The sequence below is a fragment of the Brugia malayi genome (assembly GCF_000002995.4).
Source record: "Brugia malayi strain FR3 genome assembly, contig: Bm_v4_Chr1_scaffold_001, whole genome shotgun sequence".
Lineage (NCBI taxonomy): Eukaryota > Metazoa > Nematoda > Chromadorea > Rhabditida > Onchocercidae > Brugia > Brugia malayi.
In genome coordinates this window covers 5711807-5855985 of record NW_025062475.1, presented here as the reverse complement: position 1 = coordinate 5855985, position 144179 = coordinate 5711807, and the positions used below count along the sequence as shown (strand labels likewise).

Genomic DNA, 144179 nt, shown 5'->3' with positions numbered 1-144179 from the left:
AGATGACTCTACCTGTGAGACAAATACGTTGCCAGCAAGTGACGGACTATGAAAATTTTCTAATCATTATGCACATCGTACTGATGACGGCATTCGCTATTACATACTGAACTTTGTTATGGTTGAATCTTTAACGAAGCTTACAATTTCAGTTTAAAATTTAATAAGTTTGTTAAAATACTGACTATTCGTATTATATGCCTTTAGAGATGCTGCCTATACAATACCTACTCTTTATTTTCGCCATAGATAATCAAATCATCAAATTAATATTTACTCACTCATTGTTAAATTTTGCCATAAGATTTATTCATCAGTTAATTCTCTTTCAAAACTGATTCTTCAAAAATAAAAAGATTGTTCAAGTACGCTTTTAAATTACTATTTCAATTACGGAGGGTTATTCAAATGATTTGAATTGAATAACTTTCCTTTTTTCCCCCACTATTTACTTCCATCCCCGTACAAAAGTGTCTTCAAACTGGTATTCTGAAACTTGCTTTTTTGTGATCCATATATATAAATGAATGTTAAGACATAGACATAATTTTACTTGCTATCACTATTTGTGAATTTTTGATGATTTTGGAAATAAGTTTTTTTTTTTCCTTTTCAATTCAGTATAAATAAAAATGTTTGTATTAGTTAATATCAAGAAAACTATTATTGTTATTGGATAAGCAAGCCATATGAGTAATTTCATAAAAAGTGAATCAAAACACAGTCATTAAAATAAACCAGACAGAAAATAAAAACTGGAAATAAAAAAAAAAACGAGTTTTGATAAGTCAGACATAAATTGTTACCTCGGCACATTCGCTCCCTATGATGATATCCTGATATCCTCCATTTCTTCCAATATATTCTGTGAAACAACTATCACCTCGTTCAAGTACATATCTATAAACTACTCTTAAAAAAAAAAAAAAAAAAAAAAAAAAAAACCATTTCACTTATTTTGAATAAACTAAATTGAGATCAAAAAAATTTTACCATTTTAAATAAGCATCAGAGTAAACATGAAAAACTGTTTTCACTGCAAAAGCGGAAAAAAATATACCTGATTGCATCTCTTGCTTGCAAATTTTCTTGAAACCTTAAACATGTAGCTTCTTCCCACATACGTATTCCACGTCGGATAAGATTTCGAAAAGCATCTGAAATAAATTTCCCTTTCAGTTCGTTATTATTTGTTCTCGCTAATTTTCAGCTGATGTCATGGGAAATTTTTCTCATCAAATGTGTGTCATACGAAAGTAGTAAAAATTTGACAGTATGATTAATTACATCAAAAAAATTTCATTAAACATGGTTTATATACAGAATTAACACGACCATTTAAACTTTCAGTTCGTTGAGGTTAATTTCATAAATTAACCAAACATGAAAATTTATTATTAGTTATTATTATTGTCATTACTCATATATTTATTGTTTTATCTTTAACTCCTGACATTTTGACTTCTTGCTTCAGAAAAAAGGAGTAGCATTTCGCATTTACTGTGGTTTCATATTTCTTTGAATTATTATTTTACATTAAATTATCGATTGAATACTCGATGAATACACAAATGGACGGACATCGAGAATATTAAAAGTATCCCTAAAGTTGTCGAATATTCAGTAGTATTCAAGTAGTATAAATGAAATAAAGAATTGTGGTTCAATAAGGACATGGAAAAGTTGCTTCATCGTTATTAACTACTACTGATACTCTTAACATATTACTAATACAGATATCAACCAAAGATGAAACTCGTACTATTATATTATGTGATACCCTTACAAAATGTCATATTAAAAACGCTCAATAAATTAGAAAATTAAAGTATCTAAGATTCGAGTGACGTCAATTGCATGAGAACATAACAAATACGCACACATTTTACAAGAAAATAATGACGTGTAGTTCAGATCAGATCAAATATTGGAAAGATAATGGCTAGAGATGTATATGTGCGAAACTTAACGAACAATTGTCGCGAAAAATGTCATCATCAGAAGCTGAATTGTTTCAAATTGAATTATTCGATTTTATTTTACTTAAATATTTTCAGATGGAATACTTGACTCTAAAGAATCATAAAATAAGAACAACTTGAATTCCCAAACTTTTTCGAATTTTTGTTATTTTCAGCTATTTATGATCAAATCGATCTGTTTCTAAAATAATTGCAAATACGAACAATTCAACATTGATATATGCGCCAGACTTTAACGAATGACCAAATTTGTTGTTGAATTATTGATTAGTTGTTGTAAATTAATAAAAATTTTGTAAGAGTATGTTTAGCAAATGTTCCCAATAAATTTTATGCATAAATTGTTTTTTAAATTATAACATTAATCCTAAAAGGTTCTAATGTAATATAAATTAATGCTATATTCTAATGTAATACACTAATGAAATAATATTTTAATATAAATTCTGATGTAATATAAATTCACACTAGTTTTACTCTCATCGATTTTATCTATTTTAATGATGTTTCCTTTACTATGTTTTCAGGATAAAAAATTTCTCCATTAATGGTCTCAAACTTTCGAATAAAATCTACATTATGCTTAACGAAAAGTGAAATGAGCTTAAATCTTTTCAGTTGATTGATTGATAATGATGGTGATAATGATTATAATTTATGATGATGATGGTAGTGATGACAATGATTATGATTTGTGAAGATGATAATGATGATAGTAATGTAGATAATGACTGCTTATCATCTGTTTTAATTAAAATCACCAATTCAAGCTGGTTACAGAAATGCAACGTAAAAACAAGTAGTGGTAGTAGTGAGGAAAATGTAAACAAATATTTTCCTTGTACTGCTCTTCTCTTTCTCATTCTTTTCCTCTTTCCCTCTCTCCCTCATTTCATGATTTATTTAATTCCTTGCAATAGTATTGTTTCATTATCTCTATCAATTAATTAAATTCAAGGAAGGAAACGAGATTTTTTTATCCGGATGAATCTGCTAAATTGTAAACTAATTTAAAATTGCATAAAATTAGTGAAATAAGAATTGAAAAGTCAAGAAGAATTACTTACAATTAATTTGAAATATGCCTTCTCTTGGGGAAGTAACAAATATTACAGTATGTGTAACCATCTGGAACATTTCATTCCTTCTTTTGTTAAACCAATGAATGACCTTTATTCCTCTTTGATATATAAAAGAAATTATCTTTTTGTTAAAATTTTTACTTTTTATTAGTAAAATGCTATCATTTATCATTTTTTCCACCAAATTGCTAAATGCTAAATTAAACTGCATTCAACAGCCAAATTAAAATTTCAAAATTTTCAATAAAAATTTTTTGTTGGAAACTTTTGACAAGAGGTGATCAAGCAAAAATTTGCAACGTAAACTATGATCAATCCTATAAATATATTAATTAATAATTATTATCGCTACAATATTTATCCTTGTCAGATTGTAAAAAAGAAATAGATTATTTTGATGAGGAAATCAGCTTTTTGTCACCAAAGTTTTGCTTCATTTACGACAAGCTTAATGCCTATTCAAATCGACAAAATTACATTAGTTTGAAATCTCATTCATATCTCAATAATTACGCTTAATCCTTTAAATAAATAATTGATTTTTGTAGTTGCCTTCATTTGTCTTAAATCACTCAAATAAAATTAAAAAAAAAAAAAAAATGTTCCATCCGGTTCTATCAAAAATGCAATAATTAGTCTCATCAGATGTCATATTGCATAGTTTTCCTCAATATAAATTAACAATTCTTTCTTTTTTACGCTGCCATTTATTTTAATGATATCAGTGTTGATATCATTGAAATGTTTCTTGTTGGCAATCAAATCAAACATTGTTATTAGCATGCGTTTGTTATATTATGACATTGAAAGAGTTGTAAATTGAATTTAGAATAAAAATGTCAAACAGCCTGCAGAAATACCAGAATTTCTCTCATTCTACCAATTGCACACTTATCGTCATTACACACAAATTGCATTCAAACAATTGAATGAAAAGAAGCATTTTAATAGCGGAATAGGAACAATTAGGAGATTTTTTAATTCAGTGAAAATTCTGGTTTATGTAAATAACTTAATTTTAAGGATTATTCAAGTTTATCAAAATAATACTGTTGCAAAACATTATTTCGTTGTAAATCAGGAAAACTAGCTTTACTGAAACTTTTATCAGATGTAAAACTTTTTTCATACTTTTTTATCCTATGAACCGAACACTTTTCCATTTTATCATATTTGGGTTTTTATGAATGTAAATAAGGAAAATATTAGAGTCATGGAACGTAAGTTGAGAAGAAAATGGCGAGAGGTTTAGTTATACAATTTAATTAAAAAATTATACAATTTATTAGTGTACAAAAGCCTAACTGCAGACTATGAATCGAAAAGGAATTAGTAAAATGTGTATGCATTTAAACAATCAATTAAATCCTGTAAAAGTATTATTTTTAAAGAACTTATAGACATAAGTGATAAAACAAACTCTTCAGAGATACATATTATAGCTTTCTAAGGCAGTCAAGAGGGGTCAAACTAACATATCAGATTGCTAATATAGGTTGAGCTAACGCATCAGGTTTCTAAGATAGGTCGAAATAATGCATAAAGTTTTTAAAGTAGATTCAGCTAACATATCAGATTACTAAGATAGGTCTTATCTCTTTGCATACTGAAGTGTTTCATTTCACAAATAGAGACAACTATTTGTAACAAAACTTCGAAATACTTGTGGTAAGGTTGATATCACGTCAAATCAAATAATCTAGATAGGAGCAGATAATAAAACTTTTTTTTGATGTATCTTTTAATATTACTTTTTCTTCCTTTTTTTTAATGATTATTTAATGTGAATGAAATATTTCATTAGAAGTCACAAAAAACAATCATTTAAGAAAGGTCGCATTAACCATTATATTTCAAAGAAATTCATAAATTCGTTTCATTATCTATTTGCTAATGAATTTAATATTAGCTATTATATTTCTATAGCAAAGATGAGGAAAATCAAGTAATTAATATTGAATATAAATTAATACTATAGTGTTGTTGTTGTTGTTATTGTTACACACTTAAACGAAGAGACTTAAAAGGGCAAAAAACTTGAAATAACGAAAGACTTGTTTTGCAATTCCTCCTCCTCTTCCTTCCGCTCTTTTCCATCCTTCTCCTTGAAATTTGAAATCTTTTCCTTCTGTTGTTTTCCTCCTCCTTGTTTCATATGCATCAAATACCATCATAATATAATAAAGTTCAAATTTAAAATTATTGGAGAATAAAATAAAATAAGCACATCAATTTATATTTAAGTATTTGCTATACACAAGCAATTATGTTTCATTGAATGCATTTCAAACTTTTTTAATTATTAATTCATAAATATTTCAGAAGATAACCATTTTAACAAACAACAGTAATAACAACGACAGCAGCAACAATAACTAATGTTAATTTGTTTGTAAAACAAATACGTTAGCATTTCTTTTAACTTATCAAGCAAATATATAAATTATTGTTTCGAATTTGAGGGGCATTCAGTGAAAGTGAAAAGTAATTAATTGTTTCAGAAGGAATGAAGATGCCTACAGAATAATATTATGCTAAAATGATAGAAAAACCCTTAAAATTTTGATAGAAAGATACTTAAAAATTAAAATTTTGTTTTGCGAATTAAGAAAAGTTTTAGGAATTAAAAAGAGAAAGCTAAAAAAAACTCACAATCTCCACCCCATATAATATAGGGGATTGTTATGGATGGCCATTCATATAATGGTCCAGCAATAATTTGACGTCGACGCCTGAGCCAACTGAATTCACTTTTGGATACTCGTTCGATGATACCAATGTGTAATTCCTTATTTGAACTCATCACATCCATACCGGGTAGCATTGGTAATGTTGTGTTTATTAACAATATTGCTTCACATATTTCAATAGGTAGTAATAAAATAATAAGGTGTGATAATTGGGCCACAATAGTCATCATCAAATAAGTATAAAAACAGTTAATAATTCTTGGATATAATTATTGTTTTAGACGTACGATTACGTCTAAGAACAAATATTAGGCTAATTAGCGACGTTTTTTCGTTTTTTTTTTTTTTTCGTTGTTTATTATTTCACTTTTTTTTCGGAGTAAATAAAACGCAATAGAGATAGGTGGAAAAGAGAGCGCAAATAGCAGTTATCGTTGTTAGCAACAAGCAATAACGGTGGAAGTCGAAAAGAAATAACGAAAATAAGGAGCTTCTTGCGGGAAACCGGAATAGGTCTATCGTATCACTCTGCTTGCAGATGTGATGATGATGGTGGTGATTGCTTTGCCTTGTCTTGTCTTGCTTTGCCTTCACGGGATATTACCATCAGTATCGCATCTAACTGCTAAAAATGGCATCTCGTAACCTTAATGATGCTAAACTAAAGCTAACAGCAAGTAACAACCATACATTAAAAAGGAAGGGAAAATCTGTTGCTTGTTTGATTATTCCGCCTATCTGGTTATTCTATTAGAAATGCGTCATCGACGCTACTTTTGCGCTGCTGCGCACAAATTTAAATGTCCTTGTATCTTGGATGATCAAAAAAGAGAAAAAAAATATATTACCAAAATTCTGCTCTCAGTAGCAAAACTAATTTTTTACAATACCTGTAAATACCGGTTACAGATTAGTGTGCGTCAATTATAAATGAAACCAATGATAATATTGATCAGTTCTTTTCTTTTAAATCTTTCCCAGATATCAAATACACAGTTTAGAAGAAGCTAAACAGAACAATGTAATACCAAACAATATCTGTTTTTGCTTTATCGTCGTTGCTATTATTTTACTAGTGCGAAATATCAAAAGATTACAATCATTGCTAGCATTTCTGTAAATTCAATTTTTGAAACAAATTAATTTTGATTCTCAATTACTTCTTGATCGTAAAGAATGAAATATTTCAAAAAATCATTTTTCTTTTAAACATTAGAAGTTTAAACTGATATGATTAATTTGAAACAAGTAGCAATGAGCAGTATTTCAGAAAAAGAACCACTACACATACTGTTGCATTAAAAGAGTGACCATTCCAACGACAACGGTGATGACGACTATAACGACAGCGAAATGACAACGACAACAACGACACTTTTAAGGATACCTCAACTGAACTCAGTTGCAACCAGCAATATTCACAACAGATATATGTCATACCCTACCTATGGTAGATAAATTTTGTAAACTTTTTCATATAGCGTGCATCATGTCAACTTGTTTATTTATGTCTGCCTTTATACAAGTGAACAGAATCATGTAAATATTGTTCTGTTCTGCCCGCTCCACCCACTTTCCGGTAATAGCACATCTTTAATAAATCTTTCCCTGACATAATTATTATCCAGGCTCACTTTTGTATTAGTAAAAATCTGTTTGTGCCTTGTATGTGCACATATGACCGTGTTTGTCTATTCCAGTATCACAGTAAAGCTTATCTTTTGTTCAATCTAATTTACATTAGTTTATTATTTTAACCTATATTATATTAATCTAATTTAACTTGTGAACATAAAGCACTTTGCTGTAAAGCACTTATACCTGTGTGCACGTGTGTATCCGTGTATGTTTATGGTAATTAACACAATTCAATTTCATGCAAATATTTCATTGTTACCAGCCTTTAACCTTCATTACATAAACGATAGTATCAAAATAGAATGTTCAGTCATCAACTTAACAGTTTTTTTTTTTCTGATTTGTAAATTAAGCTTCAGTAATTGTTGATCAACTTCTTGGCTAATTATCATTTTTATTTTTAGTAAGGAGATAGTATGCGTATAGATTATTTCCGAGACTTATCATCTCGTTTTTTTTAAAAAGCTTAATTACTTTTTTTTAACTTACTAAATCCAGTAGTCCAATTATGATACATCGATGAGTACAAATTGCTCATCGTATCTCGCTTTTTTCAAATTAGTGAACCTTTCTCAATCAAACAAAATCAAACCCATTAAGATCTACTAATTTCATTGTGGCGGTCTTTTCTTTTCAACCTCTCAATCACTAATTTGCATTTAATGTATTACTCAAAACTATTTTCTACAACTTGGATAATGAAAAGAAAAAAAAGGAAAAAGTGACAAGATATTTCAGTATACCGGAAAGCTATACCCAAAATTAAGGCAAGATTTTTGCTAATTTCAAACCTGGTAACCATCACTTTCACTCATCAATGACCTTCAAAATGGAATATATTTCAAACAGCAGTGTCCTCTTTTTGTTACATTAGAACACAAATTATTTCTTCATTTAACCTTCGACATTCGTCGATACATTTTTTTCTTTCTGAGGGTTCTTTTTTTATTGTTTTAAAGGGACGAAAATCACCACAACTCAACTAATACATGTGCACACATACACATACAGGCAGACAAACACACACACACACACACATACATACATACGCATACATTGAAATGGAATGGATTCATGGGAAAAAACACGTTACAAACGAATATAGTAAATTAATTAAGAAAAATGAGGTGATGAATTGCAATTATTTTCAATTCTGAAGTTATGCATGGAAGGTGCGACACGTCACTATGAAAGATAAACTATTAGATTAGAAGGGTAAACTGTTCAAGTAGGAATCAATGCTGCAATAATCTTTTAATATTTTTCTTACAAAAATAAAGAAATTTTATTGGCAAATGCCTATTTTCACCATTTTGAAATGTTTCAATACTTCCTATAAGTATCACTATTTTATGATAGGTGGAAAATAAAAGTAGTATTTCAAAATCATTGCAAAAATGTCGTCCTAACATTTTTTTTTCAGAACTTCTGAATTATCATGCTTTTATTCTTTCTCCGATATTTCTATTCGAGGCCAAATATATTTTCGCTTTTGTTACATTTGTCATCGAATACAACAATACGTTACAGATGACTATCAACGTTGGATGAGTGACCGATGCATTTAATTTCGCGCGATTATATCCAACCAATGTGATCATATCCGAGGTAAAGACGAAGCTGACATTTGGACAAATGCTTGAAGAGATATGCTTTAAGATTGTAGTTTCAAATTTCATCTTCGATTATTCCTATACAAATATTTCACTCTACTTTTATAATACATTCAAAAGATCACTTGAGCCTAAATTTTTTCCCTACAAATGAAAGGAAAAATACTGATCGAAATGGATTAATGAATGTTTAAGAAAACGAAGTTGTATGAGGAAACATTGCGTCACGTATTTATCATCCGAATTGGAAGGAAAACTCTAGAGTTGTAAGTTTAAAAATGAACAGGTTTGACGACAAATTAATAATGCATTTTTTCTGCAAATTGCTTTCTAAAAGGATGACATGATTACAATGACAGTAACAGCTATGTATTAGTGCTATTTGAAGATTTTTGATTAGAGTATTTTTAATTTCTAATTTCACATCTATTTGTTAATTGACTCCTTTTAAATTGACAAATCTATTAATAAAATTTTTGGAGAAAGAAATAAACTGAAAAATTATTTCAAACAGGTTTGTTTTAGAAAAGGATGAACTGGGAGTAATAATAGACTTTAGAATTCGATGTCAAAAGAGGAAATGAGACAGCAAAAGAAAAACACGTTTTCTATGTGAAAGCATTTGAATGCAATCCAGAAGAAGCGTTATGATAAAAGAACGTTACAGTTGACAAGATATGTGACACAAATTGAGAAAATGAGTTGAAGATAAAAACAACATTATGATACTATTGCATTACGATAAAATAGCAATCATAATTTGCTGCATGAAAGTTTGAATCAAATTTAATGCTAAAAGAATTTTATGTTAAGGAAGATAATACACTGAGCAGAAATTGTACAGAAGAAAAAAAAAAAATGAAATTAAGAGGAAAGATAGTAGAGGAGAAAATAATTTATTTCAATGATCATTCGGTTGAAATTTTATTACTGCTATGAGATGTAAGGTAACAACAATAGTTGTGAAGGAAAGATTCTGAAGTAAGCAAAAGTAAAGGAACATTCCAATTAATAAAAGCTTAGAAAAAATCTCAGATATTTTAGCCGTAATTATCACATCATCAGAGATCTACTCCATGTTGTCTTCGCATATTTTCAAATTTAGCATTGTAAGCTATCATCTAAGCATGATAGAAGCAATGCAATAAAGCCGCAAGAAGAAGTCATGTACAAGATTACCTGATCATTACAATCATGATTATTGGAGAGAAAATATAGAATGTGAAACGAATGGAGAAGATATAGTGATAAGAAAGAAGACTGATAACAAAAGCATATCATTTGTGAAAATCTTTGAAGTATTGATAAAATGTACGTACCGCTATATTTATTGCTTTTCAAAGAGATCGATGAAGTTACAGTCGTGCTGAATTCCTTCATTTCTTCAAATAATGCATATGTGGAAGTAAAATGGGTAGAAGCGAGCATTTTGTTGACAAGCTAAAATTGACAATAAGTTCAAGATAACATTGACGAGCTTAAGGTGACAATGACAACCTCAAGATGACATTAACAAGCCCAGGGTGACATTGACTAGCTCGATGTACCAATTCCTATTTCTTTCACTCATAAATGACTGCACACTTGTAGGTTCCATCCTTTGACCAACTTCAAAACAAACAGAAATGAAGCTGCTACTGTCACAAGTAGTTATGGAATCCTTTTCTGCCATCAATAGCAAACGTTTCGATGGTTAATCCGTCCTTCTGTTTTCCGATTTTTCTGTTGTGTGGCATTGCCAGAGATGATGAGTTTGCTGTGTTGATGAGGTGTTCTGGGATATCCTGGTGCTTATGCGACATATCAAAACTTCGATTCTTTATTGTAGAATGGTATAAAATTCTCTTTTGTGTAACAGCGCAAAAAATTCGTTTATAATATGTCCTTCGTTTTATAATACTTTTATATATTAACAACTTATTTTTCACAGGCGTGTCTATTGTTACAATGGGCGAATTGGACTCACAACAGAATATGAAACGTGGGGATCATGGGGGATGGAGGATATGTACTGATTGTTAGCTTGTTTGCTAAGAGGTAAACTGTCGAAGAATATTTATACTTATATTCATGTTTAATGTTTGTGAATCTTCCTTTAATCTTTTTTTAGGTAAGTCTAGAAATTCCGTAAGAAACAAATAATATGAATCAAGCAATAAATATGATGCTTACCGTGGCAATAATGGTAATAAGTTGAGATTTACTTCTTGTTTATATATGACTGTTTGTTATATACTTCCATCGAAAAGTGGTCATCTTTGTCTTATCCTATAGGCATGAAATCTTGGTGGTAGTCATTTCTTCTTTTACCCTTGCTATTTCTTTTGTTAGTTTGTAGTCTATCCACACACACAATTGAGGAGCATGAATACTTTGTTGTCAATGTAACAGAATAACTTTAAAATATTTATAACTTTGATATTTTTTAAACTTTAAAAACAGTGTTGAGACAGATGATTTAGTTATATTGAACTCAATATCCTGTCTGAAATAGTCTTTGTAGTGTTTTTAAGTATCGTAAGTGTGAAGTTTTTGTTTTTGTTCCAGTGTTTGCGAGTGTAACTGATATTGGGAAAGACTATGTCGTTACGAAAGATATGCAAAAGTGTGTCACAGGCATTGCCTGCAACAGTAGCTTGGTCGTTAATAATCGTTTGCACAGGATGTTTTTTCTATCTGCTCGCACCGGCAATAGTTTTACAATTCTCGGCTTGGGGCTATGTTATGTGTGCTGTCGATGCTATTCTGTTTCTTTTTGTAATGTCCAATTTGTTTATGGCAACCACTATGGATCCTGGCGTTCATCCTCTTGGTTGGTTCACTTCGTTAACGTTAACAATGAATTTAGTATAAAGACATAAGAAATAGAAATATTGCAACAGTCACTACTAAGTAAAATCATAAAACTTCACCGATTCATTTTACTGAATCATTTTATTTAGTAGTGTTCTAAGTCGTTCAGGAATTGTTTTTTTTTTTTTCTGGATAATAGTCGAATAGTATAAGCATAAAGGCTTAGTAGAGTAGTTTGACAGTAGTCTGTTTCAGGAAAACCAGACATAACACATACAGTTGTACTGGTCTTAGACATCTGCATTTAATGACCATAAGAGTTTTGATGTTATATTGTTCAGAATAGTTTCAATATTTTCGTTCAAGTATCTCTAGTTGGGTTGCTCGTGAGATGTCAATAGTTTCTTATTCAAAAATGATCCATCGCTATAGCAAGTGCTGCGGAAGAAACGCAGTTGGACGACTTTCGTTCACCGCTTTATAAAAACGTGGAGATCAATGGTATCACGGTTCGTATGAAATGGTGTGTTACATGTAAATTCTATCGGCCACCGAGAGCGTCACATTGCTCGGTTTGTAATCGGCAAGTTGGCTTATGTTTTGCTTATTTTTTTTCTTTCTTTTTTCTTGTAAAGCTCTAAGGTCATTTCATTACAGTAATGCTAAATAATGCTATGCTAAATTCGCTTTCTTTTTTCATATTTTTTTCCAAGGTGAAAATTAATTGGTTTGCAAAAATTTCCTCTAGTTACATTCTTACTTCAAAATTCACAGTGTTTTTGAGGACCCAACATTTTTACTACCGGGAAACTGTATACTTTACTAGATAGAATCTTGTTGTACTCGATATTAAACCTAGTTCCTTTAATTTTGCTTATTAATGGTCTTTATCAATAAGAAGCAGAAGCAAGTGACACATAAGAAATAAAGAATTTTTTAAAAATGTAGCATTGTTCTTGCTACAACTATTTTCAGATGCATAGATGCTTTTGATCATCATTGTCCATGGGTACACAATTGCGTTGGTCGACGCAACTATCGTTATTTCTTCTTATTTTTGTTTTTTCTTAGTCTGCATATGATTTGTGTTTTCTCGTTGGCGCTGAGTTACACAGTTTTGAACAGGTTTGTTCTATAGTTGTTTCAAAAAGCACTAACTTACAATATTTCCTTTATTTTTTTTTAAAGTTATGGACTAATCCATTCTTTTGAGTGGATTTTGGAACATGCTCCTTGGATAATACTATAGCTTTGTACTTTCTAAGTGTTTGTTCCAGGGCGGATTTGCTAACAAGGCCAAATATGTGTTCAATTGTTTTAATGGCACTTTGTGTGTTGCTGGCGGTACCTGTTGTTGGCTTGACCGGTTTCCATGTTGTTTTAGTTGTTCGTGGCCGCACAACCAATGAACAGGTTTCAGCTCTTATTACTTTGTTCCACATTTTCCACAAATTTTCATACTTATTTTCTTTAACATAGAATATTTTTAGGTAACGGGGAAATTTCGATCGGGGTACAATCCATTTACAGTTGGTTGCTGGGGCAATGTTCGCCGTACTTTATGTGCAAGTCAATATCCTTCGTATGTGCTTTTTTTTTTCACCACTAGAACAAAGATAAAATATCTGAGAATAACTCATTTATTTAAGCTGAATGTTTGCACATATATGTGCACTCGTATATTTCTACCGTCTTCAGTTAATGAGGTTGGGTTGTAAGTACAATTTTAACAGAAAATCTTATTTATTATGGTGTTTTCACTTTTTGATGAAGTTATTTTCCATGAGGAACTCGTCAGACTACTGACTGCAAAATTTCAGCTTCGAGACAATATCAGCAAAGGAAAGTCGAAAAGGTAAAAAAGGTTTTCTAGATGGTATGCCGTCTGTGGTATATGTTCCTGACAAAAATTCTTTCTCTAGAGGAGGTGGACTTATTAGGGTATGTTTTTCTTATTCATTATTTATAAACATGATTGAACATTTATGAATGTTAAATGCGTTTGATATATACATCGTCATTTATGTTGCTTATAATTGGAAACTTTAGATGCGGCAAGTTCCAGAAGATGATCAGTCTGTTGGCACTGCAATTTCGGTAGGCCATTCATTTCGCAAGGACATTCCAGAAAAGGGATCTAAATGTAATTTATTCGACGAGCAGGATAATAAAAGTTTCCGCCGTCAAAGTGCTATATATCATGTAAGTATAATAACTTCATAGTTCCATCCGCCCCCGAGAGGATCTGAGCAGAAGATTTTCTGCTCAAAATTTTCTTATAACATTTTGTTTGAGCATACATTTTGCTTTAAATCTTTACCAGTTTCTCTTGTAGACATTATCTAATTACTGCAAGATTCTTGATAGTATTTCGATGGTCAGCTATTGTTTAATAGGCAGTTACGTTTTGAAATATTAACTGTGTTATTTTTCTATGCAAAAGTTTATAGCGTTGCACTTTTGATTAAATCGCTAAATAATTTCAGGCAGCTGTGGAAGAATCAATGCGTTCAGCACACAATAGGATTGCTATTCAATGCAGCACAAATGATACTAAGATGACTGCAGTAACCACTAATGACAAGAAATCAGTTACATCACCGGCTACCCTAAGTGATTTCGAAATAATTCGTTCGGAAAGTGTATTTGCTAATGTTAATTCAGATCCTGCTACTGGTTTTCGGTTTGTCGAGAATGGTGGGCAACTGATCGATAATTCGAGACCTCTGAAGTTCACTGATGCAGTACGTATTCATGAAAGTCTCAGTGCCCACAATGTAAATTCATAATGTTGGTGTATCCTTGTTCTCTCATTATTGTCAGAAGTTGTACATTTTGGGTAACTGTGAGACATTTCAGGTTCTCCTTTAATAGATAATTATACTTCCTCTTACATATAACAATTTGTATTTATTAAGGCATTACGAAAGAGAATAGTGACTAATCTTTATAACATTTTTTTCATCTCCGTAATAAAAAAATTTATGTTTTCATAATTTTTTAATTGCTTAGCTAGTGATTGTGAAGTTATTTACTTTTCCAATTGTTATTTTATTATTCATTTATTATTGCGTTCTTTTCATTTTAAAAATCGGTCCCGAGGTTTTTACTACTATTTTCTCTGGATAACTTCATTGTGGTTCCCTTTCTTCACTACAATGTCTGGTTAGTTCATATAACATGTTATTTTTAATTCTGTTTTAGTATCTTTCTCACTAGGTATTTATCTTTATTTTTTTTTATCAGATGCCTATGGTGCGTATCTCTGCAAATACTATTTTTTGAAATGTTTAGATGGGAAAGGACTGAGAACAAGGAACACAGCACTGCATATATGTTAGGTTATACAATTATTTCAAGCATTTTCTGTATTTGATTTTTTTGTCTTGAACATGCCAGTCACCGATAAGTTTCGCGAACAATTGTGTGCTACATACTTTGATTATATTGTACACTTTTATCATTACGTAGTTTCAAAATTCCGTTTTCGGGGGGAGAGGGGGTGATATCTATTCTTTTTCCGCTTCTAACATGCATCGATTGACTTTTTGCATTGATTTTCTATGAAGACCGATCCGTTTTTTTTGGATTCTCATTGTGCTGCAATGCATGTGATCTATATCTTATATTGAAATATGAAATTTAGTAATTTTCTTTTCTAGCAGAGCTGTGAATAAAAAGTTCTCTAAGCAGAGTTTTTATCACATTAGTCGTCTTCGCATAGTTTCTAAAATTAGATATGTTATGTAGATAAAACTACTTAATTCTATTAAGTTTTTCAGTAAATAGAAATTTGTGAGTGAATATGGAGTTGCTCTGTGTAGCGTTTTCATTCCATATAATAGAAATAGAGGTGTTTTAGCTCTGCAGCTCATACCACAACTTCGTATGTCATGCATTTGTCAGTGTTTTTTCATTTTGTCAGCTTAGCTTTTTGTGTATAATTAGCATCAGTTTGGTTTTGTGATTTTGAAATCAATTGTTTTATTATTGAATTTTGATATTTGCTGAATCCAATTAATTATTTCACAAGCTTTATTATCCAAGCAAAAATAAGATTAAGTTCACTGAAAAATTCTTGAAATTTTTAGTCCTTTATCATTCACCGTATTGTGTATACAGAGATGTCATCAGATATGAGTATTCCAAAATCGGATGTGTTTTAAGTGTAGATGGGTGATTTTTCTGATTTACGGTATTTTATGAGTAGTGTTTTAAAGCCTTCCTTCTTCTGAGATTTTTTTCAATTCTATTTACAGTTCTACTGTAACTTCAAGTTTGCAGAAATTTAATGTGGTAACTGAATAATTTGCAGTTTCTTTTTTTTTTTTTTTGTTGTAGTTAATCGAGTGATGTTTGTGAAATGTACAAAAAATATTTGGCATCGTTGAATATCAACGGGTGGAATATTAACGTGATTTTTTGTTTATCGCTTTGTTGCATGCGTGGTAGGTGTTGCTAAATATGAATACAATATTCATGAGTGTTATTTACTTTCTGAATGTTCTTTAATCTTTTGGATATCTTGCTGCTGTTGCGTTATTATACATATATGCTTTCAATGAAGAGTATTAATACATCCTATTGGCTTTTACCAATATTCCAATGCTCTATTCCATTAGATGTCACATAACTGATTAAACTGCTTTAGAAGGATAAAAGTCGATAGATGCGGTTGTATCCATAATTACCACGAGTTACACATCGGTGGCTATCTTATTAGCTGAAGGTCGTACAAACTTTATTGAGTTAATAGGTGTATTCTAATTGCATTAACTACAGTGATGTTTGCCTTATTTTCTAGTGACGTAAAATGAAAACTTTATATTGCAGGAAGTTGTTAGCATTTTAAAACTAGTAAGATTTCATTATTACCCAAAAATCATGATCAAAACGTTTATCATTTCTTTGTAAAAGTCTCTGCAGAAATTACATTTTTTCCTCATATCACTGACATGCGGAAACGACCATAGAAATGTCATAAACTTTTCACACTTTGGGTTCTCGTATTGACATTGTAATGTTGTTATAGTTGTAAAAATCACTAAATCAAGATTTTGCACTTTTTAGCTGCTATTGAAAAACATAACTGAAGTAAATCCAATGCAAATTACAAGTGAATAAATTATACATTCAGATATTAACACAAATTAAGTGATATTAATGAGCAACTTTCTTATAGGCATTTTTGCTATCATTCATGATTATTTATATTCTTTGAAATAATTGTTATCACAGATTATTAAAACAACAAGAACTGAATTATTTTACTTCCAGATTAGAACAATAAAAATTGATTTTCTTTCTTCCAGGTAACAGACCCATTCTTAGTAATAGTAATGTTATCCCCTTCGTTTCATCAAACCTTTAGAATTGAATTATTTTTTAAGTTATTTAATGCTAATATATATATTGTATATCATACATCAAATATTTCTACTGCCGTACCATAATGTACACTTCTATTCATTTGTGTATTTCTATTATATGCTGCTAATTATCTCTTAATTGACCTAGAAACTAAAGAAGCCTTGTAAAGGATGGATTAGTGCTATTGTAGAGAAAATGCTTGCAATTTCATAAAGAATTTTTCATTTCATAAGAATTAAGCACTGAAGTCCTTCCTTTTGTTTATTCACCGTTCTTCTGTGATGTCTTTTCCTCCCACAATTTAGCAAACAAAACCATTAATACCTTTCTCCAAGGTAATTTGATTGATGTAAATGCTTGAAGTTAATGATAACTACATTTTATCTACCACTTATAATTTGTTGCTTGAAACAGTTCTGCTGAAGTGATCTATTATCTCCCCGATGCAAATGATGGGTTGCCAAAGTAAGTAAATGATTCTTACGAAAATTGTTGTGATGATTCTTACGAGAATCTTACAGTGATCATTTTATGCCATTTCAAACATTCACTAAATTACTTCCTAAGCCATATCAATTTTATATAAATGTCAAAAACAAAGAAATTTATGAAAGTAGAAATACGACAAACTATGTAAAGGATCAGCGTTTCTGGTTGAAGTTCAACCATTAATTTTTAACTCCAAGTTACTGGCCAATAATTTTCTGATAATAATAATAATAAATAATGGTAAAAATAAATTACCGTTTTTTTAATTCCACATTTCATTTATTAAATATATCATTCAATATTCTTATCATGTTTTTAGGTGGAAAAATTTTGCACTGTCTTTGTTTGATTCATCAAACATTTTTTGTCATAATGTTTAATCAGCATTTAGAAAGGTACGGTTTATGCATCGACGTGCAAAGGATGAGACGTAAGATAATATTTGTTTATTTAATTTATTCCTTGGCTGAGCTGTCGTAGAATTTGCATATTGATAATAATCTTATGGACTTTCAGTTTGAATTACTACCAATACCTAAAAGGTTATTTCCATCAGATCAAATTTATGCAAATATAAACGCAAATAACATTTGTTTGGCCTAATATAATTGCAAAGTAATTTTCAGATTGAATATATCTTTCCTAGCAGATTTTTCTCAACCAAACGGAAAATTATAATTGATACGAATAATTGCACTACCATCAAATTATTGCAATTACTAATCAAAGGATTCACTCTATTTTTAATTAATTAAACCTTATTAATATTCTAACAACTCATATATTATAAATATTATGATGAGCTTATAAATATATGACGAGTTCTCAGTTATATATGCCCATCATGAACTTTAAAAAGTGATCCTGTCATACATAGAAAAGTTTTCTAGGGATAAACGACATTTGAAACGACATGCAAAGATAAGTCAGTAACAAGAAAAAATTTCAAGAATTGAAACTGTCTCAGCATCTATATTTTTCCAAACCAATATATATTTATTATCCATATTTTCTCTCAAGAATTTAAGAATCAATTGTTTACCCTAAACGGTACGGTTATGATTAAAATGTAATTATGCAATTAAAAAAGTGTTCTATCAAATATTATGGAATATTAATACCAAAACAAAGTTTCGTTGATTATATTTATCGCAGTATAAATTTTGGAATAGAATTTATGCTTAATATTGGAGAGTATAATGTTAACTTTTAGTGAAAACATGCAGCGAATATTGATAAAGCAGAAGAAAAAGAAAGCGAGTATGCAAATCAAGTACAGTTTAAATAATTAATCTCAATTTTTTTCACAAATGGCAAACATGGCTTTATTCGAAAAAGTTAGCATTCTCATGTTGGTGATAATAGATTAAATGATATAAGTTCAATACAGTGATAATTCAATGGTAGGTTGCAAACAAAACATGCGAGTGATTTTGCATATATATTATACAACAATTAAAACATAGCCATTTTTAATTTTATTAATGAAATTTTGTGTAATTTACTACGCATTTGTTGTATTAATTTAATAAATAAAAAATGGTAACTACTAGAAATGTTTGAAATTATAATAAAATAACAGATATGATTAATTCATTTATCACTTGTAAACTCAAGTGATAAATAAAAGTAATATGATAAATGAAATTGGGTAAGGACAAAAATTAGGAACAAATTTATCATTCTGTATTATCTAGGCATAATAAAAAGCAAGTAATGGAAGACGAAAAGGTTGAAGATTAGATGTAATTTCTCAAAATTGCATCGCTTTGCGCATTTGGTTTAATATTTTTTGTTTGCTAATGAAAAACGAAGTCTTATGATATTTTCACCTTATCACATTGTTGCAATGTGTAAAAATTTATCTTTCATTACACAATAATTACTGTAACACCCGGATGTCATCAATTTGACAAAAAAAAAAATGATGTAAGATTAAATTTTTCATTTCACTAGCGCAACCTGATTATTTTATATTACCATGATTGTATCAGGACTACCTCTTTACAGCAATTTTAAGGAAGGCAGTACTATAAAGGCTTCAATAATTGTTGCAGAAGTTATTAGTGATTGTATGCCATTTCTTCACTGCTATTTTGTAATTCAGTTTGCAATAATAAGTACAAAGAATATTTAGATGGTTATCATTTTATTGATAGGCTGTAGAAAAAAAGATTAATCTTATCAAAAAAGATCGAAATAACTTTATCGAGAGAAGGCCTCACTGTTAACAATCTATTTATATCACTGATAATTTTTATCTTCAAAATTCTTTAGAGCTCATTAATCAGTTCATCAATGATTTTACATTTTATTCCTTCTTTATTTTATACAACCATATAATCATTAAATATCATAATTGATCATTTTTTAATATTTTGCTACGATTCTTAAATTGAAGAGCATATAACTGGTCGTCTGCCTTTGTGTATTCTATTTTATAATGGTTATTTCCAATGATAAGTGCAATGATTAGGCAAAGGGTTATCACATTAATAAATTGTAAAAAATAAATTTTATCAGCATCAATCAAAATAATTTTATCAAAGAGTAAGCATCAGTGCTTCCCAATAATCTATTTATATCATTGCTGTTTACCATTTTTTGGAGTCCATCACCGATAATTATACTTTACTTTGCCTTCATTTCTTCTTCCATCTAATCAGTAAATAGATTAGTGCCATTTTGTAGTATATTATAAGACTTCTGACTCTTCCGTACAGATATAATATGAAGTAATCAATGTTATGTAGAACCAAGAAAGGTAAGGCATTAGCGGATTCTGAAGACTTCCTCCTTTTTTAAAGGACGACGATATGAAAGAGCGAGAAAGGTAAGCTATTAAAGGTAAGTTCTTCTTTCTTGCAAAGTTTAAAGAAGGCGATATCATGGGAAACCAAAGAGGCTTCAAGATCTATAAATACTGTATGCGCTCATAATACTTTTTTACAACATCTATTTGCAATGGTAAGTGCAAAGGTCATGTAGATGATTAGCGTATTGATGGATATTGTCAAATAAATTTTATCGAAATAACTTCGTCGAAAAAGGTTAATAGCTGAATTATTTCAACAATCTCATCTCTCAACAATTTAACAAAAAAAAAAGGAAAGGAAAAAAATTCCACAGTTCATTAAAACACTGTCGCTTCAGGGCTGTGAAAAAAATTTCGTTTTTACAGAAACTTGAAAAAAAAACCGAGTATAATTTTCAATACTAATATCACGTTGCGCATAAATTAACATCCCTTTTGTTAATAAGAACTTTTTTATTTTATGATATTGTTGCAATGCGTCAAAATTTATCTTTTAGTATACAAAATAATTACTGTAATACTTTGATGTTATCAGTTTGATAAGAAAAGAAAAAGAGAAAAAGAAAGTCATTTCATGTATACTTCGCAAAGATATTTTATTAACAGAATTTTAACAATGTCTTACTTTCATAGCAATTGCACAAAATTAGAAACTAATATGAAGTTTGATGAAACTTTTGGAATAAATCATATATATTTGTGTACATTATTTATTTTTTTGCAAATAATAAGCGCAAAAATCACACAAATGATATTATCGCGTGACTGATTCTGAGAAGTGTATCTTATCAAAAAAAAAAAAAAAAATGCCAAAATAATTTTACCATAAAACAATTCCCTCTTCTTACTTCTTTCATTTTTCCATTAAAACATAATGTTTTCAGTAATTTATTAATGATTTGTGCATTGAGTTGAAAAAGAAATGCACATTTTTCTATTGAAGACAGGTCTATCTCATCGTTAAATATTACCACCATTCATATTCATTCGTCTACATTCCATTTACCTGTCCAATGATATTGTTTATTTACTTTCATTTCATTTTCTCTTCTTTCTTCCTTCCTTACTTATTTACTTCTTTTCCTCTTTCTTCCACTTATAATTTACATTAATTAATAAACATGTTGATTTGTTTAGTTTAAAAACTACCACAGAACTATTTTATTATAGTATAGTTTAAATCGAAAACTACTACAGAACTAATTATAAGTGTAATTTATGTCTTCAATTATTTGGCATCTTCTTTTCCATTACACTTTAATCTAAATCTAAACCAGTGCTACATAATGCGAATAAAAAAAGAAATTGAAAAGAAGACAAACTTAGTTGGAAGAAATAAAACTTAAAATAAGGAATGATTTTTCGTTCTTCTGGTAAGAGCATTATACTTGCCTGTCATGTCACATTGTCACTTCTTAGCTACTCGCACGTAGCATTCGGAGTGATGGCATCAGTACTATTTCATTAGACCTTTGACTATATTTTCAGTTTCTTCATTGAAATTTAAAGAGGACATTGATATTTGTCATGATAGATGCTTATGCTGAAAGTGATTTCAATTTTTCGTTTTTTTTTTTCTTTTTTTTTTCTATTTTTTTCTAACAAAACTATTTTTCTTCTATTTTTAAAAACTTACTTTTGTGAAATTTGACCGAAATTTAAGGAAATGACATTTCTTATTCGAATCTAAGTTTCGCTTAGATAGAAATTAATAGCGAATGTCAAATACAGAATTGTTTGAAATAACCAATGTAAATCATAAATCATTTTACTTGTTTAAAATAAGGAGAAGCTAAAATGAATTTAATGTCATCGCTACTTAATGATGGTATCGTTTTTGGGCTGTCTTTTTTTTAAAAAATTTCAACTACCTGCTAGTTTTTTCCGAATTATGCAGCAAGTTGAAAATGTCAACATTGGTAGAATTATTTCGTAAAGCAGCAAATCAAGCGGAACTCAAATCAAAAATTGTTGTTTGTGATGGAGATACCAAGTGGACGTTAGCTGAATTGGATACTATGTCGGAAAAGTTGGCAAAACATTTTGTGGAAAAATACGGTGCTAAAAGAGGAGACTGTATTGGCATCTATATGAACAAATGCGCATTCTATGCATTAGCCTATACGGCTGCCCTAAAAGCTGGTCAATTCTTGTGCTTATCAAAATATATTTCTTGAAAGTTGGAAATCAGATTTTTTTTTCTAACCATCTGATGAAGTTAAACGTCATAATATAGCATTGACAAATAGCAGTAATTAGATTTATACATACATATAAATGATAATAAATGAGATGATACATCACAAATGACAATAACTGAGATTAGATAACACAAATGACAATAAATGAGGTTACATTGTAAATAATAATGACTGAATGGTATATCATAAATAATAGTATCTAAAATCGTGCATCTGTAATTTGAAGAAATCGAAATTAATAAGAGTTCTGTCAAAAATATACCAATAATAACACCAAAAAAGTTAATATAGTTAAACTTTGTTTCCTCCTTTCATAATGTCAGTCATATCGATAAGGAAAAAAGATTGCAAGTCAGAAACAAATTGAAAAAATATTGAAAATTTTTACATATCTCAATTATTATTAATGTCATGCAAAGAAAATTTCTTTTAAGCAATGGCTTTAAAAATATTTTTTATAGGCTGTGCTTATCTTCCTTTGGACGTCTTCTATCCACAACCATTGTTAATTGATATTATCACGGAAATTAAACCAGTAGTCATTTGCTCAACACCAGACATTGCTAATTCTATTTCAGGTGGAACAGATATTTGCAACTTTTTTTTTTTTACTAAAAATTTTACTTAAATTTATTATAATTTTTACTACATATATTTTTCTTACTAATACTTTTTTATGTTGGTTTCAATTTCAATTTTAGATTTGGCACCGATGTATGTATTTGGTTCTTCCCTTCCCAATCCATCACAGTCCATTAAATTACCTGAAATCGGCCCTGATGATCGTGCATATATCGTTTATAGCTCTGGCACAACCGGAAAACCAAAAGGTGCTCCTTCATTTCTTTCTTTGAGGAGGTTTTTTTTTTTTAAACAATAACATAATATATATCATAGTGAAATAAGACTTAGTTTCAAATAATTAATAATGAAATTGTTTAATTGAATGTTTATTTAAATAATAAATTCACAATTTCTGATATTGAAACTGCATGCATTTTGAAACTTTTGAATAGCTCAACAAATAAGAGTATGAAACATTGTAATAAAACTTTCGAATCATTTTAAGGTATCGAATGTCCACATCGTGGTGCTGCATTTTCATATGAATATCGATTTGTGAAATATCCATATGTGGAAAATGAACGAGAGGCTTGTAATGTATTTTTTGTTTGGGAATTATTCAGACCGATTCTTCAAGGTTTATTTCATTTCAAATTTACCATTTTTCACAAAATTTAACATTTATTAAAGCATTAAAGTAAATCAAGACAAAATAATTAATAATGCAGCATAATTGTAAAACCATCATTAAATAATTATCAATTGAATTAAGAATTTTTTAATATCTGGCTAAAATTCACATAATTCAGAACAATAAAGTAAGCCAAAAATATAAAAAATAGTAGAAGAGATTATTGTAAGATTGATAAATGATAAACTAAATAAATAAATGGTCACTAAAGAATTATTATTTCATTATCTCAAAGATCTCCAATGTTGCAAATGAAAAAAGTGCAGTAAAATAAGAAATTCAGGAGTTGAAATGTATGTGATACCAGATAATGTCATCTATGATTTACCTGAATTATGCCGTTTCTTGAGTACTCATAAAATTACACGAATGATGTTTACTCCATCATTGCTAGAAGCTGTCCTCGATACCCATTCTGATGAAACAATTCGATCCACATTTCGTACTTTCCGGTATCATTTCAAAACACTTTAAGATCTCTAACGCATATGTAACGATGGTACAAACGTACTAGTTAATCATAACAATATCCCATAAGTTAGCTAATTTAGTTAATCTTAAAATCGTTATTCACGCAATAGTACTTTATGTGATATTCCTAATAATCAATTAGCCTGCAAAATTCCTGTTTTCTAGGACGATACTTTTGTGCGGTGAAGTAGTAACATATCTCTTACTGAAACGAATCCTCGATATCTTACCTAAAATGGAAGCAAGTTTTCTTTCTGTATTTCTTTTCGAAGTAATTTTTTTTTAGACAAACACATTCTTTTGATGCAAAATTGTGATCTTTCTCGATTGAAAAATATTTGATAATGTGATATTTTCATCAATTTTGTTTAATTAACTAATTAAACATGTTTAGATCTTGAATTTGTATAGCATTTCTGAATGTCACGATGTGTCTTACTCGAACCTCACAGAGGTCTTCTACACCCAACCATCAAGAAAATATGCACCAGTTGGAAAAGTGATTCCTGGAGTAAAGGTTCATGTCATTGATGTTTCGGAAGGATTGAAAGAAGTACCAATGGGAGTTCCTGGAGAGGTAGATAATATTCTTTCTTTTGTTAAAATATATAAATCATTACTAGAACTGTTTTCTAAAAGTAAATTTCAAAAATATTATCAAATCATTGAATCAAAAATTGTTTGTTTCTCTTCTACTCAAAATGACGAACGAAAAAAAAAAAAAAAATGATTTGTTTTCATTTTCTGAGTTCCTATAAAATAAAACGTTTATGAAATAAGATACATTTGGATCATATTTAATAATTTTTAATACAACAATTCATATGTTATAGATTTTTGTGGGTGGACCAGCACTTGCAATTGGGTATATTAATCGACCAGAGTTAAACCAACATCGCTTTATAACTGTACCAGATGAATTACGAGATCAGTTAGGTGATCGTTTGTATAGAACAGGCGATTGGGGATATTTACTACCTAATTCAGTTTTGGAAATTTGTGGACGATGTGATACGATGGTGAAAATCCGTGGCTACAGCATCGAAATTTTGGTTCGTTTTATACCTTCACTTATATCAATCATTATTATTAATTTAGAATAACATTTCGCAAATTGCAAATTTTATTGTTTAGCACTTAAATAGTTCAATTTCATTATATATATAAATAATTCATAGGCTGTGGAATCAGTAATTTTGGAATTACCGTACGTGAAATCATGCGTGGTGATAAGCGTTGGTGCAGAAGGAGATGACAAGCAGCTTGCAGCATATGTTGTATTGAAGGAGAATGTTACTAGGAAACAAATGAGAGCTGATTTAAAAAAGCAATTACCATTTTATATGGTACCGACTTATTTCGTCTATCTAGCCAGGTATATTCGAATTTATTAAAATTTAGCTTAATTACTAAGACATAAAATAAATATTAGAAGCATAAAAAAAAAAAAAAATAAAAAAATATAGCATTAAACATTGTTTGAAAGAAAAAAATAATAAAAAGCAAAAACGAATAGAAATGTATAGATTGTTACAATGTGTTGAAAGTAGGGAATGAAAAGTTATGTTTATACTTGTAATTTATAGGTGATATAACCTCTTTAAATACGGAACCAATTTTGCAGCTTGCCAGTAGTACCAGCATCATCAAAAGTTGACAAAAAAGCATTGCCACCTGTTGATCAGCAAAAAGATGCGGTAGAAGCAAGTGCACTTCCAAAAACTGCAACAGAAGAACGATTAGCAAAAATATGGGCCGAAGTGTTATCACGGACTGCCGTCGATATTCAAGAAAGCTTTTTTGATCTTGGAGGGTAAATTTTAAAATATAAAATCAAAACTAGTTCCTTTCATCAAATTATGCTAAACTATTCGTTGCTTATCTTTTTCTTGGGATCAGAAATGAGATTAATTAGCAATTGAAATATTCCGGAAAAAGAACTTCCACATGATTGGTGCAAAAATACAAAAAATGTAATTTATATTCATACTTTATTTATAATTGCTTTAGAATATAAGATAAGAAATGTTCCACTATTTACCAGTAGCGCCAGCATTTTTTAAAATTTGATAAAAAGGTGCAATAACTTTTCCCACACATTTGATATAGAGTATAGATGCTATAAAGTCTTTTTCTTTTCCTTGCTGTTTGATTTTTTACGACCTCAAATTTTGGACTTTTTTTTGGTGTGCAAATACAACTGTATTGTATTATTAGAAAGATTAGAAAGAGTAACTACTGTATATTGTAGACATTCATTGATGGCAGCTCGTTTGTTGCATAAAATTGAGGAAGAATTTGGCATACAGTTGAATATGCGGGAATTATTCGCTACACCAACCGTATCATCACTAGCTCGACGTATCGATCATAAGGATGACAGTGATAATTTGGAGCATGTTGATTTAGCACATCAAGTTAACATTCATGATTTCAAGGATAACGTGTATGTTTAAATTTTATCAATTTTAGATTGATAATAAAGAAGTGAAAAAGTAATAGCGTAAGTGATAAGCATACTTAACATTCTTTGACACCGAGAAATATAAACAAAGAATGATGAAAATGAAGGGGAAATAAAGATGAAATTAAAAATAAACATAAGTAAGAAAATCAATAATTGCCTTATTTAGTAAAAGTTAAAAACGAATGCTTAAAACAATCTTACGAGTAAATTGTTTGTCTAATGCAATATTTTTTTAAATTATTTTAAAAAAATGAAAAATTGATTAAAATTAGAAAAAGAGCTGAATTTAAATCAATACGAAGATGAATAAAAAATATTTTATTGTGAAAAAATTTAAACCTTTATATATTTGAATTATTACAGGATGGACTTACACTTACGCGCTTTTTGGCGCTCTACCGATATGGATTATAGCTTTTCACGTGACATTGTATTGCTAACTGGTGTTACTGGTTTTATTGGTTCTCATATACTTGTCAAACTTCTACTTACAACTGAGGTTATCGATTGTTCTTTGTAATACTTTGACTTTCTGCAATGTTTCTTGAACAGATTTTTATAAATCAGTGATGATGTCCTTTATTTTTTTCTTTTTTTATCTGAACATTAGGTATTAAATGCTGGCGATACATAAATGAATGGACAGCTAATTTAATTCTATTGCTAAAGAAGGTATTGCTTCATAAAAAAGGTTGAAGTTTAAGAATTCATTAATGAGAATTTCAGATGCGAGTTATTTGTTTGATTCGAGAAAGCGCAGGTGTTACCACACAGTCTAGACTCATCGACAGTATCGAGAAGATGGGTGAGAATTTCTAAAATTTATTTTCGAGTTTTCGTCCATATGATTGTGATCATTTTCAAAAATTAGATCAAAAATAATTTACTTGGTTTAAATAAAATTAGATAGTGAATAATTAACAAGAAAAAAAAAATTAAAGAGTGTTACGTTTTATATATAATATTCAAATAATTCTAATATTTGTTTGCAATTCTTTGAGGTATGATGACAAACACATTGAATGACTTAATCAGAAGTCGAGTTAAAATAATTTCTGGTGATGTGGCACTAATACGACTAGGTCTTAGCGAAGAGGAATATTTATTCCTAACATATGAGGTGGACATAGTAATTCATGCTGCTGCTTATGTTAATTTGATCTTCCCATATCAGGTAAACTGATATAATATTTCAGCATTAATTAAATAATCAACTCAGTCGATACTTGAAGGAATTAAGCTTATGTATTATATTTGTTATATAAGGAAATATGATAGAGCAATGCTATGGAATATTATACAACAAGATATTACCGAAATTCTATTAACGTAAAAAGTAATAGTTAATCTTTAAAAGTAAAATATGTTTATTATAGGCTCTACATGGCATTAATGTGTTGGGTACACGAAATATTTTAGATTTCTGCCATCAGAATAAAGTAAAACCACTCTATTATCTGAGGTAAATTTAATTGCTATGGATTAATTCCTTCTATTTGTGTTGATACCTAGAAAATTATAACAGTTTAGGATAGAATAATTATACTATTTAGAAAGAGTTATTTTTATAATTGGAATAATTTTAGAGGGACTGAGTTAATGTTGTGAAGCGATTATTATAATATTTTTGACATTTGCTTGTAATTTTGCTCGATATTGCATGAATTACCGAAATCTAATTTTGTTGAATGAATAATTTAAACTTAATTTTGTTGGATGAATTTTGAAAACTTTGTTTTTTTTAATGGTTGAAATAAACAAAAAAATTGCAATTGTCTGCTGTTAATATATCAAGGAAGATTTGGCTGAATATGTAAATTTGATGTTTTAATTGAAAATTTGATGTTTTAATTGTTTTATCTATTTTTCATTATTCATAAAATGTACTACAAATGATATCAGTTGGCAGTTCACAGTTTGCATTTTGCAGCACAGATGCAGTAATACCATCGAATTTAAAGGATGTTGATGAGGATATCACTAATGATGATGTGCAAGGAAAATTAATGAATGGTTATGCTCAAACTAAATGGGTAGCTGAGAGACTGGTAATTAATTCACAGGTACGAGGACTTCCGACAGTAATCTTTCGACTTGGTATGTTGTTGTGAATTATTTATTACTTATTCCAAATAATTTATTTACCTATGCTAAGTGCTTTGCTAACATAAATACTATGAATAAAAATTTCTTCTAATTTGTTATCGTGGTTATAATCAAAAAAAAAAAAAAAAAAAGAAAAGAAAAGAAAAAGAAGTGATATGAGAGAAACGAGATAAACGATAGAATTGAACTAATTTCTAAAAGATGAGACTAGCAGTGATAATTAGACCCACGGTTATAGGAAATCAAGCAGCCTCAATGAGCACTGGTAGATGGAATAATCAAGACTTCATTTATTTATTAATTTTTTGCTCGATTCAATCCAAAATGGCTCCAGATTTAGATTGGGTGGTATGCTTTTTAATTATTTTTTTCATTTCATTTTTAATTTTTTTTTTTTAAATTCTGATGCTAAAACTAATAATCTGGTTCAAAAAGTCATGCTTAATTATGCTTGGGATAAATAACTGCCCAAGTCATCTTCAAAATAAATAAGACGTACGAAATCACTGACGAAAAAACAGCCTGCAACGAAAAAATTGATTATGACGTTAATGACATTTAGCTCTCTTCCATTACAGGTAGAATTTACACCTGTCGACTTTACTTCATCATTTATAACACAAATTCTAACGAAAAGTTTTCGTGCTAGCATGGGAAAAATATTTCATTTAACGAACAGTAATGGGCCAACTTGGCGACAAATTGTCAATTGGATAAATGATTTTGGCATTCCAATGCGACTGATACCTTTGCAGCAATGGGTACAACTGTAAGTTGAAATGGCAAAAAAATTTGGTTGTAACATTGATTACGTCTAATTCTCTTCCATTACTGTTGAATTTATACTGCCCATTTCACTTCGACCCCGAACCCTGAAGATATTATCAGTAAAGCAGTGTATATTCATCAGTTATAACTAATAAACGTTTGGTCTATATTAAGGGAAAAAGTCTTGAAATAATCAATCTAGGCAGGAAGGAATCTAAAAAATGAAGATTTTAGGATTAGTACGAATGAAGGGGCAGAATACCAACAGCTGCATAAATTACTTCAAGTGATGGTCAAGTAAGAGCTTATTTGAAAAAATATTACTGATGGTCAAGTAAGAACTTATTTGAAAAAATATTACTGATGGTCAAGTAAGAACTTATTTGAAAAAATATTACTGATGGTCAAGTAAGAACTTATTTGAAAAAATATTACTAATGGTCAAGTAAGAACTTATTTGAAAAAATATTACTGATGGTCAAGTAAGAACTTATTTGAAAAAATATTACATCTACTTTTAGCATCAATTAATTACCTTAGGAATTTCTCAAATGTTATTTTTGTGAAGTTATGCCATCTTTCTGAAAAGTTGGCCAGATGAGTAAAAGAGTCAAGATGACAAATAATTTATTAAAATCCCCACGCATCTCCCACTTATCATATTAATTATTTGAAATTGAAGGAATCATTTCTCCGAATGACCATTATTGCTAATATAATTTCGAAACAATAAATACAAATGTCACAACAAAATTTTGTTGGAAAATTTTTATCGAAATTAAGAGTTATCGTATTACAGAGATGATACATTTTTCGGAGCACAATCAATGTATAAACGAACAAATACAGAAAAAGTACTGAAAGATATGGGTGGCACATATCCTGTAGTGACGAAAAGTTTATTCACCCACTGGCTTAGACTTATGGCTCAAAATAATTTCACAGGAATACCAACATCCACTCCTTTTGATAAGTTTTTTTTTTTTTGAATTATGATTCATTAAGAAAGGAGGGATCAGTTGCTTAATTAAATTTGGATTCAGGATTTTTTCTTTACTTTTTGAAGCTTTCTTATTGACATATTAAGTAGTAACAGTTTTTATAATTCACTCTAAAGTTTTGGTTTTACTGATTGCATGAGAGTTTTCTGTTTCGCCTCAGACTCTTCATATATTTGTTAAATTGGTTTCAGGAAAAGCAACAGTTGGAAAAGTCTGTATTGTAACGGGTGCAAGCACAGGTATTGGTGAAGCAATTGTTCGGGAACTTGCCTTAATTGGATATATGAAAGTGGTATTTTGTGCAAGGAGGCGAACAAAACTGATGGAACTAGTTAGCAAGTATGTTCTTATCTTCATAAGCATTTATAAGTTACCTAAAACTATACTCAATCATATCGACTGAATAAACATTGTTATGAAATGATTAACAATTTTTGGTAAAATTAGACTGGAAGCTGAGGGTTGTATGTCGAGTAATTTATTACCTGTGGCATGTGATATCACGCAAATGAGTGATATACAATTTGTGGTAAGTCGAGCTGTGGAAACCTATGGAACTATAGATGTACTAGTGAACAATGCTGGATGCATGTATTATGAAATGATGAAGAATGGGCCAACAAAAGTAAGTTAAATCAATCATTAATTCATTCCTCAAGCATTAAAGAAAGTAACTGTATTTATACCAAATGGTACTTTTTTGAGAAGGAATAATGAAAATGTAATTTAGGAATGGAATCTTCAAATAGATGTGAACTGTCGCGGTACAATGAATTGTATAGGAGCGGTGCTTCCGCATATGATCAAAGCTGGATCAGGACATATTGTAAATATAACATCTGATGCTGGAAAACGTGTAAGTTATGGTAGAAATTAAGGTTTTGTTTTGGAATGATAGTGTATGGTAATGAAAGACATAAAATATTCTTTTGATTATATGACTTTTTTTACATCGAGAAGATTAGAGAGTTTCAATGGTGCATTCGAATCGATCATGCAAATTTTGGAATAATCTTTGTCTATAATATTTCCTGCAAAAAAAAAGGAACAAATCGTTCTTTATGGTACTATAAATTATAGCAATTAAGAAATGTTTGAAATAACAGTTCTTTAGTTGTATATTTTAGGGTTTTGCCGGATTAGCCGTTTATTCCGGAACTAAATTTTTCATCGAAGGCATGTCGCAAGCGCTGCGTCTAGAAATGGTTGAACATGGTATAAGAGTGACAAATGTGCAACCGGGTGATGTTGAAACGGAAATATCAAATTATTCCACTGATAAGGAAGTAAATAATTTCATAGATTGCATTTCTTATGAACATAGTTCTATTATACTAATGAAATTTGAACTTCACTTGGCTACTTGCTTTTCAGGCATGCTCCAAATATGATGTATCGAAAGCAGGCCATCCAATTCTCAGTTCTTCTGATGTTGCTCGAGCAGTACTGTATGCAGTAAATCAACCATCTTCGGTTGCTGTCAACGAAATTCTTATTGAACCTCAGGCTACACCCATCTAATTAATTGTTGTTTATCATTTACAGTCTTGAATTTATACAGAATGTTTCAAATGATTTGGGATGCTTAATTTGTTTTTGGTGATATTGGGCTCAGATTGTTTCATTATTTAATTTCACAATATTTGGATAAACTGCTGAGATGTATTTTAATCTTTCCAACTCAACCAGCTAGCATATTGATGTTATATTACTTCTTTATATCAGAAAATGTGGAATAAAGATTTCGTCAATAACTTAATGACGATTTCTCTGAAAATGACTTAAGTGATTGAGTAACTATTATTGCTATTTGGTGAACCTCCATAACTTTCTACGCAAATTTCAAAAAATGCAAAGCTGAATTGTAGGCAAAACAAAAAAAAACTTTATTATTACGATCATTCTTACCCGTTTTCCATACGGTTTATACTAGCAATTAAATTTATAGGTGCAGTTAACATGATCCGGATAGCAACCACCTTACTGATTTCATATCAATTTGAGGTTGAAAGACCAATTAGATGCATGCAAACTGCACGTCTGTAAAGTTGATAATAACAATTGTGTCAAGGTCGAAATTGCAGTGATTTCTTTCAGCCGAATGATGACTCCACCGATATTTTGATTCAAATTCACAAATAATTACGAGTAAATATCAAGAAGCAAATTTTTTTTATTTTATCAAAATAAAAAGAAGTATAACTCCATGAGAAAGCACTATTCGTGCTTGAATTGGTTGAGTAAGAGAAAAAAAAAACTCGAATATGGATAGATTGAAATAATCTCTCAAAGAAGAAAATTGAAATTCAATTGCATCAGAATATCGGATATTTGAATTTCAAAAAGTAAGCTGAAGATATATTGTTGTTAGTGTTGTTGTTGATACGATTACATTTAACCATCTTTTTTTTATTATGTGATCATTCAGTTGTAAATTACATGCAATTCAAGTTGATAGGGAGGTCAGAGGTAATCTTGTCAAAGGTAATCTTATCTGAGGAGGCATAACAATAATAATAAGCATTAATGTTGTAGAACACTTTATTATTCTGATATAGTTATATTTCAATAAATTTTTTTTTTAATAATTTGCTTAGCAAGAGCGAAAAGAAATGCCCATTTTATAAGATACCCAGTGGAATGATTGACCTTCAGGCAGTTAGCAAAGTCTCCTTTGTCGTATGATACATGTAATATGAAGTATGTGTATATCTATCGTTCGGCACATTCATCTTGTTAGGCCTTTCTTTTATCGAATATTTCTCCTCTCTTTCTCCTTCTTTCCCTCAATTTTCATCATTTTATCTACAACTAGCTTTCAGCTTCAAACTTTTTGCTTTACACATTTTTATGCTAACCAACCATATATGTATGTCATTCATTCTCTGTTCACGTTCTCTCCATGTAAGGGTGACTTTTGTCTCCTCTACTCGATATGTTGAAATTAACGTTTTACAATGAATTACAGTGAATAAATCTTTTCAAAACAGTACCAGTATCCATTCATTGGCATTCTCGCTAATCTTTGTCTTCTGAAAGGCAACGATTGTGCAATATTGATTGCTATCCAGATCATTAAGTAGTTTTGCATAAGGAAGAATTTTAAAATAAATAAAGATAAAACTTAGAATTAGTCCATCTTATCATTTAATAATCATAATATTAGAAGATATATATGTATATGTAAAAATAGCAGTGCACATTTGTCATTCATCGATGAATTTATTCCAACCGATACTGTTTGAGTATTATATTTCTAAATCATTGAGAAAAGTATTTATGACCATATGCTTAGCTTAGCCGTAAGAAAAAGTGTTAATAAACACTTTGTTGAAAAAATATTATAGCAAGTAAGCTGTGTTCATACTATTCGCTTCGTAATGCTAAGGCAAAAACTGCACGAGAAAAAACATTTGCAAATAGAAAAAATTAATTTATGCCGATGTTTTCTTCCGGTTTATAGTTAAGCTGCTTGGGAAAATCAACTAAAGTTGTCTGTTAAAAATTAGTAACATCTATGAGAAAAGATTACCCATGATAACACGGTCGATTATCGAACGATTAGACATTTATTAGTTATCATTGCAGTTATCATTTTACTATCATTACATTTTAATCAATTATTGCTCATCTAAAAAAAAAAAAAGACTACATATTTTTGTGCCTTCACAAAGTCGAAAGTAAGGGAACTTCTACTGCTAAACTGAAATGTAACATTACGATGAATATCGAAAGCAATCATATTCTCCTCTGATTGTCAACGATAACATTCGCTAAAATGTTACTAAGTAAAGTTACACCCTTAACTGAAAGGGTCATTTCTTCTCAATATTGTTCATTATTTATCCAAGTAGCTCTTTCTGTTATCAAAAGATTGATAATGGTGTTAAAAAAGTGGTAAAAATAGTAAGATGACAAATGACTTTTTTTTTCCAATAATTACATTATTTAGGAAATGTTGAATAGCCGCAAAAGGCTTGAAATTACTAATGCATAACGTATCTGACGTATAATTAAATAAATTAATATTAGGAGACATTTTAAAATTAAATTGCAATACATTTCATGATGATTTATGATAAGCAATGTTATCAATAAATCATCAATGAAAAAAAATGTAGGAATTATAATGCTACCGAAGAGTTTTAGCTTTGACGTTGTGTGATGACATTTTCTCTACGAACTGATACTTATATTCCTCAGATATCTACCATTAAAAACTCACTCAAAAATTTTGCTATCAATTATGTGTCAGAAATAAAAAATTTTTTGCTGCAAATAATTTCACACATAAAAACCAAATCTGAGAAACATTTCCATCTTTTCTTTTTGTTCTTTTTTTCCTTTTCCATATCTTTCAGACAACTGGAAATTTGTAGTAACAATTGTCCTTCACTCAAATTTTAGCCATAACATAAGTTTGATGAATGTGATGATAGCCACTATCGTACAGAATTTCATAGATAGAGTAGTAAACCATTTCAAAGTACACATCCAGATGTTGCTACTCTTTGTTGTGCTATAATGATGTAAGCATTGATGATAGATCAGAAAATAGTTATCCATTTTCTGCTCTTTCTGCTTTACAAATTGATTCATCATTTCTCATATTTCTCAGTGCCGGATACGCTCATTTCATTCATCCTTATTACTACCGGTTTATTTTTTTTTTTATTGTTACTGTTGTGTTTGTTGTTGATGTTAACGAAAATTAACGAAAAATTAAAATACAGTTAAAGTTAACTTTTGAAGAAGAATCAAAAAACGAAAAAAAAGATATGCGACAAAGAAGGTGGAATAATTTGAAATGAAGCATTGTAGCGGCATTTAAAGGATGATTTCAAACATGATTTTGCTGACATATCCATTATATTCAATTATCTCTGTGGTGATAGCTTACAATAAACATGAGGTAAGTGCATTTCCTTATCACTGATTTTTTTGTTATTATAGTTGAAATTAATTGCGTTATTGGAAGTATTTCGAAATTTGGAAAGCATTGAAAAAGTGATAAAAGAAAAGGAATTTAATTCGAAGGTTGGATAATTTGAAGTAAAACATTAAAATACTTCCGTAGTTTGGAAAATGATTAAAACATTAAAAATTTGAAGTAAAACATTAAAATACTTCCGTAGTTTGGAAAATGAAATCCATCGATGAACTCACTGTAGCAGTGGTAAATCGGTGGGTATATTTCAGATTGAATATTTGCAAGAATTTGGTTATTTGCCCAAACCAACGCAAGATGTTGCGGCAATGTTTAGCGAAACAATGATAGAAGAAGCAATCCGAGAATTGCAATTGTATGGAAATATACCAGTCACTGGGAAATTTGATACTGCTACTGAAGAATTACTGTCTAGGAAAAGGTAGATGATACAGTTTTCAAATGGAAAGTGCTCTTTTGTTAAAAGAAAAAAGTTTGCAAAAGAAATATTACTTCATTCATTTTAGATGTGGCTTGAGTGATCGTCCAATTCAAGTACTTCGTGAAAAACGATTTGCTTTAATGGGACCAAAATGGACTAAACAAATTATCACTTACAGGTAAATTCTTTTTATACTTCTGAAAGTGATTTTTCCTGCAGATTAATCAACCAGATTTTGATAAGAACTGATGCTGATTATCACTCTCTCACTCTCTCTCTCTCTCCATACATATACTGCATTTCTCTAATATACAAAATTTAAAAGCAATTCACAAAAACTGATTGGTAATTATTGGTAACTTTCGAAGATCAAATTTAACTTCTTGTTAACAATTATTTTTGGAACTTTCCCTACAAATGAGTCACCGAAATATTTTTCAATGAAATCATAGTATGTCTCTTTACACTTCCCATTTAAATCTATAAAAAATTTCAAAGAAAAAAAAAGAACTTAAAATAAAAATGACTATGAAAAATTGCTCCCAAATCTTTGGTCAGAGTTGTTGGGATGTATAGAAATAACACATCAATAAGTAAGTCATTATAATAATATTATTAATAATATTATAGTAACATTATTATTAATATTATTATTGGCATAGAGTATTACTACTAAATCCTCCAATAGTAGTAGTAGTTAGTAGTTAGTAATAGTGGCTCTAAGTTGAGGGTAGTGGTGATTATTATTATTACATTTGGACTTATTCAGATCATTGATTTATCGGTGTTTAAAAAGAATTCTTATAGAGAGACAAATTTGATTATATTGTAGAGGCGCAATTGGTGAGTCATTTTGTAAGGGAAGAAGAAGTCCGCATTGTATTTACAAATGAGTATGCAAAGGTAGGAAGGAAGTTCTTTTGATGTGATGTCTGTCTGTCAGCGTGCTTTTATTTGAAAAATTTCAATTAAGCAAAGGAAATGAAAACATTCAGAAATGTAAACTATACTGAGTTATAATTTTGCTAAAGCTATCAAACTTGTTGCTTAATTTGTTTTAAAGTAATAAAAATGCTGTAAAACTTCACATCTAAACTTTTTAGATCTAAATCTAAAGTTTAATAAAGAATAAAGAGGAAGAAATAGAGGGAAAGAGATAGAGAGGAAGAAAAAGAGAGGGAAGAAAAATGGTGCAAGAGAAAGAAAGGAAAAAGTTTTTAAGTAAAAATGTTAGAATGAAAGTGTAATATATAGCCAAGTGTTAAGTGTTAAGCCTAGGATGCTATGATAGTGATGATGATAATGGCAAGGACGGCCAAAATCATCTTTTCCCTTACAATAAGCAGCTGTTCTGCAGCTGCTCTACACAACAAATAACATCCGCCGTCAATTGTCTCTTCAATCTCTTCATACATTCTCGCCACTTTCTTCCACTACCACAGTTTTGATATTTCGTAAGCCTACTATTATTAAGACTTATTCGTAACCTTAATATTATTATCACTGATATCGTTTATTTATTTACTTATATTATTATTAATGTTATCGCTGAATTATTCATTCATTCATCCATTTATTTATTTTTTTTTATTGAACAGTACTCATTTCACTATTATCATCCGCTAAAATGTTATCATTTTGTAAATCAATTACTAGAATCAAGGATGACACTCATTGATATCTACATAATTATTTACCGTTTATCACTTTCTCATATAGTTTGTTATCCAAGTATACTGATTATATCAGAAACGTGTTTGCTAAAACACATTTTTAGGAAATATCTCTCTGATATTAGGAGTATATAAATGAGATTGATAATCACGTTATTAATCACGTTATTACGTGATTACGTTCAAATACAAACGTTTGACCCTTATTATTAGTTGAATATGCTAGTTAGTTGATGCAGTACTCTAAGTGGAACCATATGTTTATGATATAATCTTGCCTATTTCCCTCTTCCCGGTAATTCATTCCTTCTAGCAAACTTTATGACTGTCGAGAGAAGGCACTAATTTAGTGATTCGTCTATCTTCTGGAGAACATATGGAGAATGATTCGTCTATCTTTCCTATCATTCCTTTCTTTTTTGTCATCAATTATGAGAATGAATTTGACAAGGAAAGAAGAAAAAAGAAAAAAAAAATACATTTATGGAATTACCGCACTGTACAAACTCAATGGACAAATAAGATGAATTAAACAAAAACAAGTAATCTGGTAGCAAATAATCTCTCTATGAGGTCAGTAATGTAAGTCATAGTCAGGCAGTGTGTAACTTTTAGGTCAGATAGGAGAGCTACCTGTGAAAAGTTAATTAACCTTTTGAAGTAGCATGTTGGATGTTAGTGAATCATTACGCTTAATTTTGATAGATCATTAATTAACATATGTTATTGTGGGGTTATCAAGGTACGATTTTTGTCAAATCGAATTGCCATTCTGATTGTCTCAATAATTATAATGTGAGTAATTGAACTGAAAAATTCAATGATTGATCCAAAACGAAACGTTAGTTAGAATAGTGCCCGGTTCATTTATTTTATTTGGGACATGTATATAGGAGGAGAGGGCAGATGTAAACCTTCTGTTGATGTTCTGAAGTTGAAAGCTAATGTTTAGCCTCTGCTATCTCAACATTATATGACCACTGTCTGTTGCACATACTATTCCCATTCATTTCTCCAAATGTCCTCTCGTCATCCCGAAAAACATCAATTTTTTGGAAGCAGTTGTTCCACTGTTTCTAAATGGTTCTTCCGTATTACTATCTTCATATATGCAGCCTGAATTTTAGAATTGCTCAGCCATTCTATCCACCTATCTAGTTGGCTAATAAACTATCTTCTGAAATACTGAAAAGGTTGCATGGCGTTCAGCTTACTCAGCTGGTTGTATGATGTTATCCGGAATTCCTTCAGTTCATCACAACCTCCTTGAGTAAGCGGACTGCTTTCTTAACCTTTCGTCCCCTAAATGTAAGTCTATTTCAATTGCCTAATTTACCATAATTTACTGCATTCGTCTATCAATTCAACAATAATCTACAACTACCAGTGGTATGACTCTTCATCTTTTTATGATAACTCAGTTGCAAGGATGATAATTATAAAAAATGATTGGAGTAATTTTGTTTGCTGTTTGTTTTAATGACACATAGTCAATTAAAATTACCTTTCTAGAAATTAGTTTCTAGGGGCGTAAATTGGAAGCTCTCATTTTCTTTTAATCAATATTGATGGTGAAGTGATTGAAATGTGGAAGAAGGAAAAGATTTGTGAATTGCGAGAATCCAGAATACTGAATCAGTACGATTCTCTAGAAAGCTTGTGTAGCCAATAGCTAATATTCAAAACGACAGTTAAAATTATATCTAACCATGAGCAATAATAAAACAAAAGCTTCAAACTGTAGATTGATCTCAGTAACTCAGTAAATCAATTTTAACTGATAAATCATTCCAGACCATGTCATAATCTCTTTTACATTTGCAAATTACAAGAATTACTACGTATGTTAGTGGGTTCATTCACCAATCCCTTATTTTATATGAAATGATTAAAATTAGGGATTGGAAATATATGAAAATGGAATTATGCCTATTTCTTATATTACAAATTTTTCTTTTTCTTTAATGAGCTAACTTGAAAACTATAAATATATATTCGAAAGAGTAAATTATCAAAATTATAGTGTGGATAATCCGTCACGAAGTATTCCTAATTTGGGTGCAATACGACGTGAGATAAATGAGGCAATTAATAGCTGGCAACATATACTTCCGATGCAATTTTATGAGGTACGACCGGAAGCAGAAGCTGATGTAAAGATACGTTTCGCAGTAGGAGATCACGGTGATCCGTATCGTTTCGACGGAAATGGTAGAATTCTGGCACATGCATTTCCACCCGGTGAAGGAATTGGTGGAGACATTCATTTGGACGATGACGAACGCTGGACTGTTGCACTTACGGGCGATCCTTATAGGCAGCGTAAGTAAGCACGCTTTTTTCCTCTGATTACTGCTTGTTATGATGCGTTTCCAGTTATGAAGCGAATGTTACAGCGAACAGATCACTTGATGAAACTATCTTTATAAGAGTATTACTGCAGAATGACCTCATTTCTCAGTTGACAATTGCAGAAGTGAGTCTTCGTTCGATTGTAATGCACGAATTTGGACATAGCATCGGTCTATCGCATTCACATCAAGAAGACAGCATTATGTATGCCTTCTACCAGTACGACTTAACGCCAAAGTTGTCCTACGATGACTTATTAGCAGTTCGGACTCTTTATGGCGGTAATGGATTTTTTATGTGAATGACTGCTTTCTGCCCAATAATTAACTAATTAAATACAAATGACTTCAACTTTTCACTGTTTCAAGTGCGAATGATCATCTTCTGAATCAGAATGTATTAAACAAATAGATTTTTCTCCTCTGGATTATAAATGTCGCTTAGGATTCTCGAAATGTTTACGTTTCATTTCCATTTATCTATCACAGGAACAGATGCTATATCTGAAAGACCACACAATATTATCGATTGTACATATATGCAAAAAAAAAGAAAAGTGTTCATTCGATATATAGGATATCGTCAATATGCAGATAGTGAAATTCGATATTACTTAATATTAAATACACTATCAGGCCGTGATTATCATCCAGAAAAACCAACTGTTGCTCCTCAACCACATTCATCCACTACTGAACGGCCATCATTATTGCCAGAAGGACCTGAGCGACCCACAGATCGGTTTCCAACAATTCATCCAGAGTTACCTGTGCCAGAACCTGACCCGTGCAAATCCGAATACGATGCCGTCGCTTCCATACGACAAGAAATTTTCGTTTTTAAAGTTGCTTATCTCTTCTCATCCTATCGTTCTTCGTTTTAGAATTGACATTCGGAAAGATAGGAATCCGTTTCTACAAATACAATCCATACAAATATATGTATATATGTTCAATCAAATAATCTGTTTTCTTTTTTTTTTTTTTTTTTTTTCAGGACAGATGGTTTTGGCGGATACGACAAGATGGTACACTAAGTCAAAGTCCACGTCATATCAATACACTATGGAGAGAAGTGTCATGGCCTATAGATGCAGCAGTGGAGAGTGATCATCAAATATATCTGTTCGCAGGTAAATTTGAAGTTATTATTGTGCGTATCAGTAGAAGGAATTATCATCATGTTCATTATTTGTAATTAGTTGGGTTTAAACGAAAAAGTTATGGAATGAAATAGGTGCAATCGAGTGGATAGAATCCTTTCTGTTGTCGTTAGATCCTATTTGATTATTTTTTCTAATTTATATAATGCTAAAGATATTAACTAAGTTATGTTATATTTATTCACTTATTTATGCATATTAAGAATTTTAAGTCACAGCGTTATGAAGAAGTTCATTAATAAGTATTACTTTTATTTTTTTATTTCTAAACTGATGGCAGGTAAAGATATTTATATATTCAATGGTCAACACCTAATTTCGAAGAAATTACTCACCGACTTGGGTCTACCGGCTAGCATTGAACATATTCGACTTGTTTACACGTGGAACTACTGGACCGAGCGGCCGATGTACATCTGGACCAAAGATGAATTCTGGAGAGTTGATAAGGTATGAAAAATAGGAATAATGTTTTAGGTGGAAACAACTTTTTTTCTTCACAAATGCATGAAATAATTACATTGAACAATAAAGGAAGATAGTTACAGAAAACTGAAAGGGTAGAAATAGGTTATCCACGAAAGATCGCAACAACATGGCATGGTATTCCAGAGGAAGCTAGTGCAGCTGTTACATATAACAATGGTTGTTTTTTCTCTATACTTCACTTGATCTTAAAATAAATTATTTAATGACTCTTACTTTGAGTTTCAAATAATTCTTTCCCAGTTAAAGAAAAGGTAAAAATTGCACTTCTCATCTTTTATCGATTAATTCCTCAACGAACTCCTCATATCTCTTAACAGAAAATTGATAGATCTGATAAATTGTAAACAATCAAAAATAATAGAAAAATGCGGCTTGCTGAGATAGCTCCTTTATTGTTTAAAGAAAGCAAACGAATTCCTTTCAGACTTATACTTTTTCAATGGTAAAGCAGCCTACAAATTCCATACCATTAATATGACAGCAGCATCACCAATTAATGCCTCGCAATTGTGGTACTTCTGCCCAGTAGCAATGAAAATCTCAAGTAATGGAAATGCAGCACATATCTCATCCTTATCTAACTTTATTGTTATTGTTGTTATTACTACTATTTTTTCCTTTGAACACAAGTGGCCAATCATTTTACAATAGAAATGTAATAGTACTATTCACCACGGCAACTGTTTCGTGATAAGACAGGAAGGTAAGAAGGGCCCAGTTTCTTCCTCCCTGAATTAAATTTTATTAAAGCTTTAAGTACACGAACTCACTTCACTTCATTATTCATATAAAAATATTGTTGGATGAAGCTTTACCATTCAGGATAATTCCTGTTATCTTGTCGGCTTATAACAAGCACTACATTACCCTACCTATCTACCAGTTGAAGCAGAATAAATTATTAAATCAATGAAATGACAAAAACTATTAGATGCTTAGAAATTGGCACAAAGAATCTTTCCCAAACACAAAACTTTCCTATCAGCCGGCCAATGACCATTTTATTTTAATTCAATAAAGTACCAAAACAACGTAGGACCAATGCATCTTCTTCCCCAGTGCATTTTCATCGTTCTAGAATATGAGATAGAACAACTGGTATAATTCTGATAATTACCTTTTATCTAGTTGTATTACGATCGAGCTATTATCATTCTTTAAAGCAGCAACAGTAAGCAGAACACAAGAATACGTATGTACAAACAATGTAAACCGGCAACTGTAATCACGACTTTCATGATTTAATTTCCGTTGATTCCTGTTCCTGCTGTCGCATTTCACTGAAATCTGTCGAACCATTAGGAGTACCACTGTTGTTGCTTTGATTTTGAAAACCAACCGCTTCAAATGTCTGGTTCGAGTCACTATCGAATCCTCCTTCTGAGAAACCAGTGTTAGAGTCGTCATTCAAATTACCAAAGACACGAACTCGTGTTACATCGCTATTCTCTACAATAAGAACATCACAATAATATATTTCTAAGATTCTCTCCAGTGGACAGCTCTGTAATAAACAGTGCCTAATCCATTACTGTGAACACCTTTCAGAGCCCTGTAAAACACATTATATCTGTTGAAATATGAAATGCAGTTTCGTAGCTCAAAATCATATTGCTCCTCATTGAACAACAATCAATATGAATTATGAAAAAATGCTTAATGTGCCTTACAAGACAATAATACCTAATGCAGTAGAGTCTTGAGTATTTTCCGACGACGCAATTGTTGTGCTTTCATCTTGATCTTGCACTATAGACTTCTGTGGTATTTTTGTAATATTCGCTGTTGCAGTTACTGAAACAAAGTAGGAAGAGTGAACGTGAATATCATATAGATAAAAATTAAAATACTATGTGAAACTTCTAAGCCTTTTTCACACCAATTATGTTTAGTAAACTTACCCGGAACCCACCGAAACAACTTTATTTGAGTATCTTTAACGACAATCCATTTCTTTTCCCTGCAAAAACAAAACTTCAAAACTTTAGAGAAAAATATCGCTGCATCAAATGCAACATAACATTCTACAAACTTTTGAGCTATGCTACTTCCTATTCCGAGTTTGCTTGCCAGAAATAACTCAACAGTTATTAGTAAACTTTGATCACAAAGATATTAATGATATTGGTTGGGAGTTGGTCATCGGAAAATCCTGGGAGATGGTTGCTAGTTATTTAATTGGCAAAAAGAAAACTATCTTGAGATAGTTGGACCTAGTTTATTGAAACTACGATTAGCGCTATTCACATTGAACCTAGTTTACGATTAGCGCTGTTCATATGGCACTCTATTCAAACTATCTTTAAGTCAAGACATGAATTCCAAAAGTTACCATTTCCGAACTTTATCTACCGAATTAATGACCCGTTTCAATTCATCTTTCGCACGATTACGCGTTTCTGCCCGCTGGCTGCGTGCATACATATGCAGTTGATTAAGTCACGACGTATCTCAAATTTGAATACCTGAATTGTATTAACATGAAGTGCTACATCGACAGAATAGTTATACTAGGACGGATAATGAATAAATTAAAATGCAGTAATTAGCTGAAAATTTGTCCTACACAATGGTATTTTACCTCCCAGTAACATACACGAAATATGTAAAGTGTGATAAATATTTCGGCTATTCTGTGTGATGAATGAAAATAATACCGACTAACTCATCAAAGACAAACATGCACCAAAATGGACAAATAATCTCACTGCTGATTTCGTCTCCCAAAATAACCTCGAGACATCAAAAAGCAACGCCAAACTAGGCAACGGAAGTATAAACAAAGACAAAAACGAATAATTAGAATGAGCACACAAGCGATATCGACATAACAAATACAGCATTGCGTTATATCACTTTGATCGTAGCAGAGTGAAAATTGTTCAACTCAATGAAAACAGTTTGGTTTGGGAAATGAATGTTGTATGGTGAAGGGTGCAATTAAAATTTGGACGATTTAATAGCTATGGAATGTTTATATTCAAACATGACCAGGAAATTTCATTATAAACTTGCTAATTAGTACGCTTATCACCACTCTTTCTAGCCTTCCTGTCTTATTATTACTTAACTGGACTCAGTTCTCGTAATCTTCACTTTCACACACATTTACCGAGAGAGGGTGTGATTTTTAACTAATTTCAACTTATTTATGTTTTTCTAAGTTATCTGCATATAATCAGAACATTATAAATAATTCTAGTTACTACTCATCATAGCTTGCCTTATCAGCAATACTGGTGACTGTTGTTTGCAGCAAAGCAAAGTGAAAAAAAAAAAGATGTATTGGAGAAATTGTCAGGACCAAAACAGTAATATACTGTAGTTAATCGGAAGTTTATTAATGTCGTTAATGGACAGTTTGTCTGTTTGGAATTGTGAGAAAAGATTTAGTCGATGATTTTTAATAACCGAATTTGAAACGAAAAAGGAAAGGTGATGAAAAGTCAATTTTCTTTCTTTAAGTATTTAAAAAATTGATATTGAAGAATAAAAAATGAATAAATAAATACATATATATCAAGTGGCACTAAATATCATTCGGTAAATATTGATACGTTTGAAGTATTTCATTTCTTTTATTCTTGATCTACTAGTCTAATGTGCGCTTTAATGAAACAGAAAAATTTTATTCCTTACTTTCTCATACCTATATTATAGATGGATAGGATTGAATTTGGAACGTATATAACTTAAGAGAAGTTCTGGATTTTTGATCTGATCAGTTTTTGATATCGGTCACTGTTTGCTGCCAGTATTGCAAACATGCTCCCTTGGAGAACGGTGAGCTGAGTTTTCCGCTCCCCTCTCCTCCTCCCCACCCCCTCTCCTCTCCCACTTCTTCCTCCTCTTCTCTCTCCCTCCTCTTTTTCCCCTCTTCTCCTCTCTCTCCTGCCCTCTCTACCCCTCCCCTCTTCCTCTTCTCCCCTCCCTCTTTCCTGTCCTCACGCTCTCGCCAAAGAGGAAACTCTTTCTTCTCTCCCTGCCTCTTGTCCTCCCTCCCTTCCCTCCTTTCTCTCCTATGTCGCCCTTTTATCTCTCCTCTTCCTCCTTCCCTCCTCTCTTCTTTCCCCTCTTCTCCTCTCTCCCTCTTTCTCCCTCCTCTTCTCTCACTCCCTCCCTTTCCTCTTCCCCTCCTCTCCTCTCTCTCGTGTCCTCTCTATCCCTCCCCTCCCTCTTCTCCCCTCCTCCCTTTTGTCCTCTCTCCCTCCTCTTCCTTCTCTCCTACGTCGTCCTTTTATCCTCCTCTCTTCTCTTCCCTCTTCTCCTCTCTCGTGTCCTCTCTATCCCTCCCCCTCCCTCTTCTCCCCTCCTCCCTTTTGTCCTCTCTCCCTCCTCTTCCTTCTCTCCTACGTCGTCCTTTTATCCTCCTCTCTTCTCTTCCCTCTTCTCCTCTCTCTCCTGTCCCCTCTGTCCCTCCCCCTTCCTCCCTCCTGTTTTTTATGTAATTTTTTAATGTAAATTTATTTAATTACAAACTTCAGTTTGTTAGCTGCAAAAGTGGTTTCGGTGTTGGTGGCAACATACCAAGCTTTCTGGAATATGTGAAAACACGCGGCATATTCGACACATACATATGTTGGAGCAGCGAAAGCGATGTTCCACGGAAAATTATACAGTTGACTCGAAAATTTTGCTCCTAATTGGAAATATTTATGTCCATAATTTTGTAAAGGGGCATTTTTATCACCCAAATGTATTTTTCCTCTGGTCTTCATGTTTTAAAATGCTTTCATATATTGTTTTATCAAGTTACTTTACCATCCTTTTCCCAATCATTTAATTATGCCAACTTGTCAACAAAATATATGCTTATTCTCACGTTTAATCTTTTCCAATTTCATAAATTGCTGCTTTTTGGCTTACAATATTCTATCTGGAACAATTTGGCCATACTGTCCACAATTTGGCCAATACAGGAACAATTTGGCCATACTGTCCCTCCTGTATGTCCAGTATCTGAATTCCAGGGTGAATGTCATATTAATTTCATAAGGTTTGTCTTTTCCTTTCATTATTCTCACTTTTATTTTAAATTAAGGGGTTCCTTCTCCATTTCATTGCCAGTTTGTCAGAAAAAATTTCGCTAGCTTCAAATACTAAACTGTGAACACTCTTGACATATCTTTGTAAAGATCAATAACTTGTTCGTCTATCAAATAGTTCTTTCAGTTCGTGCCAACGTTCTAATCTTAAATAATATTATCATGATTATACTTGATACTGTAGCACAATCTATTACAGTGTGCATTATTTATCTTGGTAAAGATGGTGCAATGATGCTGGATAGTACAGACTATTTTATTTTGTTCACAATTACTGAAATAAAAGATTTAATAGGAGTTTGCTGTTAATTATACCTATTCCAAAATCTTTCATAATAACTTCGTCATCTTGTACAGGAAGACACAAGCAAGCTTCAGTTGGGATTGGGGACCTTCATTTCCAACAGTTGGCATTTGGTAGCCAATATTTGTCGAAGGAGTACATACGATATTTGTGGACAAGATATCAGCAGTAGTCTCATTTAAATGAATTTTAATAGCTCATTTAAAAGTTAATTCATTTCTCTCGTTTTCTTTATATTTTGCACAAGACATAGTTGTAATGATGAATTTTAATAGCTTGCAACACTAATATCCGACGTGAATTCGATGATTCTAATCGACTGCATATCAACTAGGATATTTTGGCCACTAGTGGAATTCGGGTATTTTAATCTCCGCTGATTTGTTCAGAAAATTTTGTACTAACACATTAATGGTGTAAAAAGGTTTATTTTTGCATAAATTCGTTATGCTCTACCTGTGAAGCGGGATGTAAGTCATAGAAAGTCTTAGATTTATCCTGCGAAGAAAAGATAACTCTTCAACTACATCAGTAGCAAATATTTCCTATATTATAATAATTATTTGAAAATATCTCGAGCTAAATTTCATTTCAAGTATCATTCAGTCCTTCTAAAAGACTGTAGGTTTTTTTCTTTTCTATATACCTACAAATGATGCATAAATGAAGTTAATAAAATTCGAAATGATTGGATCTTCCCTTTGTTTCATAAATTGTTATTTTGAAGTATTGCATTGAGCACTTGCAGATGGAATTAAAATAAAACGATTGTTTTGAAGAAAATTTACTCGTTTTATGTCGCATTTTCTCCATGTGATAATGTTTCATGTTTTCATTTTATATGAATAGTTTACATGCAGATAGCAGTACTAGTGATATAGGGTTTATCATTATTAATGAACACTGTTTGATAAATTTAATAGTGGCGAAATTTTCAGAATGCAAGTGCTTGCGAGAAGGCTTATGGTAACGAGTTCGAATTTATCACTAAGAAGACGTTTTTAATATGACTTTTCAATAAGATAGAATCCTTTCATAAAATCTGGTCCAAGCGTCTCATTACGAAGTGAATAATAACAATAATAATAATAGTAGTAATAGTAATAATAATAATAATAATAGCAACAATAATAATAATAATAATAATAGTAATAATAATAGGTAATAATAATAATAACAATAATTAATGACCAGTACTGATGATAAGAATTATTGTAATGATATTATAAATTAATTTGTTTTTTCTTAAAGTATCAAATAGTCAGGAATGTAATGGAAAATTAATAGATCTTTGACAAAATAAAAAACGTTATAAATTCTTGGTTTCATGATTAGACTTAAACGGTTTTATCATTAATATTTTCATAAGTATTATATTGTTGGCAATAAGAAAAAAATGTGCACACAAAACTGGATACGAAGATGATCATACTGATCGGAAACAAATTGAAACAATTTGTCAAAATTTATGTGCAAAAAAATCATAAATGCTCGTCTTAAAATTTCATCCATAATTTTTTGGTGTTATAAAGGAACATCATACAACAAACACTTCAATGGTGGTTAGATAATTCCAAAAGCTTTTAAATTGCTTATCAACAAGCGTATTTCTACCATCCCTAACATTTAATCCGCTTTTTTTTTTCACTTTAAAGAATAAAGTTATTTTAGTCAGATATAATTGTTTGCAAGTTTCTTTCAAAAATACGAAAAGTGTCACTTACAATTTTTTACTTTCTAATTAATTTATTTATAAATCCATTGTAGCAAACAAATTTGTTTATAGTTTTACGGGTATCACTATTATCATTTATTAATAGAATCAATAGAATAAACGATAACATTTTGAGTCCTTTGATTTGCTACTGATCTTATTTTTTTTATTCCATTTTTAATTTTCAACTATTCGAACTTCGATCCATTCATTCTTATCGTCAGTCTTCTCATGTTTGCACCACTTTCTTTTTGATATAACTGTTCAAGATCAGCATTTATCACTATCCATTCATCCTTATCACCAGTATCACTAATGATTTGAAAAGAGCGTTATAGTTATATTATCAGGATTCCTTAGCATTTACACCACATTAGTGTTAAGATGAAAAGAATAGAGTGGTAGTGATCGGGTTGTTATGGTGTGCATGGGCGGTATTTCGATAATGGAAAAGGAAGATGAAACTGGCGTGTGTCGTCGATCACCGCCATTATTCTCTTTAGCAATACTCTCCTTGTACCTGCTCTTAAATTATATTTTCTCTCTCACTTCCGAATAACTGAACACCATATTACCACCGTTATCTTTCGTTCTATTTAAGTAGTAGTGATAGTAAATGATGATGATGATGGTGGCAACGTGGTGATAATTGTGGTGATAATGAAATCATACATTTTACTTCTTACATTTTAATAGGAATAAAATAAATAATATAAAAGGTTAGATTATTTTGGTGACTTATATCTAATTAATCAGAGAGATAGTTCAAACTTTAATTATTTAGACTACAAAACGAAGTAGCATTATTTGGAAACGAAGAAAGAACGAGAGGATAATTTGCATACTTTCCGAATGATACTTCTCTTCCAACAATTATTTTGAGCTAAACTAACTATACTGGTGAGAAATTTTTTTTGCTATACTGTAAAGGAGATCTACCTCATTCTTGCTACCTGTACACCGGTACATGTCCAAGTTATATGGCATTATTAAAGCCCTTCCTTAGTAGGACTTTTTCAAGCTTTTTTGCTACTATCACTGGTGGTAGAAATTTGATAGACAGTATAGAAGAATTAATCACCACTAATTACTGGTTAATATTTGTCATGATAATTGTATGTACCTGTAGTGCACCTTCCAACGGAGCATTCTTTCTTAATGACCCTTATGGATATCCATTTGTATCACTACAAGACGATAGCATTGAATCCGTTAGTGCTACTACTATTACTACAACTACTATTATTTCTACTATTATTACTACAACTACTGCCACCCAGAGAATATTTCAAGAAAAAGCAAAAACATTTGGGCAAAGCGCAGAAGAGATTCAGAAAGTCAAATATTATCTGGAGAAAATTCAAAAATTTGAAGCTAAGCAACATCCAGAGGAAATCCGTCAACAACATACCACAAAAAATTCCGAAGCGATAAAGGTGGATATTTCTTAAATGTTATTTTTGCATTTTATTTAAATAAAACAATTTCTAGTTCAAAAATTCAGCATAATAATGAAAAAATTATTAAAATTTCAAGCAATTTTTGCACTTCTCTTCATTTACTATTTGACTTCTAAATCTTTTTAGCATACTTACCTAACCATCATTTATTATAAGCGATAATTGAAGATTTGAAGATTCTAGTGGTTTAATAAGCTAATTTAATTTTACTTGAAATTATGGTTTAACTTTTTCTTCGAAAAATTGTTGTGGTGCATGAAAAAATCACAGTACTTCTTAATTCTTATTTATGAAACTTTTCAAACTTTACAGTAATAATAGTCAGAATTGATGAAAAATTTTCGCAATAAAATAAATGAGTAAGATATAACAATAGTATAACAACCATTATTTCTTAAAAATTTTCATCAAAAAATTTTTTCAAATCATTTATTCAACAATAACAAAAAAAAACTTTCTTAACATTATCAATGCTAAAGAACTGTTTAAATATTTTTGCTTCGCAAAAGCCAGTGTAATGTATATAATATATTTATTTGTTTTATCAAATTTTTTCTTTACTTTAACTTTCGTTTAGAATAAAAGAAATAACACTGTCACAAGAAAACTAATTGTTGTTTGTAAACAAAAGAAAAGAAAAGAAAAGAAAAATAAAAAACAAAAACCAATAAATAAGATTGTACAGAGAGAGTGAGGTGAATGCGGCATAAGAAACAGGTTACGAGGACAAGAAAAAGAAAATACTGAACCTATGAACTATACTGGTTGCTTAATGACATTTTATTTTTAAAATTGACGACATTTTGTTGAATTAATCATGTCTCTCCCATGCATTGTTGTTGATTATATGGACAATGGAATAGTATCGTTAATATTCTCATACAGAAATAAAAAATTCAAGTTTTTGACAATGTAATGTAATTAAGTAAAACTCTAATCCATAGATTTAAAATTATTGCAGCACTAATGTTATTACATTGATAAACTTTAGTGATGATTTTTAGAATTGACAAATATTAGGTTGTCAGTAGTTTTTTTTCAATTATTCGGAAAGATTTGTTTACAAAGGAACAATAATGATTAATTTTAAGATATGCAAAATGTGAAAAAAAAAAAAAAAAATACTGCACCCCAAAAGTGAGTGATAATATTTTTGCAGATTAGAGTAAAAAATTTTTAAACATATTTCCACTAGTGACTAAATTTAATTACTTTGAAAACAGAAAAATAATAATAATAAAAATAGTCATTATGTCCAAATTAATAAGATAAATGCAACAAATTATTTGGACCAATTAGTTCTCACATGCGAAGTTTTCAGAAAAAGAATATGCTTTACTGCTACTGTTTGCTTTCAAATATTTACCATTCATAAAATCATTCTTAAAAAGAAATAATATTGATTATTGGGAATCTTTTGAGGTATTATTATTATTATTATTATTATTATTATTTAATACTTCCAAATTATCAAAAAAAATTTTTTCTTTCAGGTACAAAAGTAAATTTTCAACAATTTGTTATATTTTATAATTACTTCTTGAAATCTGTTCAACACTTTTCTCCTGCTAACATGACATAGCACTATAAAATTCATTTATTGATACAATCCTCTTAAAAATCTTTTCTCTGTCAACCAGTTTTCACATCTTATACTCAACTTGCCTAGAGAAAATCATTCATTTCATCATTGATAAATGTAATGTATTGTAGCAGAGGAAATGTACTGACAACTACAACTAGCACATGATATTTGGGTGAACAAATCGGAAACCCGAAATGCAGGATTTTTTACTTCATTATCAGCGATAGCAAATAAATAATTATTTTTTATTCATTATTATAAGAGAGCAGTCTAATAATGATAATTTTCTCCTAAATCTTGTTTAACAATATAATAAAAATACAGCAAGAACAAAATTATGATATAAGATATGGTATGATAAGACAAAGTGAAATGATTTATTTGATATTTTGCATCATATCCTTTAAATCATCGATAACATTTCGCTTTTTTCACAATAACTGAAACATTAATTTATTTGATAGCTTAAATTTAATCTTATATATCAAAATATGTTACAAAGGAAAAAAAAATTAATGGAGCGGGAAGCAATCGATCAGTTTAGATTATAATATTCCATTAACGATTTCACTCATTTTAACAACATAAAGAATCCCTTTGTTTTTCTTTTTATTCGATCAAGGTAAACGAAAGAAAAGAAAAAGAAAGAGAAAAAAAAAGGAAAGGAAAGAGATATAGAAAGGGATCAATATAAAATATGTATTTAGTTGTTGAACTCAATGATAATTAAATAGTAAGTGATAGAAAAGGAAAAGAAGAAAGTGATTACTGGCAAATTCTCTTAATCCACTGGATAATAAATTATTGCTAACAATTCATCTTCTCAGGTGCACGTATTGAAATTTCGTAACAAACAAATATAATCGTGGTTTAAATAATTGATTAATCAATATCGAATATTTTGTTGTTTAAAAAAAGTGAAATGAGCTGTTAGAAAAAAATGAGAAAATAAAATATATCTCATTTGACAGGACGATTTACAAATTGCAGTAGAAGTTGCGAAATTTGAAAAACGACAAAAAGATAGCATTACATTAAACCCGGAAGAAAATGGTCAATACTATGAAGGTAAGAGTTTATTTTTTAGTATATGATTAACGCATCCTATTGTTTCTAGCTGGAATTATTTATTACATTGAAGATGTATTTTATTGTGCTAATTAATTAGTGATGAGGATACCTGGTGATATCATTGAAATTTCTAAATCGCTTAATATCTTGAACTATTCAGCGCTACAACGATAAATATTAGACGCTTTTTTTTAAAGCACTGCCTTTATTGTTCAACCCTTTGACATCTGTGAGTATCACTATTATCATCACCATCGTCATCATCATCGTCACCATCACCTAGTCTCAGAAAACTTTTTCTTTTCGGACCGGATTATGTGCAGTCCATCATTTCCATCCTTTCTAATTCATTCTTTCTTCTCTGTATCTAAAGCGATAATATCCATATTGCCCTCTTTTAAGTATAATATATAAATATCTGTATATACGTACTACTGTAATAGCGATTATAATCATATTTAATAATCTTTGCACGAATTCATTTTTTTCTAGAATATTTTTTTATTGAAAGTAATTAATATAACTGGATCACATCGACCAGAATTTTATACTACTGACATAATAATGATGGATGACATTTGAAATTATATTGTACTTTGTGACATTTGAAATTGTATTGTAACGAAAAAAAAGAAAAAGCAAAAAAGGAATCACCGCTCAATTATTCACGACGAATTAGATTTAAAGTATATTGGAGCATGCTTCAAAGATATTTCAATATCAGAATAATTTAATGATCCTTGGGAAAATTTAAATTAAGATATGGAAGGTTATAATTTGCAAGTTAAAAAATTATGAAAGAATTATTATGATTATTCAGTTAATCACTTTTGACTTCTGGATGAGGATATATGCGACAGTAATAGTAAAATAGTTGTCCAGATATTGTATTATTTAACTTTTATTAAATCATTTAATTTTTTACGCTCATTGCTTCAGGTGACATTGTTTTGGACGCACAACAAGCTCATGAAATCTATGAAAGTATGATACAGCATGGACGGCGTACAAAACGAAAATTTATCCGTTCCGAATTACGTCGATGGGATTCACATAAACCGATTATTTACAGTTTCGACGGGTCACATAGTAATTTTTTTTTTTTTTTTTTTTAACAAAAAATGAGAATTTAAGAATTGCCAATGTTTATTGATAGGTATTTGAGTAACTTAATTTTTTTTTTAATTCTTAGAAATAAAAAATTTGATTTCACTTGAAAGAAAACTTTTTTTTCTCTTGCATTCATAGTGAACAAACAATATTTGAATAACAAAAACAATTACAAGCGCAAATCATATAATCACATTTTCAGTTTCATCAGTATTATAATCTGTAAGACAAAAATGGGAAAGAAATTAAAAAAAAATTAATTACTTAGGGCTGAAAGAATTTAGTCCATTTTTCATCGACCATTCTTTAAGCGAATTAAAGAGAGTAGAAATTATATCACATTTGTAACCGGAAAGTGAGAAGTCTTTTTCTTTTTTTTCCCTTCTTCTTTCCACATAGCCCTTTTTTAATACATGCAATTAATTAGTAATACACGAATTGACTTGTGTCAAATTACTTTTTTTCAATTTCATTCTTTCTATTTATGAGAGGAATTAGTATTAAATGATTGGAACAGAAAAAAAAAAAGAATGGACAAGTAGAAAATAAAAATGGCATTGTTGATTATAAATGAATTGCATAATTATATGTGCCTAATTAGATTCATTATATCGAAATATACTTGAAAGTTTATTTCTATTTCATCAATTCATCTTTTTGCACATTTATTTTGAAGGTTATTTTAAATCATATGAATCTGTCATATTCGTTTAGCATGGTACAGGTTTATAAGTAGGTATTTCTCCATTCAAATATACCACAAAATTATATACTAAAAAAAAAATCTCTTCAAATATCATACTGCTTGGAAAGGAAAAATTTCTCAAATTAATATCTGAGAATGAGAATTGAAGATGAAAATTCAAAATTCTCAGTGTTTTTTTCAAATTTTTAACAATTAAAGCAATTTTTTAAAAAATATTTCTTACAAATTAAAAAAGAAAGACTTTCCTCTTTTTCTTATTCAATTTTATTACAAAAATGTATTATTGGTAAAGTGCTGAGAAAACAATTCAGAAATTATAGTAAATCACTCGTTGGAATTTTGCCTTATGTTTTATTCAGTCAGTGGAAATCGAATGAAAATTTTTAAATTCTAATAATATTGATGTTAATTAAACACTGTTTTTATCTCTGACAAACTTTCAACTTCTATCTCTATAAGACTAATTTTGTAGTAATATTATGATAATTTTAGCTATACGTGAACAACGAGTAATCGAGTTAGCGCTTGAACATTGGCACAATATAACATGTTTGAATTTTGAGCGTAGAGATGATGAGATTCAGGAAAACCGAATTGTTTTTACGGATGTAGATGGATGCGCATCCAATGTTGGCAGACATCCTCTTGGTGAACCACAATTTGTCTCATTGGCACCAGAATGCATTCGAGTAAGTCTTATCTTCTGTTAACTTCTATACTATAACTCAAATGTAGATCGTTTTTAAGGTACCCGTAGAACGTGATCCAAGTATGCTAAACGTCTAAACTTCGATTTTTCAGATTGTAATATGCAAATATTATTTATCTTAAAACAGAACTATGAAGGTTTTATTTTATAGTTAGTGAATGATAATTTTTACGAGAAAAAGATTTGCTTTATGTTTTTTATTATTATTTAGTTAATGGAAATCGAGTGAAAATTTTTTAAATCCTAATAATACTGATACTACTTAAAAAAGACAATTACAGTTAGGAGTGATAGCACATGAAGTGGCACATGCATTAGGTTTTTGGCATGAGCAATCGCGACCTGATCGTGATAATTATGTTACGGTTCGCTGGGAAAATATTGATCGTGATAGCAAGGGACAATTTCTAAAGGAATTACCAACTGATGTAGATAATGGTGATGTACCATATGATTATGGTAGTATTATGCATTACAGGTGAAAAGTCGCTTCACTGTAATTTATGCAAGCCTCAAAATAATTTAAGAACTTATTAATTTTCAAATATATTGCATCTCCTGTTATTAAGATCTTGTTTTTTTCGTTTCCTTTTTGAACAATCCTAGAAAGTAATAGTTAATTAATAAATCATGAAACAGAACTATTAATGAAATGATCCAGTTCGTTATTTAATCTAAATACATTTGAAAATGGGCAGAGAGTGGATGAGATTGTATATAGGAAAAGAACATTCGTTTGTTGTTAGTTCACTTCAAACATTTACTATGAAAATTAAATTACAGAAGCAAAGCATTTGGTCGATATGAGGATTTGTTTACACTGAATACTAATATAATGGATTATCAAAAGACTATTGGACAACGAGATCAATTATCATTCAATGATATCCGTCTTATGAATGTCATATATTGTAGTGATTCATGTGCACAAAAATTACCATGTCAACGTGGTGGTTATACGGACCCAAGGAGATGTGGACGATGTCGTTGTCCAGATGGATTCACTGGAAAAGTATGTATATGTATTATACTTTTTTTATTTAAAATTTATTATCGTATATTCAAAAAAATGCACTGCTTTATAGACATGTAAAAGATGACAATTCAAAAATTATATAAAAATAAATATTAGAAAAGAATAGACCAGAAAAAACTAGTATTCAAAAGCACTGTTCAAGAAATATTCAATTATGTAGCTAATTTCCAACATTATAAATCCTGACAAAAGATTTGAACAAGAATAAGAAAATCAGATATAATTTGATCATTTTAATAATTCGAAGATTGATAATAAAACGATATCTTAATTCTTTTGTTATTTAAATTACATTTTAACAGCTTTGTGAACGGATAATGCCAGGATTTGGAGCAGATTGTGGTGGCCGCATAGAATTGACGTCTAGTTGGAAGCGTATTACAAGTCCAAATTATCCCCGAGATTTTAAAGAGGGACAAGAATGTAGCTGGCTTCTTGTGGCTCCACCTGGTCAACGTGTACAGTTACGCTTCTATGGTGAATTTGAGATGTACTGCAAAGTGCGGCATTCACTTTGCATGGATTATATCGAAATACGTAATTCAACTGACTTTGCTAATACAGGAATGAGGTATTGCATACTATATTTACACTTCTATATAATGTTACTAGTTTATTTCCAATAATAAAAGATTTATTACTAAGACGTATTGCTTATATTCAAATTAATAGAAGCGGAAATGATTTAAGATGAAGATGAATATGATTAAATCTAAGCACTGAATTTTGTGGAAAGTGAAAAAAAAAGAACTTCCGTCAACAAAATATAACTTTAATCTTCGTATTTCAGATACTGTTGCTACGGGACTCCAAAATCATCGATTATGTCAGCTACTGAGGATATGTTAGTGCTCTTCCGATCATTCTATCGTGGTGGCAAAGGTTTCCAGGCGCAGGTACGCGCGCTACCAACAACCGGTTTGTTCTTAGCGTGGTCCGAGTGGTCTGCGTGCAATGCATCGTATGGCGCCCAGCACCGTATCAGGCACCGTCGACGTATCTGTGTCGATGGTGCCTGCATGTTAGTTTAGAAGTCCTTTCCCCATCATCTCCTCACCCATGTATTGAAAGTTGTTTCGATTATCCATAAAGATTTATGAAATTTCACATGATGAAAATATAATTCTCCTATTAATGGAACAATTTATAGATAACTTGACATTAGCTTAGAGATGCTAATTTAGACAAGGAGGTTATTCTGATAAGGGAGTACAAGATGTAAGTGTTATCCTGTTCTTCTATTTCTTGTGGTTTGCATCCATGAAACATGAAACAAGTAAATTAAAGAGGCAACCAATTAGAAGTCAGACTAATATTTGGCTAACATCCTAGATGATAGATGATAACATACGTATCAAAGATTTTCACCGACCACTGCATTAACTTACCTAACCTGCACATGATGATTGGTGAGTGTTCTTTTAAAGCAAAATGATTGATAATTGTTATAGTGTTCAACATTCGAACGGTGAGGTCTATGGATGAGTTTAATGCAAATTTAAACAAGCATGCAGTGGCAGATTCGTAGCACTATTTGGCGGAGATGCAAATGGTAAGAATTATCAAAGCAATAATATAAAGATTATGCAAAAATCCCACTGCAAACAACCATTAAAAGTACGGGTCTCTGAAGCGAATCATCTGGAACATGTTTGAATCTTTCCTATCAGAAGATATGTGATGATCAAAGTGTTATGATAAACAATACCATAAAATACCGAGCTAGAATGTTAAAGTAATTATTTACTGAAAGTTTTACGAAACATTGAAATCAGATGTTGAAATTATTAAAACGAATTAGCACGAAAAGGTCTTGACCAATTCCTATATGGAAAACCAAGGATATAAATTTATATGATATTTATTTGCTAACAAATCATTCCAAAATTTTATATTTCAGGAAAAAACGACTTCCGAATCATGTACTGGAATGCTGCTTGGATTATATTCGCAACGAACAGTGTTTATAATACCTTTTATAATACATATAGCAAGAAAGAGGATAACAATTGTAAAATGACTACTGAAAATACAAATCTTTAACTTCATTGGCATGTGCTAATCTCATGTTTGAAGTCTTAAAACGAGTGAACCATAATGATCTCATCATTGCATAAATGTTTCTAAATTACACAATTACTGACATATCACTAATTAAGAAACAAGAAAAACATTTGTAAATCTTCACGATAAATTAGCTACCGATATATAGAACGAATGCTGTTACAAATAAAATCAATTCTTATCTGCTTTCTTTAAAAAACGTGGGTCTGAAACTAAACACATCCAATCCAGATTTTTTAGTGCTGTATTCAATTTCACCAACTTTCGTCGTTGCACTTCGAATGTTTCCTCTTTGGCTGTCTGAAATGCATATTTGCAACACAAATAGCAACAAGACTCTCACATAAATCTTATTAATTATATGTTTCATAAGAAGGTCTATTACCGTTCAATCTTCATAAGTTCAACTACACATGAAAGTTTTTTTTTTTTTTTTTTTACAACAATAAATACAGGAAGACTCGTTCAAATCCAAGTAATTCTCACTCAATTTCCTAATTTTGTTAAATAAATCATTAAAATGCATAAAAATGATAAGAGTACTGTCACAGATTTTCATATCACATAAAATAAGAAATTAATACCAGTTCAGGGGGTTTTTGTGGAGGACTTGGGTCGCTCATCAATGTAATGAATTCATCTTCACTGATATTAGCCACCCTTGGCACATAATCAATTCGAAGTCTTATTTCCGTGATCTTCGATAAAATATACTCACAATATGAAAGCAGTTGTTCTGGATCGCTCACACCCTGCTGCTGATGCCAACGATCTACTGATTTCGTTAAGCTTGTCATAAGTGTATAAGTTCTGCAAAGAAATTCAATCATTTCTGCTCTTAATGCATTAACCAAAAGACAAGCCCATACCAATCAGAAATTTTATTTCCATGAGTTCCTTCAAGAATGATCAAGCTAATCATCGGACTGCATTAACTCATGTTGTACTAAATGACCAATTAGTTCCTGGAATCCCGCTAAATCAAACTTCTTCACTTTGTCTAGAATATAAGCAAACAAATGGATTGTTATAATAAGGAAGCAGAAAGGAAAAAACGGTGCAATGCATGACATTAACACACCTCAACAATAATTCCTGGACCAGTTCACGACCAATGCATGCCAACGAAGCAACCGAATACTTCGATAAATCACTTAAGATCTCGGGAGAATATGGCGGAGGATTCATTGGTCGAGCTGCTTTTGTTTCGTCCTTTTTTGATTTTTCACCGACTTGATCCGATATTCTGCAATTTTAATAACTTGGATTGGTTATTCATCTTGCCGCCTTTGTACGTTTTAATATCAATATTATTTTTTGCATATCACGAATATAGTGCCAGCTCTTAACCAACAATATTGTCCATATATACCTTTGAGTACACTGTTGTGGTTGTTGTTGAGGTTGATATGATTGTCGATTTTGAAATTGCTGTTGCTGTTGTTGTTGCTGCTGCTCATTTGGCGTTTGTGATTGTACTCCTAACTGATAATTAGACTGAGAATGTGATGATGGCCTTATACCCGGTGAAGATTCCTGAACGGTACCCGCGGAATACTGTCTTCCCGGCATACTTTGTATATTTGCACCTGTACCACTATAGATCTGAGCTGCCGATATACTTTGCATATTCATTACCTGCTGTTGCTGACGTTGATCTATTGTGGATGGTGGATAACCCATCATCATAGCACCGCCTGCAGCAGTTCACACTTGAGCAAATGTTCAAATCCCTTTTACTACAGTCTCTCTTCCATTCACAAAATCTACCATGGTACTTTCCGCAATATTTTTTTCTTACCAGATCTTTATCTTTATAGACGTATGTCGTCCTTAACAGCTCACATATTTGGGAAAAACTCGAGATTGTTTAATATTACACTGATTTCTTACTTCGCACATTTTATGCTTATCAGAATTGATTGGATACTGATATAATCACAAAAGTATATTTGCCCCGGACAATTTGTATTCAATTCTGATTTGCAACTAAGAATAAATACCAATCAAAAGAAACACACCTTGAGTCTGTTGATAGTATACCGGCTGATTCGGACCAACGCCTGAGTTCTGCATCTTACCTGAAACAAAATCCCTCTATGTCAACAAAATATGATGAATACATTCTATTCTTCGTTTCTCATTTAGTGACAACTTACCAAATTCTAGCAACATCATTAAATCTCCCATATTTCTATGAAACAGTGTCAAAATATCAAAGCGATCACAGATCCTTCATTCAAATAAACTTTAATCAGCAAAGGAACAAGAAACACAATATCAATTTATGAAAAAATAAGAATTTATTTATGAGATCACAAAAAAAAGTAAAGATATGATTTAAAATTTATCAAGAAAATACAAACAACTGCCATGAATCACAAGCATATTATTAAATTAGACACAAAATTTCTAATTAAAGATCATTAGTTATTGCCTTACGAAATTCTAAGCCAAATATTCGTTACAATAAAAGGACAAATTCCAAAATTAAATACCTAGTTTCACATGCTACATGTAACTTTAGTGTTAATCAGATTTTCTTATGGAGCATTTTCCCATGCAGTTCTTGCACTTTATATAGAAACTAAAGATCAAACTCAGATTTTCACTGTATGACTTCTAAACTAGGAGCAAGTTTTGCCAGTTCATTACGAGTGTTGATAAAAGCACCAATTAAGGCCCCAAGCTGTAAACGATCTGAACAACCCTGCGACAGATGATATTCGATATCTGCCATACAAATCAACAATCGACTCAATAATTCTGGTGGTACTACCAGACGGAAAATGAATTCATGCATTGAGTTTAATATATCACTGAGTGCAAATGCTCGTTCAGTTCGAATTTCTTCTATTTCTGCAAAATAAAAACAGCGGTAAAAAGTTTGTATTGGTTTCTATCAGATATTTACCACTGCAAAAACAAAAAGTTAGCAAGACCTCGTAATTAAGACTTCAGCGGAATTAAGAGTTTGATATGTTAATGTTAAAAAAAACATTAACATATCAAACTAAGCTATTAAAAAAAACCATATCAAACTATGTAATTAAAAATAGTACCCTAAAGAATAAAAATGATAGTCTTCAGAAAATATAAAATCCTCGCTAATATTCACTAATAATTTTAAAGGATTACTTGTGTAAGCATCTTCTATTGAGTCATTTAATAGTATTTTCACAATTTTTTCAACATCAGTTGGTAAAGGATAACCCACACACCGATAAACATTCGGTTCATCAACCGTTTTAAAAGCCATTGCTGTGCTCTAAAACTCATACATAAATCACGGAAACCAGATAGTTACCAGAAAGTTATTGTTTGAGCAAATATTTTGTCATCCATTAACTAATAGATAAGGTTCTTAATAAAAATAACTGATATTAGAAAACCCATTTATCATAACATTTTTCAGATGATAAAATATTTGCTATACAAGAAGTGATATGATATTATATATAATTACTATCCTCTTTATCCATCAGCTATTTTTGAGTTACTAGTGTTGCACTCATTAACTTTCACATTACAAATCTAATTCAATCTAGAAGATACCTTCAGAAGTAATAATCATGAAATAGAAAATGTTTACCTGCAAAATGTTTATAACCCGTCTCATGTCTCCTTCGGCCAAATTTAGTAATGCTTTCTGACCATCTTCCGTTACAGTGAGTGTTTCCACTTGCACGATATGATGCAGCCGTGGCAATATTTGCTCCTAAAAGAATACCTTATAAGTCTTTCATAATGAGATAAATGCAGATGATTTTTCCCTTTTAAATCATTCAAAATTTGAATGTCATCTGCTTGCTAGAAATGCTTGCAAACAAAATATTTTGTACAAAAATATAACATTAATGAAAAGACTAACATTTGAAAGTGGAGCAAAACGTAGACGTGTGCACCGCGATTGGATTGCCGGGATGATTTTCGACAAATAATTACATATAATACAGAATCGAACATTGTCCGTGAATTTCTCAATTACACGTCTAAAAGAAGAACCCATTTTAAGAACAGAAAACATAACTTCTGTAGATCAAATTAATCAACTCAACACAAAAATACCTTAAGGCGCTCTGTGCATCTTTCGTCATAGCATCAGCCTCATCCAAGATGATCAATTTCGGGACACTGCTTTGATTCTTGTCCACATTTAAAGTGCTTGTTTGAGCAAAATTAATGATCTGTTCTCGAACAATCCCTATGCCTCGATCATCAGATGCATTTAGCTAAAAAATATGAATATAAAACTGGAAGAAATATTGAAAAATGGAAATCATGACTCGAAAATCTAAAGAGGATGTCGACAAGAAAGAAAAATATTCATATCAAGGAACCTGTTTAGGAAAGTTGTAGTGCAATAATATAAAAGCTTTCTTGCCACTTATAAAAAGGAAACAAAATGTTGAATAACAAGTGCTATTTTCATAAATTTCGATTTAAAAGTGCACCTCTAAAACCATCGACGATAATTGCTTTGATGTATAGAGCATCCTTGCAGCAGCTAATATGGTACTCGTTTTTCCAGTTCCAGGAGGGCCATAAAATAGTAAATGCGGCAATCGATTTTCATTGATCAATTTCATAACTAAATCAGAAGATACAAATATGATGTATTACTGACCAAAAATAAAATGTAACTCCAGTGAAAGCTTTAGCAGTAATTCTCTCATGGAAATGAATGGTAAGTTTAGGAAAATCTACAAACTAGCATATTATTTGGTATTTCTTCTAACATGGATCAGCAAAAAGTAGCACAACTCACGCGTATCAGTGATTTCTTGATGAGAAACAAGTTCAGTGAGAGAAGCTGGACGATACTTTTCCACCCATGGCATATTAATCATACCACTTTCTCTCATCTGACCATCTGATACCATCGTCCACAATTTCCCTACTTGATTAAAATTCAAGCAGCCCTCTCCCGGGTATTCCAATTCAGGTCAAGACACGAGTTGCGAATGGTAATCTTCCGAATTCTTACAGAGGTTGTGGAAGAGAATTATTCTTTTGAGAACAAAAGGTTGAAGTATTACCTAATTTCTGATTTCTATTTTCAATTTATCCACCTTTGTCACTTTGCTTAATGATACATGTCTAGATCATTCGTAACCTTTACATTATGCAGTCATTAAGATCAGTATTAAAAACTGCCCTTATCCGGTCTAATGTAACTTGTTCTGTTTGTATACATCATTAATCTTATATGGTATATGAATAATAGTTGCATGAAGTCGTGATAAAAAAAAAAAAAAAAAACGTTCCTAGCCTCTAACCTCTTAAATTTGAACTTATAGTGTAATTGTTTAGATTATGTTTATAATTCTTTCATAAGTAGTTTAAATTATTTACAGATTATCTGCTATACATTGATCGAAGTTATTTTGTTTACCATTATTATTTTCTTATATTAAATCTATTTGTAAAGGTTATTTATTGGTGAAACACTGAAATAATGCTAATAAAAGTTTGAGCTTTGTCCAGGTTTGTTATTTCAGATTAAAGTTTGGAGATGGATTCTATTGGAAGCGGTGTAGCATCATCAGGTTCATTACGTACAAAAATATCGTTAAAGGGCAGATATTCGCAGCTGTCGTTAGTGTGTCCTTTTCATTTGATGAAACCCGAGTTACCGCGTGAGTTTCATCGTTCTATTTGTTTTCTACTTTTACTCATTAAAACGTAAGTAGATAACAGACATGATTTAATTATGTCGAAAACTCGTGTATTAAAAGAAGTGAAAAGCTGTGTGAAATCTTTATAATTCTTTTAGTGTGATGGGGAGGTCAAGAAATATGCCATAAATTACTGGTAGAGTTTGAAATATTCTCGATGATACGATCGTTTGCTGTTTACAGTTTGATAATACCACTTGTTGTGATGAAAGCTGGCAGTCTAATGAAGTAAATCATGAAACTTCTCCAATATGAGTGCAATTTGATTGTGTTTAAATAAAATTTCCGAGAACTTTTTTTATATATATGATAAAGGATTCGATTGGTCTAGTTATTTGGGACTTTTTTGAGGGAAGAGTTTTACTTATGAATGTTATAGAACAGAGCGTTTTACTTGGTAGTAACGATTTATTGGCGGAATATGATATGGGCTCATCTTATCAGCGCTTTTGTGGCTCAAAGCGATTACGGGAGGATCTCGGCTCCTTCCTCCCGCATCTTGTTGGCAGTTTCAATTTCGAAAATGCTTTGGAATTCAGGTTGGTGCAATCTTTTAACTACTGATTCTGATTTTCGTGGATACTTTTTTCAGCAGACGGCCGTATCAATGTCGGTAGCAAATGTTAAGGTGTTAAAACGATGCATTTGCTCAGGAACTTCAAATAAGGTGAAATATACAGAAAACAACTTTGAATAGGTAAAGAATAATAAAATTTGAGAATTGTTTCCTTTAGACTTCATAGTTTTTCGACTTATTGTCATGTTACTATGAGAAAAGGAACCGGATCCATGGATGAATAGTTCTGCTGGACTTTTTAGTGATCGTTTCGACATGTATTCTTCATTATATCTTATTTTAGTTCATTGCGGATGTTGGTGGAAAAACCACCGATCACTGGAAAGGAGATTACCAGCCTTTCTGCGGGTGCAATGGCTGGATTTAGACTCACGCCAGGTGCGGTCCCCGAACCCTACAGGTGTTTTTAAACATACGGATTTATTATCGAATAATGTTTAGTAAATATGCACATAGTACGGGACACACGAAATTGTGTTAAATTAATGAACTGAATTTTACGTAAATTATATTGCAAAGAAACAAAAGTAAAATTAGAACTTGAAACAAAATTTCTGTGTAGCTTGAAATTATTATCCCTACTTCATTGGCTATAAACTGTAGATATTTCGACAATAAAGTAGACGATCTGAGCAGTGATACAATGAATTATGATGAGAATGGTGAAGAAACGAAGCATAAAAGGAAGTATAAGTGGAGCTTGGATGATCTTGATGGTAAATTTTACATCTTTTGTCTTCAAACGGAAAGCTGTATTTATAATCTCATTTGCTTTGAAGATGCTGATTTGGATCGAAAGTACAGGAAACATCGCAGTGAAGATAAAGACAGGAAGAAAGAAAAAAAGAAGAAAAAGGATAAAAAACGGAAGGTAATTACTGAAGCTACTTACACACTAAACTTTTTCGAGAATTAACATTGTCCCTTTAATTTAACAATAATCTTTAGATATAAATATGACTTCGACTAATGTCAGACCATTTTTTTACTCCACGTAGCAATCTTTGAACAGGGTTGAAACCTGTAACAGGTATGCTGCGTAATGGTCTGAAATTCTCTTACTATTACTGTTCCATGCAAACATTTCATTTTCAGAGAGATTCAAAAGAAGAGGATCAAAATAATAAAGTAAGAAAAGTGTGAAGAATTTCTGAGTTAGCTGTTGAAAGAAGGCAATGTACGTGTTACATAATATTGTATCTGAAAAGAGAAATCAAAAAATATATGAATAGCTGAACTTAATTGAAAAGAAATAATAGTGATCATCACACATATATTGCGAGTGCATTTCCTTTGACATGAAAGCGTTATCATCGTTGTTGACGCATAATTTGCATTCAAGTATGATCTTGTGTGTTGAATTGTGATGCAAAGATGGCTGCAACTGGCTGTATTGTATCCAGTGGTACCAGATAATAGTTTACTGTTGGCAAATTCCATCTAATCTCGACTATTATCTATCCACTTTCTTAGTAAACTGTTTCATTGGCGCAAAACTTGTCCTAACCAGTTCCTTTTCTTCCACCTTAACAGTTTCTAATAGTCACCTTTTTTTTTTTTTTGTTTTCGACATATCTTATTCATTTTTACTTTTATTTTATTTATATTTATTGTTAAGACAATCTTCTGTACTAGACAACTTTGTTAACCGATTTATTCGATAATGGTTTGCTACAGATATTATTTTATTGCATAGTGTAAGATGCTTTTTCAATTTTCCTTTCTGACCAAAATCTAAGCAAACAATGAGAAAAAGACAGTTTCTCCTCATATCTTTTCTGCCTACAAAATACTGTTTATGGTCTTTGAATGCATTAAGTATTTAGAGTAGTAAGAAAGATTTTTCCAATGAAATTATCAGTGGACTGTTTTGAACTAGATGCCACTTTTATGAAAACTTATTAAATATTATTGGACTAAATTCCATTCTGTTGTAATAAGATGCTTTCTCATTCTTAAATTTTTTTGATTAAGAATGAATATTTTCATTAGATATTAGAATACTGTAACATAGACTGATGATTTCCTGCCAGAGTTTAACAGTTGTTTATGGAATGTTTTGCTCAATTTTTTGTCGAGACAGGGTTGTAAATGTCAGGATAATTGAAATATGTTAAGATTATAGCAATGATGAAATGAAATATGTATCGTGCAACTTTAGTCATGAATTGTTGTGCAGTAAGCCTTGAAAACAGTAAGGTTTGTGTGTTTCACAGAAGACAGTAAGATTTTCACCTTTTTATGCCTTCTAATAATCTTTGCATAACGAGCTGTTTTATAGCAACCTTCAAAAACAAAAACATCTCATAGAGTAAGTCAAAGCTACGTGAATATTTATTAGATTATTCTGTGAATCTGAAAAGAATATGGAACGAATGATCGATTGCGAATGAAGCAGCGACTGTTAGCAGAGTCGTGTTAAAGAATTTACTAGGGTAACTGCTGCTAAAGTTGCTCATTCTTCTGCTTACGGTAGTCAAAATGGATTACTCTGATAGTTTCTACAAAATTAGCGAAATTTATGTTCATTTTATACTCTGTGAACAAATGAATCATTATAGTTGGCTCCCGATAATCATTAGGATCTTTCTTATCCTTAATATCTTATCTGTTAGAATAGCTTAGATATGGAAATTTTATCATTATAATGTCCCGTAATATGAACAAATATCAAAATTTTTTTTACAAATAGTATCACAGATATTAACAAACTATTAACATATGAGATAGAAAAATAGTAAACCAAAATCATTCTTAATCTACTACAATGAACCATAAAAATATTCTTATTATTACCATAATGGAATTAATACTTCAATAAACATGTAAAAATAAATATTGGTAAGAATGAATAATAATAATAGCACAGATTGAAGGATAAGAAATCGCACTGAAATTTACGTTTCAAATGTATCAGTGCTTCCCTAAAATAGACCAAGTACAGAAGTAGTAAATTATATTTAAACAGAATTTAAAGAGTGTAAAATATATTTAAAGAGAGATTTAAGGAAGCTTAAAATGTAAGTCCCATCATTTTCGATGATAGTATGAGAAAAAAAGGGTAAAAATTGCAGATATGATTTTCCAAGATAACAATAGAGAGGCAAGCATTCATTATCTAAAAATAATAAAGACTCTTTCCTGGGATATTGAACATTTACACCAAAATATGATTATTTAGAAAGCAGAATCAGTGGAATACTTTTATAAAATTAGAATAGCACTAGCTTATAATATTCATATTTATACTTCCTGTATTATATATATAATGATAGATAGCATTCTGGCACACTATATCACTCTGTTATTTTATCATATTGCCATTAAAATATATTTGCAGAATGGTTGACTAAATAATGCTTCTCGAAAAATTGATAATTACAGCATTTTTACTTTTTATTGTACTTGTAGCGATCAGATCTTGTTAAAGTACACAAAAATCGTTCGCTTAACTTAATTAACAAATGCTAATTTGATTTGAATAATATTCCAGCATTCTTTTACTTCACATATTGTGAAATTAAAAAGACAATTACTGTTGTTTATGATGTAAGTAAAATAAACTAAATCTTAGCAATCATTCATGGCACAACAAATTAAATTTGAAACATTTTGTGTGTAAAAAACTCCCAATAATGCATAATAATTGAATGAATGAAATAATACTAACGAATTACCTTATAAATCTACTTTATCCGAAGCTTTTACTATCAAATTACTTGCCCCAAAATTAAATATATCTTTTAGTATTTTGTGAACAGAGTAAACGATGCAAAAATTCAACATTTGCATAACAGACTAGTATGGAATTTTTATGCCTAAATGAACTACTGTCTAGGCAAAGAAACAAATCGGAAAGGAATCTATTAGCCAAATTTGAAATGGTCAACGAATGACTAAGCGTTGATGATATTATTGATAGCAAAACGAGATTCTTTTACAATTATTTGGAAAGGAAAGAAAGAAAAGGAGTGAGACATATGTGCATTAATATAAAGAACAAGTATTTTATTTTGGTATGCCAACCTAATATCATAGTTCATAGGATTGAAACAAAAGGTCACTGTACATAATCACTCATAAATTCGACTAAAATTAGATCACATGAAGTATTACAAGATTACAACCAATTCAATATATTTAATTCATCTTTTTACAATAGGGAAAAATGTGTGCATAAACGAAAAACCATTTAATGTTGCCAAACTAATCATAAATTCAACAAGAATTTATAGGAATGACTAAACATTGATAAAATGATTTCCTCATTACAATTTATAAATTACCACTTGCGTAAAAATCATCGGCATACGTGTCGAATCGTTTCGCAGTGCAGAAATTAACAAATGATGAAAATCTGTTGTTTAAAACTATTTCTGCATGATTCACGATGCCTTCTTTCACAAATCTTTAGTAGAAATTTAACAAAACAAAGGAAATCCACAGCTTCCATCTCCAATATGCAAAGTGCACGCGTGTCTCACATTCATACTTCAAATAATGCTTGCCTCAGACAGCAAAAAACTGCTTTATTTTTTACCAGACGCCAAAACAATAACTTGCAATATAAACGAAAGGCACCAATATGGATACAATGTACTAAAAAAATTCATGTCAAGATACGGATGATATCGGATTTGTCGGTGGATCCAGTCTTTCAATCACTTGATCTATGCACTGAAAAAAAAAGAAAAAAAAAATCTTCAGCATTATTATCTACACTTTTTTATAAATTCCATTTCCAATACCATTCATTACATGTTTTGTTTCCTGTGTAGTTCTGGCCTGAACGTCTGCTTATCCGATCTTGAATCAATCACTTTCATAGATTAAAATCTCCGTTAAATATCATATAAAAAGCACTTTGATGGAAAATTTGCTGAATTTACGATGTTTTCCAATGTACATGAAAAATTTACTGCAAGTGGTCCGTGTAATTGCATTTCCATCCAGCACGGTGTCGAGGTAACATCCTGGCGATGATACTCTGGGCCTCCCCATCCTTTTACGAATGATATTCGAATAAAACACATTTTTGTCAACTCATAAACATTATTATAGCCTTCTCGCTCTGCTCGTCGCAGCATCTAAATAGTACATTAACCAATCAGTTTGATTTACGATTATGCAAAAATGATCGAACATATTTCTAAAAGTTTACAAAAAGTGACTGTTAAAACTGTCCAGACTATTCAATGTTCAACTAACTAGAGATTTTTATGTAATCAAGCCTCGACAAGAGAGATACTAAAATGAATAATGAGATAACCCTAATATCTGAGGTGTTACAGTACAAAATATGTCACTAGAGGTTATAACGACTTACTTGCACGAATAACTGATGATGAAATATGTACATAAAATGTCCAGGAGGTATTCTACAAACAGCATTTGGCATACAATTAAGTTTATAATTGCTATTTCTCGACTGCACGAATACTGGAGAATCCGAAAGATTCGTCACAATTACATCATGTGTCGTTTCTTCACACGTCAATTTCACACCTGCAAAAAAAAGATACTATTATACTCAGATAATTACTGTTGATATTGTGTTTTATCAATTATGAACAAATCATATATATCGATTATTGTAATATCATCTGTATCACGAAGCTATTCATCAACTTACATAAATTCAACATGAGCCTCAAAAAAGGTGAAAAGTAGTCCAGGTTATGGAAAAACTTATAAGGTTTTAAATTCTTTTAATTTTAGCAATATCAGAAGTGGCTTTTTTGGGCGGTAGTATTTCACCTGCTAATCCATTCAATTATCTATTTATTGAATAATCTTTTTGGCGCTTTTTAAAAAATCTTTACCTTTTCCTATATGCTTCCGGGTATTTTCTATAGTCGCATTTCGATTAACATTGGTTAGTAGGCCAAGGCAGATCCGATCATCAGAATTTGAAGGGTCCGTAAAGCCATCAACAATTACTTCCAGATTTCTTATCTAAATATAAATATGTAAGGTAAAATTTTCTTTATTTTTCAGTAGAATTTTCATTCCCAATCCACCTTCCAATATATAGAAATATCATTTTGTCACTTTGTTGTCTCAAATTATATCACTTCTAAAATTCCAATATGCAGTCGACAATCACTGATAAATACAAAGATATAAAAAAGGAAACAAACAGATGAGTGGAAAATAATGGGAAGAACCTTAAAAAGTTCACCGACGCGAGAATTAAGCTCATAGTAACCAAGTGAACACCAGAAATTTGGTTCTGGATAGCAATAACCTGAGTCTACTTCTGATGGCATTGTTTCGCAATCCTCGCTGAATACCGACAGAGGACTCGCTTAAAAAAAAAAAAAAAAAAAGAAAAAAAACTCTTTAAAAATAGAAATCAATAACTTGAACCAATGTCCTGATCATGTTGCTAACAAGTAGATCCTTATAGACAATACAAGTAAAGATAAAAGAACGGTACCGGATGAGTAAGAAGAAGTGTCTCGATAGGCACAATATTCCAGTGGAGCATTCAGTGATGAAGATACTTCAAGTGAGTGGTGATGCCCATACTATAATTTTTGCATGTCATTTAATATGAATGAATGAAATTCATAAGAAATCTTTAACTGACCATAATTACTCAGAAAAGCCGCTTGCTGGTATTTATTAGTGAAGCAAAATTCTTAGTTACAGAAATATCCAGCTAACTAACAATATGTATATACTTACCGTATTGGGAGGAATGGAACTCACTGATGAAGGCATATCTCTATGAAGAATATTAGAAAAAGGCACAGAGTGTGGCACTGCTACCGGAATGATCTAAAAAAACTGAATCAACCTAACAGTTTTTACCAAAACTTCATGGCAATGAAAATTGCAATAATATATCAACAATGAAACAGAATGGAACATATACTTCAAAAGCTTCAACGATCAACGGAATAATAGTCATCATTAAATTAAAATTAAAGTCGTTTCACGAGTCATCTTTCGGGAATCAATGCATACTTAAGATGCAGTTTTCTTCCCAACATACAATTTACTACCATCAACAACTGAAAAGTTCTATCAAGGCAACAATCACTAGTGAGTAACAGTTCATATAAATTCTACAACTTTAACATTTCCTAACACAATTATTAGCTAAAAGTTCCTGAAAAGAGTTATTGCAATGATGATGCTGACAAAACATCTGTAAATAGTACCTGAGACTCTATCTTTTGGTAATGATAAGGATTAATACAAATTAGAGGCTGTTTGCTATCATATGAATATAAACATTCAGGCACAGACTTGAGCTCATGATGCGATTGCAAATCACGCCACCGCCATACCTTACAATATATCACATGCGGAAGTCCCTTTCGATGCGATACCTCAAAAAAGTACGAAGCATTTTCCGGTATTAGTTTAGAATCAACAACAAAAATTCTATTTGTCTATGTAGACAAAATGTCTGATTTTGGCCACCTGCTATCAATTTGCTATAATGTAATACATGTGCACCGTTGATTCTGATTCTAGGCGATGTAAAACATAAGCAAGATTCAAAGATATAAAAGAAACTAGCCAAATAAGAATTAACGAAATAAGAGATTAAAAAGTTAGCAAGAATATCTTAATAGAAACATAATAAAAAAATAAATAGCACCTGAAGTCGCCCATCAAGCGATCGAGGTATTGTGACACATTTACTATGAGATCCTGGATTTGCAAGTGCAAACTCAAGGTCCTCGATAGTACCTTGACCATTCTTCTTCTTTTTCAATTTTTTGACCAATGAATCCACAGCCTAGAAAAAAGGAAAAAATTTCCGATCTGTTGGATTTCATTACATCTTGAATGCATTTAGAAAAAACCCAGCAATAACATGATTTGAAAAAAGATACACATTTTGAACAAGAATTAAGGATATTTATGAACCAACGATTTAAATAGTAAAATTTAATTTATATTATTTTTTTTTAATATTTTTTTACATTACATTTTTTGAGCTGGTTTTTATGTTAATTTTCTTATTCAACACATAGAGGAAAAAACAAGAAAATTGAATTGTGGCTTGGCAATCAAAATTATAACATTCTTCAACAACGATTGCAGACAACACTAAACAGCAGTGATGGTTAAAAAAGATAAGAATCTTTTGTGTTTCAAAATTGTAGGAAACATGATGGTCATATCATGTATAAGAAGGAAATAATGCAATCCTGCCATTAGAAACAGCCAAAAAAAAATGGAATGAAAGCGAGAATTTTTCGTAAGAAGTGAAAATTATGCTATCTCGAAACTTACTTTCATTTCCTACACATCAAATCCATTCACTGTTTCTCATTACTTACACCTTAACTTTTGTTCGTCCAAAGAATTAACTAATAAATTCTCCACCAGAAAAATTTCGATTTTGAACAAAAATTACAGTGCCTCTAACGTCCAGCATTATTAAAATATCATAGGCATTCACATATCTGATGAAAAATGATATAATCTGAAGCAAAATCTTTTCCAACTAAATTTCAATATATTCTATCATTTCTGCTTAGTATCCACATTCACATACAAGCTATCTGACATAATGCAACCAACGAAAAAGCAAAATTCACTAAGGGAGGTATGGTTCGATTAATTTGCCATATTTAAACAACTATTCAAACCTTTTCTGCCCATTTCTCCTCTTCATCACCTTGCTTCCATCCAAGCAGCTTCTTCACTGCAGGTTCGTGGAACAGACTACTCATCATCTCCTATAAAACAAGAATAAACTAGAATGTTCCTTTGTTTCTGAAAAAATTAATGTTATAGCAAAGTGACTGATGGCCAGATAAAATACCAAATATCACGAGTAACAAGAGTATCAATCCTTTGAAGATGCTAGAACAGGTTAGAAAATATGAATGAAATCGTTTATAATTTAATCGATTCATATAATCTGTAAAAAAAAAAAAAGAAATAGCAGAAGAGAAATCACGAAATGCTTCGAAGTATATTGGAAGTATAGCATATAGTTTTATAATAGTACCTACATTGTTTTGTTGATAATGATGAGAATGAGCAACACACAAAAGAAAGGTAGGATGATGGTAATAGATGATAAGGTGCTGATGATAGTGATCGTTGCATTCTCTGCACTATCCATTTAAAATGCGTCTGCTGTTGCTATACAAATATATAAAATTGTCAAAAGGGGACAGGACAACGTGTTATCACCGAAAAATTCCGATATTAGCCGGAAATTCAAATCATTAGGAAAATGAAAGAACAAATAATTCTTTCCGCTTTTTTACTTATGCACTAATTACCCTATGAATAAGCACTTAAAAAAAAAGAAAAAGTACATTGTGATAACAACGATAATAAAACAATTCCACCGAACATATTTCAATAGTATAATTGCAGTAAGCCAACAAGCAGCATCCATATTTTTAGCTCATTTCATTCGTTTGCAAAATGCCCAAAAAGAACAAACATGTTAACACAATATCCGTTATCAATACGACTAGATGCTCGACATGAATCGTAATATTCAATGATAATCCATTCCGGCATTAGATTTACTGAACAAGTTATTTATACAATAAGAATTGCAAGAAAAGTACGAAAATATACGAATGGAAATATACATGTTAAAAAATACAATCAAAACTAACCCAGAAATTACGAATATTTCGATAACTAATCTAAAGAATTAATTACTGTCCACATAACTAATGAGTAACTTAATATCGTGAATAATTGGCTACTAAAAAACGTCGCTGATCTTTCAGCTAAATTCGTTCAGTTAATTCTTTCCCTGAAGAAACATGAATAACGTCATCGGTCTGCGAATAGGACTGAGACAGAATGTAACACTGAGTATGCTATTTAAGCATCACATGACCGATTAGATGGATAAATTGAAGACAGGTGCTTATTCTGACATCTTGTATCCATAGTAACAAACATATTTATCATGACAACATTATGAAACATGAGCAAACATTATGAAGAAAGCATAATTATAAGCAATTGATGAGTAAGTGTGACAATCAGTGTGTCCACTTCATGGTAAAATGGTCAGAGGAAAGACATATAAGTGACCAATTTTCTGCATGCTTATTTGCCTAAGATCTTACTACACTTTCTTTTTTCTTCCATATTAATATATGAGGATAATTGCAATAAGTTGTGCAGAAACTGACGATTGCATCATGGCACGCGTCCTGATAACCTTTGACCCTCACTAATTAAAGAAATACCTGCATACCACCATTGTTCGTAGTGAATTTATGACTATGTTAATCTGAATTTTTTTTTTCTCCCTCTCTTTTTCGCTCCCAAAATATTTTATTTGTTTTTCATTTTGTTTTAGATGAATAAGAAAGATCTCGCTTGATAAATAAGACGAATATAAATGTAATGCTAAAATTATAAAATTTTCCACAGTATTTCCACAATATTATTCATGCCGTCCATCTTGGCTGTTTTCTTCTTACCGAGCAATGACTGCATCAAATTTTACCTAGGGATGAATATAAATTAACGTGATAACTTTGTTAAAACATCCTTGTGCTGTACAATAAAGAGAATATAAATGAAGACTACAATATATCATGTAACTGTTTGAAAATAAAAATCCATTTCCGGACGATATCATGCATACAATAGAAACATAGCAAATTTAAAACATACAAATACAATAAGAATGATAAAAGCATCGATTTAATCTATACCCGACCCGATCGCACTAGCTATCATCATTTCACCCTTACAGCTAATGATGACTAGATAGAACAGGGATCGATGATTTAAACAGATGGAACCCTCTGCCCTGCTATCCATTCTGTCCATCAAATGTAACATAACCACTACCGAATAACGAACAATACTACCTTTCATCATTTCTGCGGAGATGTCTATGTGTGTGTGTGTGTGTGTGTGTAATTGGATGAGGAAGTGTAATGAATCGGTTAGCGTTCCAATAATTCATCAGTTGAACACGTGAAAGTTTTACTTTGGAAGATGGATGAGCAAGAGCAAAGGAATGCTTTGAAAGAGGGAGAGAGAGAAAGGAAGCAAAATCTGGAAGACATTCAGTTTAGCAACCACACCTAAACTATAGGAAGGACATACCCGCCCTGTACCATCTTTACTACTACATATACACATACAATGAGGGTAGTAGCAGCAAAATGGAAGCGATTCTCCTTTCATCGTCTTCCTCTGGTTCAGCTTCTCGGGTAGGAATTCTCAGGTAAGATACAGCAAGACCGTGGTGCACTGGAAGAAGCAAATCATCTGCACTGAACAAAGCATACAGCATGATGCATCACACCATTCAACATTTCGGCATATCGTTTCATTACATACATCTCCATTTTATAAAACGACTAAGAATTAATTCGACTTCAAGCCAATTTAATTGGAAGGAATTCATCTAACATCTTTATATCTATCATCGAATTCAAAACATCGTATGTATTATGCTGCTAGAAGCGCTGTTAATCAACTGATTTATGGTGTGAAATGCGGAAAAGAAAAAAATGAATGTATTTCACATAACATTTTATGTTTTTATTACTTACCTACCCATCATTTAATTCATTTATGAGTTGTAAATTTAACTATAAGCTCTGCTTTCATTATTGCTTTATCATAACAATCTGAAAATAGAAAAAAAGCACTATTAGTTTGTTGACCAAAATATCCTCTCAGCTAATACTGGCAATCAGTGTACCGAGAAGTACTTATTAATCGCATTTATTCTCTCCTTATTCTAAAAATATTTCTATCTAAAAATATTCTCAAAATGACAAAGAAGCTGGAAAATGAGGGAATAAATGAATGAATAAGTTTATTTTTTCTTACTTTTTATTAAAATAATATTGTGAATAGAATGAAAAATATGATGAAATGTTGAAACTGATCAGTTGTTATTTAATTTTTAGACTAATAAAAGGGAAACCTGAATAAAACAGATTATTCTGAGTTTGAATAATCAACTGATATGAATAAGATGAAATAAAGAAAAGGCGAAAAAGTTCAAAATGAAATAAGGAACACAGGATAAAATGATAATTTTTCCAATTGTAAATATTGAATTGATGATAGTTTAAAGCGCCATTGTGTCGCTTAATGGATGTCCCCAAAAACTTTGCAGACATATTGGAAGACAACCAAGCAATACAACATTTTATACAAAAATAATAGGAATAGAAGATGCCATTGCCACAATCACATCAATCAACCAATAAAAATCACCCAAATTATCAAACACAATCATCACCGCCATCATCATCATTACTTTCATCATTATCGCTATCATCATCACCGTCATCATCATCATTAATTTACAACTGACACAATATTCAATAACTGCCGTCAAAATGACTGCTTTTCGCACTTTTTTCCCCGAACATAACTACTCCTCTCATCATTGCCAGAGTTTTGTTATTTCCTGCACTTACATGAATATAGCAGACTTTCAGGCCTCTCAAAGCAATTTCCATGGAACAAACAAATTAATACACACATCCCGCCTCCTATCATCAGTCGTTTATGGTCGATGAAAGATACAAAGACTTCTTAGATGTATATCCGAAAGACAAAAGTAAATGATAATCAATCCTATACGGATAACAGTCCCGAATTTTGCTATCGATCACACTTTTTCTCCTAAGTATACTAATGTAACACTTTTTATATAATCTAAGTATTCTAATATAATATCTATTCCTCGAGTTTTATTATTTCCTGCACTTATACGAAGAGATTACCAATAAATTACATCATTGATATACTCAACTCTGCTTGATCTCGCTTTAATATGCAACATGACATACTTCAATCTTTTTTTTGTCTTAAAAAAATTCAAGATATATTATGTTGCATATTACATTAGATGGCTATATGGATATTTTCCCACTATTAAATTTGGAAAAGATGATTGAAGCTGATCACCAGTCAAAAGATAATGTAATATTTGTTATAATATGTGAAAAGCATGACATGAGATAAAGGATATATCCTCTGTGAAGAAAAGATAATTTCAATGATGTATATTTAGTTTATGCTATGATCTCATAGGATAACATTTAGGTTACATTAAGGTTATAAACTCATAAAACAACAAATATATCGACATAAATAACAAATGCTGTATTAAATAAAAATACAACATATTATCAACTTATAATCGATTTATAAAAAACATAATATAAAAGCTGAAATAGCAATGGCATCCTTGTACAACATTTTATTTTATCAACAAGGAGTAACCCGTAGTAGAACAAACGATTAGATATTATCAGATGCTAAATTTATTATTGGTAAAGCTTATACCATATAACAAGTTTCGAAATTCTTAGCGTAAACTGCGTGAAGCTCCTTCAATGTCTGGCAATCAAATGAGAATATGAACAAATGATCACGAGGCAAATAAAATAGGCATAAATCTTATCTATACAAACGCCAATGAACAATTTAAATCTGCCAAAATAAAAGACATAATTATGAATGTAGCAGCAAAATGATACAAAAATTAGTTGAAATAAATATGAGCTTGCGTGCAAATCAAATAGCATAACCCATTAGTACGATTATCCCTCTTGTTCATCATCCGCTTTGCTTTTGTGTAGATTGAACAGTTTCGCAAGCTAAATACAAAAATTCCTATATGTCTATATATTTATTTATCTATCGACAATTGGTATAAATTGAAGTTGCATTTCTGACAGTTTCCATTTCGTTTAGTCATTAAATAAAATTGACTTACAACTAAAGCATATGTCTGAAATCTAAGAACTAAAGTCAATATATACTGAAATAAGAGCTAAGAGAAATTAAAAAAAAAAATTAATGAAACAAAACTAGAGGGTTGAAACTGACATGTAGAAAATCGAAACATATTTGAAACTTAAGAATATGGATCTCTGTCAGAGAGTCCGCTTCAAATGCAGTTGAACGGAAACTAATTCCTATTTAAATTGAACTTCTGCATTTGCAAAATTTCTATAAATAACTTACTTCTTTGAAACTGTCATGTTCACGTCCATCTGCAATAAGCCGTCTTGCGACCTCAATACCTGGACCAGAAACGTTTAGCAATAATACACCCACGATAACTTTGCCATCAAGATAAAAAACAACTCCTTTTTCGACTTCATCAGCCTAACAATTTAATATTGTTAAAAAGTAAGAGTATTGTTAAAAAAAGTAAGAGTTTCGCTTCTGATACAATATGTAAGAAAAAAGATTAATAAAGTTTAAAAACGACTCTTATTTAAATTTAGATATTAATAAAATGAAAAGTAAGAGTGGAAGTAGTTGTTTCACCTTAGTATCTGCCAAAACTGACACTGTTTTCAATCCTGAATCAGTCCTACCAACTGCTTCCAAATGAACACTTGGTGCTAAGATGGAATAATAAGAAGATTGGTGCCAATATGCTCTGTTCGCTGAAATAAATTCATAGCATATGAAAAACAAAAGTTATTTAACAGGGAAGTTTATAGAACTACTTCCAAATTTAATCCTGAGATGAAAACGGTACAAAGTATGAAAGGTTGCACGAAAACACAATAATACCTCCGGTCATGTTTTCACCAGCAAGACGTCCGGTTATTTGTGCATGTTCCCAATGTTCCATTCTTCTTCGACCAAGTTTAACATCATAAAAGCTACTTGCATCGCCAGCAACCCAAACATTTGACCGAGCACGCAGTTCGGCATCAACTACATAACCCCCATTCATCTGTTGTGGAATTAATAAAATTAAGAAAGATAATAATAATAATATTCACAGAAACTGCTATTAAGCCTTTACTACTTAGAAATAAAAAAAGTACTCCTATTTCAAAAATAAAAGTACTGAAAAAAAAAAAACCTTACGGGATCAATTTCCAAACCGCATGATTTTGCCAAATCCGTATTTGCGCATATGCCTACTGCCATAATGATGTGATCCGTGCTTATAGTTTCTGTAAAGCAAAGTCAATTCCTTACTGACCATAATCAGCAATAATAAGTGTAATATGTGTTATAGTACTATAAACTTAATAAAATCCTAAGTTATATATGCTTTTTGACCATTAAACTCTTTATAAAATCGTAATACCTCCTGTTGCTAGCTGCAAGCGAAGTTTACCACTTTCATCAATTGTTACACGCTTAAGTTCCTTCTCAGGCATAACATTAATACCACTTTTACGTAGCTCGCTGGTTATATATTTGCTCAAAAACTGCGGTAAGATCTCAGCAACATTGCCTTTTTCTCGGAATATCTAAAATGAAAGAAGTGGTTGTAAAGAGCCCAAGTGTACAATGCACTAAAAAAATAATAACTACAAATTATGTTTCATATTGCGCTTCTTCTGACTATACAGTTACATCTTTGAAAATCTGCACATGATTAGACTCGATTTTCATAATCATAAGGTATTTTGGTCAGAATTCGAGTTAGTATATAATAAGTCACGGTTATATGTTGAAATAAAATAGATATGGAAAGCAAGAAGAAGAAGAATACTCTCATGAATGCTTTTTATTTTTCGCAAAACTTCGCAACTTCAGCGTATTTTTGATATTTAATATCAAAAGTTACCTGACAAATTTGCAACCCTTGCTCTCCAAAGCGTCGATTCAATGAGTTTGCTAACTCTGAACCCAAGAAACTACCGCCAATAATCGTTATAGATTTACTTTTTCGTACTATTTCATCCAATTTGCGGAAATCGTCAATCTGTAAATGACAAATTTAAAGATATACGCAATTCTAAATGACAAAAAAACATACGAAACGGAAACAAACCGTTCGGAAGAACATTACTCTTCGTTTTACTTCCTCGCTAGCATTTTCAATTGCTGGCAACGATTTTGGATATCCTCCTGAAATGTTCTTTAGTAAAATGTGATATAAGTCCTCTAGATGCAAAAAAATGAATAAATCTGTGACTTTTTTTGCGAATGAATAACCATCAACAAGTAGTCATAATAAAGTTTCCTTACAACAAGACAAAACACGAGAAATTAACGACCGAAAAAAAATTTATAGTTAATAAATTTAAACTTTCACCTGTAGCTATAAGACACTTTTGGTATTTCAATGAACGTCCATCATCCAGATAAGCTGTTTGTGTTGTCAAGTCAAGTTTAACAACACGGTGTCCACTGACTAACGATACACCACCATGTTCAGCCGACTCAATTTCACCCGGCAGTATGAAAAATCCTGGCGCTTCAAAATATACATCCCGCTTCTTTCCACTGTAACCTCTATATTCCAGAGTCTCAGCCACCTAAAAAAAAAAAAAAAACCCACAATTTCCTTAAATATTCCAGAATGACATATCAACGTATCCCAATCATCAACAGATGCAGCAGTTACGGACCCATGCCCAAAAATAATTCTACACTAACCTGGTCTTCACCATACCACCACAACTCCTTCGATAACGGAGGTCGATTGTATGGTAAGTGTTTTTCATCGCCTATCATCAGCACTTTGGCATCTGGATCCCGAGCCCTGATTGCCAAAGCTGCGTAATACGAGGCTGCGCCGGAGCCTATTAGCAAATAAGGTATTTCTTCTGGCAATTTTTTCGAGTCCACTACAGTCCCTTTTTCCGGTCTCACTGGACTTGTTTCCTCTGGCACTATAGAATCCTCATTGACCACTGCTTTTTTCCCCTTGATTGAAGATATGGAAGAGTCCGCAGAAATGTCAACCTTCACATCTTCCTCAGTACCAGCGTTTGCTTTTATTACTTCCTAAAAGAATCCTAATTACTTTATGTTTCCACGTCACATTTTATTTTTTTTATGAGCAGACCATGCCAATTTCATTTATGAATTAAACCCAGAAAATGTACTTAACAAAGATTGTATCGATAATCACGAGTAAGTTTAAAGACTGCATTATTTTCAAATATTATTCTGTTATCGTTGCTGCCAAGATTCAACAAATTTTTTAATTCTACGAATAAAATCAAAATATACTTTGGTCACTTGATTCCGCCCAAAATCATGTCACGCCTTTCATGGAAAATACCAATGCAATTACAATAAACCACATTCAAAATTTTATCGACAATTATTCAGCAATTCTTAGCTACCCAGAGTTAAAGAAAACAACATGATTAATTAAAAAGACGCAAAATTGGGAGAAGCAGAGGAAATATATGGCTGCAACTGTACATGGAACTGAACTGAATTTCAAACCGCAGGTAGAAAGAATATAATGAAATTATAAACGCCATTCGAAATAGATGAAGTCGCGCAACAAAAAATTATTCAACTACAAAACTGTTGAGGGATAAGTGTTTTTATAGTCAGTTTTAAGTTATGAATGAGAAAACTCGAGTAGTAAAAGTGATAGGTTGAACAATATTTTCAACTAACATTTAGAAAGGACACCCGATTTAGGTATTTGACGAGATACAGCTTTTTAGTGCTCTTCGTTGTTTAAAGGTGATTGTGTGAGACAAAAAACACAATAGTATAAGCAAGGCTAAAGCTAAGACAAAAAAAATATACTAATTTAAAAGAAATGAGCAATCAGTAGAGGTTTAAATATAACGGTAATGGAACTAGTTTTAAAAAAGCGATTAAAAAGTGGGAAGCAGACTAATTTGTGACCTTTTCGCTACTATCAATAGCCAATGCTGCTCCAGCCACAGCGGCGCCTGCTAACGTTTTGCCGCCACCTGAACTATCATCATTTGGCGACTCCGGAAGCTTTTTATGCTTATGCCGTTCTCGATATGATTTCACTGGTGCTCGTGCATTATATGGCCAAATGTCTTCAATAAAAAACACCTAAAATTACTCTTAATAGAACTCCATAATATTCGGATACTTTTACAATTACCTATTTGGCAACAACTATTACCTATCTGGTTGGTAAATGATGGTCGTCTCATAAAAATCTTTTACAATACCATAATATAGAATGTTAAAAGATGCAAAGAAACAAGTTTAAGATAAACTTACCCAATAGAAGGTTACAGCAAAAAGTATTAAAGAGCCATAGAAATACAAATTGAAGGTCGGCATGAAATCTTTCTTCGCCTCCTCAAATTTTTTGAAGGGAATTGGTATATCATCGTGAGTCGTGGGAGGACCAGGATTAATGTGATGCCAGTCCTCGACTTTTATTTTAGCCTGCAATCATTAAATACAAATGAGGACCATCACCTTAAGCTAAACCTAGGACAGACAGAAAGTTGCAGACTAGGAAGGATGACAGCGTTAAGATAACTTTTATGTAGTAATTACAGTCAAAAATAAAACTGATAATTTTTCTCGCTATCGACAGTTAAAACAACGTATTCAAACAAAATGAAAACTGAAATTAAAAATACTATCCAATTTCGAAAATATTTACTGTAATTAAATAGTCAACATGAAATAAAAAAAAATCACATAATTTGCAATTATATGGCTAATCAAGTAATATATAAGTGTAACAACTCTATACACACAATTTGTGTGCATTACAAAATGATAAAATAAAAAGCAAACATCAACGAACCAATTTCTGTAACCCTTGAGGTAACGCTCTTAGCTTATCATCGTCTGATGTTGTACTCTTACTACTACAGTATCGTAATATTGCACTGGTGGAATTATATGTGCGAACAAGTTTAAGGCGATGTAACTGTGATCCAACCGTACAGAATCGTTGCAGCGTCATCGCTTACTGAAATGGGCGAATAAATCCTGATATAACTCGCCGCTTTATTTTCCCCACATTCACATATTTCCTAACTACATATACGTGTCCATTAACCACGCATACCCATACACACACCTAACTAAACTCACGTACACGCACCCTTCTTAGGCGCGTACCCTGAACAACAACAAACATCGTTTTAGATCGTTAATGTCAGAAAACATCGTTTTCTGACATCGTTTTAGAGTCCACCAAACCATTATTTGAGCAATGTTCCGTGTAGGAACTGAGGAGTAAATTGCAGCTCAAAATTCTTTTAACCGTACAGACTCTCAGTTATTTGTAAATAATAACTCATCGTTCCTCTAATTATTTATAGAGTGAAGTTAGGAAGACTTAACCCATTCCCTTCCATTCTTCCAATGGTTCCATACGAGGAGCCATTCAAGAGGATGAAATATTTGGAGTTAAAAATCCAGATGGTCCTTTTGGTCGACTATGATTTTATATTTATCACTAAGCTTCTAAATCTTATTCTAGGAATAGAGCGTATCTATTCCTAGAATAAGATTTAGCTCTATCGGAGGAAAAGAAGTAGCAAAATAGCTTAAGCTAAATACTCGAAAACAATGAAACATATTTGTGAAGTACCAGCTACAACTGAACTTGCTTGTTTGTAACAAACATGGTAAAAAATATTTATTTTTCATTGGATCGGAATTAGCGAAATAACTATAAAGAAAAAATGACATCATTTAAATGTTGTGAAAACAAATTAAAACTATCAATCGCTCAATTGTTCATACAGTTTGGCTACATAATTGTCGTACTGAGCCTGAAATCCAAACAAAATACTCCTTCCACTTCTGATTATAATACTATTTTCTTGTGCTTAAAATGTCTTAGAACTTGATAAATTATATGCACTGAATCAAATTTGGGTTTAACCTGGTAGAAGTTTCCAGCAATTGGATTTCCCAACTTGTGTTTTTCTGCAAATTTGGCAATTTTGAAATTTGCGCGATTTTTTCCTGATCTGTTAGTAAGATGCCCATGTTGGACATCCACGATTTTCTCCGGTTGTTTGTAAACCAAGAATACATAGCGGTGAAGTCCTAAAAATGAAACCGATATTAACATAGCGTTCAATTAAGAGATTCAACACATCTGTAATTATTTGCTAGGAAAGACATTTAATTCCAGCAATTAATCATATTTCATGGAAATATAATATTATCATTATTTACCTGTGCCTTTTGGTGGACCCGATCCAATATACTCGGAAAACACATCACCTTTGCTAACGTCCTGCCCAGGAATATTGGCTACCAACCTATGATTATGGATTTATGTCCAAAACATCTTTTTAGTATTGCGAATAAAATTTGGAAAGGTTAGATCATAAAAATCAATATGAAGGTAATTACATACCAGTGGTGCCATTCTCTGAATTTAGGGTTTTGTCGAGATGGTGCATCTGGATCTAAAAATTTCGGTTTTAATTAACAGCTTAATTTCCAACAGTTACATTTAACAGCAGTTTAAATAACTCAGTACCAGTCATAACGAGTGTGTATAAGCTTTTAGCTTCCGCATCCCATGATACTTTTGGCTCATCTTTCACCTGTGTTGGCGTAAGTTCATTACCCAGATTCACCTAAATATTTTCCAAACTATTAGTTATTTTTAAACCATTACTCTTTATTTTTTAAATCTTTTCCCAAACTATTATTCTTTATTTATTTTTCCTGTTTTATAATACTATTATTCTTTATTTTCAAGAAATAATTTGCATCATAAAAAATGAAACGATTTATGACAAATGTAAAAGCGTGTTCTAATCAAACTTACTATAGCGCTTACAGTCGAGTCTTTTTGAATTTCGCTGAAAGAGTTTTTGAAATACCTTTCTACTGCTTGTTATAGGTCAAAAAGACAGACAATTAATGTAGTGTGATCAGCTGATTTTGAACATATATTCAATCATATCTGCATTCATATACTGTATATTACTTAAGAATTTACCTTAACACCACCACTATAATCGACATTGATCAGTTTGGTAGGAACCATTGATATAACATCCGGCACAACTTGGTATTTTTTGAATGCTTCTTCCACCGACATCGTGGTATCACTTCCTCTACAATTAGCTTGCAATATATCTGCTACATCTTTTCAACTACATTCTTACAAGATATTCTATCTCATTTTTTTCAGAATACAATTTAATTGAGCATCGAAACCCACGATTAATACCGTCCTGCTTCGAATCCCATAACATTTAAACACCACTTAAGCAGCGCAAATTCGTTTTCAATCTATTCCTGTTCACCTTTTATAAAAAATATCCATAATAATAGTTGTAATACAATAAGGAAAAGTAATAAAAGCATCCCGTCAATTTCCGTTACATATCCTCAAACAGTAAGACAACAACTATTGGGACATTCTCATCAGTTTATGCTACACATACCTCCTAACCCATACGGCGATGACTGAATAATACAATATAATGGAGTTCTTATTTCACTAGATTAGTAGATTAAGAGTATTTCCAAGATCAAATGATAGAATATATTAAGATGTGATAGATATTATTTAATTAAAAATTTAAATAAAAAAAAAAACATGTTCTGTATCATAATTTACCATAGCATACTGTTAAGTGTTTAGTAAGATAAATATAATGAATGTGATATCCAATAGATAAAAATGAAACTCACTGCTCCGTAGATATTGGATATAACATTACAACGATCATTAATAGCAAATAATGCATTGTCGTGCACATTATAGCCATACAAAAAAAAAAAGAAAAAAGAAAGAATGAATTAGCCAATCCTGAACAAAATGATAATTTTCTTCGGAGTAAATCATTCGTTATCGCAGGAAACAAAAATCAATAACAAATGTCAAGCTTCAAAATTAGTTCATTAGTTATTAGATAATTCAGAAAGATATAAGTATAAGTAAATGGATCGAGCGGTTGGTATAATTAAATTTTATCATACTTGATCATATCACTATAAACATATTACCGATGCGAAAAAACTCCTCATTAGTCTATTCAATAAAAATGAGATTTAGGATTTGATAACTCTATTTTTGAATAATTTACATATATATATATCCCTCATTATTAATCCTTCTTTCTTTGTGGATAACTTCAGCTATCGTCAATAAAAGTGCCAGCTTCTGAAGCATTAAACTTCTACAAACACATGGAAGAGTACGGGATATTTCACAGGATAAAGTAAAACAAGTGTTAGATTATTTTTTAATTTCCTTTACATCTAAAATTGACAGCTTAAGACTTATCTATAAAACCAACCATATTTTCTAGAATCATCATTCTTCGTTAGTCAGCAAAACCAAAAGAGCCTAGGATATGAGATTTATATAGGCATTTATACAGATTTATGCAGGGACAGGTAGGCATCCATTAAATTGCTATTAAAAGGAAAATGAAATCCATCTCACAATATCATATCAGCTTATTTCGAATGGTTTGCAGACAATTAAAAACCGAAATATCAATATCAAATACAGTCATAATCTTCACACTTGTGACAAAACCTATAAATAAAAAGATATTTTGACCCAGATAAGACGCAAACTGCACCTATTACAAATCAACTTGCATTGCTATACGTAGAACGACCACTTGTTGTTTTTGATAAGATGGAACATTCGATTAAATAAATGAAAGCAAGACACGAAGGAAATTACTATCAGTTGTTATATTGAAAGATTACTACCAATTATATTAAACAGAGGACATTTCTGTCTCATAACAATCAGCTATTTCAGGCTTTGTACTTTGGAACAACTAAACACTTCAATTAAAGTAGAGAGAAAGTGGAATATTATTTGCAGCTAAATTTAATCACAGTAATGGTAATGGTAATGAAATGATGCTTATTGGATGATATCAATTAATCCCTATGCAAAAATATCAGTAAATAGTGTACCTTAGCAAACTAAACTTTTGCTGTGTTACAAATATAACAACACTCGATGACTGATGCAATGAAGCAAGAACACTGAAAGGAGAAGACTTGAAAGATACGACCGCTCGAACAAACAGCATAAGCAAAATTATTCGCAATATAATCAATAATCATACTGGAAAGGGTAGTAAATATAAGCAATGCCCCTCCGTATGTCGTGTTTTACACATGATCCTCAAATGGCATATAAATAAACAAGAGGAAAGTAACAGATAACAAGTATATGTATTTTACAAACTGTATTTTCTATATGCAGCACACAAATTCATTCTATCGATTTAATTTCTGAATAATTTCAAACTTTCTTCACGACTACACCATAACAATTTAGAATGGTTTTTGTTGTATATGCTTGAACCGTTAAAATATAATTTGACACATTTTACTAAATGTATCAGATTTTAACATTAGAGTGATAATAAAATATTAATTTAAACCACATTGTTTAATTCAAAAAATGCTTTTTATCAAATAAATAACGACATTCGACGTCAACAATACACAATAAACAGCCCATACAATAATCAGTTTATTTATATAAAACAGAAAATTCAGTATTATAGCTTTGAATTTATATGTATTTTTAAACTTTGTCCTTTGTTATCCATAATTCAAAAAAATATATGTATCCATATGCCCTCATCTCTACTTCTTCCTTCCACTTAATCTTTTCGATTTCCGTATAACATTATTCAAATGAGTAACATCAGTGACACATTTGATACAGACACTAAAAACTTCTGTAATTAAAGGGATTAGAATTGCTTGATGAATCACAGTAGCTAAGCGATAGAATCGACCATAGAATGGATCACTCATTGCCGGGCATATTACACAGCCCATATTTGCTTCCGTTATCTAAAATCGCTTATTTCATATGTATATCATTTATTATTACTGCATCAAAATATTATGAAGCAATTTTCAGCGAAGGAATGTCAATATCTCTAGCTATCTTTCAGCAAAGTTTCTAAAGAAATGAAAATGATCATCATTTATTAAAGATGTAAACCAAGTATTTCAATAAATTTATGAAAATTCTCTTTGTACCAAAACTTATAAAAGCTATTGATAAAAAACTAACCAACCCAACAATTTGTAATATAGTAAAATGATAGAAAAGGATGACAGAGAAACTTAATACAGCCCATACGAAATTTTGAAATGGTTCCAGTAAGAAAGTACCTGAAAGCAAATGTCATAAGCTTGTTGCAACCCTTTTTTAATAATGATATTTTCATAATTTTCTATTTGCTGCAATAGAAGTAGAGAAATGAAAGAAAAAAATTCCCATTTTCCCAGAAGGAACATAAAAGTGAAATTCACAAAACACGTTAATACGGTGTCTATTTTAGAAATTTACGATTTTAAGAAAGATAAAATCATACCGTTGACATAAACTATAAAGAATGGGACAATGAGTATTGCTACATGTTGAATAAAATATATAAGTACTTCAACAAAAAGCTGGAAAACGTTTTCTATGCAATTATAGTAATAATAAAACTCGAGAAAATAAATCATATCAGTTAATCGCTATGAAATGTGCCCACTGAATTGATCAGACTGATTTTTTCAAAAATTATGTATTGTAATGTTCAATGTTTGTTCGAGAATTTAAAATTTTTGAATAAATCCAGTCTTTATCAAACGTACTTAGCACATATTTATCACACTGGAAAAAAAAAAAAAGTTATAAAAGGACAAATCTTCGTCCTATACTTATTCTTAATTTAGATAACGATATGTTAGTGCAAGGTTTTTTATATTTTAATATCATTTTCAATAAAAATACTCACGACACGAGAATTTATCGACGGCAGTATAATACCAATCAGTGCACCAGGTAATAAGTACATTTGAAAACGGAACAGATAATACATTCTATGATTAGTGATGCCTATTGCGAGAATCAATATCTGTATTGTCGTTGCGATATGGCATGGATTTAATATAAATACAAATACCCTGAAATTACTAGTTACTCATTCAATCGATAACAGGTGGAACGGATTAACATCACTACAATCTTTTAACTACCATGAAACATAAAACTAGCCGTATAACATACACTCAGTAAAGCATCCTTACATACATTATTTGCAAACGTACAAATTTCTCGACAGACATTATAATGAAAAATATGAAGTTACTACTAGCTGTCTTGGATATAATTCAGTATTTTAAATCGTACTATTGTAACAATAGTAAAAGATTAGAAACGGTACCTTCTAACCAATTTACAGACTATTTCAGAACCAAAAATGAAACAATAAAAGGCAAGAACACAATATCTGACAAGATTTTTGTCGTCGTCGAACATTACAGCGCTCTCGTTGATAGAAGACAGCATTTTTCCAGAAATAGGGAGAAGAAATGGCTGAAAAATCAAACGACTGGAAATATGAAGCAGTTTTATCAAAATATTTTTGAAAAAAAAAAAACAGAGGGAAAACAAACACAAGCTGTCCCAACCCTGTAAAAAATTTATTAAAAATGAAAACAAAAATTGTAAAATCATCCCTGAATGAATGCTAACGGTTTTGTGACCAATATACATCAATTAATTTCAATCTTGAGATGATGGTGAGTATTTAATATTTTTATATTTTTAATATACATCATACTTCTAAATTTTTTGATGAAATAATTATCCCGCAAATAGCAAGTGGCACAAGTAGAAATGTTTCTGCTATTCTTTGCCATAACGGTAAGAACTGAAAATTTCAAAAAAATCACTTTGAAAAAAAAAAAAAAAAAAAAGTGATGCATTTTTGAATTACTTCGATCAGCGTATTCTTTTCTAAGGATAACAGTGAATTTGCAAATGATATCGAATTAACTCGGAAAGACTCGTTCATCGACTTTGATGGAAGTAACGTTGTATTAGAATTTCAAAAAAAGAGTGGAGTTGACGACCGAACTAATACGAAAATTCAAAGGAAGCTCGTTAGATAAATTCTACTGAAAATATAAAAATTCAACTGAAATAAACCTTAACACATTGCGGCCCGCCGATTCCAGGAATAGAACTATTGATACCACCAAATGAATGATCCAAAATTACGTCCATGCTGTTGATGTTAACACTCTTTCTACGATTAAAAAATTTTCAACCTGAAATTTAAGAAAAAAGTTACTGCAAAACAAAGTTAATCAATCAATATATATTAATCAGCTTTTGTAGATAGAAAATCAGAAAAAAGAGAATAAAACCGGTGGAAATAGAGAGATGTTTCATGTTATTTTAATGTATTAGAAATTTCTTTTTTTTTAAAGCATCACGAACAAATGAAGTGAATGAATGAAAATATAGCAAATACAACAAAATGTTTAAATCATTAAAACTTGTGTTTTCAAACGAATGTAAAAGCGGAACAATAAGGTGATGCGATGCTTTCCAATTCGTGCTTGGTGGAACAAAAATCATCTGAAAATATCGAATAATTGAAAGAATAAAAATTAGAATCCAAAACAAAGTAGCAATTGATATATTTGTTCAACATTTATTAGCAATAGTTTAAATGATAAATTCTTAGTTGCACAACAAGAAATAAAGGCAAATTCGATCATCAAAAGAAGGAAAGCAACTGACTGCTGATAAGATGGGAGTGATGTAGTTTTAATTCCAAATTGATTTCTATACCAATGACAGTCGACCAGTAAATAAATCGAACCTCACCTACATATCTAGTCCTTCTGTAATAGTTAGCTGAATGAATGAATATTTGACTGTCAAATCTATAAGTGAATATAATATTTCAACAAAACGGATAGATTTGGTTTTGAAATTAAAATAAATGTAGCAAATCTAGATCTTATATAGAGGAACATCAGAACTTAGATGTTATTTTAAGACAAAATGGGATGAAAATAACAGTGAGGATAATTTCATACAGTAAATTTGAATGAGCTGCTCATAGGAATGCAAAAGCATTCGTATGTGATAAAGACCGCCGCTCAATACTTTAAATATTGCAAACGACAAGCAGTTATTTTTAAAAATTTCACAAACTATATTTGATATTTAGTCTCGATAGAAAACATGTATCATCACTTTATGCTTATCTCAGTCATAGTCGTGTAAAAGTCTCTATAATAAGTTAAAATATCACAAAGATTTCACGAAAGCTGAATTATATTTGCATTCAAACTAACTACAAAATGGAAATTAATGAAATCGATACAAGTACATCAAGTGATTTGCAATAATGCTTTAGATAATACCTACTAAATTCATAAAGAATTTTAACCTATGAAAGTTAAAAAATTTTTTTACCAACACCAATTCACTTGTTGAAATGAATTATTAAGTAGACGGATGGGTAGTTGAAAAATTCTTATGCTATCCCTTAATCACCAGATATCAGCAGACATTATCAGAAAAAGCTAAACATCCATATGCTACTACAACTTAAATACGATCTTAGTATTGGCATGATGATATGACATAGCATAAACTTTGAAAAGAACTTCTAATCAATTAAATGACTACATTATTTACATGGACTAAATTTGATTACAGCAACTCAGTGTTGACAAAACTACTTTAAAATACATTCCACTCTACAGAAATTATTTGAAGCATAGTAAAACGCCAATATTTCTAGGTATGTTGATTATAAATAAAAATTAGAACTATACATCTTAGATGAGCGAAAGAAAGAAATAAGAGATTCTAAAATACTGATTCAAATTTAATGATATCGAAAAAACTGATGCAGAAAAGATATATTGCATATCATATAAGCAGACTAAACATAATATATAATTACGGTAAAGTGATTCTGTAATAATAAATATGCAATAAAGAAAGCAAAAGAGAGAACAAATATTACCAGATATAAACACTTCCAAAAAAACTTATGATATTCCTCGAATTAATTAAATGAAACTTGCAGTATTTTATATCGGAAGTTATTGCATTAATTGATAAAGTACAAATATACTAAACATCTGATTGATTGAGTGATTAGTTTGTACAGTAACAATCATTTCACTTTATCCGTTGTTTCAAGAATTCTGAAATTATATACAATATAGAGGATATAAAAGAAATCAACAAACAGAATCACTGTCATAGTTTTATGCATTCTATACTGGAAAATCATAAAGATGAAAGAAAAATTCAAATATCTTACCAAATATAAATATGAATTGCCCGTACAAAGAAATGACATCCAAATGACCTAACTGCAATATCTTTTTACACATATAGTACTGCGCCTCATAATACTTGAGTTACGTATACTTTACCACCCTTTCTTTGAAATACCACCGTCACTACTGCAATCATCCGACAATAAGACGGACCTGTCAACAATTAATTCGAGGCCTTACAGTACCCCTAACACCATGCCCATAAACTCTATAATTCAATACTAACACCAGCCCTTTGTCCTTTCTCTTTCACTTCCTTTGGATTACAAGAGTATTCCAGAAATATTCAGAACAATATAATTAAATTAACATAAGTTGCGAAATTAAAAACTAACAGTATATTATTGGCAATCAGCAAAAAACTGCTGCACTTATTGAAGCAAGAGATTATTATATTTATATTATAATCAAAGGTGCTTTGTTTCCATGTTCAGCAAAGCCACACATAAATAAATTCCGAAGATTCTAAACAAAATATAGGCATACAGTGAAGTGACTCGTAACGGACATACTTATTTTAATGTTCTATGACATGATACTCTAATGTAAAGGTCACAATGTAATGTGGCTTTCTTATATTACCTTTCATTGATATTCAAACATAAGCTAAGAAATATAGTATTCAAACTATGGGAATGGTGCAATTTACTTTTCTAAACGAAAACTCTTTAGTGTAGACAAATTATATTAATTTATGGAAATCTAAACCAAAAAACAACTAGAATATATAAGCATATAAATCGCTCGAAACATGAATATGAATTCACAAAGGGATATAAAAAATATACAAGTTGTACAAAGAAATTCTGAAACAAGTCTACTCGAAAAATTGCTTCCTGGATTGGTCATGAGAAGCAACAAGTGTCACTGACGGTCAAATCCAGTTTTCAAGCAGAAAGTCCATTAAACATTTGAAATGGATAGACATTATTTTTTGATTATGATTTGTGAAGTCGAGTATAAAATGGACCACAATCATCCATGGACTTAACACAAATTTTTATTGAATACTGTTGACCGAAAGTGACATATTACCCTGTAAAAAAATATACATTATAATTATTTTATTGCAAAATGATAGTTACTACACACAGCACATTTTCAATGTGTAACGGTTAATAAACAAAATATATTACAGACTTACAGCATAGCTTTCATCACAGTAATATTTATACAGCACCAGCATCATGCTGTTTTTTAGGCCGACAACAAATGCAGCAACAACAGCAACAGAAACAACACAATGTGCAGGCTAATAATGCATAACCCAGGGTTACAAATACGAACGAAAATACATAAGTGAACTGATCGCAGTAGTTACTATCCCGAGAATTGCTATGTTGTACATCTTTCTGCACTGAGTATACCCATACTGATCCTAAATATAAATATCGTAAATGAAAAATAAAAAAGAACAAAGCAATACCCTCATTCACATTCTCAACTGATTATGGAAACAACTACTAGTTTTTGATTTTTAAAACCTAAGCTGTCACCAAATCAATTAATAATTATAGTTATCTCCCAGTAATAACTAATTGAATTTTGACAATGTTTGGAAAACCTACTCCTTTTTGCTTGTTCCTGCCTGAATCTAACATATAAAGTCTCACTTCTTATTTGTCTCTTAATTTGTTATGTCCCCTTAATTCCATTTCTTCCTGGATATGTCCTTTTAGGACGTACTCTATTATCCCTTAGAAAAAAAAAGGCTTCCCTAGAATGTACGTCACAATAAAATATGATTTAATATATCAAATTACATTACTTTTCATCAAAAATTAACAACTGGAAAGTGAAACGATTATTTCCGCAATGAACTTTCATTCATATGGCAGTGATTTCTCTTGAATAGTAAAATATCTATTAGTTGGAAACACAGTTTTTTATCAAATTATAGGAGGTAATAATGATTGAAAATTTAATTTAATAACTTTACTGTTGCTACCACCATTAACCATCAGGATGAAATACATGGTGTTAGCAAAATATTACCAATTAAGAATACTGGAAAGAATGGGTTAAAAAAAGAGTACCGATTATAAACCAGACGAGTAAGAAACATGACAGCAGACCATCAAAGGGATTTGGATTGACGTCTGCTGCAGAAGGCGGACGACCTTCACGCTGTCGTTTAGCACGATAACAAAAATTTGTTGCACTCTTCAGTAGAGAAAAGAAACCAGTGACAATGAGCCAGATAGGTATGTAAGGTTCCACGGGACAGCTGTAGATATTACAACCGCCAAGTACTATCATTCCTAATGGAATGATATTTAGCACTGCCAAAAGCACCGCAGCGGTCACTGAAATTTGATAATGAAAATATATCAACCACCAACTGCAAAATTTTCTACAAAGAATGATCAGGGATATTTAACTATTAAGTGTAACATATCGATTATGGTACAGCTGTTCTACAATGAATTTGTAAGTGTGATTTGGAAAATTTATTTTTCAGTTTATTTGTTCTTCCGTGAGTATATTTTCTAATAGTTTTGATCATAATGATCAATCATCTTTTTATATCACGATAACTTATATCCTGTTGGATTTCGAAGAAATAAATGAATAACTCTTACTTGTACTAATAATTATTGCAAAAGCTTTTGCTAGAAATTGAGCTAATCCTCTTGGGTCCTCAACTTGCCGAAATTCACCATACAATGATTCATAGGTTGGCGGCATACCTGAAATTACTCTCCATCACATGATTGTAATTTTACTATTATGTGTTATTTATTCAAACTTCTTCCATCCTCCAGAAGAAGAAAGTCAAAGAAGTTAACTAATTACAACAACTATGTCAATTGTATTTGTATCAAAGACAAAGCTGTGAATCATTTAATGATCCATTCCAAACAGAACATCAAATATCACGTAACAGATCATTTTTCAAAAAAAAAAAAAAAACGATCAAGCCATTATCAGAATGAGAATTAACTTACTGTTCGGATTAGATGAATCCTCATAAGCCGGTGGTGAATCATCAGGAGCTGCTCTAGTCGATGCTCCTTGTTCTACCACAACTCTATCAGGATACGGTGGTGCTGACGCAACTGGCATCGTTCTTAACAGACATATGCAAACGATCAGTCACAATTTATCATCACAAAACCGTAAAAGAACAAAGCAAGTAGATATCATCACATGCCGCACATCAGTAATGTAAGCGAATCTTTTTTACAAATATGAAATAGAATTTCTGTTTTACTACCCTAAAATACCAAGAAAGAAAAATTACCCAAAAAATAAATACTAAAATATCAAGTCATCGACAACCACTGAAAGATCCAGCGGGTATACTTCATACAACCAGAACCAGCAATCAGTAAACCGCACGTCAAATACGTACATCTCGAGAGATCTCACTACTAAAGGAGGAAATCAATATGTTTATAACTATGGTAATCGATCAGCTTGATGTTAACGTAACACACACAACACACACACACATACACAATATGATGTATGAGTATAACAGACTAACCTACGTCCACATAGTGTTTCTCATCCTTTCTACCTCTTGCTCTCTCTCTGGAATGTTCCTTTTCAATATATTTTAATAATTAAATGGAATAATATTCCTCGGTTAGAGTGCAACGTAAGTATATATAAACAGCGTGAAGCATTTTACGTAAAAAGTTGGATGGTGTGAAATGTTCACTATACATATATATGCATATTACACTTCCAAAATAAAAAAGATAACAGTACCGACATGTTCGCACCCAACACTGATGAGAACAAACTCAATGTTTTATGGAATGTATAATTATTTTTCTAAATATTTCTTGTTTCATTTTCTTTCTTCCTCTAGGGAAAACTAAAGTCTTGACAACTCCTGTCTTTCCAAATATGGGAATAATAGTTGGAGAATCACACAAAGTTGCTTTTAATTAATTATGTTTTGTAAAGATATCCTGTTAAAACAAAAGGAGCATAAAATATACAGTTAACAGCATAAAATTAATAATAATCAACCGCGAGATTACTATAAAATATCAAGCCGAATAAACTTATTTTTTCATGGACTAGAGTGCAAATTGCTACTTATATGAACCCACAACAAAGTTATGAAAAGAGCAAGGCAAACCAGAAAATAACAACATCAAAACAACTTCGGATTATAGCACAATATTCAATGGCTATATACAAACTGACATCAGAAAGATTCCACTCCTATTCCTAAGGCAAGATCCGTTTTAAAATAGGCAAAATGCTTGATTTTAAATCATCATCATCATCATCACCGTTTTTTCTCACTTTCTCTCCCTCCTCTTCACCGGCACCATAAGTATAACCCCGTGCCAGTCGATCATATCGATTCTCCTCATCACTAACACTGTCCTGTTCAAGGAAAAATGCCTTTAGCACGGCATTTACACGCTCACCATCTAATCCTCCGACGCCCGTACTGCTGATAACATTACCTACAGGAGAAACCAGCTGCACTTTGACTTCCGCCCCTGAAACTTAATGATTTTGGAGAGTTTAGAACTTTTTATTGTTACAGTAAGCTCTGCATTGAAGATTCCATTAGCTGTGAAATGACCAAAAGAGGGTCATTCCAAATACAAGCGAACACCCAAACAGCCCTACTATATATAAGGGTCCGAAACTTTTATTCTTTAACCAAACAGTCACAAACCTTGGATTAAACCTGTTTCACGGATTTTCTCTTCTAGTGTACTTTTGAAAACAAAGAGCTGTTTTCGCAAGTCATCAAAACCATCGTGAAATAATGTTCCATCTGATTCACTTTTTTTTGCTGTTTTCTTTGATCGCAAATAAAGCTATAAAAAACAGCTACTTGAAACCAAACTTCCTCCTTATCTTAAATTGCTGAAGACCACTAAATCTTAGGGGAAAAGTTTAATTATCTTAAACACTAAAAAAAGAATGTTTTCAAATACAAAAGCGTTGAATGAACGCAAACCACTCACCTCAACCTTCTTCCTCAAGTTTTTTCTTCTAGCTCTTTCAAGCATTCTTAATTGCGAAGCTTTTTCTTCCTTACTCATGACATTCTGGATTCCTTTTCTATTATCAATACTCGCCTCTGAAGTATAAAATTTACGGAAACAGACCATTTGCTAGTTACACAAAGTATTAATATGTTTTCCTGACTTCCTGACAAAAAATTCGACAGTATAATTCAAATCATATACTAACAAATTACATAAACCCTTATACTGAATGAATAAACTGACCTTCAGTTGTTCCCCAACCTTTAACTGCAGTATTATCCGTGTAGAAAAGATGAGCATTTTTGGGACTCAAATCTAAACAAAATTAGATCAAAATAATGCAAGTTAACTATAATGATAAACCAGCAAACCTGCTTCGTTTAATCTAAAACTATTTATAATACAATTCACTGTAAGAATAGATTCATTCTTACAATGTCTAAAGCCATGCTTAAAGGGTTAAAGTAATAACATACAAGACATAATAGACAATGAAATTATTGGATGGTAGGTAGGTTGAAGGTAGGTAGGTTTTTACCTTCAATTCGGGCGAGAAACATATTTGGATTTTCAAACATTCTAAACGTTTCGACTGAAGTGTGTTTCATAAAATTACCCCACGATTTTTTGTCATAACGCAATACTGCACGATTGTAGCTTTGCTAAAAAGATTTAATTTATAAGGAAATAGAAAACAAAAAAGATATTTCTACAACCCCATAATTCAGAACTTCAAACAACCGAGAAAAGTTAGCAGTAATTTTGAAAGCAATCCAATCCTGGAACTGTTAGCAACAAATGAAATCTACAAACTGATGTTCAATATAGTAAAATAAGATTTGTTCACTACATTCTTCAGGATGCCACCAAAACTGAATGGATTCCAAACTGCTGCCATAACAATTAATGAGTATAAGCTATCAGGAATTACTTGCAGCACTGTTCTCGCATTCTAATCAAGAAAAAAAGAATACCATAAATTTCAGAAACATTTTTTCGACCACAATATAATTGAGTTTTCTGTCAAAATTATAATCACTTCTGTCACTTAGTAACTGAAAAGTGCTTTATTCATTCCATAATACAAAAGTGGAAGTCAGTAATATAGAAAAAATATTAAAGCAAAATAAAACATGGAATAGACTATTTTTTGAAAGTTAAAAACAAACCAGCGCGCGAACAGAAAGAAGTTGTCGAGCAACATGCGACATTAAATCTTCCGCCGTAAATTCTACTCCTCGACTTAGCAATTTCAAAACTTTGTATTCAAACAGCTGCAATATTTCAAGCTGCTTCTCAGCGTTACTCCATATTGCTGCCAGAAATGGATTTTCTACATCATCCACATCATTTACAATGTCCGGGAAAATACCTTCATGAAAAGCCTTTCTTAACGAACCGATCATTACACTCAAATATGCTTCTGTTACCAATTTTTCATCGATATCGCTCAAAAATTTTGAGTATGACATCTTCTCCTCGTCATATTCTTCATCTATTTTTTTCAGGAATGATGACATCTGAAAATCAAGACAGTGCACTCTAATCTATCATTGTTAAACAATAAATTACTCTTGCTTAATCGCTTTACATCTGTTAATAATAATAATAACTTTCATTTCAAGTGATATTCACTGCTAATCCTGTTTTATTATGTAAAATACGACCAGCAACAAAGTTGGATTGAAATATTAAAAAACCTCATCCTCTGTCTAATGAACTGACTAATATATGCAACATAAAACATAACATAAACACACAATCAGATAGTAGTTATTTCTGCCACGTGAGTATGCAAAAGTAACGGGAAAAAATTTACGATCCCAATACGGATCTTTGAAGTACCAATATATATTTCCACGATCCTCGTCCGCTTCGGTAATGTAACGTGCTGAAATTTCTTAATAATTTGTAGCAAAGATTTGCAGTACAATCTGATAAATTATTTTGATTACTCTAGTGATTAAATATGTCCTTTGAATAGGAATTTTAAGGAACTCACTTTCCATTTCATGCAAGTCGTCGTATATGAAATGTAGGTCTGCTTTTACTTTTGTGACTGAAAGAAAAGAAAGAATAGGCATTAGAAGCATATTGTTCGATATGTTAAAAGTATTTTATAGACAAATAAAGTTGAATGTTCTAGCTTATCATATGACCAATTAAAAATATATCTTACGATCAACATTCAGCTTCGTGATTGACCTCATTATATCTTCATACAGCATTTTGAGCTCTTTCTCAGTCTCTTCCATTTCTCTTATACTCTTCGGTGTTCTTTTTGTCAAACGTTTCCTAGCATATCGCTGTCGTTGAATGCTATCTGCACGTGCTATGAGAAGTCCCGATTCCTTCTTAGCTTCTTCCTACAAATATTACAGTAATACGCTAACAAAAAGCTCCATATCCTCAACTACGATTCTGACGAAGAAGCATTAAGTGAAGTTCCAGAAACCCATAATTTCCAAAGCAGAGGTATAATGACAAAAAAGGAGATGAAGAACGATGAAGACAACACCATGAAAACATATGAGAGTGTTGCTACTTGCAATGATAACAAAAGCTTAAATCAATATGACATTAAAGTTCACATAATAGTAGGAACAAAAGCTTAAATCAATTTGAAATATTCTCCTTTATAATATTAAAGTTCATATAATAGTAGTAATTACTGCTCAATATTCATAATAAAATCATTGATAGAATATTCGTTAAATTAATTTCAACTAGCTTATGTTAAATATATCACTGTACAAAGTTCGTTATAATTAAAAGTTCGTAAAGTTTTTGGATCGAAAATAAAAGTATTGTTGCATCTGGACTTCTATGAAATTCACCTTCCAGATTACTTTGAAGGATTAAGAAAATTACAAAATGTATAATCTCTCTTAAAATGACCACAGTTCCCAATTTTTTCATGATACAATAATCCTTTGCACTAGTTGTACTGCAAATATAACGAAAAAATTTCTGATCCAAAAGTACCTCTGTGTTAAACATATGCGTGTTAAGGAAACTAACTTAAGGAAAAGCATAACTACAAAAAACACGAAAGCAAAGAAATTAGAAGAATGAAGAGTATACTTATACGTAAGATTTTGATATTGAAGCATTTATATTTAGTCTGACTCAAAGATAATAGTACAATCTCAGTAATAAATACAAAACTTAAGGTGTTATAATCCATAACCTATGTTAATTATAACCTAAGTCTCAGAACGGGCGGAGCTTTTGTGTTCTACTTCGTACTTTATGCCTAGTACGCTTGTATGAGCAATAAGTAATGTTTCAATCAGTTATCCGTTAGGGTATTATATATAACGAAAAATAAGTAACAAACTTCAGAAACAAACTTTTTGTCGCTTTTCCTTAGTTACTTTTTCCAAGTATTGTTCGACAGCTTTCTGCTCCAATAGAGGACGACATATGATAGATAAAGGATCACGCGGTTTACTCTGACTTAGAAAGAGATCCAACTTACAAAGTGATCCTGTTTTCACTCTTATAATATACTCACATGAAGATGGCTCATCGACATCAGCAATGTATGCTTCGCTTGTTGATAACGCCTCATCACACATGTACTGAAACAGAACAGTGAAATTTCTGCTTCAAAATTTCATTCTAAAAAGACTTAAATATTCGTCTTCCGGAAAAATGTATAGAAAATGATAAAAATTAATTACTTGATTTCTGTTTACATGATTCGTCATCGTAATAAATGCTTTACTGAGTGTTTTATTCATAAGGGCTAAAGACAAAGGAACAAAAAAACAAATTCTCAAACATAAGGCTTAGCCTCAATATAAGCTTCACTGAAACTACGAGAAAATATTGGAAGCTGCGTACCCATACACGTGTAAGCCTCGACTTTTCTGTCACATCGCAAACTGTTCCATCATCATAAATTTGTTCAAAATACGGTAGCTTTTCACTTTCATGTTTTGATAAATTTATGTTCGAGTTATTTTTATAATGTCCTAAAGAAATAGTCTTTCCAACAATTTTTGAACCTAAAAAATACGAGTAGCATTAGAAATTTAAATATTTCGAGGAGTAAAGAAAATGAAGAGGAAGTTCTTCACTTCAATTCTCACCTTCAAGACGAAACTGTTGCACATATTCGTTATAGCAAAGTTCATATGTCCACCATCCTGTATTCTATAAATGGATACATTCTTACTTTATAGAACGTATAACAACTCGAACTAAATAAATGAATTCAAGGTAATAAATATCATGAAGCGGTAGATAGTAACTGCACTCGTATTTACACCATTTCTCCAGAGATCGAAGATTGGACAGCAAAGGAATATAAACATAATTCATATAACATAAAAGGCCCTAGATATAGGTGAAATTAAAAAGGACAGTTAGAAAACTGAAACCACCTTTTTTAAAGGACTCACGCATGACCATATATAGTTGTAAGGAGCAGTAACGACTAATTATTATGGTGTTCAACAAAAGTCTTACATAAATTCTAGTTTCTCTTTACTTCTTATCAAGTCTTCTCAAAATTCCTTACTTTCCGGATACAGTTTTGCACATAGAAGCTTGCTGCTATGACATCAGAAATCAGATTCATGGTTAAATTTGATTTAGATCTATTACTCGTTTTTGTTGATGGAATTTTTGGCAATGAACATATGAACTTTTGTCCAAATTCACTAGCAACAACCGCTGAGCTCGCTTCGTCAACATTAAATATTCCCTACAAGTGAATGAATGTCGCTGCAACATCTCTGATATATTTTTACAAAGAGTTACAACTAAAATTAGATAAAATTGAAGTCTATCTGACAAAGACTAATCTTAATCGATGTTCCTTTTTCATATCTCAATAAACTGTGATACATTATATACATATACTTTAAATCTATGTATAAGATTTACGGACTTGCACACTGAGTGGTCTAACTGTGATCCTTAAACTTTCTTTCTGCTAAAAAATATCATCTAAATACCAGCAATGTATTTTTCGGCATCTTTTCCATCAGTGTTCCACCATCCAATTCCAAATTTTCGAGTCCAAAAGGTATTTCAGCAATTTCGAGATCATATGCGACGTTTTGCAATTCATTTGCATTATATATCGCATAACAACATGTGATAAACATGAACATGGATCGAGAAAGTTGTGTCATTTTGTCGCACCACATAGCGTATTGGACATGAGCTTCAACAGTAAAACAAAAACTATCATCAATATAAAAGAATAAAGGGTTGATTGAGAAGACAAATGTAATGGCGCCTTAATCTCCTACCACATCAAAATTTCATGATAAATAAATTAATGGTTTAATTTAGTTGAAAGCTGATCAAATCAAATAGTATTAAAATTATTTCAATTTCGATTTACATTTAATGAGTTTATTTGGTCCAAAACGGAACATTTATATCCTTATCCACTAAAACTTCTCATTTTCCATTCTTTTTTTCCGTGACAATTTAAATAATTGAAATGAGACAGCACATTGTTCAAGATTGTAAAATAAATACCACGACACTTATCTTCCTGTCTACTTCAAAAGACTATACAAACTGTTAAGCACAAATAATAACGAAACAGTGGAAGTGATCATTTATTTATGCTTCAACGAGAGACGAACCATGAGGTCATTGTGAAAAATATCATCCAGTCCTGAATGCTACCTAGTGATAAGGCCCCCTTCAAGGTATTCCAGTCAATTTTGAGAATTGAATTCCTGGATAGTCAGAAGTGGTTCTCAAGTAGTTTGGGGTTGTTAAGGAATTTTTAATAATCAATTAAATGATTGAAAAATATCTTTTAATGACTGTATCATATGAAATATCACAATCCTTTAAACTGTTTCAAGATAGTTCACACGTCGAAATGCATTAAAGACTTCAAGAAAAATTAGGTTTTGCTTCCTGAGACCGACTTGTCAGTTGAAGCTATATATGATGACGAAATTTTGCCTATCATTCATATATATGAGATTTTATATGTGATATTCACTACTTAACACAAAGTGATATTTACTGCTTAGCGGAAAATATTTAGTTAACACACGAAAGCGTGCTTTCAAGCGGTATAGTCCAAATCTTTAATTAATGAACGAAAAGTCACTTACAGTTATAATTTTTTTCCATTCTCATCAAAGAATGCTCAATAGCGTGGTCGATGAGATTAAAGAAATTGTACAGTGACGCAGTACTGTGAAAAGTTCATATAGGAATTATTTCCACTAATTATGTTTTGCTATAATGAAAACGGAAGTTAAGGTCATGATGAATTCTGCACACTGCTCTCGAATCGCATACGTCATTAATAAAAGATATGCTGCACTGATAATAAAAACCCACGTCAATTTTAAAGAATTCACACTATCGCGTTAGCGTAGCATACTGCCAACGAGTTTAGCATACCACAAAAATTCCTCAATCGCTCTTCCTGATGTTTCCTTTTTTGAAAAGTGTAGGAATGCAAATAAAAAAAGTTTTTATTGTTGAAATTTATTCTCAAAATAATTTTTCAGTTCTGCCAGAGCCTTACTTCTATGACTGATTGTATTTTTTATTGCAGAACCCATTTCTGCGTATGTTTGCGAGAAACCTTCTGGCTCAAAACACGAATCCCAACCGAAATTCGTCTCTCCCCTCGGTTTAACTACTCTTCCGTTCGTTCTTCCTATAAAAAAAAGAAACTTTAATAATATGACAAAATATGATCAATTCTCTAAGGTTGCCTAAATTTACATTAGGTGGCTTCAACAGAACGAAGTACGCCTTATACTAAAGAGAACTGAGATGTAAAATTAAGGGTAACAACAACGTGAACTACAACACTTTCTGCTAACTAGTACTGTTAATGCTCACATCAGTGCACGTGGAAAAATTAAGAAAATCGAACCAAAATAAAACCGAGTAGAAACTCAAGTTTGAACAAATATCGATTAATGAAAATTTACCTTCGAAGAGGAGAACAGGTTGAGATGAATTTTCGCAATATGCAAATATACATTGCGCATATGCGGTTTTATCTTCAAAACCAGCCAACAATTTGTACAGACCATCGGGTTTTAAGTTCTTGAGAAACCTATAACAATGCATTATACTTAACCTTCCTTCTAAAGAGAAATTACAAATGAAAAAGAAAATTCATCACATTTCAACGGGTAATTTTATTGAAAAGTCAAAAAAAGTACCACTTGATGTATGGCCCGGGTAAGCCTCCAAGAGCATTAAAACACAGACAAGTATCTTCAACTACAACAGCTCGCTGTAGCTGTTGTGAGGCTGTTAAACATTTAAGCCTAGCTATTTCAGACGGTTCTCCTTGATATTCCGGCAAATCGATGTCTTCATTCTCAATCTGAAATATCTTATTAAAATAGCGTCTAAGCTTTTTTCAACTTTGCAGCATACGATAATCTTGGAAAAAAGTGGATTACATTTCCGACGAATTTGAGACTCCAATAAATTAGATATGCGAACATGTTTTCCATAAAGGAAAATAATTTATTTGAAAACAGTGTCAAATTCACACTTAACAAAGCTAAAAATGGAAAGAAAAAATAAGACACTTTTCCAGATAAAAGCAAACACATTTTACATTATCCAGCAGTGATGTTAATGCCTAAGATGAAACAGAAAAAATAAATCCACGATTAAAAACACCAGGTATTTGATCATCTTAAAGCACTTTTGTTAAACATCACTAACTTCATGCAGTATATCAAGTTCATATATTCCCAATAAAACCAAGAAAAATATTCACAAACATTTCGACTTTGTTCACAATAAACTCGGCATTTATAGGACTTCTGATGAATATCTACAAAAGTCGTCCGCAAAGAGAATCACAAAAGAAAAAAAGGTAATATGGCTCAGCAATCTGGTAAAATTTTAATTTCAACCAAAATATGGTTAATTTAATTTCAACCATATTTTGCCTTATATTTTGGATCTCTATTTATAAGAAATTTACGCGCAGTCGCACGTGGAATTCGACGATGGCGAAAACGATCGAAAAATGTGGATGTCCTCGAGGTGCGTAGATGTCCTCTATAAGAAGCCAACGAAGCTGTTGAGATGCGATTGTTGCGACTGAAGAGGAGAGCTCCTTCCTGAGCGGGAGAAAAAATAACTCGATGAACTTTCCTTCCAGAAATCATTGTACAATCTCTTTCCGTATCACGAAATAAGCTCAAAGTCGGCTCCCAAACTGGAACTTCTCCAATTTTTGCCATCTTCGAGTGGCACTGAGACATACCTTCATCCTTATCCAGTAAATTCGAAAGCGAAGTACATGAGCTTTTATTCCCATTAGATTTTGCAGAATTTAGAGACAGAAAGAATTTGCTCCTCACATGAAATGATTCACTTTGGCATCCCATATATTGTACTTCGTCATCATCAAAGAATAGTTTTGATAATGACGAAGAGGGAACAGTCCGTTCATTTCCTGCACTCTGCATAGTTTCTGAACTGGAACTTTTGTAAAATTCTTCAGTAAGTAAACCATAACGCATTGGTGCTATATTACGAATTAATTCAGGGACTGTAACCAATAGACCAGAATTCCTTGATGCTTCACTCAAACAGCCAGGCCTTTCAAATATCTTTCCGGGATTTTCAAACGATGAACTGTCCATCACACTGGAATCCCACTCCGACATGACTTCGTTCACTTCCCCTGAAACCTATTTGTAGCACTTCCCTACAAACTAGTACTTTTACAAACAGTCATATACATATAGTGAAACTATAATCATTACCGTGAACCGATCTCCAAGGATAGCGCGCACTTCTCTCACTTTATTCACGTTCCCAGTAACGAATACCAACGTTCGCATAAGCTTAAACATTCAAATATTACTACTAAAATGTACAATGCAAACAAATTTTCTCACGAACGTAATCTGATTACGTCAATGTCAAACTCAGATGACGAAGTTCTTGCAAACGTTTGTAATATAAGGCAAAATTACAATCGAAAAATCAGCCCGCATAAGAAAAATTCCATAAACGACGTAAAAGTAGTAAAAATAGCATTACCAAACTACTTGATAGATGGAAATCAAAAAAAAAAAAAAAAAAAAAAAAACCAAGGATCAAATATTGTATAAAACAATATTTCCCAGCACTGGTATAGGCAGTTTTATTACTTGAATTTTATAATGAGTTAATAACAATTAAATGATAAAACTGACAAAATAGTTACCGTCGCAGCAATAAAATCACTAACAAACATAATACTCTACTGGAAAACATTCTAACGTGAAATGTTAAACGTAATGTTAACCTGAAGTGAATAGTGGAAGCTTCACATCCAAAAAAAAATTTTTTTTTTTAGTTCAAGACTTTACAAAACAGATTAAACAATTATAATCAATGATCGGAGACTGTCTTACCCTAGGAGCCAGTTCAATATTACTTGCAATGCCATGTCATAATATTTCCTACCATGGTCAGAAAAGTTATATGAATATGACAGTTCAAAATGATCATCAAGGATGCTAACTACAAGAAATTAAGACCAGCACCCATCTGGAAAGATGGCGCACACTGATCACCTGACATATACCTCAACGGAATAACATAATTCAACTCAATGCGAACAAAGTTTTTGATTAAAAATGTTAGCCCCAATCCAGCAGTAACACGTAAAGCATTTGACATGTCACGCAGTCGATGCTGAGAATCAACAGATGCTACAGTTCCGCCGGAAACAAATGCGTGCGCAAACAACATTTCTGGTGGAAAAAGAGGCCTGAAATAATATAGAATGTTGAAAAACACTGTTCCTGCATTCTACTTCAAAAGCCGAAAAGTGAAAAGCCTTAATATTATGCAAGCCACACTTACACTATATCAAATAGTGATAGCATTTTTCCCAGTCACTTTCCTTCCTCTTTTTTCTTTTTGATTTTCATTTTTCGGTACACTTTTCCAGACGATAAGTATCTCGTGGGGGTAATAGGTAATTGATTTTCTAATACGTTACACTTATCTAGTTTTGATTCTTCTCGAGCTCATCAAATAATTGAAATGTTGTTACATTGTAAATAAAAACTTTAATTTTTGATTTTTTAATTTCAAAAAAAGAAATTACAATAATTTTAACTAGAATAGAATTTTTAAATGTCATGGACAGTGCCTAACATGTAAAAGAAATGCTCGAGCTATAAAAAAATCGATACAGATCTATGTCACGTCTCCACATATATTCATTAAGCAGATACAGTCACTTTTTGGTAACTTACGTGTTTAAAAAACGTTTTTTCATTATTGCAGTATTCAAAACAGCAGACAATGATCTTATACCTGTAGATATGCAAAACCCCAAGGGCAGAAGTAGCTCCTCCAACACAAGATGAACAATCCGCTCGACCCCCTATCGTATTCCAGCTAAATCCACGAACATCATGAGGTCCACCGATATACAAACGATCCAGTAAATGTAATGAACGATGAACGGCTAATGTATTGATAATCGCAAACTGATATGAAGCGCTCAAGAACATATCCATAAGTAATGGGGTAGATGCCTTAAAATTATCTTTGTGACCAAAATAGATCAAAAATTGCACAACTATTCGCATTAAGTATTGCAAAAATGGAGTTAACAAAATTAGGGAAATCAGCGTACTTCAGATTTACACCGCACAACGCAACAAACATTTGGGAGATTATAGTTAGGATCAACGTCATTAAATGCAGTTATATGGTTAATAGACAAATAGTTAAAGCCAACAATATGAACGGATTGAAATTTATAGATAAACTGAAATAAAATGATTTATATAAATTGGTTTTAAGGGCAAGTCATGTGAAAAATAGTGACAAAAAGATGAGTGAAACTGACTTGAATATCAATTTGATGCTTGACAAATGCTGCATCACCAAGAAGACCTGCGTATTCCTGAGCAATTTTTAGTAAAACACCTTTTGTAGCAAGAATTGGTCGATCTCGTGTATCGTATGCCAATGAATTCTGCACTGAACACTTCATTGTGTGGCCTGCATACTCTCGAACCGCAAACGCTGTCTTTTCTGTTGGACAAAATTTTCGCCAGATCTTAAGTATGACTTGAATAAAAACAAATAATTTGCTTTATCTTTTTGCCACTGTTACTCACATTTATAATTCTTCGTGAAAACTACAACGCTAAGAACTGTCATACCCTTTAGAAAGTAAAAACATATATCGTGGTTAGAGACATTAACACTAAATACTTCATGTAAAAATGTAAGCGTGAACTTCCATAGTTACAGATGTTCAGTAAAAAACAAAGTAATTATACATAACACACCGTATTCAATTTCATATTATGGTGAAGTCTTCTGTTCCATAACTGACCATTATACTGCAGTACCAGTCCAATTTCTTTCATATTACTGAGATTCCACGGTAAATTTCCAAAACTTTGATACAAAGAGAATCCTACGTTAGCATACTTTTGCCAGCCCAAAAAAGGTTTTGTCATTGAAACATTGAAAGTTCTATTACCCTGCAACTGCACTTACGTTAAACCATTTAAATCTATCAAACTAATACAGACAACAATGGCTAATCAACAATCATTGATAAAAATAGAGTGTTGAGTTCATCTGAGAATCTACAAATTTTGACCAGTAATATTATCTAACTGAAAAAAAACCTTGAACACCTAATTTCTTCATAAAAGGCAAAACCAAACCATTACTTCAAAAGTACAGGAATAACATGCATTCACCGATTCACCACGTCCCCCAAAATTTTCCTTGCCAGCATTCAATGAGTAATCAGTTTCACCTCGACTAGTCATGCCAGCCTAGAATGTTAATCTATGAAATTGCTTATTATATCCATCTGCACTATAATGAGAATGCAATGCAAGACAAGCTCATACAAACTAAACTAACCTTAACGCCTAAAGTGAATGATTTCGGCTCCTTTATAATAAAATCAACTATGTATTTGCCCCGCTTTCCAGCCACTGAATCAATAAGTGGAGTGACATTATCCGCAAGGCCAACTTCCTGCAATGCAAAAGTATAATATCAGTCAGTTTACATCAAATAGTAATCAGTATAGTTCATAGAATTTTCAAAAGCCTACTCGAAGATGTTTGGCAGCTAAGTCGCAACATCGTATCAATTCCGGAAGTGATGAAACTGTGTAAAGATATCCAATTTCTTTTAACAGTGCATCACTTTTAGTAATTTTAACTCCGTGAAACTGCACAGCTTCAACAGTAACTGGTTGATTATCACATTTGCCGTACAGTACACCAGCTGGGTGATAAGTTTTAGTTTTTTGTGCTGACATTTGTGATGGCATGAAAACAGAAAAAAACCGATATTCCCTAAAAAGGCATTTTTATTTACTGCATGCATAAATATAAGAAGATGTCAATACATCATCAAGTACCTCATGTCTAATAACTATTCTAAATGTCAGTATTCCATCCTGTCCAATAACCACCACTGCATAAATTATCTTCTTTGCAGAAGACAATAAATTCATAGACAGTGTAATTTTTGTAATACTGATTAAAAATATCCGTACAATATGCCAGCAATATTAATTATATAACAGTTTCTGAGGATACTGTATTGTAATAAAAACGAAATCCTACTGGACTGTGATTAAATATGTCAAAGATTAATTAAACATTGACATTAGGACATATAATCCTCTAAAGCGTCTTAGATCTGATTTGTTCTTGCATTTAATAATGTAAGAAAGACAAACCGTAATGAAATTTGGTGTTCGTTCTATCTTTTCGTCCTCACTGCTGCAATCAAGAACTTTTCCAAATAAAATTACTGGATCCCGATCCGAAACAGTCCATTAATTAAACCTTCACGCTCAGCTCCTATAGTCAAGCTGTCAATTGGCCGTCGTGTATTTTACGGGTGGTTGATAGCCGTGAATAGGTAATACAAGTTGGAAAGGCAAGGGTGCTCTGTTATTGTTAATTTGATAAGTTATCATCTTGCTATGTGCTCGTGAATTGCGTCGCTGTTCACTTTTTAATAAGTTACCTCGAAAGGTTACCTAATGGTTTTGTCGTTAATGGTCTATTTTTTCTTTTGGGTTATATATCGGTTTCGAGCGTAATTATCAAAATACATTTTAGTTTTGCAATTCTCTCAAAATTTTTTATGAGTATTTGATCATCACTGAATTAGTACCAAGAGACAGCAGTTCTAGAGCTCAACATCAGATGTATATTAGCTGAGATTTTAATATTGCGTTCTTAAGCTCGGAGAATTTTCATCTCGGAATGTTAAGTTATGACGCGTTTCAATTGTGTTGTTCTTCTCTTCAATCAATTCACCTAAAATACATTTTCTTTTCATATATATTACGGGTAACGGTCATGAATGATCCTCTCGCTTTTCCATGGGCACTGATATGTTCCGTACCCGACAAAAATTCTATCCCTTCATTGCGGTATTCTTTTTTTGTGCATATACTATAATATTTTATAATATAATATTTTGTTATATGTATATAATATAATATTTTATGTTAATATTACTTAATTGGAATTCTTATGGAGAAGTATAAGGAAGGCAATTTTAAATCCATGTCGTGATCTCCATATATACTAGTAGCTTTTAAAATATTCGGGCAGCTATCTGCTGAATAGACATATTCAGTATTAAGACATCATTGAATTTTTATTTTACTCTTAAATACTTTTGACAATGAAGGAAAAGGGAGTTGGATTTTTTTCCAAACCTTTTAATATGGTTTTTCTTAAAGTGAATTTACTCTATGGCTCACAAGGATATTACAAGAGAAAGCAGTGCAATATGGATGTAGCCATCGTTTCGATAAAGAGCCGAAAGCTGTGTATTATACAACTCCTGGAAATGAGAAGGAAGTTAGGACGACATATAGCATTGTTCATAGTGGTATTATTTCTTCTTTCATAATAATTTAATTTATCGTTAATTATTTCAACTAAAGCATTCTTCGAATACATTCTTATATATATCATAACTGATGGAGAATTTACTAAGTATGGAAATAATTGATCAAAAATAACTCCATAATAACTATCAGGCAAGAGGTAGTATAAACTGTTGAATTTAACTCGTTGCAATGTTCCATTTCTAATGATAATCTTACCTTTTCCGTTTCCTTCTTTCCCAGACTCCCTTACTAATTTGTCAGTTTACTTTCTACTCAGAAACTTGAATTTCAAAATGACGAAAGAAATCTGAATAGTTCCTTAAATTTTCTTTTTTCATGACTTCATTATTCATTTCTTAAATGTTCTTGTTCAGATCATCCTGAAGTCATAGTTGTCTTTCATATCTTACCGGCACCAAATTCAAATGAGTATAAATTAATGAAAGAATTAGCTGACGAATATGATCTGATACGACAAGGAATACTATTGGAGAATGCTATGACTTATTTTGAAGAATGTGATATTAAAGAAGTACTTGGCAATATGCTTCAATGGTTTAATCGTCGTATTTCACAACTTGTCGCTTTGGAAAAAAAGTAACTTTTTCTGTTTTAACTTGAATAAATTCTTAGGATTTTTCACAGTACCAAAATTAATTCCACACTATGACGGCAGTTGGAGTTTATTTTCCAGTGAAGAATTAAAGAATTATGAACAAAATTATTTACAGTCAGGTTTGATACTGTTATAGGGCTTGTACAAAATTCAGCCTACAAATTGGCGAAAGAGGAAAGCATGCAACGAACATAATTTCCTTTCCAATGAGTAATGTCACTGCTGCAGTGGAAAAAGTCCTCCATGGTAAAGACCATGATATATCTCAAAATGTCAATGGTACTTGTGTCATTTTCTGGAAGTTGTTTTCAGGTTTCTATTACAAAGTGGTACTTGCGACATGACATTTAAGATAAGGAGGAAAAAAATAATCTCACAATGTCAATGGTGCTAATATATATTTGTTTTTTGACTTATTCTACTTGACTTTTTTTTCGCAGTAAATCAAAATTAAAGAGTGTTCTGAAGAAATCTGACAAGAATGTCTATTCTTTAAATTTTTTAGAAATTATGCATCATAAGAAATGGACTAATTTATTTTCTAGAATTAATATCAAAGTTTTTTTTTTTTGAGTGGTTGGATCCCTTTCATCAAATAGATATTTACAGTGAAAGCAAGCGTTGAAGTTTTTGGTTATCCAGCAAGTTTTAACGAATTCGAAATCGCCAATATTTTCAATAATTTCCGAGTCATCAAAGTAGTGAAGAATTTAAATGACGGTGCAGTAGTGGAATTTGTAAATGAATTTCATGCAGTTCAAGCTGCTGTTGAGTATGATCGAAGTTGGATTGATTCCGTACATTTATTGGCGGTGACGCCCATTCATCCAGAAATAATCAAAGAAGTGGAAAGAGCGCTACGTGATGAACATATTTCTTGTCAATCACCAGTTCTACTTCTCTTCAAGAAGGCTAACCTGTGCAAGCGCTAAAATCCCATGCCTTTTTTGTTGTAAAGGATCTCATTACAAGTTCTTTGCATTGTGAAATATCATCATAATCTTTAGAGTAAATCCGAAGTCTTATCATTCTTACCGACAAGATATTGCTTTATTTCTACAGTATCTTTTTTCTTCCTTGTTTTTGATGTCCAGTTGTTTATTGTCTTGTTTCCTTCCATTATGAAAAAACTACTCTTCCGATGATTCTACTGTTGTTCTATTATTTTTGGAATTTTAGGAAAATAACTTTTAGAGATTATTAAGACTTTTGTTGCTTTCACAAGGGTTTGATCTTTTTTCGAAATGATGTGAGTAGGGCACTTTCGATATGAATGCATTTTTAAGAAGATAGTCAGATCGTCATTCATTCGAGCACTTTCTTTTGGGAGTATATTAAACAGAATTTTATTGTTTTAACGATACAACCAATATAGTCATACATTTCTTCCATTCTCCAACCACTCAAGCGATATTAAATCATGCAAATTTGTATTTGAGGAGTTAATAAGATCGTTATATTGCCCTAGGAAAATATTAGTTTTTAACAAAATTAAGGATCACTATGTTCCCATGTCATTTTGAAAAGAAAAAAAATGTGACACTCATTAACAATTCAGTGGGCAAACACAATTAAGTCATACTGTTTTGCTAAAACTTTTATTTGCAATCGAAGTAAATTGAAGCAAAACGAAAAATTTGAAATTAATCCAGACTATCAGAGGAAAACAATTAAAAAATGTGTCTAATAACATTTCTCGATAATCGACGACAACATAAACAGGAACCAGGAACAATACAGCAAGATATGCCTAATTTCTGTATTGTTTTTTGTCTTTTGCTTCCTAAACTTGGAGATCCTTACCGTACCCATCCATGAAAACTATAGATAAGAACTGACATCCGTGCAGTTACTACGAAAGAGTCAAACCCATTTCGAGTATTCTAATTGGTACTCGAAAGTTCAGGCCTACACATGTTTTTGGTGACTTGCTGACATTTCATATATAGCTTCGAGTGTTGAACTTTCCATGCAAAGCAAAGTCTAATTTAAACATAACAATAAATGACATTAGCGACACTATAAAATCAAACTGCTTTATGTGTTGCATCCTTTCTTTAATCAAATACCAAGACATACCAAATCACCACCACCAGAGTGGTATCGGTTCACGAAGTATCAGCTCTTGGCAAGGATTCGAATGCATTTTCCAATTCGGATCCACTTTGATGGGAATTTTACGATATTCGGTAGCTCCATTAGTAGGAACCGTAATTTTCAGGATACCATCGGCACTTAATGCTGATGTTAACTGCTCTTCTTTCGCACTTCTCGGCAACGTATAGGTACGAACAAAATGACGTTTAATCATGCTACCTCCTTCTTCACGTTCATCATGGTGTCCAGAAACGACTAACTCTCGACCGTGAACATTCACTTGTAAATCATTGGAATGGAAATTTGACAGGTTCAATTTCACCTCGAATTGATTTCTTTCTTGTTCATTCGACATCTGTAACAACATAAAAATTTTTAGATAAACGGTTGTCAACCTCACATCAAGTACTCCATTCTATAAAGACAAAAATCCGATACTATAACCTAAACTACTATTCGTAGTATCCCCTTGCGATATAACTCTTCCCGATATACAATAAAGATGAAAAATAATATGTCAATCGAAATTGATCAAACTTCCACGACATTTTAAATCAAGTCAATAGTCCGAAATATTCAAATAGTGAAAAATCACTAATTAATCAATACTGGATCCCTCGAAGTCTTCCAGTTTTCCTCTTCCCTTTGAAAAACATTAAGGAGCAGATGCTCAGAAGAGGGATCAGGTTATTGCTCAGCCTACAAACAGCCAAATCCGGAAAACATGTCTGAACAACAGAAAAGAAGCCGGAGAAGAGAATACTTAACGAACTAACACAATCAGCAGCAATGGGAAGAAACAAAATAACAGACTATCGCGACGTTCGTTTCTGTTGTGCAGGCGGGTGGGCACTTAACAGAACGTTCTAGAATTTTCTTTCTCTTCAGCCTTTCTGGAATTTTCTTTCCGTCCAACTTTTCTGGGACTTTCTTCTCGTTCAACTTTTCCGTAATTTTCTTTCCGTTTACCTTTCCTAGAATTTTCATTCCGTTCAACTCTGGGATTTTCTTCCTTTCTAACTTCTCAAGAGAACAGTGTTTTGGAAACTGAGGAGGTGAAAACGAAGGATTTCATATTTTTTCGTTTCCACTGAAATTTGTCCGTGTGAAACCGATGACAATGCGCGGTCACTTCCGCAATTGAACGGAAATGAATAGGATATGATGGCTCAATACGGAATGCAGTATTAAAATAGAATTATCCAGCAGTTTACAATTACTATCATCTCATTTCATAAGTATCACAAACTACATGAGTTAATACCCACATCTTTCTTAAGAAGGAAATTCCGGAGAAGTGTTTGTTTTGATAGTGTTTGATTCTTTTCGTAATTACTGTAAGCATCAGACATGCAAGTGTCGTCAATCGGAAGCTATTGTTACGCAATGGGCATTTCCTCATACCAATATTGAGTGGAATTGAGAATTGAAATTTAAATGGGGTTGGCGTTTAATCTGCAAGGATGAAATCAGAGAGTCGAATAATAAAAGTTTGTCGTAAGGATGTTTGTCTTTACCTACCGAACAAACTTTATTTGCGATCTATAAGTAATAATTTATATGTATCACAAAATGAATGTTATTTGTTAGAACACAGAGGTACTGCGGTAATGTGCTATTCAAGACTAAAAGAGCTCAAATAAAGATTGTATTTAGCAAAGTATACAAGAATTATTAATAACTGGACATTTTCTGGTATAACCAGTATTTTAAATTCTCCAAAATTATATTTTGAAAGTATGGCAGGAATAGTAACGTGATTGAACATATCGCTGAAATAATCGGCGAAGCGTCGCTAAATTTACATTATCTAGAAAGAATGCAATTGTATTTTTATAAATATGCAACGGAAAAACAGTGTAATTGAACAAAAATATACACCATAATCGTGAGATCACTCATGCTATAGACAAGCTCCCTTCTCGAACTAGACATCTGACCCAATTAACCTGAAAGCGCTATAGTGCTATTAATTTCGTGGCATATTTCACCTTCACTTTTGACTTTTCAATTTAGAACACGACAATTGAGCAAAATGTACAATAGAAACCAGCAAAAGATAAGTGCAATTTGAAGAAACTAGCATCATTTCAGTCAAATAGCTAATGTTACCAGCAGATTTATGAAGAATTATGCAATCATTTATACAATGACAATATTCTCCCGATAAAAAAAAAAAACTCCCGAAATGCTGAAAACAATTATGAAAAAATGAGGGGGGACACTATGCGGACGGAATCAATATGGAGCACAAACAATATGTAAAGTTCGTGAACTGTTTTCACCACTACAATTACAATTCAATGATTCGAAATTAACTGGGATATATTTTTGAGTTTTTTTTTTGGGATATTTTTTTCAGTTATCAGATTCCTCTTTATCTCACCTAGATGAAGAAATATTCCATGAGATATTAGCTGACTTAAACCGGAAGTTCTTCGACTGAGGATAGACCAAACATCTTGGTAAAAGAATAAATCGATAGGTTGGACTGGAAATGTCCCAGGAAGTAACTACGCGAAGTGGTTCACATCACAACAAGTGATGCTCCTGTTATTGATAGAGTCCTAGTAATTCTGGTTAATGACGTGATGAAGTAGAAAAATGATGTATAGCTCTTTGAGGCTTTGTTCTAAAGGGATTCTATTTCATTTTCAGTTAAACAGTTACCAAGAAGAATGGTTTCCAGTCTTTTAAAATTGAAAAAGTGTGAGTGCAGGACTTCGTTAAACGTCAACCTTCTTCAAACTCCATTAAGTAAGCGCTACGGCATGATGTATTGGGACAAAGCCGTACATCCATTAAATTGATTCTTCTTGGATGTTCATTGCACACAAGTGCAGCATGACCTCGAAATGTCGCTCCACAAGTCAGGCATTTTACAGTTCTCTCTGGTCTATCGCAGATACAATTAGATATTGAATTCTTTTCTGAAAAGTAATAGTTCGTAAATTCTTGGTCACTCAGAAATGACTGTGTAGTATATAACGTTTCTCACAACGAAAGACTGGACTACTTATTTCAGGCGTTTGAACGTTTTTGAAAGACAATTTTTATTCTTAAATTAAAGTTATACGAACATCTACCACAATCATGATAAAAGATACAAAGCAATTACCTGAGGAATCGCGCACCACTTTCTCCATAGAAACACTTCTTTCGGCAAAAAAGAACTACAATGAATGAACAGATTCCCAAATTCCTAAAAATGAATGTCTATTCAAGAAGATTCCGCTGAAATACTTGCCAATCCTTCACAATCGATATTATTTGTTACCGCCACAATGTCTATTTCAGAATATCTGTCTTTCCCACGAGTATCTATTTTCATCCACTGTTCATCTTTTCAACACTTTTTATTATGTATATTCGAATTTCTATTTCAGATCCAGCTAGAATGAACCCACACCTATCCCCAAAAGTCCGGAAGTTGCTATTCTTTAAGCAAATGTCTTCAAAAGTAAACAGACTATTCATCCTTCCATCATATATTGTGTCCGAGAAACATTGCGATAAAATGCAAAATGTGGTCAATACTTCTAGAAATCTGAAAAATAAAACAGTGAAAAGTGAACAGTATTTTTACATATTCAAGAAAAATAATGCAATAGGGGCGATTATAATATCTGACCCATCATTCAGTAAATTCAAATTCTCAATTTCTTTTAAAATTTATTTTCATTTTCTTTTTAAATGATAAATTATAAATAACAGAAATATCAGCACTGGTATTGATCGATTTGTGAAATCCATGAATAAAATCAAATAGATAACTCTTAAATTAAAAAAGGAATAAAAGATCAACGAAATGAAAAGAGAACGAAGCAAACACTGATCAGAGGATTTAAAATTAGTTTATAGCACATAGATGAAAAGATTACGCAGTCCCTCGTTTAATCTACGTGAAATCAGCGCAATTTTCTAGACAGGATTAAAATTTAACAAAATCTTCAGTGCTGAAATCTTCCTGAATCCAACATTGCGCACTTCCTTTTCGTATAAGACTATTTTCCTCTTGATTTACTAGCTTCTGTAAAAATAAGTGGGATAAATTCTCAATACAACATGCACCGTTTTCACCTTTACAGAGGAAATTCTATATTGAACGTCCAAATGTTCTTTTTAACGAGTAAGGCGAGAAAAAGTTATGAGATGTACACTAGTGATAAAGAAAAAGAACTTTAGTTTCTTATGCCTTTTGAATGACAATTTCTTTTAACTGCTAATTTTTAGGAAAATAACTACAATCATTTTTTAGAGAATAACTATAAATTTCAGGAATAATTTTTTTTTTCTTGGGATAAATCTAGGACATAACTACAATTATTTCCAAGTTCATCTAATTCATTGAAGTCAAATTTCGAGCAAGAATTCCAAGAGTTCATTCGCAAAATGAAAAGGGTTCTATCTAGTACATGATTATCTTACTATCTTATTATTATTATGATCATCTTATTATCTTAGCATTAAACTGACGGACAGAGTAGATTTAATGATCCCAGTTATGGTTCATTTGTATTTATGAATTTAGAATTGTTCGCTGACTGTATATTAGTAGATTTAGCACTCATTTCTTGCAGAGTACGGCAACTTTTACGGTACTTTATCAGAGATACTGTTCTATTTGGCAAATTGTGTTATAAAATAAATGTTTTGTTTGTCATTACAGGTGATAAGTTCTTAATAATTTTAATAATATAAAGAAAAGTATACCCGTGAAATACAGCGTTCGGATTTCTGGTGTGACAGATCACAATCAATCTCTGTATTACACATAATCTCACTGACTGCGCATGAAGCTTGCTTTTTCGTTGCAGACATAGTATATCTGCAATTTTACTTGTCTTTTCGATTTGAAATTTCAAAACAAAAAACCAACTTTAGAAACAAAGACTCTTAACATTTTTTACTACATGACGTTAACTATATTATTTAACCTTCCAATTATCAACAGTTCATTTAATAATCGACGGAAAAGATCTTCATGTAAGGAAGTTGTAAGAAATACATACCCGGTCTTTGCAAAACAACAGAGCTTTCTATGTTTCTTCAAGATGAACTCGCTGCTGCATAATTTTCCACAAGAAGGACATTCCAACGTGTTCTGATAATCGCTGCGAGCTATTACATGATGTTTTCGACTGAAAACAGAAACAAACCGTATGTCCAATTTGACTTTTAGGCCTATCGTTATAAAAGCAAAAAAAGCTTTTCACAGCGAAAATCACACAATAGTACCATTCTTAAAGAAAAAGAAATGAACTTAGTATCCCAAATTATGTCATCATCAAATTATCAAAATAATAAAGAGTTCTTAGCGTAAATACCAAATTTTAAAAGTTAAGAAAAAAAAAATACAGGAAATGAGTTCTTATTTCATGGAAATTAACGAAGAATTGAATGCAATAGGAGCAACGGTATCTGTGTCGGACATAGTGCGGTATTTCCTTGTGAGCTTCAAGAATAATCAGTGATTCTGTTTTGAAATTACACAAATGACATTCCAACATCGGCTGTAACATTTTTTAAAAATATGTTAATAGCAACAATAATAGCTACTAGAGAAAGTTAAGTAATTTTTTGTTCACGCAATAGTACCATTCTTAAAGACCAAAAGACATCGTTTGAGAGTTTGGAACAGTCACTAACTTTCAAAAAGAAGAAAAGAAACTAACATTACAACGAATTTTTTTATCTAGAATTCCAGCTTTGTATTAAGTTTCAGTTCCATATAAATAAAATAAACAAATAAACCAACTGGAAGAATACGGCTGACGAGGACTTTTGCAGTATCTTCAAATGTCCACGAACTGTTGGCAACAATATTTCGTCCAAGTTCAAACAAGATTTTCGTCATATGCATGGCACGTCTCTGATTGGCTACTACCATCAACAAATTTTTAGCATAAAATATTCTTCTTTCTTGTTCTTTGATTTTTCCTGATGTTACAAGTCTTGGTATTAATTCTTGAATGGTCATATCTGCATCATATTCAGCTGCTAATATGACAACCTTAAACAGTACAAATTTTTTGAACCCTATAGTCACAAATGAACTGTTTAGTGTTTTGAAATCTATTTGAAACAAACTGAATCCTGGAACATCTCAGATTACAACATTCATTGCCATTAAACTATAGCCAACATCAAGATAAAGACATAGCTTTGAGATTAATATTGTTAAGTTATAACACAGATTCAAGAAATTAGAGTTACCTGTGAAGGAGGTATGAAGATAGCTTTTGGGAGTACGAAACTTCCACTCACTGATAAAGATTGTGTCGAAAGAGGATGAAGCCGTGCTTCTTTTTCATATATACTTTGTAAAAATGTTGCTAATTTCCTGTAAAACATTTGAAGTTAATCATATATGGAAATATAAACTTCCTTGTACTATTTCAACCTTTCTACCTTTTTGTTGTATTTTTCTAACGTCTCACTTCTTCATCAGCCTTTTCTCTCCACTATCTTTTGTCGTCTCCTAACTACATCCTACCAATTATGTGACTCAATCCAAACTCTTCGAATCATCTATAGACATCTTGCAATCACTTTCTATTTTGTTGTCTCACATTTCCTACCGTACTATTGAAATGGGGAGCGTTAAAAAGGGAATAAAAGAGTTCGCTAATCATAATATCGCTTTTCTTGAACTCAGAATCCTAGAATTTTTGGCGCTATTCCTATCTGAGAATCACTATGGATCATTGTATCGGTCCCTTCATTATTACAATTAATAGAATAATACGTCTTACTCATTGTTAGTCGAATCAGTTGTCCATTTCATTAGCATCTCTTTCTCAACTGCATGCAAAAATTTCGCATTTCTATCAACTTTTCTGAACCATCGACTCTAAAAATGGAATAAATGCCATCTTGCCAGCAGCTCTTACATATTTCCTGAAATTACCCGCCAAGCACGATATACGTGTCCCAGCTGCCGTCAGCTGCACACAGCAGCTTTCTTCTCCCATCCGTTCGTTCATGGTTATAACAGTATGTTTGTTTATATTGTAACGAATAACTGTATGAAACTAATGAACACTAATAATTTGAAAGTTAAATTAGGAATTAAAATCATGAAAAAGGAAAGAAGGAATTAGAAATAGATCAAATTAGAATGACACATGGCAGAAAACCAAGAGAAAAATACAACTAAGCTTGATACTTTCCAATTACTTGTTCAGTTCCTAATCTCTTAATAAAAAATTAAACATCAGTGACTGCGTAATATTATTAAATGAGTAACCATACTATTAGCTAAATTACATTTTTAATATTTCAGGATTACAGGAATCTGCGATTAAGTTTGACCGATTTCAACCGATAATTCTCTAATAAACAACGAAGATATAATCAGGACTAATAGACCATTAAACCAATGAAAATTTTTTGGTTTAGCTAGATTTTTCATTCTTACTGGTGAAGAAAGGCAAAAAAAAAGGAAGAAGATATCTCTCTCGGATACGTTACAATCTCATTCTGGATACGCAAAAAGAAATTAGTACAAACTTCGTGTTCCTGTTTGACTGTTCCATTATCAATAACCAATTCTTTCATTCTACTCTTCCAGCAAGTGCAATTCCTGAAATGATAGTAGGAAGGAGAAAAGAATGCGTAGTGCAGTTATCCTTACTCACAAAATTGCTAACTACCCAACCGTAACAATTTTTCTTGTAATCCTGAAACAGTAATTATTTCTCACACTACAAAGCACGCGTAGGAACCTTAAATGTTAATATGCTCCAAATTTTTAGTGGATTTCAAAGTCTCATCGTTTAAAAAGGTGTGAATGTGTGCTACAATATATCTGTAGTGCTAATCAATTAGTAATAGATATATGTAGACGTGTGATGTCACGTAAAAGAAGTAGATAAGCGTGATAAAACACGTACCACAAAATGTAAGCTATTATAACTTCATTATTGCAAGTCACAGTTACAATTAATTCTTGTGATTGTTTAACTTTCGTTCACTTCCTTTGACTTTAAATCTCATTTGTTTTTTATATTAATTTATGTTGCTTCACTTACGTTCATGTCGACCCTATTTAGAAAATAAAGTACCGAGATATCTGGGCGTATAATTCACAATCAGCTAGGATAACACTCTTTGAATTAATTGTATAACTATATAATGACTTTTATTTCTCTTTTTCTGTACTTTGGTTTTTCCACTTCAACTGTAATGCACTGGAAGTTTGTTAAAGATGAGTGACATCCACATCTAATTCTACACTGCAAAACCTTGTAATTGTCTCTCGGTACTGTAATCCACTTTTGGACTCAAAGCCTTATAAGCTTATCTTATCTCTCAGTGGTGAAACTTTGTAAACCGGTATCTCTTGGTGATGCAAAATCTCATAAGTTATTGCTGGCGTCTATAGACGCCACGAAGCCATATAAATTTACAATTATACAAGTAATATTTTTCTTCTATCCATAATATATTAAAAAATGTGTAGTGAAGTGTATATGAAAAAGGTCTGTATAGTGAATTGAATATGTTACTTCGAGAATGCAAATTATCAAAATCATAACAAAATGATGACCATTTAATTCATTTAGTTTCACATGGCAGATGGACAAATTTCGTTGTTCCGTCGAATATTTTCCATTCAACTTCACAGGAAAGAAAGTTTACTACGGAGAAACAGCCCACAGTTTTATCCTACTTATGATATTGCAAGTGAAATTTCATTTATTCTAAGCACGAACAATTTTTATTTTATGATGATTTTTTTACAGATTAAAGATTTTTAAAATCTTGTAGTTTAGTACAATCAATTTGAAGTATGTCCTTTTATATCACACAAAATTTGCTAATTCTTCTCGTAAAGATGTAATGATAATTAATAATTCACAGATATATTTGCAAAGAAATATTATGTCTGGAAACTATGAAAATAATAATTGATGATTCGGTTTCAGTGGATTCACACTCCGATTAATCATTGGGACATTCACTTAATAGAAGGATGCACTTGCCAATTTTATTTCATTGAAAAATCGTTTCTTACATTGACATTTGAGATTTCTCGTGACATGATATTTAAAATTTCAACTTTACCATTTACTGCACATTATTAAGGGAAAGGGAAAAAGTAAATGAAGCTTATTCATTTATTTCGGTATATTTATGCGAGAATTTCATCCATCTTCGAGAAATGTACAATAATACCTCGATATGAGCAGAAATATCTCTGCTAAATCATAGAAGTTTTTCTATCAAGTTTATATTTACATTCATAATTTTTAAAAAAATCCAAAGTGAAGTAAGTATTGATTTGAATAATATCATTTGAGGCGTGTCAAGTTTAAATACGTGCTCGATTATTTCCTTTCTTTAAATTCATCGTAACATTGTTAAAAGTGCAATCAGTTTTATAAACACTTATTATTTCATGAACACAAAACGAATTTGATATTATCACAACACAGTTCACATTTACATTAACGCAGAGGAATTCACTCTTTCTTTAATCCAAATTTAGGCCTTTCATCGATTGTAATGCAAGAAAAGGCCAAGGCCCTATTATATAATTAAATGTTGATATTATATAACTGTAATATTTTCTATTCTCAACTGCTATCATTATAAGGACATAAATTCTGCTATCAATGTTTTATCTTGCACTGATAATACTGGTAATATCGATGATTGTAATTTTCATAACTTTCATTATAAATAAACTGACATGACAGATGAGTTAAATTCGAGAAATATTAATGCTACGAGAATTGTCATTGCAATCAATTTTTTCTTATAAAACTGTCTACTAATCTGTTATAGATGATAATGATGATTTATTAATTTTATCGATATGCCATACATAACATTATTTAAATACACGTTTATACCAAATACACGCATTGAATTCTTTCATTTTTTGCTTTTTAATTCGTTTTTTTTTTTTTTTTTTTTCATTTAAATAAATTAGATGAAAAAGAAAATAAATAGAACTATAAATCAATTATTCTCTTTCAAATTCCGGATCAAGTACCAATTATAGATTCGCAACATTCTCTAAATCTCTACCACTAAATTATATACAAATATTAGGACTACTAGACTATCATATGACAGTTGGTTAAATTTCAAAAAATTCACTGATGTGATATAATTTTTTAGTTTGCAAACAACATGTTTTAATGATGAATTCAGATCGAATTCTAAAAATGTTGAGCATTCATAAAGATAAAATTCATAAAAGCAGGGGAGAAGCAGCTAATTTGTTTTATTGAAATTAATCAGTCCCAACTATTAAGAATAAAATAAATTATTGAATTTATAAATTTGTGTGAATTATTGATGTGTGAAAAACTGAAATAATTAAAAAATATGTGTTTTCATAAAGAAAACAATGAACAATAATACGCTATGATTTGTTAGCTTGGTAAGCATCATGGCTTGTTTAAACTTCGTCAATGATAAACACAACTTATTTTTCATTCTCTCTGTGATTATCCATCTGATATCTCATACGATTACAAAATTTGTATTTCGAACTGAAACAAAAGGTTTACGTACGTGTCTCAATTCAGAATTTTTGTTGATGATTTATTATTTTGTTAATGTCTTATCACTAAAACTTTTATCGACTGAATACATTAATAAAAAAAGAGATGATAAAACTTGAATGTGAATGAAAAGATAAATTAAGAAGTAACGTTCAAAAATTTTTTATGCTTTTCCGCTGATATTTTTGGACACTCAGATACAGCAACACATTTTCCCGCGACATCTCTTCTAAATCCATCATATGGTGGACAATAACAACCAGCCGGATTACAAATCAGAAAGCATGGAGTCTAAAAGAAGAAGGTTAATTAAATTTCCATTATATCTCTTTTAACTTTGCTTTATAACTTTTCCTTAAAAAGTACAAATGACGTCTAAATGTGATTCACAAGACGTTTTGACATAATTCCATTATAATAGAGAGAAAGCAACGTGAAGCATATTAATGAAGTAAATAAATATAATATTCCTTATGAATAATAAGTAAAAATATTATGAACCTGAACATTAGCAAGTGAACATTAGTTTAACAATTAGCTAATTAAGCTATCAGTACTCATAAACTTTAAATCACTAACAAATTCACTTTGGCCGCATTTCAGTTCACAACCCATGCATTCAACCCATATCTCATTTCGTCCACATTTGTGTCGTCGTCTCGTATCCACGTGTGTGAAAGTGAACACTGATATCTACTTGAGAATTTGCAGTATGTATTTTATTGGTTTTATTTTCAAATTTATAATTTGGTTACTAGCTTAATTAGTATAAACTTATTTTTACTTATCTATTCTAGCACAAAGCAATAAATAGCTATCATATAAAGTTGAGATTGATGAAGATAAATAGATTTCATTTTGAAATGAATCATATTCTAAATGAGCCTTGTCTAGAACATACTTCAAATGGTCTTTCTTTTTAATTGGCAGATCATGTGAAAGGTTAATTACTTCAAACAAAACGCTTCCAAAAAAAAAAACTGTTATCTCCTTCTCTGTTATTTACCATTGTTATTTCATAATCTAAACAACTTTTCTTAATGACCTTTTCTAATTAACTGTCTTGTTGACCTCATGAGATAAAAACTGAAATGGAATGGTTTCTGGTGTTTAATAAAACGAAAATATCTTCTATTACCAAAAGATTTATATCTTAAAACTCAAGAAAAACTGAGTACCATTAATCTGCATAAATCAGAAGATCCAAAATGAAAGATAATTATACACTTACAATTATTAAGACGAAAAATAAATTCATCATAAAAATACTTCTCAGCAGTTTACAAATGTGTTCTATCGATACTGCGTTGCTCTTTTATAGAAAACATTCTCAAAACAGGTTTATTCGAACTTAAGAAAATGATGACAAACGATGAAATCATTTTTTAAGTGTCAAAAATAAAATATGAATGAATCAGTTCATATAATTAATTACTTCCTTTCCTTCTTTGTATATTTTAGAAATAATTTATTTTACTAACCGATGATTCATAAGAAAAATTTCATGCTAATCAATCAATGTTTAAAGAAAAAAAAAATGTAAATTGGAACATTAGATAAATGATATGAAATGAATGCATATTGATTGCTTTGTAATCTTTCTCTTACCTCACATTTCAATACCAACACTTTGTTTTAAATACATGAACCAAGCAATTCATTCAGTTAGATTTATCACTTTAATAATACAATTGTCAATGATGTGATCACTAATGAAATGCATAACATTTTAATTAGTGTTAAAGATTACCAGAAAATATTTTATGGATAACTTACCTATTCGTAAGAGAATTATCAATTAAAAATTCCATAGAATAAATGAAAAACAAAAAAAAAAAAATCACTATCACTTTAAAATTTACCTAAAAACAAAAAAAAAAAAAATCACTATCACTTTAAAATTTACCTAAATTTTAATTATCACATCCAATTATTTACTTATACGAAAAACATTCCAATTTTACCACCCCTACTTTGAACTATGATGTAATTTCAAATTTATTTCACATTAACAGAGTAAGTGGGATAATACTCTGATAATACTCAACTAACACTTCTTGTTTACAATTCGCTAAGTTGTTATAAATCAATCAAAATGAAGTCTTGTAAATTAAGAGTGGAATATGGCATATGATTATTAGTTTGGTTGACATGAATGTCAACTAATTGTACATGTCACACCTGTCGAACGACAGAAGCATTTATGACAAAAGTGAGAAAATTACTGCGATGAGGTTTTTTGATAATTATCTTCATTCATTCATAATTTAAAATGGAAAATTGTTGGTGCAAATAAAGTGTGTTATAAAATAATACAAGCTTTTCAAACATAAATTTTAACATGAACAATAATTTATTATGTTTAATCATTAAACATTTAACTTAAAACGTTCAATCATCAAATAAGAATCTGATATGTTTAATTATTAAACAATAACTTAAAAAGATTAAAGCTTATCACACACACACACACACACGTAATTGAGAGCTGCTTGATATAAATGATAAATGATAATTTTAAAAATGTATGCACTAATCAAAATAATTCGTCCAGTTTGGTAGCCATTCTTTAATTTTTTATAAATAATCAATCTGATTATCACTTTCAACATCTTCTAACAATCTTCAATAATTCCAGTTTCAATTTTACACAATTTTATCATTTTTCATCTCTCAATAATTTCAACACACACTAAGATTTCATCGTTTCTTATTTATTTCAAAATCACTTTTACAACAAATTTCAGAATGCAAATAATACATTAATTTTAATTTAAACTTTTTTCTATCAAATTATTGCAGCAGTGGAATAATTAAATGCATTATTTGAATGGTACCAAAATGAAGAATGTATATGATAAAGCATTTGTAAGCTGAAAATACTTTAAATTCAAAAATGTTTGTTTGCAAGCTGTATAATCAAAAGTTTCGGCTCGGCTCTTTTCAATTTTAAGCTAAATTTTGCTTAAACAGCTTGATAGGCATGATATGTTGTGAAAGCTCCAGAAATGGAGCAAAAGTTTTTCGTTTTATAGAAAGGAAATTGAAATTGCAGCCTGAAATAGGATAAAAGGAGTGGAAGAGGAAGAAAAAGGGAGAGTTGAAAGGAATGGCTAAAGAATTTGCTATTTATTTTATTAAAAGCCATACTTGTCAACAACAGAGCTAACTGTCACACAGATTTATCATTCACAACAATACAACTTCCTTCAAAAACTTCTTTCCTACCTTCAATTTCATTTAATATTGCCTATTAATACAGGTGTAGAATGATCTGTTCTTAGTCATTTCATTTCAGGACCTTTTTTCTTTTTTTTCCACTTATTTAGCTCCTTTAGTGATTCATCATCTTTAACAATTTAAATTACTTGAAGTAAAGTTAATGTTATCAGTTATTTAAACATTTATCATTCGTCAAAGCTTGCTTAAATTTATCACTGTCTGAATTTGCATCGTTTTTGAACAAAAATTTTGACAATGTTAGAGAAATTTGTGTTGTTTTAAAACTATATTTGATTGAAGCAGAGTTAATGCTGCAAACTTAGTATTTAAATTGAAAATTTTGAAAGCATTGAAATATCTCGGGCATTTAAATTTGAGAGTTTCTCATTGTAATGAAAAACACTGCTACCAATAACAACAACGCTCATCGTCCTCGTCATCAATAAAACAAGCATCGAGGAATACTAAGATCTCTTGTTAAATTGTTGCATCATTTCTCGGGCAGTAATTCTGGGAGTTCTCAGATTTTAGTTATATTTTAAATTTTGGTTCCGTGTTGCGTGCTTCAGTCAGAAGCAAACTTCCTATACGCTGTTAGTTTGCAACCATTACAAAAATATGAGAGCAATTGAAAAATAATCTTTTCAAGGTAATCTTAGAAACATTTGAGAATTGGCGGTGATATGCGTGAAACTTTAACTATTGCGCGACGTGATAACGTAATGCATTTAGTAACTTTTGGATTGCAATGTTGAAATTTTGTTTGACGAAAGTTTAAGAGGATTTTTATTGCCTAGTATTACTATTAATTTATTTTCACAAGTCTTACATAAAATCTAACATGCAGTAAATCATCATTTATAAATTCGAGGCGCTTATGTCATGTTCGAATTTTAGCACGCAGTTGTATTAAGAAGAATAAAACAAAGGCTTGAGGGTTGCAGTTGTGTGATTTTTTCCGGAAGCTCACCTGAATGATTAAATGTGAAGATTTAGCCAGTTAATTTTTGACTCATAGTTAATTTCATTGACAAAAATCCTTCGCTTCCGATAGTCCTTTTGTCAAGGATTCTTCAATTTTCGGTTTTAAGATAAATCTTTGTTCTCATCCACATCTTATTTACGGAAAGCAATAATTTAACTTTTCGGTGTCATCGCAACAGATCATTATAATGAGCAGATGAGACAATTAAAATATAATGGGACTTACTCTGGTCATAAGCACTAACACCTGAGATATGGGATAGAGCGACAGTAATCCTTAAATGGCATTGATGTGAAAGTTCGGTTCATTTGATTGCAATGTCTTTGTGTCAATACAATTTCGTAATTACTTTTATGAGTAATTATGGAGCATTTTATGATGTATTTGCATAGCACTGTCATCTGAACTATTTAACTTTTGACAGATTAAGTTTACAGGAAGTATTTTTGTAGTTTTGTTTATTAGCAAAAGATTTCCAGCTATATAAAGCCATTACGAATATATTCTACCATTCACTTAGTTAATTAATTATCAGAAAATATTCGATTATTCATTCAAAAATGCAAGCTGAACATGTTGAGGCTGTGCCAAATAGAGTGACAATCAAAAGTAAGGAGAAATTGTTTAAATCTGAAGAGGGTGACACGTATCTCTCTCTTCAAAGCAAAATCCGACATTTCGTTTGTTGGCATTCTGAAATGAGCAATTCTTTTTGCTTTGCTAAAACAGTTCAATCCTTTGGTGATACTTTCATTTCTGCTTTTTAAATCCGAAACAAACTTTTAATAATTTTCTCTTTGTGATTATTAAAAATATTTTAAGGCATTCATTTAAATGATGTAAAAAAAGCAGAAAAGTAAATCAAGGAAGAAAGAGAGACAGAGAGAGGAAGAAAGAGGGAGAGAAAAAGGTAGGAGAAGGCTTCGCGAACGGTTTTTACCTTCTGGATAAAAACCTGAAACGCGCGAACTTAATGAAATTTCATTAATCATTTTGACGAAAAACTGCAAATTTTAGCATTACTGCAAGCTTAAATTGAAACAGAGCATTAGAATTTGCTAAAGCAGATACATAGTACGTCTTTAAACTTTTTCATGAAACAGCCAAATAATGGGATGGCTTGCGGTTGAAAAATAGCTTTTGGCATTTGCTGTGGTAATATCGTAACGGCAACAGTACGGTTGTAACGGCGTTTTAATGAAATGCCTCATCCTTCCGGATTACAATGAAGTGATCAGGTAGAGAGGGCTGCTTGTGAAGCCTTCTTGAACGCTTTGAAGGACATTTGCACTACCGGTTACGCTTTGATGAGGAAATGCTGCTAAACGAGCTCATTTCACATTTCGACATGTCGCGCTGCACAGTGCAGGACATCAGAAACTTTTCTTCTGCCCTGCAATGAGTGATGAAAGAACGGTCTAACAGAAAAAAGGAAAAAGTGGGACGCGCAGAAGTAAGGCACACAAAATGCGGTGAGGTGAGCATTTTTGATTGCAATATTTTCTTTTTTTTTGAAAAGTGAACAAAGAAATTGGTACAACAGCGATAACCTTGGACATTTTCTCCGTCAAACTTTTTCTTCCAGAAAATTTTCTCTTCTAAGCATTTTTTCATACTTTAAATAAAGTGCTGGGACAGACACATACACATATATATATACCCATATAGCATCGTATAAAGGCGTATTTGTAATGAGAGGAGCGCACTTCATAGAACTTGATTTAAACTATCCTTCCATAGTAATTCAAAAAATTCATCATTAATCTGCAAAAGATTTTGAGTGGAAAATCATTTTTTCAAGACGACACACTGTGATTTATATTGAAAATAAGAGTGGAAGCGATCTACTTTTAGCTACAAAACAGAGTTGCACTGAACAGACATTAAAATTAAAAATTGATTTTAAGATGAATTTCTGAATAAACATTTACAAGTGATTAGAAATGAGATGAGCCAATCAATCAATATTACGTTATGTGCGCATTTCTTCAATGTTCATTTATTATTTAAGAACTATCATCAATGCAAGGAGTCCTTTTGTACTGTTTACTATTTATGTAAGGAAATCGAAGCTCATTTAATTATAAGCTAATGTCGTGCCGAATCATTTCATTTTATTCTATTTACCAGTAAATCTGGCATGAAATCTTTATTACATTTATAAAAAGTGTCGCACTTTCATTATTTATATTTATCGTATTATATCGATTAAATGAATATTTTAGCTATGACAAAAGAAGCAATTTTCATGATTTAATAATAATAATAATAAATTTTTGGAATAATTCCAAAAATTCTCAAATTATATGGACCAATTTTTTATTTCTACCCATTTTCAATTTCACTCTAGTTACTGTGATGCGCAAAAAAGTACGTAATTTTAGGTTTCTCTTGAATATAACTCACTCTGGCTATCTTGGCTTTAAGTCTGAAAATATTTGAAATCTCCTTTTCTCCTTTTTTTCCCAAGCAATTAGAAATAGGAATATTTTTTTTAATTTCTTTTTTTTTGTATGTTTTAATTAACTATGAATCGAACACAACGATTGTTTTATTGAGTGTGGCTAAAAAAAAAAAGAGAAGAAAAATTTCCCTTTGTTCTTAAAGAGAACATAATATAAGATGTTTAGAAAAAAACCTGTTAAAACATTTTAGAATGTTTAGAAAAAATTCATTGAAATAATTCAGAAATTCAAAAAAAGTGCAAATTACAAAATGGTGTTAAATGATATATTATCTTAAAAAATGAAATTCAATCAAACAGATAACGAAAAAAAAAATACAAACATTTTTGGGAAAATAATTTTAGTAAATTTTTAGCAATTGATTTTATTAATAATTTTGAAATTTCTAAAAGATATGAAATTATTCGATAATGCCATTTGAATTGATGAGTATAAAGAACAATGCAGAAGAAAAATTCCTGCAGTATAACAATTGCGCTCACCGCTTATCTTATGCCATATTTATACGCATTCTGAAAGATATTAAGCTGATAATATAGGCATACGAAGGTTTTGTAAACCTTTTAAAAACTTTAAAAACTCAAAATTTTCATTTGTAAAAACAAACGAATTGGATTTTCAGCTCAGTTGAAGGGCAATGTTAATTTATCTACCAAATTAATGATTATTAATAGCTATGTGATTTTATAAAACACGAAAATTTACCATCCTAATATGTAGTGTTGAGGATCTACAGTATCCTTTTACCAACCAAAAATCTGAATTCTATGGATTACCTGTTGGAAGTTACCTGTTAAGCAAATCAAAAACGTTTGATCATAAGAGTTAGAAGTATTAAATTATTGAAAGAAAAAAATACAATTTATTATTATGAATTTAAGCTTATTATAGCTATTCTCAAATGATTACTTAAGATATTATAACAATTAAAGAATTTTTTTGGTAATGAAAAGTAAATTTGTATCGCATAGATCTCCAATTTTACTTTAATAAGAAAAAAAATTTTTCTTGTGTGACAATAATTTTTTGATTTTCTTGTGTGTTTACTACAACTAAAGTTTCATAGTTTGTATGTATCGAATTTTTTATCTAACAGTCTATGACATAAAAGAAGAAAAGACAGAGGAGATGTTTTCTTTTTATCTCAACCAACGCTGATAAAAAGAAGACATGATATCTTCTTTTATTATTGTATCAAATTGTTTGAAATTAAGACTGGGGAATGTACTAAACAGAAAATTCGAGGAAAAGCGAAGCAATGTAATTAGCAAAAAATAGAAGATTCATAGAAGCATATGTCTTTTTTTTGAAAAATTGTAAATTTGAAATTTCATCTGGTATTTTTTAAGACATAAGTATAGAAATGTGTTTTCTAATTAATAAATAATTTATTCACCTTTCGAATACCTTCCAAAAATTTGATGGGAGTTATTTTTTATGAGTTTTTCAACTTTTTTCTTTTTTTTTAAACGCAACTATAAGGTTATGAAAAGCAAAAAGTAAATTTGTGCTATTTTTACAAATGTTAAAGTTTTCCCTATCTTATCCTTCAGCTTCGTCCTCTGTTCTCTACCATTTACCTGTTATTTTATTTCTCGTGCAGTAATGAAACAGGTTGGCATTCCAAGGTTAATAAATGAATTTTTTAATCAAAGGTATTGAACAGCTATACAGCAAAATGATCATTGCTATTAGTGTCTTTACTATAACTTTCAAATGAGCAGTTGCCAAGAAATTGATTTTAAAATTTCTGAATTAATCCATTAGCATATTTTTTGTGGTTGATCCATTCGTAAAAGTCTAGGCTACTCATGATTCCAGAGTCTCTGGAGTGATCCATTAGTGTATGTTTTATGATTAGACCATCCCTGTCTGATGACACTATTACATATTAGAGAAAAAGGATAAAAGTGAAAGGTCAGCAATTTAAAAATAAGAAAGAGACAGAAAAAAGACGATTCTATAGTTTGAAAATTACTAATCTCATTTTAAGTTTACTTTTTCAGTTCATTTCAACATTCTTTTCCTAATCAAAAATTTTATTCACTGATACGAACAAGATTTATTAATCAACTATCTAAATCATGATAATCATTTTATAATTTTATTGATAAAATTAAAAAAGCAATATAGCTGTTGAGCTACCTGATTTCAAGCAAAACTTTGAATGATTAGACTTACTTAATTGATACTTTTCTAAATATTTTCAACAAACGCCTTGTGATATATTTTTTATGCTTGCTTTATTATCAAAAAAGAAAAAAAGTAATTCCTTTCCAATAATTTAAATACCAATAATTTAACGTTAAAAATTTTTCTTATTCTTCACGCATAAAATAATTATTGCTCATTAAAATAGTTTTAATTTTAACTTTGTTAAAACTTCTTTTCCTTACGAGTAACTAATCACTGACTGTTTCGAAAATAGAATTTCAAGGTCACAAAGTATTTGTTTCAATATTTCTTAAATATACTTACAGTTATTACATTCTCGATCGTAATAAATTGCTTTTTTTTGAAATAAAATTAATGAATATTTAACTTTCAGGCGAGTTGGTTTATTTCTATCACGTAAAATTTTTAATATAACTAATTGTTGATTAGCTTAATAATACTTTATAAAATTTATGAAAAATAACATAGAAATGAAAAACACCATAACAACTCCAATAAGTTCAATTAATGTAATGTTTTACTTTTGTGTGATATTTTTTTACATATAATTCAGAATTAAAATAGAAATTTTAAACTTATTAATTAAATTTGTTAGTAACAAAAATAAGAAAATAAGGTTATCTTGGCATATTACAATTTTATTAATTTGTTTAACTGAAGGACTAATTTATAGTTTATAAGTGAATTTGTAATGAAGTTTTTATAAATTTTGCTTAGAAAATTTATAAAAATAGAAAAAAGCTTTGTTTTATCATTTATTTGACAAAAATATGTATGTATTCTTACAAATGACGTCAATCAGAGTTGATCCATTTAAAAAAAGGTAACTGATTTGGTGACAATAAAGAATAATCAAAGGAAAATATCTTTTACCATTTTTATAAAGCGGCAAGAACAGAAACAAAAGAATGCAAAAAGTTGGCTAATGAAAGTGTAAATTAACCGAAAGAGTTAAGGCAAGAAGTATTATTATTCCTTCGCCTACAAAGAATTTCTCAATTTTGATCTGAAAAAGTTTCAAAATTAATTCGCTATAATCAGAGAGAGAGAGAGTGTAATCCTAAATTGATCTAATTTTGATCACCCTACAACTTTATTAATAACTAAGCTTGTTTACATTTTATATTTCATAATTATTTTATTCCATTTTTTTGTGACAAAAAAAATTCGGCACCAAAAAAAAAAAAAAAAAAAAAAAAAAAATCATTAATATAGCAAGTGCCTGAGAAAATATAGGATGGCTAAATTCATAAATTCTAGCCTAGCACGAATACAATATTTAGAAGCTATGACGATCTTGCACGAAGAGAGCTTAGCAATAAGCCTGCTTAACGCAAGTTTGGACCCTTGTAGAAAGAAAGTCCAGGCTTGGAATAAGCCTAAGCCTAAGCTTAAGACGTGCCTTCATCAAAAAGCGCCTTCTCTATTGAATTTAGGATTATGCTTCCTGATGCTTCTGCTTACTTTCAAGCCTTTGCAGAAGCATTACTAGTAGCAGCGATTCTTCATCCTCCGTTGTGTATATTAATTTTATTCCACTTTTTCACCTTTTTAAGTAACACTCAATCTTAGTTACAGATATCATACATTTTGAAGAAACATATGATATAATTAACATGCATGTTGCATGTCATGCAACTTCTTTTGGCATGTTTTGTCATAGTTTTGGCATGTCATAGTACGCCAATTGCAGAAGACTAGCATACATTAGAGGTCGGAGCTAATCAAAAGTTATTTTTCTCGCATGCATTATAAAAGTAAATTATGCATTTCATAGGCAATAAATTATCTTGTTTTGCACCCTTCAAAGGTTGTTCGCACGGTACCTTCGGTGAGTTGCTCGTATGGTACCTTCAAATGGTTCTTGTATGGATATCTTGAGAAGTTGATATGCTGATTTCTGGGTAAATTTCCATATTTTCTCTTCCTCTTTTTGTTTTTGAATTTACTGAGCTAGAGGTGATATTAGAGTAATATCTGATCCGGAAAAACAAAAAAAACTATTGCAAATTGGGAAGGAAAATTTTATTCACTCTAAAATATCCAAGGCTCAAGGAAGCACAATTTGGTATGATTGATACAAGAGGGAATAGCACAGCTATTTTACCCTTTTCATTTTCTCTCTTCTTTGCCAATATTAAGCAAACATTTGCGCCTGCTTTTGAACACATTTATGTAACATTTCCGCCCGATTATGCTTCAATAGAAATTAAAACTGAGTAATTTTTCAGTGATCTATAGTAGATAAATATCATTTGAAGAGAGAAAATGCATAATTGCACCAATTAGTAATCAATAATTTAATACGAATAGGACATATCAAAGGACGAGAGAGGCGGCAATGATAATACAACTTTTTTTCAAAAGGATAATGCATATTCACTTTGTTTTAACTTAATTAACAAAATGCTAATTTAAACAAAAATTTAAATTTTAAAATGAATTATAAGAAGAATGTATACAATTTATATATGTTAATTTATAAATATATCAGTAAGGGGCGTCTTTGACGTCAACTGATTTCCTCCAGTAATGTTCGCATTTCTCAACGATAACGGTTCATTTGTTCTTTTTTGAAAATGACAAAATGCTGATGAACTTATGGCGCACAAAAATAGGCGGCTGGTGCTTTTTTTTCCTTCTAACTTAGAGAGCAATGATAATGTGAGCGAAATGAATTTGGGAAAACGAACAGCCATAAAAGATTTTTTATTTCCGGAATTTCTTAAAAAATATTAAAAAGAATTTATTATATTTATTAGAGAAGAAATTATATTTTGTATAAATATAATGTAATCATACACTTACCATTTTATCAAATTCAAGCTAGCATTTGAGCTATTGAATTTATGTTACTATTTACTTTAGCAGATATTCATCAGTCAAACAAAACTTTCAATAATAATCCTCAACAAAAAATGATATCATTATAAAATATTCTACAGTGTATTTATAATTTGAATATGAAGTTATTAAGAAGAATGCTATTAAGATTATCCCAAAATTTTCGTTCATATTTCCTTTCTTTTAATCCTATTTTATAAGTTAGTCTTTCATTTGAAAAATAATCATTTCTTTGAAACGAAATTCAACTTTCTTGATATTTTTGCATAACGCTTTCATTTCACTTTTTCTGTTTTTTAAAGTAGTGATAGTAGTAACCTGTTTTTGAAAAGTTTAATATTAAAAAAGAGTCCCTCATTTTATTACCTTTATTTCTTTCTTTTTCCTCTTCTTTTTTAATGACTATTTCAAGAACTGAAAAAGTTCGCTTGTTGTTGCTTCTTTTTTTCTTTCAACTGTACATTCCAACTTCAATATGGAAACAATTTTAATCAAATCAGACAATTTATGAAAGAGGAAGTTGGGGAAGTTATACCACATGCGTATCTACCTTACCCACTTACCCACCTACCTTACCTACCTATCTGTCTATCTACCTGTAGCATTTTCAGCATTAAGCGCACAGCTCATAAATTTCTGAGTGAACGTTGTTGACCTTGATAAAGGTGATGATGGTATGGTGTATGTGGTGTATATTGAAGAAAGAAGGTGGTTGATGACATAGGTTGGAACCGACTGACTCGATCGTCGACTAAAATACTTTTTGTCATTGTCATTTTTTTATGCAGAAAGCAAAAAAAAAGATTCCGAAGTTAACATTATCGTTATCACTATTATCATAATAATAATAATAGTGATAATGACAGTGGTGATAACGATAACTTCGCTCTTTTTGTTTTTAATTATTACAATCAAATGCTTATTGACTACATAAATAGTTCCTTGAGTAAAATGGAAGTACGAATTTTTTGTTTTGGAGCGCTAATTTGATTGTCGCTGTATCTTCTGAGCATTTATTTCATTCTTGCTTTCATGTCATGAATGATTTCTGAGCATTGTCAAATGAAATGAAAATAAAAGTGACGAAAAGATTTATTTATTGCGAACATGAAGCTTAAATTACATGAAATAAAAAAAATCTAATAGGCACCCCAATTAATTTACAACTGTCTATTCAAATTATTAAATAAGAGTTTAAATTTTTCCTTTTTTTAGGAAAGAAAGTATTATTTTTAAGCCTATATTAAAATTGACACTAACACTATCAGTATTGTTATCTATCATTGGAAAGAAAGGGCAATTATTGTACAATTGTGTTACATCAAAATTTTTAATGTTCCAAACAACAAATGTGCCTAAAATAGAAAAAACTACGAAAAATTGTATTTTTTCAAAATTATCTAACTCAAATTTTAATTAATGTATTATAAAAAAATCAGATATCACCTTTAGTCAACAATACTTCCATGATTACAATTTTTAAACTTTTATAAATTCGGAAATACTAATTCTATTGTAACTTTTTAAATTCTATGTAATATACAATCTATTGAAATAAACGAAACATCATATGTTGATTTATGATCCAATATAATAACTTTTTGGATTTAATTTTTTTTCTTGCTTCAGAACTTTTTAAAATAAAATTTATGTGACATTCACATGCTTATACACATCCTTAAGACTTAAATGTTAACGATTTTGAAAATTAGAAAGTAGAAAGCATTCATTCACATTAGATATTTTCTTAATACACACGATACTTCTTTTTCTTCTTCCATTCAAGAAATTTTTGCATTTGTAATGCATATATTTGATAACGTGCGCTAATGGAGTGAAAAGAGTCGTTTACATTTGCGCCACATCGTAGTTTCAAAAATAAGAAGAGATAAAGTAAAATGAAATAATTCTTTTTTTGCGGAAAAAAGACAAATTCTCATCAAAACTAATATTCATTTGTTGCTGCTGATTACACTTTTTCTTGTTTTAAAAGATACTTCAAAAATTATATCACTAACAAATTTCAGTGTAATTTAAAACTGTTATTGCTACCACAATTGTTTTTAATTGGATTGATAATAGCGATAGAAAAAGAGGTAGTTTTATGATAATATGATAAGATAAGATGATGGAAAAAGAATGATCGTGAGAAAATTTTTGCTAATGTACCATGAACTCATCATTCATTCATTCATTCACTCAATTTTTTATTTGCAAAAATATTTTAGAACAAAAGTCTTTCTGCTTAAAAAAACTTTATCCTACACTAATCTTTATCCAAGCTCTGCTAGTAATCTCATAACATATCATGTTATCATTTGAATATTTTATAGTAATTTTTAAAGTATTTGGGCAGCAAAAATTACTGACATATTCAATATATAGTGCACTATCAGTTGCAATCGTGGAATGATATATGAATTTTGAAATTTCCTGATAATGGAATTGTTAATTGATTCTGAAGCAAAACTTTTTCTCATTCCATTCTTTTTATGCTCAACTAAGAATAATCGTAATTTGTTCCAATTTATTCCAATCATAATTCAGTGGCAAAGATAAAATTAGTAAGCTAATCATTTCATACTTATCATGGAAATTTGTAATTATTTTGCTTAAGTGCTATTTTACTCTTACTCTACCATAACTTTATGACTACTGATTTATGGATTTATGCTCAAAATAGACATCGCCTTCATATATCTTTATAATACAATTTTCTCGAGACTCGTGAAAAAAACATCTTCCAATAAATTTTACCCATTATTTGAATGAAACAGTTTTACTTTCATAAGTGATTTATTTATTCATTTTGTTTGTCACATACAAATTTTATATGAAATTGATAAAGATTGAAGTTCATTTGTTTCATTTAGTTTGAAAAGTGCGAGAAGTATGCACTTGTTACTTCCTTTTAAAATTTACTTTTATTTTTCAAGGTTAAAAGGATTAAATGAAAGGAGTGACCGAGTTATCACCACTTAATAGTTCCACTATTTGCAAAATAGCAGATGACGTTGTATGATGGCATGTAGTGGTTCATTTCAAGACTTTAACAATGTCGCTGATCATTATGTCATAATATTTCTTCGCAATGAAACAGAAGTAAATTGGGAAATGGTAAGTTAATATTAATCCTGAAATATGAAAATATATTTATTTCATCTCCAAAAAAAGAAGTTTAATCATAAATCTTAGTTGAAACTAGAACTACCATAATATTAAAATAAGCTTTTGTTAAAGTTAATTTCAGCTAATTTCTATTCTCATCCAATTGCTATCAATCTGTCAACATTTATCTTTCTTCTTTTTTTTATTTAAATCAAAAAATTTTATTGATATGAAATGAAAGAAGAAGAAGAGGAACAAAAATACATTTTTTTTTTTTTGAAAACTATGTCGTTGACAAATGCGCACGACAACAACAAATATGAAAAAGGTTTGTTGCTTTACTGATGTTATAATTAGAAAATTGTATGTATGTTTCACTAAGTGGTGTCGATGACCGTTATTATAAAATGCATTATTAGATTGTCATCATGACAAAAAAGAAACGAATGAAATATCCACATGATACGTGATTATTAGTGTTGCCGATACTACAAATCGTGTATCGCGATATATTTTAATTTAAAACTTAGAAAATGAAGAGGAAAAAAAAAATTTTGCACTCATTTTTTTTTTTTTTTTGTTCCTTCATCTCACTTAGTACTGTATTTCATTTTCATCCAACCATCATTCATTCATTCATTCATCGTACATCATCGTGATATCTGTTATCATTATTTTATCTTACCTTTCATTTTTCCTATTTTTCACCACCTTCTATATCGAACATTCTTTCACATATTCCAAAATGAAATTGCAACAACCTTTAGAAATTCATAATGCTTGTTTAACAATCATTCTTTTCCTTTTTTTCATGAATGAGTTTATTTGTCCTTTTTGTTTATTTATTTTTCGTTATTTTTGCTTCCCTTATTCAAAATCATTCTTTAATTTTATTGCATTATTTTCATGAGTTAGAGTAATAAATTAGAAATATTAAATGGAATTCTGTTTTGGTAATGATATTGTTATCTCACAGGGTGTATTATTATTTATCATGATTATTATCAATATTTATGATAGAGATATTGCAGATCGAATGAAATTTTTAAATTACACGTTTCAAATGTTTAGTGGTCATTTCAAGTTTTAAATCGTCACCACGCTTCACTTAGTCTACAATGTTGTAATCGAACAACAATATTATTGAGATTTCTCTATGCCGTTCATCATTCTGATCTGATCCTGTGTATTTATTGTGAATTTATTTTATAACTTATGCAAAATATCATGACGAAGGTTCTGAGTTAAAGAAATATTTGGAAAGCCCCAATTAAAATTAAGTAAAAATATTCAGTTGATAATGCAAATAACTTCCTTTTCCATTTTCCATTGAAAAAAAAAAATATATATATATATATAAAAAATAAGTTTCCAAATTTTAGAAAATGTAAAATTCCTAAAAATTGAAATTTCATAGTAATTTACATCAAATCATATATTACAAATTCATTTTAAATACATATAATAAAATAATGATTAGAATTAGAATTTGTTGTAAAACCCATATATACGAGTGATGAATCACATCGAATGAGTTTTTGAACTATATAATAATAATAATATAATATGATATAATATAATGAAAACAATAAAAATACGACAAATAATATTAGATTGTTATATACTTATTGCAAAAAAGATAAGTATTAAGGATTAATGAATGGATGCATCTATTATTTCTTTCTTTTTTAAATAAACAAAAAAGAAATTTTATTTAGCTTTCGACAAATTAATAAGGAAATATTATATTTTGCGTATGTGTGTGTTTCATATAGAAAATCTTGCAAAAATGCGTTAGGATGGGAAAAATGTAGCTTATCGATGGTACACACTTTTTTGTTTTGTTTTGTTTTTTTTCCACTCGATTTTTCCAGACTTTCTACTTTTGAAGCATTCAAAAAACGACGACGACTTTGCCTGATATCTGCAATTGAAAACGATTCATTGCAGCGATAAAGGCTTAAGCTGTGGGAAAACGCCTAGTTGAGAGAGGCCTTTATGTATCACAATTGTTATTATTATATTTTCTGGTTATAATGATAAAGGAAAAAAAAACGAAAGTGGCAAAAAATGAAGTAAAATAATTTTGCAGTTTTTCGTCTTTCGTTTTTCTTCTTTTTAAAATAAAAGTTTGCCTTTTTTGTTTGTATTTGTTTTTTTTTTTTTTTTTTAAAGAGATGAAGTTATCACCTTTTTTTATTTGGTTACAGATAGAACAAACACGTAAGTTAGAAGATACAAACAAAAAAAAAACACAGGTTTCCATTTCTTTTTCAAAAATATCATTTAGAATTGTTTATAGCATTTTATTGCTTTGCAAATGTGATTCAGAATTTCAAATCTAGAAGTGGATGATATCGTACGAATAATTCTGGAAACAGTTCAGGATTTTGGGAATTTAAAAGTGGCTTTTAAATGGTAAGTTGTGAAAGTGGTTGCATCTTTTGTATTACAAGAATTGCAATATTCTTTACATTTAACTTTTTTGATTTTATATTATTTTATACTTACGTCTCTATTTTTTTATATTTTTCAACAATTAAAGGGATTATTTTGAATGATAGCTAAGATAGATAAACATGATTAAAATGTGTTTTTAAATGAAATTCAACAGTGACTTGGCATTTAAATTGAAAATTTTGAAAGCATTGAAATATCTCGGGCATTTAAATTTGAGAGTTTCTCATTGTAATGAAAAACACTGCTACCAATAACAACAACGCTCATCGTCCTCGTCATCAATAAAACAAGCATCGAGGAATACTAAGATCTCTTGTTAAATTGTTGCATCATTTCTCGGGCAGTAATTCTGGGAGTTCTCAGATTTTAGTTATATTTTAAATTTTGGTTCCGTGTTGCGTGCTTCAGTCAGAAGCAAACTTCCTATACGCTGTTAGTTTGCAACCATTACAAAAATATGAGAGCAATTGAAAAATAATCTTTTCAAGGTAATCTTAGAAACATTTGAGAATTGGCGGTGATATGCGTGAAACTTTAACTATTGCGCGACGTGATAACGTAATGCATTTAGTAACTTTTGGATTGCAATGTTGAAATTTTGTTTGACGAAAGTTTAAGAGGATTTTTATTGCCTAGTATTACTATTAATTTATTTTCACAAGTCTTACATAAAATCTAACATGCAGTAAATCATCATTTATAAATTCGAGGCGCTTATGTCATGTTCGAATTTTAGCACGCAGTTGTATTAAGAAGAATAAAACAAAGGCTTGAGGGTTGCAGTTGTGTGATTTTTTCCGGAAGCTCACCTGAATGATTAAATGTGAAGATTTAGCCAGTTAATTTTTGACTCATAGTTAATTTCATTGACAAAAATCCTTCGCTTCCGATAGTCCTTTTGTCAAGGATTCTTCAATTTTCGGTTTTAAGATAAATCTTTGTTCTCATCCACATCTTATTTACGGAAAGCAATAATTTAACTTTTCGGTGTCATCGCAACAGATCATTATAATGAGCAGATGAGACAATTAAAATATAATGGGACTTACTCTGGTCATAAGCACTAACACCTGAGATATGGGATAGAGCGACAGTAATCCTTAAATGGCATTGATGTGAAAGTTCGGTTCATTTGATTGCAATGTCTTTGTGTCAATACAATTTCGTAATTACTTTTATGAGTAATTATGGAGCATTTTATGATGTATTTGCATAGCACTGTCATCTGAACTATTTAACTTTTGACAGATTAAGTTTACAGGAAGTATTTTTGTAGTTTTGTTTATTAGCAAAAGATTTCCAGCTATATAAAGCCATTACGAATATATTCTACCATTCACTTAGTTAATTAATTATCAGAAAATATTCGATTATTCATTCAAAAATGCAAGCTGAACATGTTGAGGCTGTGCCAAATAGAGTGACAATCAAAAGTAAGGAGAAATTGTTTAAATCTGAAGAGGGTGACACGTATCTCTCTCTTCAAAGCAAAATCCGACATTTCGTTTGTTGGCATTCTGAAATGAGCAATTCTTTTTGCTTTGCTAAAACAGTTCAATCCTTTGGTGATACTTTCATTTCTGCTTTTTAAATCCGAAACAAACTTTTAATAATTTTCTCTTTGTGATTATTAAAAATATTTTAAGGCATTCATTTAAATGATGTAAAAAAAGCAGAAAAGTAAATCAAGGAAGAAAGAGAGACAGAGAGAGGAAGAAAGAGGGAGAGAAAAAGGTAGGGGGAAGGTTTTATTTCAGTGAGTTGAAATATTTCCTGAACTCCTTTTGGAGCAGAACTGAACTTGCTCCTCCTTCTTTTTTTCCGTCTCAAACATTCCCATTTAGTCGTCACGAAAGGTCATCTTTACCATTGCTGTCGTTACCTACAACTCACGTACTTCATTTTTCATTGAAATTTTTTTACACAAACACTGGAAATTAATCGTTTTGATCACAGGTTCAAATGCAGGCATTGCTAATTGGCAAACTCTGAATTTGTGGAATAGATAGGCGTACTTTATCGTTCATAATGCTACGGACATTGCAGCATTACAACAGTACGGTTGTAACGGCGTTTTAATGAAATGCCTCATCCTTCCGGATTACAATGAAGTGATCAGGTAGAGAGGGCTGCTTGTGAAGCCTTCTTGAACGCTTTGAAGGACATTTGCACTACCGGTTACGCTTTGATGAGGAAATGCTGCTAAACGA

At 30.9% G+C, this 144179-nt stretch overlaps 24 protein-coding genes and 1 non-coding gene across 36 annotated transcripts in view; 10 read left to right on the top strand and 15 right to left on the bottom strand.

Moving 5' to 3' along the window:
* Bma-toh-1 (Nematode astacin protease protein 30, putative) overlaps positions 1-5981 on the bottom strand; it is a gene marked incomplete at both ends in the record, with an annotated part of 9244 nt that extends 3263 nt beyond the window's left edge. The window contains 3 exons of the mRNA XM_001899642.2: positions 807-900; positions 1061-1157; positions 5717-5981. Of these exons, the coding sequence (XP_001899677.2) occupies positions 807-900; positions 1061-1157; positions 5717-5981 (456 nt within the window). The remainder of the gene's footprint in view (positions 1-806; positions 901-1060; positions 1158-5716) is intronic.
* A 5604-nt stretch (positions 5982-11585) lies between these two features.
* Bma-dhhc-8 lies at positions 11586-14587 on the top strand (the record flags this gene model as incomplete). Of its 2 annotated transcripts, XM_001899640.1 has the most annotated exons (8): positions 11586-11817; positions 12231-12381; positions 12774-12923; positions 13076-13211; positions 13289-13380; positions 13619-13739; positions 13848-14000; positions 14285-14587. In XM_001899640.1, 8 exons carry the CDS (start codon positions 11586-11588, stop codon positions 14585-14587), a joined length of 1338 nt encoding a protein of 445 aa, XP_001899675.1. The 2 variants fall into 2 exon arrangements, with proteins under 2 accessions (XP_001899675.1, XP_042932615.1); XM_043076681.1 differs by lacking the exon at positions 11586-11817 and having other exon boundaries at positions 12314-12381.
* Positions 14588-17975: 3388 nt separating this feature from the next.
* Bm14278 (Uncharacterized protein) lies at positions 17976-18335 on the top strand (the record flags this gene model as incomplete). The annotated part of the gene is made up of 2 exons (XM_043076680.1): positions 17976-18052; positions 18284-18335. Coding segments are annotated over 2 exons (129 nt in total), but the record flags the coding sequence as incomplete, so codon positions are not given.
* A 4044-nt stretch (positions 18336-22379) lies between these two features.
* Positions 22380-32262, top strand: Bm2014 (oxidoreductase, short chain dehydrogenase/reductase family protein; the record flags this gene model as incomplete). Its single annotated transcript, XM_043076679.1, has 25 exons — positions 22380-22614; positions 23135-23251; positions 23375-23503; positions 23743-23874; positions 24212-24380; positions 24565-24655; positions 24794-24976; positions 25233-25451; positions 25578-25774; positions 26024-26212; positions 26651-26845; positions 27230-27365; positions 27593-27671; positions 27868-28040; positions 28243-28328; positions 28797-28963; positions 29211-29320; positions 29551-29741; positions 29975-30037; positions 30540-30637; positions 30933-31080; positions 31189-31366; positions 31472-31597; positions 31869-32027; positions 32116-32262. The coding sequence occupies 25 exons, from the start codon at positions 22380-22382 to the stop codon at positions 32260-32262; spliced, it is 3717 nt and encodes a 1238-aa protein (XP_042932613.1).
* Positions 32263-35575: 3313 nt separating this feature from the next.
* Bm4690 lies at positions 35576-42437 on the top strand (the record flags this gene model as incomplete). Of its 2 annotated transcripts, none has more annotated exons than XM_043076678.1 (10): positions 35576-35653; positions 35941-36110; positions 36196-36288; positions 39807-40105; positions 40258-40416; positions 40771-40979; positions 41132-41267; positions 41584-41747; positions 41846-41942; positions 42211-42437. In XM_043076678.1, the coding sequence occupies 10 exons, from the start codon at positions 35576-35578 to the stop codon at positions 42435-42437; spliced, it is 1632 nt and encodes a 543-aa protein (XP_042932612.1). The 2 variants fall into 2 exon arrangements, with proteins under 2 accessions (XP_042932612.1, XP_042932611.1); XM_043076677.1 differs by having other exon boundaries at positions 41578-41747.
* Bma-mir-307 lies at positions 38969-39086 on the top strand. The gene has a single exon (XR_006227921.1). It is a non-coding gene; the product is annotated as a pre-microRNA Bma-mir-307 (primary transcript).
* A 583-nt stretch (positions 42438-43020) lies between the features above and the next one.
* Bma-bcl-7 (BCL7, N-terminal conserver region family protein) lies at positions 43021-44210 on the bottom strand (the record flags this gene model as incomplete). Its single annotated transcript, XM_001899635.2, has 4 exons — positions 43021-43235; positions 43470-43580; positions 43688-43746; positions 44119-44210. 4 exons carry the CDS (start codon positions 44208-44210, stop codon positions 43021-43023), a joined length of 477 nt encoding a protein of 158 aa, XP_001899670.1.
* Positions 44211-46480: 2270 nt separating this feature from the next.
* On the top strand, positions 46481-47252 carry Bm675 (Uncharacterized protein; the record flags this gene model as incomplete). The annotated part of the gene is made up of 2 exons (XM_043076676.1): positions 46481-46782; positions 47189-47252. 2 exons carry the CDS (start codon positions 46481-46483, stop codon positions 47250-47252), a joined length of 366 nt encoding a protein of 121 aa, XP_042932610.1.
* Positions 47253-49829: 2577 nt separating this feature from the next.
* Positions 49830-58054, top strand: Bma-dpy-31 (the record flags this gene model as incomplete). Of its 2 annotated transcripts, none has more annotated exons than XM_043076674.1 (9): positions 49830-50285; positions 52866-52962; positions 53905-54054; positions 55274-55470; positions 55772-55968; positions 56274-56502; positions 56829-57097; positions 57317-57444; positions 57978-58054. In XM_043076674.1, 9 exons carry the CDS (start codon positions 49830-49832, stop codon positions 58052-58054), a joined length of 1800 nt encoding a protein of 599 aa, XP_042932608.1. The 2 variants fall into 2 exon arrangements, with proteins under 2 accessions (XP_042932608.1, XP_042932609.1); XM_043076675.1 differs by having other exon boundaries at positions 57317-57547; positions 57978-58011.
* A 707-nt stretch (positions 58055-58761) lies between these two features.
* Bm4081 (uncharacterized protein) lies at positions 58762-63473 on the bottom strand (the record flags this gene model as incomplete). Its single annotated transcript, XM_001899631.2, has 12 exons — positions 58762-58890; positions 59175-59400; positions 59672-59836; positions 59963-60287; positions 60612-60671; positions 61219-61449; positions 61729-61858; positions 62183-62308; positions 62462-62582; positions 62659-62822; positions 63045-63181; positions 63359-63473. 12 exons carry the CDS (start codon positions 63471-63473, stop codon positions 58762-58764), a joined length of 1929 nt encoding a protein of 642 aa, XP_001899666.2.
* A 632-nt stretch (positions 63474-64105) lies between these two features.
* Bma-mdt-19 (LD41395p, putative) lies at positions 64106-65988 on the top strand (the record flags this gene model as incomplete). Its single annotated transcript, XM_001899630.2, has 6 exons — positions 64106-64229; positions 64648-64807; positions 65129-65245; positions 65449-65561; positions 65625-65716; positions 65941-65988. The coding sequence occupies 6 exons, from the start codon at positions 64106-64108 to the stop codon at positions 65986-65988; spliced, it is 654 nt and encodes a 217-aa protein (XP_001899665.1).
* Positions 65989-67921: 1933 nt separating this feature from the next.
* Bm13300 (Uncharacterized protein) lies at positions 67922-68026 on the top strand (the record flags this gene model as incomplete). The annotated part of the gene is made up of 1 exon (XM_043076673.1): positions 67922-68026. The coding sequence occupies one exon, from the start codon at positions 67922-67924 to the stop codon at positions 68024-68026; it is 105 nt and encodes a 34-aa protein (XP_042932607.1).
* Positions 68027-69459: 1433 nt separating this feature from the next.
* On the bottom strand, positions 69460-73547 carry Bma-sma-3 (Smad1, putative; the record flags this gene model as incomplete). The annotated part of the gene is made up of 10 exons (XM_001899629.2): positions 69460-69522; positions 69765-69932; positions 70172-70350; positions 70668-70800; positions 71013-71152; positions 71285-71375; positions 71536-71628; positions 72015-72185; positions 72461-72601; positions 73461-73547. The coding sequence occupies 10 exons, from the start codon at positions 73545-73547 to the stop codon at positions 69460-69462; spliced, it is 1266 nt and encodes a 421-aa protein (XP_001899664.1).
* A 4833-nt stretch (positions 73548-78380) lies between these two features.
* On the bottom strand, positions 78381-83473 carry Bma-wah-1 (Pyridine nucleotide-disulfide oxidoreductase family protein; the record flags this gene model as incomplete). Its single annotated transcript, XM_001899628.1, has 13 exons — positions 78381-78437; positions 78808-78951; positions 79117-79238; positions 79369-79534; positions 79672-79760; positions 79898-80063; positions 80384-80521; positions 80591-80667; positions 80855-81077; positions 81199-81549; positions 82417-82596; positions 82771-82941; positions 83312-83473. The coding sequence occupies 13 exons, from the start codon at positions 83471-83473 to the stop codon at positions 78381-78383; spliced, it is 2046 nt and encodes a 681-aa protein (XP_001899663.1).
* A 766-nt stretch (positions 83474-84239) lies between these two features.
* Positions 84240-87548, bottom strand: Bm3952 (OV-16 antigen precursor, putative; the record flags this gene model as incomplete). Of its 2 annotated transcripts, XM_001899627.2 has the most annotated exons (7): positions 84240-84290; positions 84404-84570; positions 84703-84788; positions 84887-84938; positions 85013-85112; positions 85481-85598; positions 87430-87548. In XM_001899627.2, 7 exons carry the CDS (start codon positions 87546-87548, stop codon positions 84240-84242), a joined length of 693 nt encoding a protein of 230 aa, XP_001899662.2. The 2 variants fall into 2 exon arrangements, with proteins under 2 accessions (XP_001899662.2, XP_042932606.1); XM_043076672.1 differs by lacking the exon at positions 87430-87548 and having other exon boundaries at positions 85481-85582.
* A 565-nt stretch (positions 87549-88113) lies between these two features.
* Bm2612 (conserved hypothetical protein,hypothetical protein) lies at positions 88114-90541 on the bottom strand (the record flags this gene model as incomplete). 2 transcript variants are annotated; one of them, XM_043076670.1, is made up of 7 exons in its annotated part: positions 88114-88326; positions 88553-88653; positions 88857-88935; positions 89268-89436; positions 89697-89848; positions 90096-90185; positions 90464-90541. In XM_043076670.1, 7 exons carry the CDS (start codon positions 90539-90541, stop codon positions 88114-88116), a joined length of 882 nt encoding a protein of 293 aa, XP_042932604.1. The 2 variants fall into 2 exon arrangements, with proteins under 2 accessions (XP_042932604.1, XP_042932605.1); XM_043076671.1 differs by having other exon boundaries at positions 88323-88326; positions 88557-88653.
* A 3256-nt stretch (positions 90542-93797) lies between these two features.
* Positions 93798-95694, bottom strand: Bm10884 (uncharacterized protein; the record flags this gene model as incomplete). Its single annotated transcript, XM_001899625.1, has 4 exons — positions 93798-94006; positions 94665-94934; positions 95211-95318; positions 95577-95694. The coding sequence occupies 4 exons, from the start codon at positions 95692-95694 to the stop codon at positions 93798-93800; spliced, it is 705 nt and encodes a 234-aa protein (XP_001899660.1).
* A 1122-nt stretch (positions 95695-96816) lies between these two features.
* Bm1492 (uncharacterized protein) lies at positions 96817-102760 on the bottom strand (the record flags this gene model as incomplete). Of its 2 annotated transcripts, XM_043076668.1 has the most annotated exons (15): positions 96817-97097; positions 97280-97424; positions 97575-97690; positions 97842-97913; positions 98137-98260; positions 98573-98653; positions 98768-99118; positions 99359-99489; positions 99601-99657; positions 99778-99964; positions 100952-101182; positions 101448-101611; positions 101696-101759; positions 102127-102312; positions 102566-102760. In XM_043076668.1, the coding sequence occupies 15 exons, from the start codon at positions 102758-102760 to the stop codon at positions 96817-96819; spliced, it is 2385 nt and encodes a 794-aa protein (XP_042932602.1). The 2 variants fall into 2 exon arrangements, with proteins under 2 accessions (XP_042932602.1, XP_042932603.1); XM_043076669.1 differs by lacking the exons at positions 100952-101182; positions 101448-101611; positions 101696-101759; positions 102127-102312; positions 102566-102760 and having other exon boundaries at positions 99778-99853.
* Positions 102761-104065: 1305 nt separating this feature from the next.
* On the bottom strand, positions 104066-106420 carry Bma-hap-1 (non-canonical purine NTP pyrophosphatase, rdgB/HAM1 family protein; the record flags this gene model as incomplete). The annotated part of the gene is made up of 4 exons (XM_001899623.2): positions 104066-104253; positions 104534-104661; positions 104771-104937; positions 106343-106420. 4 exons carry the CDS (start codon positions 106418-106420, stop codon positions 104066-104068), a joined length of 561 nt encoding a protein of 186 aa, XP_001899658.2.
* A 667-nt stretch (positions 106421-107087) lies between these two features.
* Bma-gop-3 (CGI-51 protein, putative) lies at positions 107088-109878 on the bottom strand (the record flags this gene model as incomplete). The annotated part of the gene is made up of 7 exons (XM_001899622.2): positions 107088-107337; positions 107892-108115; positions 108433-108645; positions 108881-109078; positions 109274-109381; positions 109473-109589; positions 109669-109878. The coding sequence occupies 7 exons, from the start codon at positions 109876-109878 to the stop codon at positions 107088-107090; spliced, it is 1320 nt and encodes a 439-aa protein (XP_001899657.2).
* Positions 109879-110935: 1057 nt separating this feature from the next.
* On the top strand, positions 110936-113025 carry Bm6334 (Uncharacterized protein; the record flags this gene model as incomplete). Of its 3 annotated transcripts, none has more annotated exons than XM_043076667.1 (5): positions 110936-111009; positions 111325-111476; positions 111852-112074; positions 112230-112339; positions 112703-113025. In XM_043076667.1, 5 exons carry the CDS (start codon positions 110936-110938, stop codon positions 113023-113025), a joined length of 882 nt encoding a protein of 293 aa, XP_042932601.1. The 3 variants fall into 3 exon arrangements, with proteins under 3 accessions (XP_042932601.1, XP_042932600.1, XP_001899656.1); XM_043076666.1 differs by having other exon boundaries at positions 112230-112372; XM_001899621.2 differs by having other exon boundaries at positions 112230-112405.
* Positions 113026-114176: 1151 nt separating this feature from the next.
* Bm16888 (Hsp20/alpha crystallin family protein) lies at positions 114177-115177 on the bottom strand (the record flags this gene model as incomplete). Its single annotated transcript, XM_001899620.1, has 2 exons — positions 114177-114545; positions 115004-115177. 2 exons carry the CDS (start codon positions 115175-115177, stop codon positions 114177-114179), a joined length of 543 nt encoding a protein of 180 aa, XP_001899655.1.
* Positions 115178-116134: 957 nt separating this feature from the next.
* Bm10885 (Hsp20/alpha crystallin family protein) lies at positions 116135-117336 on the bottom strand (the record flags this gene model as incomplete). Of its 2 annotated transcripts, none has more annotated exons than XM_043076664.1 (3): positions 116135-116139; positions 116929-117120; positions 117309-117336. In XM_043076664.1, the coding sequence occupies 3 exons, from the start codon at positions 117334-117336 to the stop codon at positions 116135-116137; spliced, it is 225 nt and encodes a 74-aa protein (XP_042932598.1). The 2 variants fall into 2 exon arrangements, with proteins under 2 accessions (XP_042932598.1, XP_042932599.1); XM_043076665.1 differs by lacking the exon at positions 116135-116139 and adding an exon at positions 116491-116681.
* A 785-nt stretch (positions 117337-118121) lies between these two features.
* On the bottom strand, positions 118122-121750 carry Bma-mep-1 (Uncharacterized protein; the record flags this gene model as incomplete). Of its 2 annotated transcripts, XM_043076663.1 has the most annotated exons (8): positions 118122-118220; positions 118904-119018; positions 119203-119331; positions 119549-119703; positions 119949-120203; positions 120407-120533; positions 120946-121043; positions 121703-121750. In XM_043076663.1, 8 exons carry the CDS (start codon positions 121748-121750, stop codon positions 118122-118124), a joined length of 1026 nt encoding a protein of 341 aa, XP_042932597.1. The 2 variants fall into 2 exon arrangements, with proteins under 2 accessions (XP_042932597.1, XP_001899654.2); XM_001899619.2 differs by lacking the exon at positions 121703-121750 and having other exon boundaries at positions 120946-120983.
* A 3098-nt stretch (positions 121751-124848) lies between these two features.
* Positions 124849-125971, bottom strand: Bm678 (Chymotrypsin/elastase isoinhibitors 2 to 5, putative; the record flags this gene model as incomplete). 2 transcript variants are annotated; one of them, XM_043076662.1, is made up of 3 exons in its annotated part: positions 124849-125001; positions 125290-125403; positions 125942-125971. In XM_043076662.1, the coding sequence occupies 3 exons, from the start codon at positions 125969-125971 to the stop codon at positions 124849-124851; spliced, it is 297 nt and encodes a 98-aa protein (XP_042932596.1). The 2 variants fall into 2 exon arrangements, with proteins under 2 accessions (XP_042932596.1, XP_001899652.2); XM_001899617.2 differs by lacking the exon at positions 125942-125971 and having other exon boundaries at positions 125290-125325.
* Between the last annotated feature and the right edge of the window lie 18208 nt (positions 125972-144179).